The 144179-nt window shown below is 47.2% G+C and overlaps 1 pseudogene; it reads right to left on the reverse strand.

The window, feature by feature from the left end:
- Positions 1 to 37017: 37017 nt before the first annotated feature.
- LOC144108623 (vascular endothelial growth factor receptor 1-like) lies at positions 37018 to 86590 on the reverse strand (annotated as a pseudogene).
- Between the last annotated feature and the right edge of the window lie 57589 nt (positions 86591 to 144179).

The raw sequence follows: 144179 nt of genomic DNA on the forward strand, positions 1-144179 counted from the left end.
TCGACATCTGTTGTGCAGATGTCACTGCGACATTCACTGCTAGGAACAGAGATGTGAGGTGGGACCTGGGGAGCATCAGAAGGTGATGTAGAGCGGCTAGCACTAGCTGCAGAAGCTGAAACAGATGCGGACGTTGCTGCCAGGACGGGTGCTGATGGTGACGCAGACTGAACTACAACAAACTGAGCCAACGCCTCAGAGAAAGTGTTTAGCATTCGCTCAACCACATTATTAAGAGCCTTTCCTACTGTGGTCACAATTGAGGCAGTCCAGTTGGACTCAATGTCCCCAACAGAAGCGCGCACGCGACTAGCATCTGAATCTTTTTTCCTGTTAAGAACATCGTAAGCATCGGCTCTTGAGCACCGCTTCTCTTTGATAATGTCCAACAAGCTACGCTCTTCACTACGTTTTGCGCAGTTGGCATCATCAGCGGTGTGACTGTTGCTGCAGAGGCAACAATGAGGCTGCTCTCAAGTGCAGTTATCAGCAGAATGACCTTTTCCACATCAACGGCAGCGGGTCTCCGACTTGCATGCTTTGCCGCTATGCCCGAACCGCCAACGGTTGATGCATTGAAGAGGGCGGGGTTCTAGAGTGTCCACACGGTATACAATCGTCCAGATGTTTAGTTCACCAGGGCAGGAAGAGCCAGCAAAAGTTGTTAGTACAGACTCAGTAGCAACACGCTAGCCATTTACCTCTCTACTGCAGCGGTAGACTTAAAGGACCCCAACGCCTGCATCCTGAAATTCCTGTAGAATTTCTTGCGGGGACGATGCTGGGTCGACACCTCTTACGATACCCTTGACACATGCAAGATGTTCGGGAATGAATGCCTTCACCAGCAGCGAGCTGAAAATTGTGCACTTAAGCAACTCTGCAACACAAGCGATGTCCGAGGACTTGCTCACAATTCCTCGACGGCCAAATGGACGCACTTCAGAGATCTGCAGGTATTGGGCAGTCAACGATCTTAGCTCTTGTTGAATTAGTTTGGGGGTTTTCATTTTGATCGCACCCTCGCCTATTGGGACGATAGCCACGGGAACAGCATCAATGCCATTTTTGTGGAAGGACACAAGTGGCAGGCTTCGGGCTGGCAAGCTGGCAAACCAAGCTGCCGACCCTCCACCTGGGGAGGTCAACGACATCTCTCAGCAAAACGCACTCTCAGGTTCACAAAACCCTGCAACGTAGTACGGGCTCACCAAGGATGAACAAGCCGGAACCACCAGAATACGCAGAAAACAGCAGCGGCCAGCAAGAACAAGTCAGCAGTACTTCATCTTTTCTGCAGTGGCATACGCGGGCAGTTACAGCAACTCAAACAAGCTCGAGTACAAAAAAGCAGCACGCAATAAAATATTCGCAAAATTTTAGCAATGCCACTGCAAATGACTTAAGAGGTAACTTGCTTGAGTATTCAAAAAATATCTCGAACGCCACCCACACAAAGAGCCGCCAATAATTTCGATGATATTAATATTAAAATTTGATTTTTTGGGGGAAAGGAAATGGCGCAGTATCTGTCTCATATATCGTTGGACACCTGTACCGCGCCGTAAGGGAAAGGTAAAGGAGGAAGTGAAAGAAGAAAGGAAGAGAGAGGTGCCGTAGTGGAGGGCTCCGGAATAATTTGACCAACTGGGGATCTTTAACGTGCACTGACATCGCACAGCACACGGGCGCCTTGGCGTTTTTCCTCCATAAAAACGTAGCCGTCGCGGTCGGGTTCGAACCTGGGAACTCCGGATCAGTATTCGAGCGCCCTAATATAGAGGCGTGCGCTGTGCGGTATCAGTGTACGTTTAACAAAGGCATTTGGCCGAAATCAACACAAGGCCCTCCGGCACGGCATCTCTCGTAACCAATATGCACTTTAGGGACGTTAAACGCCACACACCACTACCGAAGCGCCGCTAGTGGGAAAGACATGGCCATGCAAAAAGAATTTTGGCGTTGACTTCCGGCTTCATCATGCACTAATCACTTGCGCATCCTGTAGATATTTATTATTTCTTAAATAGACTTTGTGGGTATTCCTCTCCCCCCTATCCTCTCTTCCTGTCCCCTCACCTCATTCATTTCATTTGTGCGTTCTGCCTGCTATAATTTAATACCGCTGCTCCAACTCAGGCGCTTCAGTTTTGATGGCAGATGCCGGGGCTAGCAAAAATCTTTTCCGTCCTTTTTATTATTCTTCCAATAAACCACTTACTACTACTACCACGTTGATTACCGGCGCGTCTAGGCAGGCAGACATGAGTTTCAATTTAAAGTTACGGGCCTCTTTTTTCTCCCTTTTTTTCTAGTCGAGTGTGCTGTGTTTAGCAACTGGGTACCGGGTTAATACGTATGTCATCAATATATAGCTACACAATCCTTCTACAGCGGCAGCCGCTGTGACTCAGTGGTTGTGCGCTCGGCTGCTGACCAAAAGGCGGTTTGGATATCGGCCGCGGCGGTCGGATTCCAAAGGAGGCGAAATTCTAGAGGCCCGTGTACTGTGCGCGGTCCGTGCGCGCTAGAGAACCCGAGGTGGTCGAAATTTCCGGAGCCCTTCACTACGGCGTCCCTCATAGCCTGAGTCGTTTAGGGGCGTTAAACGCCCATAGACCATAGACCTTGTACAGCGAGAAATAATACTTGGTCCCCACATGAGGGCTCGTGTAACTGAGGCCCTTTGCAACAGTAGAAATACATAAGACACGGGAAGCCGAGTCAAGAGAGAGGAGAAAAAAGAATAGAGGAAGGCGGATCACAATGGGTCCACCATGGCTCTCACCAAAAGTTTAAAACTGAACCCTAGCCAAGTTTTGCAAGTTTTTCTTTGTCACCACTTTTCTGTCGATATAGCGGGTACTGCCTGTTTAACCTCCCTATGTTTTCTTTTTTCCGCCTTAAGGGGGCTCTTTATGGTTCTCAGCCAGTGTTCCCGAGCCATGCAGATTTCAGCTGCGCTGAAGCACCCTTATGCAGAGAAAATAATTCGTGCATGCCAGCATGATGTCTTGCTCGTGAACTTTGACGTTTCATTCTTCTTGTGCACGATCAGATTACCATGGCTACCGTTTTTGTATGTTGATAACGCATGAACTGCTGGCACCTCGAAATACATTTTACAGCTGTCAGGTTATTTGTTTTGTTTTTAATTTTTAGATCAAAGTTAAACCGTCTGTCATGACGGGCTTTTCTGATAACCGGCCACCAGGCCCTCTGGAGAAATTTATGAGCACGGAGCGTCCTCGTGGACGTGACCTTTTTTACTCGGACTGCTGACAAACAGCGATGCATTTAAAAAGCTGGGGATCAACAGTCGAGTCCATCACAATATTTTTCATGAGCAGTAAAGGCCTGTTTCGCCGCAAAATCCGGTGTGTGTGCGTGTGTGTACTCCAGCCAGCAAAAGCCTATGCAGCAGCGAAATGCAAAAGCGACGGCGAAATCATATTCAAAGAGCAGACACAGCGAAATGTCGATCTATGTAAATGTTAAATGTACAACCAATACGGCGCTACTACTCATTTGTCGCATATCGAATGATCGCATGTGATTTTTCCCATTTCTTGTATAATTATTTTATCCACGAAGGTTCCGTAAAGAGTCATTTGTTGCCTTTACGGTATTAAGATTCTTGAGTGCCCAGCATTGCTGTCCTAAACATAACAAACTAAACAAAACTAAAAGTTTGGAGAGTATCAATGATACAACGTTGTGTATGGCGAATGTAGTGGCAGGTCCTGACTGTCCTCAGAGTGACCTGTGCGATCGCTTCTTTTGACTGATATCTGTGAGAGGTGTTAAGCGCATTCCTCAACATACAACTGGGCTGCTGGTCAGTTTTCGTGGTGGAAGAGCAAGCTGAGAAGAAAAGGCATAGACAACGCGAAAACGCATTTAGCTGTTTATATTTTTTAACAGGACCCTCTGCGGGCAATATGCGTTGGTTAATTGCGAATTTTTTTTTTTTCACTAAGACTGCAGTGGAGGAATCTCTTACTTAAGCGTAACTAAACTTAAAATGTTGCATGACATATTGGCTCCAAAAGCTGTAATATATGGAGAGAATGTAGATAATATGCATTATTTATTAGCGTTTACGAGGTTATCGCCGGCTGACGACAGCTGTTGTGAGTCTGCCGCTAATGCGCTACCGCGGTCAGCGCGGTCATCAGGGTCGCGGAGCTCCGCTTTTGGTGCTGGCCATCAAACCGAGCAAATGTTTCTTGGCGCCGTGGCGCTAAACCCCGGGTATACACCGGGATGCAGCCGACGTTGCGGCGAAGTGCGTCAGGTGGCGCAGCGGAAATTTGTTCCTCTGTTTAGCTGGCAGATGGCGCCACGAGGGATCGGTACGCAGCTTCGCTGCGCTCGCAGCAGAGGAAGAGCAGCTCAGCCGGAACGTTGTGGAACAAAGGATGCCGGAAGTTAAGGCGCCCGACGCGTGTGACGTGAATCATTTTCCTGCAGCCAATGCAGATGGCCATTTCAATGAGTAATACACTCCGCAAAGTCTCAGCGTTTCATATAACTTGGATATGTTTCTTACCGTGACAACACGTTGCATTTCAAATAGGTGGGGCCCAAACTAAGGCGGTCATTGCGTCACGGCAAAGCTGCGCCACGTGAATTCGGACTTTCGGGTCATTCCTGCGGTTTCGTTTGTAGAGGCATTGCTTGCAGACGTGCGGCTTCGACCTTTCTTTCCTTAATACCAATGACCACATCGCTGAAAAAATGGTGTTGTGCGCTGCCTCAAACTGCAGAAACTTCACTGCAACAAAATGCAACATGTTCCGAGTGACGTCAAGTAGTGAACGGCGAAAATAGTACGCCGTTGCGATCCGCTGGCAGACTTCCTGCTACGAGCTCAACGCACAATTCTTGGCTTTGCTTCGAGCATTTTGTTGGTGGCAAACGTTTCAGAATGTTGTGGAAGTTTGGGAATTTGGTTAAGCAGGCTGTGTTCTCTTCTTGAGGAGCACCAATTGCTGTCTCGAACAACTTCGGCCACAGCCAATCTCGCATGACGGTGGCAGAACCGCTCGGTCGTAGGCGCGCAGATATGTGCTTTTCGACCTCAATCACTACAGCTCGACAAGACGTTAAAGGACAAAACGATTTATTCCTCAGAATTTTCGGCTCCATGAGAGTTGCTGGAATTAAGAGCTAACACTTCAGGCCTATGCAGTTACAATCGTCAGCTGCCGAAACAGCGACACCGGCCACGGCGGGGTCCCGTTGCCAGACATTGCTGGTCGCAGTATATAATTACGAGCACTTTTAGGATTTATTAATTGTTATATGATAATATATTTGCTAACTTCATGCCCAAAGTGAAACACGTTTTCATCAGCAGACTAGGCGACATGTGCGCGCAGGAGGGATGGAAAAATTGTAAGCGAGCTGTTACGTTAAAATTCGCCGTTTGCATAGACCCGCACGTTGCAGTTATGATTCTTCATTCTTGTGTTCGGAGAGGGAGGGTTACAGACAGGGCGATCGCATTAAAAAGTAATAATTATTCACCACCATTGTTTTCATACTCTAAGGCACTAATTTATGTGAAGCTTCACTTCAGGATAACCGAACCTGAAAAACACAGCCGCCAACATAGTCTAGATTTTATATTCTTTCCTTGTACAACACATAGGAGATTTGATATCTGAGAAAAATGTTATAATACATACTGTCGCTTCGCAGCAAAGCATGATTTGAAAACTGTTTAAATGGTGAACATGCATGTGAAGTAGATAAATGTCTGCGTCTCTAGCTTACGTGGGATGCATTGCATGTTTGAATGTCGGAATATTGCACTGAATGGTTTATTTAATAATTGAGAGTGACGTTTGTGATTTCAAGAAGTACAGAATGCTGAAAGGACGGCAAAGGCTGACCTGGTGGTCGGCCGGATCAATTATCCGTAAGCATAAAGAGTAGTAAACATACTATACAACGGCTAGCCTTAAAAAGCCAAGGAACACAGGTATTCCGGATTTTCTGGTATCACTAATGTCTTAGGGACGGTTTACCAAAGTCAGTTAACATACAAGCTATGCCGAAGTGTTCAAGCCAAAACTAAAACTGGATGGGAATGCCTTTCGTTCAACATTGCAGAAGACTTGGTCATAGGAGCTTGTATAAAATTCTGAAAACAACTCGAATCAAGCTTCTGTGTGTGCTGGAAAAGCCGAATCATGATATTTTACGCTCTATCGCGCTATTTATTATAATTTACTATTTGTCGCTCAGATCTCTTGCATTAAACTCATTTATTACATGCTGTGCTGTATAAAATGTGCCTGAAAGAGTTTTTGCCAGACAAAGGTTACATAAGATGTTATTACCAACATGACAAGAAGAGTTTCTAATTAACTGCCGGTGAACTTTCTCATTTTGTAGTTCAACAGTAAAGCTGCCTATGTGAAGAGTTAGTTCTGCTTTTGGCTGCGGTCTGCTTTCTGTTTTGTCTTTGTGCCTGACTTTGTTTATGTTCTGGTGCCTATAGCGAAGCTGTGCAGCAGGCTTTGATGCTTTGATTTGGCTTGAGGCTTTCATTTAAAGAAACACAAGGTAAGCTAATCTTCTACCAAGCTTCTTGTGTTATTCCTTGCCTACCTTACCTTGAACACTTGGAATACAACGCGTAAGTTTTATGTTCCATATTTCTGTACATATGCATCAACAGGTGAGGTGCCCGCCAATGTGGATACCTGTCCGTATATTGGCTGGTGGTTCTTCTTCGACTAGGCTCTGAGCACTAAGTTCACGACAGCAATATAGTACAGGCTCTCCTCTGGCTTGGTGGGAAGCCACATTCATTTACCTTCTGAAGATAGTGAAAATTCAAGAGATGCCATAAAACCAAGCATTTATTTTAGTACTTCTTTTTCATCTACATAATGCCGCAACTAGCATTGGGGAAATCAAGCACTGGAATTCTTAACATTCAAAGCTGCAAGTTATATGTAAATGGCAAGTAATGTCCCATACCATCATGCAGGCCGTAAAATGCATTGCAGTGCATAACTATGCATGCTTAAATTTGTGTGTGAGCGAGGTTCCTGTGCACGTTCCAAAGCCTCAGTAAATGGGTGCAAAAGAGAACGTAAATATGCTTGGCGGCAATAAATTTAGCTTAATCCCAAAAATAAATTAGAAATATTGTTCAGTGGTGCCCTCGGAGTGAGATGAGTTTCAGACCACTGAGCAAGGTAATCGTGCGAAAAACTTTTAGAGCTTTATAATACGTCGCAATTGTAAGTGTCCGAAAATGTTGTTTTATATTATTCTTTCTCTGCTGCCAGCCACACTTTAGTAGCATAATTCGGAGGGCTAGGAGCATGCATCATTGTACTTCGCGATGCCACAAGAAAAGAATAAAGTCAGCGCAAAATGAACAAAAGCAAACGCACTATGTTTTTTTTTAAAAGCAATACAGATGATAGAATTGAGAGTTTGACGAGTGAAGTATATACGCAGAAATGATTTTCCCGCAGATATTTCCCAAGGCTGTATTCGGTTTGGGAAAAAAGAACACTGCTAGAATCTTGCTGTGCACCGAGGAGCTAAAATTGTCGCGTTATATTTCCTGTCTGTTCCACGGAATGTATTATATTTCATGTAGGCTTGAGTATTTATTTTTGTGCTATCATGGACGGAACTAGGCAGCATTATAAGAGGATGAAAAAGTTTCAGGGCATGATTGAAGCGCTTGGAGCCGAGATCGTCTCGTTAGATCAATGATGAGAACGTACCAACATGTGCGGTGTAAATAAATCTGAATTCCTTTTTTGCACGCCTATTATACGGCTTAGAAAATCCGGCGTTGACCGACCGTCCACGAGAATTGAAGCAAAATTCCCATGTGGTCCTGTGACGTCATCGGCAGTGCACCTACATCATCAGTAAATAAAGAGAATTTCTTCTGGAGCGGGTTTGGAACCTAGGTCGGTGTGAACAGTTCAGCTTCGGTCGCAACTGCATAGAGCACTACGCTATCCACGCTTTCGTTTTCTACGTGGTATTTATTAGAGTAATGCAATGTTCTACGTACATGAGCTGCGTACAAACCGGTGGGAAAACCGCAGCACAACACCACGCTTCCTAAACTGCCAGTCTATCGCGCTCGTTTTCGCTATCGTCGTCTTCGGCAAATTCCATTCGGGCGTCGCGGACACAGCAGCTTCGCTGGCCACTACATTAGAGTAGCACAGCATCACCGCAGCCAGACACGCCGCACTGCGTACTTTCGCATTCACAGCACTGAAGTGTCTCAAGTACCCACAGCGGTGGCTCACTGAGCCACGGCTACTGAGCCGGAGTACCCGGCTTCGAACCCGGCCGCGGCGGCCACGTTTCGATGGAAGCGAAACGAAAAAGGCAACAGTGTGCGGTTCGATGTCATTGCATGTTAAATATCCCCAGGTGGTGGCAATTATTCCGGAGCCCTCCACTACGGGACCTCTTTCTCTCTTCTTTCACTTCCACCTTCCTACCTTTTCTCAAGGCGCGGTTGAGGTGCCTAGTGATAAGGGAGACAATTACTGGGCCATTTCCTTTCCTCAGCAAGATCAAAAAGCCACCCATTCGCATGTTGCAGGCGCCACACATGGACGAGGTATCAATTGGCAATGTCTTTCAGTGTCTTAAAACCGCAACATTTGGCCCTGGCTACCATCCGAAAATTGACCTTGACTGGAAAGCAACAAAATAACGAAAGTTGGTGTGCACAAGACAGTGGTGGCAGCTGTATTGTTAAGAATAAATAAAACAGTGTTTGCAATGGCCAATAAAAGGTGTTTGCAGTGGTTGGAGAAATAGCTGAGCAGTCGTTAGTGTGGTCTACTGCTTGCTAGCACATTCAAACCTTGCTCTTACATAGCATGAGCTGTTTCTTTTTCATGTGTTCTCTTTTCGTTCTTGCACAGTGAGGCTGGCTTAGACATCTATTATTCGTGATATCATCGCACGCGACGTAACACATTGAACTGTGAACTAAGCGGCATGTGCAAATATCAGCCAGGAGTACGATAAGGAAAGACAACTACGCCTCTCCTATATTGCTGAAGGTTATGAGGAAAGCTCCTCCACAAGCCTGCATTACATTGAGACACACGGCCGTTCCCATCTGCTATCGGAGGTGAGAACGAACGGGGGTATAAGGCTCGCCTCCGCCGACTCTTCGGTGAGACGGTCTCCCGGTGCAGACGAACTACAACATCGGCAGCCATGGACTCACCGCAGAGCTGGGTCGTGGCTGGGACCTGCTTCCGGATAAGCACGTTCTCCTACCCTTTGCTCGGTGCCGCTGGCGTCGTTTACATGAACATCTAACAGACCTTCCATGTGACGAAGGAGGAAGCCTCGTGGCCCGTGAGCTTCACCTTCACCTTCTAACTACTCGCAGGTGAAGCCACGCCGGATGGTGCTAAAGAGCATTTTGTGCAGTTACGCAAACCAGCAGTGGTGCAGCAGCAAAAACCGCAAAGATTGAAGACAGCACAAAAGAGGAAAAGCATATTGTTTTGGTCGGAGGCTATGCTCATACAGCTACAGCCCACATCTCTAACCCTGTGGTGGCGGTAATTGCATTACCTGACCGCCCATTCGGTTATCTAATGGTAACATAATTACGGTTCCTTCAGGATAAGTCGAAAGGTTTTTGATGGGTGGTCTGTTTTTTTTTAATTTTCCAGATTTTAATGCACGATTATTGTGCAGATGCCTTTTGTGCAACCATGTGCCAGTTAACCTGCTGACATGCTCTGTTCAGTTTCCCACACTCAGTCGGACAAGCTAATAGAAAGCTGCAACAGCGTTGCATCATGTGCCATCGGTTGTGCACCACTTAGTTTGCCTTTACATTTTCTAGGTGCCATCGATCCCAAAAGTTGCCAGGCGCCCATGAATTCCGAGAGTGCGACCAATAGTTGGCGCAGCAATGATCGCTGTCACTTAGTGATCAGAAATGTCGAGGAAGGATTTCGATATTGCTCACGAGGTTACGCGGACAAATTACCAGGAACCTTTCACAGTTCGTTTTTTACATGAATGTTTCACAGTGTAATGCGTATGTTTTAGCTACATAGGCGTCTTCATCTCTCAATTTTTGCAACAACGGGTATGTCGTGAGTGCCTCATGACTCGCTCACTTTTCATCAATTACTCCTGACTGTTTCACATTGCAAAACCGCTTCTGGTCAGTGAGGGACATCTAAGTGAAAGGAATTGAATTGATGTCACTTGACATATGGCAGATAAGGTAAAGAATCTAACTGACCACGCTGTTTCACAATGACGGAACAGCTTTTTCCAACTTGAGAACCGAAGCTTATAGAAACAACGGAATCCTTCACAAGGTACCAAAATGTTGTACCATAAAAGCTATAGGTACCACTCTCGTCCACGATAGTGACTCGAACTGTAAGAAGCAGGAGACGACCACATACGAGCGTACAAAAGAGTTATAATTTGTTAGTTATGTGCTGAATTCGTGAGAAAGATACAAACCACTACACATGTGCGACTGGAACATTCGCTGGGGCATTCGATGCAACACGTTTGGCACATTTATCACACTAAAGTTCTAAAGGTGAGAAAGCGGCCTTCTGATTGCGACACAGAAGGCCCATCACGTAACTCACGTTACGGTCGAAGTTGCTTGTTAAACGGGCGAAGCCCGCAGTGCATCAAAAGGGAGAAAAAGAAAAAAGAAGCCGCAGCTCTCCTGCATTCTTTGCTTTTCATTTTGATCGCTATGAATCTAATCCTTTATATGATCATTTAAGGAAACATCGTGTCTTTCCTTGAAAGATAGAAGACTTGCGCAGGTCTCCTGTGTGGTATCCTCAGCAAGTATGCCACTATCCGGACCATCCTGCTCTTCTTCTGTACGGCCAGCGGCATGATGCTGTCATGCTGCTACTTCACGACGTGCCTGCGGTTTTTAATAATAGTACTGGATATTTTACATGGTAAGCATGTCTTCTTTCTGAATAGATCGGAAAATATGCCGCACAGACTAAAATGACGTGTAACGAACATGGACGGCTAAAATCATGTATCAGGTGTAAGACTTTCTCTAGAAATTTATCTGTCGTCTCATTCCTCAACATGATGCGCCATGAGATAGAGCCTCTCAACGGGCCAAGTTAAGCACGCATTCATATCCTTTCGGAACAAAATTATAGCCATGAACTCGCTATTTTACGCAACTTAAGGAAAAACAAAGTGAAATGTCGCGTGTTGCAGGCGTCGCCGATATCAGCAACCTATCAATTCTATCAATACGAATCAGATATTAATAAGCGCAGGGATTCCGAACATTGAGCGAATGCGTAGCCCAGCTACTTATAGAGATTTGAGACTACACTGGAATTCCGAGGTAATTATAGGAAACGCATTCCCTCCTAAACTGGAGATACAGGCAGGGAGGGCAATTGTCAACGATACTCTTCTATCGTTTGTATCGATAGTCTTGTAACTTTATGATGAACCAACTAGCCCAACAGCAAGTACATCTACTCTTGTGACGCTTATCACCACCAACATAAAAACAATATTAGCACTGAGAAGAACGCCATTTAACGCGCGTTTTATTTCTGGACAGGTATTGTCGTCGGTGGCATAAGATTAAACGTGGTAGCTGTAAACAAACATTACGTCAAGTACCTAGCCGCGGCGCCTGGTTTTAACTTGGCCGGTCTGGCGATGGGAGAACTCATTCTTCCGCCACTGCTGCAACTATACTGTTCCACCACATCGGCTTCAGAGGAGCGCTGCTCATCTGCGGTGCCATGATGCTTAACGCCCTCCCCGCGGCTTTACTCCCCGCGGCGGTCCGGAGGTACAGATGTCCTCGGTGTTGTTTTCTACGAGGCAGGAAGTAAGCAGCACACCATGCTTTGAAAATGGACACGATCATGATCACGACCACAAAGAGGCAATGCACGACGTCTGTGATGTTAACCAGGATGCTTATCACAAGTATCCGAAAATAGACGGAGTGCACGAAACCCGACAAAGAGAGCACGTGAAGTACGAACGATTTTTTGGGCTGTTGCCGCAGAACACGTCTTGTGCTCTAGAATCACCGAAAGGCACCACTCGTGAAACCAGTCCAAAGATGAAACAGCCTGCAAGAACACGGTGGCCAATAGGCTTCGAGTTATTTGCGCAGTCAGCAAATCAACCACCGAACACGCTTTCTCGTTTCCTCTTAACCCACGATTTTATGTGGTGACGTTCACTCTCTTGGTTATCTTCCCCAACATGGCGACGTACTTGACCGTGTTCACCGACTTCGACGTGGACTGCGGTGTTTCCAAGTGGAACACCGTTATTTTTGGTGCCTGTGTACTCCATCGCTGATGCCGCGGCCCGACTCGGCTCCCGTTAGGTGACGGACAGGAAGTACTTGGCGCGGTGCTCGTGGACTGCGTTCTGCCTGCTATGCTGGTCTCTAGCTCTGACGTCGATGCCACAAGGACGCTCCTTCTATTCGCTGCACGAGTGTGCCGTCGTATCCGGCTGGTGCAACCGCTCCACTATGTCTATGGCCCATGCCCTCTACACGGAAGTGACGAGTGCGCAATACTTCGCGGTTTGCTTCGGTAGTGGCTCCAGCCTCGTCGGCCTCGCCTGGTTGCTGCGGCCGCTGTTGATTGGTAAGAAGCGCCAGTTTCGGCTAAATTAGATTATTGCGCTGCGAAGCACTGACAAAATGTCCACTAACGTTACCGCAGCGCACGTTACTTGCCACAGCATGATGACTCATAGTGTGAGTCCTTAAAGGGACACTGAGGAGAGCTATATGAATTTTTTTTTGTTAGCAAAATCGGGTAGTTCGGTATTTCATGGCTTTGTTGCCGCTTGTCCGGGAGCGAAAGTTGCATTTATTTCAAAGAAATTTAGATTCGGTGTTGAAAAAGTTTTTCCCGCCGCTCCGATTCAAACTCGAGAACTCTTATGACGTCATAGGACGGAGTGACGTGAAACGTGACGTAAACGCAGAATCCGTGATTTCTGGCAGCTAGCGGTGGGCTCTAGCATCAGCCGAAATGAAAGCTACCGCTGACCGCATGTTGAAGGCATCTACCGCCCGTCGGTACACCGTCGCTGCCGTCGCTTCGTTTGTTTACGCCGCCGTCTTGCCAGCGTTGCGATGGATCCCGAACCCGACAACGAGGTCCTCGCAAAAAACTTCGGCCTGCACTTGAGCGACCTCAGCCCCACAGAGCATGCGATGCTTTTGAGGGCTGAAGCGGCTGGTGTGACCGGATACCAAGAATGCCCAAGCACCGAGCAGCCGGCACTGTCGGCGGAAAGTGCGGGAGCAGTCATCGCCGAACCACCGTCACGACTGTTGAGTAGAGACTGGTACGTGTAGACATATGAATTCTGTAATAATAGTCCTCGTAGATTGTAGTGCTTCCTAGCGTCTTAGTTTGCTAATATCGAAGGTCGTGCAACATTAGCTAGCCATAGGCGTTTTCTTCTTCCTTCTCCGTAGCATATGACTGCATGGTGCACGAAAGCAACGTTTAAAACCTGGCAGCAGTTATGTCGCCTACCGTCACGACGTGCTGTGTTGATAAATCCTCTTATTCATTTACCGGCTGAACGCTAGGCTCACGAGTCAAGTTTGCATTGCTGCTGCAAATAAGCGTACCCAGTCAGCTTTTTTTCTTCTTTTTGCTCCGTAACTTTGCTGTTGTTTGAGGTGCAGTTGTGGACAGTGCCAAGTTCTGTCGAACTTTGCGGAGCTCGAGTGTGTGTGCTGCCGTGAGATAGACCGCGTCGTCGAGGCTCATCCGGAGGGCTGCATCACGGAGCACCCGGAATTAATTTTTTTATGCGTGAACATCGCTGCACTCCGCTTTGATTACTTCGAGCTACGCGCACAGCGGCAAACTATGAGCGCCGATATCCACAAGTGAGGTTCTGTTCCCGTTTGATGCTGCGTTATTCTGAGCATACGGTACAACTTTGTATTCCAGGGCGTTCATCCCCGAATGTTATTTCACACTAGATTATAGCGCTATTAATTTTTATGCGTAAACGTTTTATGTCATGCCCATGGCAAAAGAGTCAATATCTGGTGCACTGCTCTGCGTATGAAAAAGTCTGCTTAGGATTCCAGGGCATTCATTCCTGATTGTTCTTCTTCATTTACACTAGCTCATAGTGAAGTTATATTTTTATGCGTAAGCGTTTCATGCTACATGCACTGCAAAAAAGTTAATTTACAGTGCACTGCATTGCTTATGATTAAGTCCTGTAGCATATTCAGTTTTAACAACTATGTCACTTTATTCATCCTTGGGTGTCATAAAACTTGCATGCACGTGTGTATTGCCATCACAGTGCATGATTCACTCAGTGCTTTTGTTGTTTAGTACCATGAGATACCGCTATACAGCGTACAGACAGTTTGTTCGGGGGCTCTGGCGTCGCGTGGGAAAAAAACATCGCCTCATCTTGCCAGCCTGTGTTGTAGCAATGATAAGGGCATCATTCCCAGCAGACACACCGACAGGGTTCCGATATGCTGAATATTAGGAGGCAAGTACAGCCGATTTCTCAGATTCTTGTAGTGTGGGCTAGAATCCGTGATCCTAAAGGTAAGAGTAGAGAAACATGGTTCTCCTGACATTTCAAGAGAGCTTCTTATTGGGTGAGTTGGTAGGTGTTCGTTGTAAATATTTAAAGTCGCCAAAGCAACTACACATCCCACAATGGTGGACAAATGAAAAAAGCACCAATCACAGCTGCTTTATTTCGCAGTAAACACATGCTTGTATATCCTCAATTCACCAATTCATCATCATCATCAGCCTGACTTCGTAGCAGAGGACAAAGGCTTCTGCTATAATCACCAATAAACCCTAGCCTGTGGCAGCAGCGGCCACCCTACCCCCGCCAACCTCTTAAACTCATCCACCCACCCAACTTTGTGTCCGCCTAGGAACAGCTCTCTCCATGACTCTCACCTAAGAGAATGGCATACCCCAGGGTTGCATATTAAGCACAACACTCTTCGTGGTAAAAATGAATTCGTTAGGCAATGTAATACCCAAGTCCATAATGTATTCGGTTTATGTAGATGACCTACAGGTAGCATGCACTTCCTCTAGCATATCGTCTTGCGAGAGACAAATACAAATCACACTAGATAAACTGGTTGCTTGGGTAGAGGAAAATGAATTCAAGTTTTCTCTTCAAAAACAGTAGCTGCTCTGTTCTCATTTCGACGATGCCTACAAGGTGATCCCAACTTATACTCGAATCAAGCCACACTACCAATTAAACAAAAACATAAATTTTTAGGAGTCACTTTAGACAAGAAACTCACATTTCTACCACACATTGACAACCTTAAAAAGAAAGCATCCCAGGCCCTAAATGTATTAAAGGTTATCTTGCGAGAACAGGGGGGGGGGGGGGGTCCGATAGAGCATGCCTGTAACAAATCTATCGCTCTCTGGTGCGCTCCAAGCTGGACTATGGGTGCGTAGTATACGCTTCAGCAAGGGCATCCTACTTGAAACAACTGGACTCTGTTCATAATCTTAGCCTGCGCCTATCAATTGGAGCATATAGAACATCCCCGGTAAACATTATGTACATTGAAGCTAATGAGCGTGCGCTAGAGGATACAAGAGTCACACTTACACGCGCGTACGTCCTAAAAACCCGTTCTTTTCCTAAACATCTCTGCCATCCTATCGCTGTCAAGTGCCCATCTAAAAGACTGTACAACTAACAGTAAACCGCAATTCATCCTGCCACTAATAATGGGCTTTGTAGATAAATGGGAAGAGTTAGCCGTATTAGATGCCCTGCCGAATATTGTACAAAAATATGAATATTTGCCTTCATGGTACAGCCTCCCTTGAGTAAGTGGCTTCACACTGACACACTTGCATAAAAGGAAATGCCACATGAGCTCAGAGTCCAAGAATTGTTTCCACTACAAGAAAAATGTGATTCTTCACTGAATTTTACACTGGTTGCTCAAAAACAGTCATGTTGGAAGTGCAATAATTCAAGAAAAAAATGATACGACTGCCACAGCATGCATTGGTTTTTACTGCCGAGTGGCATGCCATCTTTGTAGCCGTAGGACAAGTAGTGAAAAAAACATAAAAATAGCATCATTTACACCGATTTCCTGGATATGCTCAAAACACTGCAGTCTAGAAATACTGCGGAACCCATAATAGGAAACACCATACATAACATGGTTAAAATCACAAAAAATAACATTATTTTCTGCTGGGTGCCTAGCCATGTTGGAATTGTCGGTAATGAGAGAGCAGATATATGCGCAGCACAATCTCAAATTGGTCAAATTAAACAAGTTAGCACGCCACATAGGGTTTTTTTGAAATTATTGCACAGTAAACTCAGAAATAAGTGGCAGGTTGCATGCAATGAACAGGGAAACAACAAACTGCACTCTCTAAAGCCCGTTTTAGGAAAATGGAAATTATGTAGACATCAAGAACGTTTCACTGAGGTTACTTTATGTCGGGTCCGCATTGGACACACACAACTTACACACTACTTCTTACTGACAAATCTAGAGAAACCTCTTTTCGAAATGTGTGGCAATGAACTGACGGTAAACCACATTTTAATCTCATGTATAAAAGTAAAACACCTGAGGAAAAAATGTTTTACAACATTCTACAATGAATACATTGCATTGCACCGCAAGTTGCTTTTAGGAGATCAAGCACTGGTTAATTTTTCAAGTATTCTTAAGCTTCATAGAGAAGCCAATGTTTTAAACAATCTCTAGTTATAAAAAGCGCAAAATTTATTGAAAGCTCTAACCCTCTGTTTGGCGCATCATAGCCTCAGTTGCTTTTGTGCCATTAAAATCAATATAACTAACTAAACTCAAATTTGTGCCGCTCCCTGCTGCGCTTGCCTTCTCTTGGCATCCAGTCTATTACTCTTGAAGAGCAACGATTTACTTCTCTTCGCATTACTTGCCGTGCCTTAGCCTACTGGAATGTCATTAACCCATGTTTGTTCTCTGACCCACTCTGCCCTCTTCCTGCCTAACCAGTTGGTTAATTGAAGTCTAAGGTTGTCCGGACTCTATTTTCGATCAAGTGCGATGCGGTAAAGGATGCTCAGAGAACTTCTTCTCGGCCTTATACAATGTTACAGGATTTTCACTGATGCACGAGCTGCCTTTCTGATGTAGAATGCTTCAATCAGTTCCCTGGCTATTGCATTCTAACTTCTGGCAAGAAATTGCATGTCAGTAAAGCATGGCTCACAATAGTGTGAAGGGCAAGCTCTGATGTGGTTTTTTAAATTTCAGCCCCTTTATGTTGTTCAATGTTTTGTTCATGTTCCCTGATATTTGCTCGTTTACACAGTGCCCGGTTTATCCTCTACAGGAAAAAAAACTGCTTGAGACGGTGATTTCGTATCGTACCCCTATGGTGCACCACATGAAAGGTCACCCAAGCTTGGTTCCGCATCGCCGTTTTCTTTTTTCCTCCTTTTCTGATCCAAGAGAAAAAGCCTCCGAGCTTCCTAAGGCTGAAAATACGAATTGTAACCTATGCTTGCTAGTAAAGTTCTGCAAATTGTGGGCCCAATTGTGCACATACAACACCACTGCCAGCCTCACCTCTTCTCGGGGGTCTTCTGGCCCAGCTCTCACTTTCGTTCTCTTCATTTTCTGCATAAGGCTTTTGGCGACCACTTTAATAAGATAATGAAGGAACCCACCTAAATTCAGCTTGTCGAATTGGTTTTCAAAGCTCAACTGCATCTTATGGGAGCATGGCTTCCTGAGCAGAGATTTAAGGCAAAGGGAAGGAATTCCTTTTTTAACTAATTTTTAATCTATGTAAGCAGTCGAATGGCAGAAGCTCTTTTTTATTTTTCACCGTATAGCATACCACCGGCCCACCTAATTCATATAGAACTCAATGTTCATATCTAAAACTGTTAAAGGCTACCGTCAGGGAGGTCGCATGTAAAGTATGCACCGTGTTGTTTACATGTGGACAAAAAATAATGTCCGCAACTTTGTGAAAATAATTAGAACGTACAAAACTAACATGAACAGCCTGTCGAATAAAACTAGAAAGGTCAACGAAAGGCGGGGGTGGTTTAGTTGTTGTTAGCGCATTGGTACGACTGTTCGTGTGTGCCGCTGTAAGATCGCATTGTTATGAGAGAAATATAGTTTCAAGGACACCAGAATTGCCTAACCGTGTGCCTGAATTTTTTGAATAAGCACTAAAGGCTGTGTGCTTTTTGCTACTATCACATTATGTAAGTAGTCGGCACACTTCAGTATAACATCATGCCAGGGCAACATACAGCCCTATGTTGCTTACGTATCACTTCTCAAATAAACCAGCTTCAGGAAGTGCTGTGCATGCCCACTTTTACATGTGTCCTTTCCTGGCAGAGGTGCAGCCTCCATTTAACAGCTTGCCAGTTTGCCCACCAATTAGTTTTAAATTTTAGTTGTTGGAAAATGTGCAGCTGGTAACATTGATGAGCACAACAAAGATGTTTCAAACAAGGTTCTCTGCATTGCATCAGGTCATTGCAAAGTTACAGATATTGTGGCAAGGTATAAAATGTTGATTTACCTCATAATTCACTTTTCACAGGATAAGAAAGTTAGCATATGAAGCTAACATTCATTTAAAGAAAGGTACGTTCAGGAATGCTAACGAACTGAAACCCTTAAAAATTGTACACTGAGCTTAGTTTCTGTTGCTTGCAGGATGTTCACTCTGGTAGTTGACAAAATCATAGCGGTGTTTGTTACCTCAGCAAATTGGCATTTATTTAATGTACGGGGCCGCTAGGGCATAGACTAAAGAAACTGCTTGTCAATAATAAATATAGAATTGCAAGACAAGCTTACAGGAAGAAAATAAAAGTACGGATTGCAAATGAGACACATTACTTTAGAATACTAACAAATATAGGTTTCCATAGAACGTCAGACAAAAATGCCAAAGAAGGTAAAGAAAGAAAACAAATATCACGACCAATGCACAAGGTAAATCGGTGGTGTTTAAAATCTTCATTTTTCCGTGAAATGATTTATGGTAGCGAGGTGGATGGACTCTCGGTGAAAACTAGTAAAGTTGTGTTAGCCGAGGAAGTGGCGATAGTGCTGGCAGCCACTCACTCCGACGCCACGCGCATAATTTCTGATTCTCAACACGCCTGTAGAAATTATATAAGAGGAGGAGTAGCGCCGCTTGCCGGCAGAATTTTAGCAAACGTGCAACATCGCTCAAAGCAGGAAACAAAGCAATTGATATGGGTGCCCGGACACCAGGGATTAGAAGGGAACGAGGCTGCTCACACATCCGCCCTTTCGTCTCTCCCCTGAAGTTCCACTGAATGCCCAGACACTGTCGGGACTCCTGTACCAAATTTGCTTACCACATATGCGGTCATCACAACATATCTGCGCCTCAGTAAGCAGACGTTCCCAGAGTCCGCCAACGGCCTAGATAGAACTGAGGAACGACACCTCAGAATGCAGAAAACAAGGTTGTTTCAAAGCCCTGCGATTCTAAAACACATAGACCCAGCTTTTTCGGGGTACTGTAAATTTTGTGAGATGTGGTAAGACGCATATCATAGAGTATGAGCCTGCCAAAAAAATCTGCAGATAAAGACAGTAAATCAGCCCATGAGAGAGGGCTGGGAGGCGACCTTGTCCGGCTGCTTGGGCCTGGAGTCCCAGAGGGCTCTTGTCTAAAAAGCGCGGGCAGAAGCTACCACCAATGGTGTCCCGGAATGAGGACTACCACCCAGGCAAGAGAGCGGTGAAACCCTCCACTCTTAGCTAAAACTCGCCCCAATGCATCCAATAAAGTTTCAATCAATCAATCATTTAATTTTATTTCCTTAAAGACCCCTTTTTAGGGGCATTACATAAGGGGTGGGTACAGCGTTTTATGTGACAGCAAATAATCACGCGTTATGATGATGACAAATAGCTGCAGGCCCTACGCGCGAAGTTCGTGGTGCAGGTTATTGCTGCAATGTCAGAGAGAAGGCCATTCCACGCCGCGGCGGTGCGAGATAAAAAGTAAGCTGCGAAGGTAACGGTGCGTGCACGTGGACGGCTGATCTGTAGTTGATAGAGAGCGCGGTGAGATATCGTGCCGGAGGGACCATGTATGGCGCAGTTCGTTGATGGCTGTAAAAAAACTTGTGAAATAATAAAAGACTGGCTGTGCGGCGGTGCAGCTCGAGTGGCTGAATGCCTGATAGCGATTTCAGAGATGTAACACTCGTGCTATAACGGTATGAAAAATGAATACATCTAAAGGCGCGATTTTGCAAAAGTTCTAATGCGGTGGTCAGATAAGCTTGACGTGGGTGCCAAATGGTTGAAGCATATTCTAATTTTGATTTCACAAGTCATTCGTAAGCTAATAACTTTACATCCACGGGATCATCACGAAGATGACGTTTTAGAAAACCAAGGGATTTGCTAGCTGACGAAATGATGTCATTTATACGCTTTTTCCGTGGAGAGTTCAGCGCACATGGTTACGCCTAAATTTTTGTATCATTCTACTGGCAGCACGGGAACGGAGTCAATATGAAAAAAGGACACGAGCGTGTTACGGCGACGATTACAAAAGAGTACGTTGCATTTCTGAGGGTTAAGTTCCGTTAGCCAGATTGTACGCCAATCCTGAATCTTCTTATGATTGTTTTAGAGGGATAATTGATCAGAGATATTATTAACTGTTGATAAAGAACACAATCGTCAGAAGACACGCGAATTTTACAGGAATCATGCAAGCGCAAACTATTTATGTATATTAAAAACAGAAGGAGACCTAGTACGGAACCTTGAGGGACGCCAGATATTACAGGAAGGAAGCTAGAGTGTTCATTTACAATGACGGACTGAGTGTGGTTAGGTAGGAAATCTTTGATCAATGCGATAACATTAGAGTCGGTATTAAGGTGAGATAACTTGTGTAACAGGCGTTTTTGAGCAACTTTGTCATAAGCTTTCATAAAATCAAGAAATAAAACGTCAGTTTGTAGGTTAAGGCATAGGTTGGCATACAGGCCATGGATAAAGAGGGCTAGTTGAGTATCGTAAGAAAAGCCTTTCCGGAACCTGTGCTGCGCAGGATGAAAGAAATTGTTCGCATTCAAGTAGGCAATGATATGGGAGAATATGACGTGTTCTATGAGCTTGCAAGGTACACTTGTTAAAGATATGGGGCGATAATTCAAATGGAGAATTTGTGTTACCGGATTTGAAGACTGGAATGACCTTCCCATTTTTCCAATCTTGAGGAAGTTGGCCTGAAGAGAGGGACTGCTGAAATAAAAAAAACATAAATATCTAGCACTGGTGGGTTTAGTATTCTTAAGAAATTTGGCGTTGATATTATCTAAACCGGCAGGAGATGAAAGTTTCATTTTATCGATTAGCGACAGGATTCCAGAAGTGTTAAATTCAACAGGCGACATGGAATCATCAAGAAAAGTGTGTGCATAGGAAATGTCACATCAGATTCATTAGAGAACACTAATTGAAATGCAATATTGAACATGTGAGCACATTCGGCATGACTATGTACGTCACCCGCTTCAATTGTGATACTGACATCGCGTTTGTGTTTTGGGTTGATAATATCTCAGAATTTCCGAGGATTAGTGTGTAGAACTTTAGGCAAGTCCTTGTTAAAAAAGGAACGTTTGGCGTTCAGGGCAGATGAATTATATTCCTTTTCAGCAGCGTGACACTTATCCCAGGCCGTCTGGTTAGTTTGCGCTTTGGCTGCGCGGAAAAGACGCTTCTTTCGATTCTCCAGACGTTTAAGGGTTTTTGTGAACCATGGCTTCTGAGAATCCTCTCGGAAGGTGAACTAAGGAATGAACTGATCAGTAAGTTCAGTAATTTTGTTCTTAAATTTAGCCAGATTTTCTTCGACAGACAGAATATAGAAATAAGTGTGGAAAAATTGAAAGAAGGCATCAAGTTCACGATTGATCTCTGTATAGTCACCCTTGTCGTATAAACAGATCGTCTTTTAGAAGATTTGGCTCAGAAGCGGATTTATTGCTATATTGGCATGAAGTACTTCGTGATCGCTTATTCCAGGAAGAATTGTAACCGACTTAAAACTTTCGGGATGGCTGACGAGTAGTAAGTCTAAAATGTTAGCGCTCGTTTGTGTTTTTCTTGATGGTGCCGGGATTACTTTTGTAAGAGCAAAGTTCAGGCAGACTTCTATCAAATTCTTGGCTTCCACCGTGCCTCATGTAATAGTGTTAGTACTCCAGTCAATATCCGGGAAATTAAAATCACCAAAGAGAAGTGTATGTGACTTTTGATCTTTAGCAGCAATTTCACACAAGTTATTAAGTTCCTCTGAAAAGTCCGGGGTACTGTGCGGGGGCGTGTAACAAACACCAAGAAGTTCTGACTGAGGAGGACAACGGCAGAAAAGCCACATTATTATGAGATCAGAAGAAATGGAAACGATTGAAAATGGTAAATTATTAGAAAACCCAATGAGCACTCCTCCGCCACGAGACCCCTGACGATGCTTACGAAAAAGCTTAAAGTTCGATAAGTCTGCCAGGATTTCACTGCCATTTATTTCGTGAGTCAGCCAGGCTTCGGTTAATACGAGGATGTTGCTATTGGATGAGTGTACAAGACTGTAGATTTGTTCCCTCTTAGGAATAAAACTGGAGATGTTCGTGAAAACTACGGAAAAAGAAAGTTTGCACTGAGGTGTTAGTCGAGACGGGGGCCTATAGTGATGCTCTGGGGTGCTTTTTTAGATTGGTGCTATATTATTTCCTTGATAGTTTTTGAGGAGTCGTCATTGACGTATCATGAGCGGCCGAAAAACAAGGTTTTGAAACTCAGCATATAAGCCGTAGATTTGCTTTTTGCAAACGTGATAAGTTGCTTTCGAGTCTTCCTAACAGCATGCGAGAAGTCCTCACCGGCGCTGTATCCAGTATCTTTCAATTTTTTTTCATTGGACAGAATGTTCAGCTTCGTTTTGTGGGAGTGGAATTTGACAATTATTGGTCTTAATTTTCCAGGTGTGTAACGACCGAGGCGATGCGCGCGCTCAATATCGATTGGATCAACTGTTATATGTAGGGTACCGGAACAGAGACTGATTAAAGCTTCCTCAGATTGTGCGTAAGTTTCTGCAGGATCAGTGTCAGGGATGCTATAAAATATTACATTGTTCCGACCTGACCGGTTCTCAGCGTAGTCAACACGAGCTTCAAGGTTTTTATCTGTGCGCACATTTGCGTTGCCGCTGTCTCCATCGAGTCAAGTCGCGACTGCATCTCTTTGATAAGTTAGTTTTGTGCCTCAAGGACATACATGCATGCTAATAAGTCTGCGATTGTCGCGTATATAGCCAGAAGTTGTTTTTTCATGACTTGTATCTCTGATAGAAGTGTATTGCCCGGTAGACAGTTTCTTTAGCTCAGCAAGCACGGATTCAAAATCAGGTCCCGGGTTTGATTCAATATCCGCAGCCAAAAGTAACAAGGATCGAAGAACATGAACACATTCAATACCAATACAGATACAGCTCTGTGGACTGGTTAGCTGTAGTAAGAGATAATTGCTAGTGTTCTTAGTAAATAGGCTGTATAAATTACTAACCTGCATGATGAAGGCGAAAGGGTTAGACTGTGCGGTTGCACAGCCGCCGAGCCCACAGAGCGGCCCGGATCGGCGCTGCTCTTTTATAGCTTCCACTGGTGATGTCGATCGCAGTTTCACTTGCGAGAGATACGGTAGTGTCCAGTGTTGCCCAAGGGGCGTTCAGGAAAATGGCGAGATGACCGTAGAGTTGCAGCAGGGGCTGTTGCTGTTTTTGGCATCAGAATGCGTGGGAAGCACTGCGGTTCCAGGGCGCGCAGACAGCAGGGCGGAATGGGCCACGCGAACAATGAACAGAAGAATCTGCATGATGAAGGCGAAAGCTTTAGACTGTGCGGTTGCACAGCCGCCGAGCCCAGTGAGGACTACCACCCAGGCAAGGGAGCTGTGAAACCCTCCACTATTCGCAAAAACCCGCCCCAGTGCATCCTATAAAGTTTTACCAACACCACCCACAGCAAACTCAGTGCAGCAGCCATTTCATGGATTTTCAAAGCGCGCTTTGTGGGCTTCCACCAGGTTTGCCTTGATGGCCTGGACTGCACATGTTTTGCGTATGCTGGCCCAACTCTCAGTTCAGTGTGTTCCATGGCATCTCGGAAACTGGGATACAAAGAACACAGTTCGATGACCTTGATTTGTAGGTCTCCTGCATAACCTGCAATAGACAAAGGCATTGATGTCTCAGTGAGTGACTTCACGTGTTTTTTTTCCACAGTCTGCGGAAACTAGAGCCTGATTAGTTCAGCCATGTGGGACCCAACAAATCTCCTGACCGAGTCGTGAATGCTAATGCCTTGCTTTGCTTTCTTGAAAGCAATGGTATTGTGCATTTGTTTACAAGATGAAGACTGGTAGTAGTTTTATTAAAGGCTTGGAACCAGCAACAGTTGCTTCCTCTGCACTTTTTCACACAACTACAAACTACACAGGAATGTAATACTATACAAATTACAGCGACTTGCCAAACGTTGGCGCGGTCTTCTTTGGGGTGACACTGTGCCTGGCTTTTGTGGCATTTATGTGCCCCATTGGTGTGTCATCACTTGTAACCGCCTGGTCACTGTCGCCGTTCTCATTAATATGAAGAGCCGCCAGGAGTGCGCTAGAAAGGTAAACAGATACGACCGGAGACTTTCAGAGATCATTACTGCGTCGAAAAAAATTTCCTTTTGCTTTATGTGCTGCATTGCTATGACATGATGGGTAATATTCTGCATGTATCCTTATGTAGACTCACCGAGCCCTCATGCCTTCATATGTAAATGCGGATGGTTTGGGGGTTAACCCATTCAACACGCTGTGGAACGACTCCGTGCCATATGCCTGTACTCGTGGTGACAGCCGCTTAATATCCTTGAGGAGCAGTGTTGCTTTTACAATGGTTTTCACTTCCTTGTGTGGAAGGGAATCTGGAAAAAAGCATACGCATCATCTTGCACTGTTTTGCAACTGCACAAAAACATTCTGCATGATGTGCTAACTCTAATGAAGTAGTATGGGGTACCAGTGGCACTATTTTGTACTACTATTGGTAGGCGCACAAGATCTTTACTGGTGGACTAGTGTTGTTCTAAAAGTCCACTAAAGTCCTGAGAAAGCTTAGTAAAAGAGTTCACAGCACTTACAAGCACTGAGCCATGCAGAGCTGATCAAAGGCCCATGCAGACATCTCGGATAGAGTTGGTTATTGTGCCCTTCGTAAATGTTGCTGACATGGTTCACGAGACTTTGCCGTGCTGCCGCAAGCAGGTCGCCATCCCCACCACAAGCACAAGCACACCAGTACAAGTGAGTGATAATCGCTCGCTTCCATTTTTCTACATCACTGCAGCCAGATTTTTTGAAGCAGCCACCAGCTTCTTGGTGATCCCTGAAAAACCGTTCAAATTTCTCTTTAGTATTAACTTCAGCTCTATGTTTAGTTGCAGGATTCACCTAGTAGGAAGAACATAGTGCTGAAATCTTACCAAAAAAAGATTACACAAGAACTAAAAGGAGCTCGTGATGAGTTTGTGTTGTATCATGTATACAAGACAGTACATATACAGAGGGTATAAATTTGTCAGTATTCTTCTTCCCACAGCTTGCCACACTGTTCGCCACCACAGCTGCATGTTTCGGAGCTGTCCTGCGGCAGGCAATGCTCCTCTTTGTCATGAAATGTTAGTGATTAGGTGCCTTTAAGGGTTTGATGCATGACATGTTTGTTTACAGATGCTTGTAGAATAGCAGTTTATAGCTATTTTGGTGAGGGCAAGAAAAAGAAGCGTGCTGCTGGAAGCACACATTTAGGCAAGTGTTACCTTTCCTCTAACACCAATAAAAGTGACATTTCGCTCCGCCTTCCTTGGTTTCAGAGACTGATGGCTTTTCTATCATGTATCGTAAAGAGCCCCTCATCTTCTCTTTTCTTGTCTCCACTACACCTCTCTTTGATGGAGACAGCTATGCATAGGACAGTAAGTGTCAATATGAAGATATTTATTGTCGCTGCTATAAAAACATTTTTTTTCCTGGCATAATAATTCGTCAATTTCTGAAAGAAACAAGTGGCGGTGGAGGATATGGGGATGAAGGTGCCAGCTATTCTCATCTATTTTGTTAGCTTTTCTCCTAAATATAAACTGTGGTAAAGCACTTTGGCCTAGTAGGTTTGTCTGAAAATGACCACCGTCGTATTCATTCCAGCTGTAAATGAACATTAGTGCTTGGAAACGGTACATATTCAGTTTCGTTCACATTAATGATTCACTTAATTCATGCATGGAAAACATTACGAATGCCCAAGTAAATCTACCCAGCATGCAGTAAGGCTGTTATTGGGATAATTTTTGTGCGGTTGCTTCGAAAAATTGCAAGGCACAAATGAGCAGTTTCAATGCCAAAAAAAAGTATTAGGAATTACGGAAAGTGATTAGTGAATTCCACATTACATGGTGTGCTCTACATTACGTATTAATTTGAAGAAGGTGAAAATCTCTCCATACCTTTTGCTACATACCAAACATCAAAGTAGTGCACAATTGACTGGTACTGCTGCAAGTGTTTCTTTTTTAATGGGTGCCTGTCCGTTATCAGTGACGATGCGAATTCCTAGATTTGAAAAGAAAGCAAGGCCTGTGATAAGGCCTTCCGTCTCCATGTGACCACTTGCTTGCACTGCATCTGTCTGAAAAGCATAGGTGTTGATATGACTTTAAACAGCTGCCATCACTGGGCTAAAACCATCAATAAAAAAGGAAATAATAAAATTATTCCAATGTTCCTACACTGCATTTTTATGAACTCCGGAAATATTTTAATTAAAATGCGATTAAGCTCTAATGCTGGGCTTCACAGTACCATCATAAATTCTGCTCACTTTTCAGAGCAATGCATTTTTGCACTTACCTCTCCCACTTGCACTTGTTCAGTGTGTACCATTTTTCCCAAGCTAGAGCACAGAAATGAATATGTCAGAAATTTCGCACTGTAGTCAGGCGAGTCGCAGCGTCCATCACCACACACTGTCAGCTAGGGATGCCAGCAGTTTTTCTTGGGGCTCTTGCCAGACCTCTGGAAAATGCAGTGTTCAGCTTCAGTTGAAACTTTGCTATATTGTTCTCCATGTGATAGCAGTAGTAGTAAGACACCTTATTTCAAAGCACAAATCAAGTGCGCAAAGCGAGCTCTGCCTGCCACACCAGGCCGATCTTATTCTCTTCAAGAGAAGTCAGCTTGAGCCAGCAGTGAGCTGCTGCCTGAATTTAATGTAGGACTGGGAGATGAATTTGTTGGGCAGACCCTTGCCACAAATTAATGGGCTGGCCTTATGAACCACTAGAGCTCGGTAAAAATCTCGCATGGCTGAACAATGTCAGTTCATTCTCTTTCAGTGAACATTTTGCGAGTTTTGCCTACCCTGACTGGCTGTGCAGTTGGCTGTGAGGTGATGAACTGGTGCATGCATTGATATTCTACCAAACACCACCTGAAGCATAAGCCCAACCGCCTTTCTGTTTTGTACAAATTAGTTTGCCACAGTTGGTCGCAGCGAATATTATAAGCAATATTCAAATAATGTAACGTCTTTGCCAAAAGTAACAAGGCTACGTGTACAGCTTCTTATGTTATCAGGAGACTTGACATTCAGAGGAGGATTGTGAGGTCGCAGCTAGACACCACACAGGTTATTCTTACAGTCAGTGAGGGCTGGTAACAAAAGATGCTGTGCTTTGAGTCTAGCTTACTTTTTCTGTAGTCACGGCAGCCTGATTAATTTTGATAAAGAAGTCACACCACAGTGGCTGGGAGTGCAGAAGCTTTTGTTCATTTAGACTTTTTCTGATGAGTTAACTCGAAGAGCAGTGCACTTTATCCTTTGCTGGAATCCAGTCAATTAAAACAGCATTTGCAGTGCCAGTGAGTGCGATGAAATTAAGCAGTTGACAGCACATAACTTAGAAATTGCTTGGAAAAATACGAATATTCGAAAGTAGTCCTGCATTGCACTGCCTTTTGCAGACTCCTGAAAGAAGGTTGAGTGTGGGATTTATTGTTAACTTTTCTTTCTGTTCCACGTCGTAAATTGGGGGTTGTTCATAGTGAAATATGGTAGCTTCCACACTTACTATGCGTACCGCAGGGAAGAGGTATGCCTTCTGGTAATCAAAGAACATGTGTTCACTGATTGCATTGATTTCCGTTATGCGGATCCGTCTTAGAGTATTTGCCGGGCTTGAACCAGAAAAAAGCAAGGCAGTGGCAAGCTCAAAGTTTCCCTTTAGCTTTCTTCCAACCAGTGGCTGGCTTGACTATGTGTACATATGCCCATTGGGGCATTCTGTTTGTGCAATGATGCACGTTCTAATGTAGCGCAGCTTCACTTTGCAGAAGCGGTAAAGGCAGGTCAGGCATATTTTCAGCAGCCCCATGAGATAGGTATGGGCAACGATGTAGCAGCTGCCCTTCTTTGTGTCCATATTCATCGCTGTCTCTGCAAAAGGTTGTTTTATCAAGTCTGTTAAATTGTGCAATGATGTGCCATGTTGAACTATTTCTTTAGGAAAGATGGCATAGATTGATTGGCACTTTTAAAATTTACAGCTTGCCAGCAAAGCTTGGTTACAGCACTGTATGTAACGTTATAGTTTTGTAAGGTAATTTAGAACATTTTTTTCTCTTAATGCGACTACTTGGTGTTGACACCTATCAATTTATTAGATGTGGTTCTAAAGTCAGGCAGCAGATTGTCTTTTCATTCCTAATTTTGCAGGAGCACTTCAGAACTCCAACAAAGAACGAGCGCGAACACACACACGGCATTGTGTGTGTTCCTTTTCGTTCTCTGCCCTGGTTCTCAAGCACTGTTGGAAAATTATGAAGGAATTCCAACTTGCGCATTCTGCCATTTTTCTTGTCTTTTCAGTAATTTTGTCGCGGAACACGGAGAGGCATCTAAATGGTATATTCTTTTTTAGTTTCAGGCAGTCCACTATACTTACTCATCTGCCAATGTCTCGTCTATTGTCCACGTTGAATCATTTGGCTCATACATGTCAAAATCATCACCTCTGACATGAACCGATGACCAAAGGGCTGGACTCCTGCCTAATGTCCAGACGGAGGTGTTTCACAGGTGTCGATGCATAAGTGGCCTGATCTGTCTGAGCTTTCTGTTCTCTTGTCTCCTTGACCACAGTGTTCACCTGAACCACTCAAATGGAGAAAAATAATTAAGCACTGCAGGAGACACTGTCTTATATCTGCGTAGCAAATGCCTCATAAATTGGTATGGGAGTTCATACTACTGCAAGATATTGGTTTGGCAGTATATATCAACATAACAATTTGTTTTGTTCAAACTTTTTTGTTTGCCTAAGCACTCTCTATACTAGAAGGCTAACTCCCACTCACAGACATACCAGTAATCAATAACTGTAAGACTGAATAAGTAATAGCATTGTACACATCTATTTATGAATGTGTGCGCATACAGAGGAATAAATCTTGATTTCATTTCATTTCAATTTTATTTCATATTCTAGTTTATTATTGTTTTGAACTGTGGGTGGATGGCGCAGAAATTTCACACCAAAAGTAATTATTGAATTTTGAAATTAGTTCTTTTAAAGCACTGCTCCTGTTTGTGCCAGCAAAGCAGGGCGAACCATTTTATGCCCACTTTGTGTTACGCCTGTGGTATTATCATTTAAGAACCTGAAATCGTGATGGGAGCCTTCAATATTGTACTGTCAGGGTCAAAAGTAACAGACCCCCCACCCACTGCGCCAGTTTTTACAACACAAGTGCATCGTCAGGTGGCGCTAGCATGGAATGTGGCACGATTCAGAACAAAGAGGTAGGGTCAGTTACTTTTGATCCACCCCGGTAGTACTTCTTTCTGTGCGTGAATTTTTTTTAATTTACTTAATTGCATTACTTTTATGTGAACTAATTGCAACTATATAACTTTTTGCGAGCAGTAACTGCTGATACTCATAATTGTGTGATCTTGGGGGAGTACTTAGTAATGTATTGAATTACTTTCAAAGAGTAGTTTTTGCCATGTATGCCTAGACATGTCCACATACACATCCAGTTACTCTTCTTTACCTCTACCACCCTGCCACTTCGTTCCTTCTTTCCTCAACTTTTGATCAGGCCTGTTCAAATGCCGAAACAGATCTGCTAAGCATTGGTGGTGTAGTATACGTACTGGATGCAACACAGGGGGCACACAACTGTATATTCTATATTTGTAATAACGAAAACAAAGTTTTTCACATTACAACCCAGCATACATGCTCCAGCTCACCTGCATGTCGGCCAGGCAACGAACCTGCACACCTATGTCGTGCATAATGCTTCGTCTAGATACTTGTACAACTGTTCTCTGGGGAGCATCTGTCTCCATTTCTGAAGTTCTGGCGGCAGCTGGAGAGGCCTGAGATAATTATATAAGTCTTTGATATGTTTCCTCAGCGGCATTTCTGGCATACGCAATTTTCAGATGCAGAATATACGACTTGTCAAATGCAAGTGGATGAATAATAGTGCCTCATAAAAAGCTTGCCTCGGCATGTTCTTTGGAAAGCATGCTGACTCCTTCATCACTAGTGTCAATGTTAGCCTGGAAACCACAGGACCCCAGATGTAAAAATGCAGTGTACAGTGCATTATGATACTCTGGTACATTTTTAAACAAGCACAATTAGATGGTGCGTGGTACAGTTTACCTTTTCATGTCCTCCCGGAAGATTTACCAGCTCCATCATCTGTTGTTGCCTTAATGTTGGCCTGGAAGCCAGAGGAGCTCAGATGTAAAAATGCACTGAAATGTGCATTGTACCAAGTTAGCGCACAGCTTCATAAGAACACATGGATGGCAATGTCTGGTATAGCTTACCTCCTGTCCTTCAAAAGATGTTCCCGCTCATGGTCTGTTGTGTCAACACTGGCCTGAAAGCCGAATGAGCTGTTTTAAAAACACGTTAAACTGTGTGTCATTGCAAATTTTATTAATGATAGGCATATTTCTGCAGAAACAATTATTCTGTAGTGTGCCTTTCTGGGCACTCTATAGAATATTACACACCAAATAAACTATTCTCCAAGACACTCAACGAGGATAAAAAGCTAAAAAACGTCAGGATAGTTGAAGATGCAGACAAGTTATAAGAGGTGAACTAAGCTTACTGACACTATCTGATTTCGCTGATAACGCAGTTGGCTCGGCAGTCTTGGCCAGAAACGTATTAAACTTGCTACCTGCCCTCCTCACTGTGGGCCTTGGGGCCACATGGAGGAGTCGTATTTGAGGCACATTTATATCAAAGTGCGCTTTGTGAAAAATGCTATGAAACAAATACAGAAGAACACACTTATAATGACCTCGGTTATAACGAACGCTCGTTTACTACGAACGAGGTTGGGATTAACCGTCATTTCAAATATGTCTTCGAGCGATTCCACTGCGTCTCAGATCAACAAGCGATCATAACAGTACAACTCGGTTAGAGCAAACATGGAGACGCCGCGTATTCGGCCCCACAGTTGAAAAATGCGCCCTTCCCGCCGGTGTACATAGATACCGAAAAGCGTTTTCTAGCTTCCGTGACATCCCCGTCCTCTTCTTAAACCACATGTCGTTCACAAAAAAGCGATAGAAAGTCTACATTGAAACCGCCGGCCAAGCGCGCATCGACGTACGGGCTGCAGTGTAAGTCGGTGCTTATGCACCTGTGGTGGTTGGTCGAAGTGGAAACACAAGCAGTGCATACAAGCAAAAGCAGTGGAAACACAAGATACATCCTTCGCGCGCGTGAGTTGGACGAGCTTCCTCGTGGCAAGTTTTGCCGAGTATATCGTGGAGCGGAGGCAGACCTAACACCTGTTGCCGTGAACACACATATCGTAATTAGTAAATTGCGTTCCTAAAGCAGCTCGTTGGCAGAAATAACTGCGACGAGTAGCATTTGATCACACTGAGGAGCTTGGAAAACACATTCATAAGAGAAGTAGACGTGCTTAACGGATGTTTTCGAACAATAAACGCCGCCTTGGCCCGACATTGCATTTTTCGCTGTGATATGGGAATCCCTATCACTATGAACTTCGGATATAACGAAAACACGCCCTGTGATCGTTAGTTATATAGCTTACCTCCTGCCCTTCAAAAGATGTTCCAGCTGCTTCATATGTTGTTTCAGCACTGGCCTAAAGGCCGAATGAGCTCAGTTTTATAAACATATTAAACAGTGTGTGTCATTGCAAATTTTTTGAATGACAGGAATATTTCTACACAGGAATCCTAGTCGATAAGTCAAAAGTCATCGGAGGGCTGGTGTTTTGACGCTCATTATTTTACTTTCGGGCAAAGATTTGAAATACTCACAGAACTGCAGTCGTCGTGCTGCAGCGAGGGCTGTTGTCCACTTGTTACCGGAAGTACTGATGGAACCGCGCCTTGGGATGGTTTGAGGCGCTGCCATGGAAGCCCGAAAGACTCACTCAAGGATTGATTCATCACGTAGTATTCGAACCGAAAATGCAGTGAACACAAGTGCGCATACGACGGCACTCTGCCTTTCACCTTTCGTAGCGGCATAGCACGCAAACAAGTGGTCTGCCGTGACTCATCTCTCGGCACATTGTAGTACACCACCCCATCGGCGCTGCTACTGCCCTGCTGCAATTCGGCACGGCTGTTAGGACTACCTACAACGTCGCATTGCCTGATACTTTGCTGTGCAGCAGCCTCCATCTGCGTTGCTATTACGGTGCCGAAGTGTTGATAAAAGACCAACGGCGCAATACGTCCGCGAACGCCGGCTGTGAGCGCGGCCACACGGAGGCTCTAAGCAGCGCACACTGCTCCGGCGCAGGGCAAACTGCGGTACAGGCCAACAAATTGTTGCCGAGAAATAGCTTGGTCCGGGGAGCACGGTTAGGTTAGGCGCCGGCGGGTCGTTTGCCCCTTCCGGCGTGAACAGCCGTTGCTAATTAAATATATAAACCGCAGTCGCGAGGGACGAGGACAAGGTCGGCGCGTCGAGTGCATAAGAGGCTGTCCGAGGATTTGGGGCCAATAGATTGTGATTCCTTGAACGGCGCCGTTGCAAGGTGCAGCAGGCGGCGTCGAGGAGTTTTCGCACGGTTGAAAAGGGCCAGACTTTTTTGGCACGAAAAAAAACGGAGGGGTGCTCAAGGGCGCGCGCAATTAAAGTTGGCGGCTTGAAAATAAAGCCTACGCCGGACGCTTCAACTGGTACACGAAAGCGCCCTGCGAGTTCCCGGAGGTACTGGGTCCACTGGATCGGGCTCTGGCGCCCACTTGCGCATGTGCTATCAGCAATAAATGAAACGCGAACAAGACATTAGAACCACAGACAGAGAATTACACAGCTCTTAGCCAGGACCAGCTCAATACCTTCGAAGGCGAAAGGACTCTTTTTCAGAAGCGTTAATCAACCTCGCTTGTGTTTCAATTCAAGGAGATATTATGTTGGTGTGTTGTGTTGCCACCTCAGTTTTCTTGTTTGCGTTTCATTCGTTACTGATAGTACCTTCATATGTGCACGATGAATGGATTAAATTGGCCGAGAGCACAAATAAGCTATTGAATGGAACCGCGAACAAGCGATTTGGAGAACCGCGCAGAGTTCCGTATCGTTAGCTTGAAAATCTCTTTTTCTTAGCTGCCTTGTATCTTGTCTTCCGTCCCTGATAAACGCCGGGCGAGCTTACGAAGACACAAGTGCTCTTTTACAGCTTACTGCCCGATGCGATAACTGACCACCACGAGATCATAGTTTTGCATCGGCAGTGGCGATCAGCTGACCAGCCTTGACAGGCTCCTTCAAAGGTTGACTAGCTCCTCGATCGGCACCTGGAGTTCCGCTGCTGTTCTGCGCTTGTAAATCGAGGCGCGTCAAAAGCGAAACCACGAGTGCACGCATACCGGCATACCGAAACTCACCAGGCCACCGGTGGCGCCGCCAAGTACCGTTTTTTTTCCTTTCAACATTCGGGTTGTCTTTTGTCTGCCTTCTTTGTGTTAAAAAGTGGACTATCGGTTTCAAAACAAAACTTACTTCAATATTGAACCGCGCAACCTTCCTTTGACAGCCTCAGAGGTTCGAGACTTCATGTAGGAAAGAAAATTCCTCCAAGGGTGCGTCTTTTGTCCTAAGACGGAATCACGCTTGTACCTGCGAGATTTGCCTGTGGCGGCGATACCTGTAATTTGGTTCTTGCTCTTTTCTATCTTACAAAGAGCTTTGTTTTCAGTAAGAGTGGCGTTTTTGTGATCAGGAGGTGATATTCTATCGACACAAGCCAGCTTCAATTTCTCCTCAGTGTTCCTTTAATGTAAACCACCCACGCACAGTGCTGATATCAGCCGATCAAGTAAGCTTCAGCTTCTCTTCTGACATAATTCATTCTAATGATGCTGGTAAACCTCTTCAGAAGCATCCCTAGTTCAAAAATGTAAGGGGTGGAGATGGAAATTAATCGGACGAAACGCTTTTGTCCGGGCCCAGCGGTACAGATAGGCGCACCAGTTTTCGCATTGCCGCTGCGGTGAGCGAGGGGTCAGTGAGCAACTCTTAGAGCATAATAAAATATGTGCGCAAATTTGTTAGCCTAGATCACGGTGGTAGAGACTAGCTGTTTAAAAGAATAAATTTTGCCAGTCTCGACAGCATTGTGGGTGTCTGCTTCGAACTCCTCTGTTAGTAAACACAGACGTCCAGGTAAATTGTGATTTTCATGTGGGCTTATAATGAAGGCTGCTGTACCCGCATAATACCAACCGTGGTAGCTCAGTGTTTAAGGCGGTCAGCTGCTGAGCAAGGGTACCGAGGATCAGGTCGAGGCCGTGGCAGTTGCATTTTCGCGAAGGCCATGCGCGAAAAGCACCTGTGGGTAGCGCGATGTCAGTGCAGGTCAGAGATCTTCAGGTGGGCGAAATTAACACAAAGCCCTCCTCCACGCGCCCCTTATAGCCCGTGTACACCGCGTTGGGGATTTACACCCCACATACCAATTGCCATACGTACCCACAAAGCACGAAGTCATAAGAGAGATTGCTTAAGATAGATTAACTATACGGCAAGCAATGTTCATAACGTCTAGCGATGCATAACATCATCATGCTCTCAAACTAATTGGGGGGGGGGGGGGGTCTATTGCAGGTTTCTTCCGCGATCACATCGGAGGCTACGGTGGCTTCTTCTACTATCATGCCTGCTGCACGTGCGTCGTAGTAGTCATCCGGGTTTGGTCGGCAGTGCGCAGTCGGCTCAACTCGCGAAATTTGAAATTTTGAGCTTCCGGTGACTGCACATGTGACAAGCAAAAGTAAGAAGCGATGCCCCATCCATGCGGGAACCGCGTAACGAAGGCTCACGCCGGGCACTTCAAGTGCTTGTAGAAAGGATAATACAACTGTATACAAAGCTTTTACCTAACCCCCGTCCCTCAATTTTACACCTAAGCAGTGTTGTCGCTGGTTCAGGGCTGACACCACGGATAAATGATGTTTATTGCTGGCATTTTCATCCCGTTCACCGAAACCGCTTTGCAATGTAGACGTAGGAAACCATTAACGACTGAGCCAACCAACAACAGCGAGTTTGAAAGCCCTCCAGTCACACAAGGTGTTGCGCTAAGTGTTATTGGTGTGCTCAGAACACGCTAAACACAGTTAAGTTGCTAACTCAGCAAACTCTATGGAGCTGATGCTATCTGACACAATTTCCATGCTTCAGTGATTTCCAACTATTTCTCGCCATGAGTGTTTACCCCGTCAGCAGAGCAATAATAATAATATTAATAATAATAATAATAATAATAATAATAATAATAATAATTATAATAATAATAATAATAATAATAATAATAATAATAATAATAATAATAATAATAATAATAATAATAATAATAATAATAATAATAATAATAATAAACATTCTGCGTGAAATAAAAAGCGCTAAATATCGTGGGATCATGAATCTAACTGAAGGCGTTCAATGTATGCGGTGCTCCATCACTGCGTCGCTGTTTCAACGACGGATGCTGCTGAAGAAAGAAAACAGTTACAGGTGGCATGTTTTAATAATTGATTTATATTCTCTCCATTTCTATGTTCCAAAGAACGTAGAGCGTGTTAATGAGAAACATAAAAGCGAGCTTGCATTCAGTTTCAATTGGGGCACGTAGTCAAAATAACAGTGTTAACGCATTCCTGCCTATTACTACAATAACACTTCGTGAGTAATATTCCAGGAACCGTCAACTGCTTTGTATAGGGACGATGTGGTCACTTTCCTGGGCCAGCACCGTTCCAAGCAGTGCATATTCAAGCAGCCTGCTGCACAGAAGCTGCTCTCGGTAATGCTAACATGATCGGATCTTCTGTCTCAAATGTGCCCGCCATGCAGACCACAGGTCTCTGTATATTCAGCCCGGAGATTCATGTGCACCGACAAAGAGAACGAGTAGGCGGTGGCATTATCCTACCATATCCACGAAGACACAGGTAAGGGTGACGAACCGGGCACAAAACCAACGAGAAACATAATCTATAGCAACATTATGTACACAAGTTCGACAAGAGTCCATGCTTTTCACGTTGCGCATAAGCGTCGCGTGGTTGCATCCTTTAAACTGAAAGTTCAGGTAACACGAGGCAGCATGTTTGCCGAATATCCAGCTCTTTCTCACTGAAACAGTATAGCTCACGCGCAAGAGAGCTTAAGCTTTCTAAGCCCAACATTCCTCTTCCTCTAACCTGAGGACACGTTGTCCATCGAGGCGCGGTCTGAAACTACTGACACCTATGTGCCGCCATTACCTTCGACAATAACGGCCAGGTCGTGCGCGGGCGATGGCATGGCGCACACTTCGCTCAAGTCGTCCGAAGCCCTGGCGTCTCCACAACCTGGTTGCGGCAGCAGAAGCGGTGGCGCACTCCGGCGCTTGCCGGCCGTAAGGTGCATTTTCAACGTCGGCCCTTTGACGTTCATGTAACTCCGTGCTGTAGCCGTATCATTCACATGACTATCGCCGCCGTGGCCTAGTATGGGCATCATTTCGATTCCGGCCCTCGCGATGGCGCCGCCGATGGGGACGGTGGTGTTGGTGATGGCAATCTTGGCGTAGTGCCCGAGCCCGTCTGAATGCTGGCTCGGCTCGTGTTGATGAAGTTTTTGTCGTCAGACTTCATGTTCAGGTAATCCGGGTTTGGACTATTGTTTCCCATGGCGAGGTAGTCGTTCTTCGTGGTATGGTTCGCATCGGCGTAGGGGTCGTTCAAGACCATGTAGTACTGCACATGAAAGGATTTGGCTTATAATCTGGAGCCGGCGAAAAAATGAGTGCGAAGTGTTAAAGCACGACCTGGGTTAATTTTGATTTAGTTGCGACTTCTTCCTGCTCTTAATATTCGGCTTGCTACAATTCTCTTAAATGGTATCACAACGCATAGCTACGTATGCCGGAATCTTATATAAACACTCGCATGCATCAGTTCTAGCCAATTAAGCAGGCTATGCAGATGTTAGTTGCTTTACGTTAGTGATTTGTCAGCTTGGTGCGGAATGAAAGTTAGAAAACTGTAAGGGATCCTTAAGCGCCTATGCTTGAGGGGCATCACGCGATAGCGTTAATGAGTAAATGTCCTTATATCCGAAATTGCTCATTCTCTACTTTACATTCATAGATCAATGAGAGTCCTCATACCACCCCGAGTGCAGTGGTGCACCGGTAAATTGCGCCACTTCCCCGGCAGGTTCAAACGCAGCTGCCGGTGGGGGCTTGTAAGACACAGCTTGCTCTTCCCGAGAAACCTCTCGCGACCAATTTCTAATATACTGCCACCTGCCAAGGTGGGAAGCTCAGTCGCAATTCAGTGGGCAAGGCCTGATGGCCCACCTGCCACCCAGGCGGCCCACGTAGACTGCTTTTCTGGGGGTTATTTACTCGTGCCGACGACGACGTCGGGTTTTCCACTGAATCAGACCCTTAACTCTTTCGAGTTAATGTAGAATGAAGGGCTTTTGTGCTTTTTACATTCAGTGAACAACTGTCTTCGCTCAGCTAAGTCGACGAGATGCGTTTTATTTACGTGCGATACGCGTAAATGTGAATGAGAACAGGTATTCATTGCAAGTTGACCTACATCTCGCACTCCGGCCTGAAGAAGGTCGCCGAGGCGAGTTACCAAAGTTGAAAGTCCGGCCGCTCCTTTGGCTCTGCCTGCAGCAGCTCTGCATCATCTCGTACCTGCGTGCAAAAGAAAATGACGTATTAAGCTACAACATATGGGCAAGAAAGCCTTTGCAGCATTTAGCGCATCTGACAGTATGTTGGTGCTTACACGTCGTCGGGTGCGTATTCGGGCTTTTCCATCCGGTAGCCGTTCTTAAGCCTCTTATAGAAGGACTCGTCGATGACAACTCCAGGATAAGCATTTCTTCCCAAGGAGAACATCTCCCACAGCAGCACTCCATATGACCACCTGTGAATAGGACGACAGGTCGTTCCTATGTCCTTGATTTAATAACAATCGCAGGCAAGTAAGACAATTTATTATTACTGCGAGACCGTGCTCAGCTATATTTTCAGCAGTTGGTCTTTCTGCTTTGTTTTCCACGGGCACTGATGCGCCCTCAAAAATGTTGAAATTCAAGCGGTCAGACATAATAATGCACAATGTGAGCCTCGATCCATTGTTCATAAGCGTGCACATTGCCTCAGCAGTACGGTTTGCCCTTGAAATGCGTTGTGTTTCAGCGTGGCGGTAAATGTTGAGCTACTATTACAGCACTGGACTCGCTCTGGCAAATATTTTTATAGCAGGCCTGCTGTGATCACATCAAGAACACATGTGGTCCATACCAAAAAGAGGCGTATAGCACCAAGTGCAGGCTTAATCCTCGTCACCATCATCATCAGTACAGCTAAGTTCACTGCATGCCAAAGGCATCTTTGATTTACCTCCAACTCATCCTTCCTTGCCCCAGTACTCGAAAAATGATTTGGATAATCATGACAGCTTACTTGACTGCTGGAAGCAAGAAGTACCTGTCTTATGCTGACGGACTCATTCTGAATAAAGCAGGACTTTTACTATGTTTTCGGATCGTGAAGCAATCAGAAACGTACACGTCGCTTTTTGTCGTGAAGACTCTTTCCATAATTGACTCAATAGCGGTCCATTTCACGTGTAGAAGGCCCGGAAGAAAGAAAGAAGGCAGTGCTGCTAGATTCCTGTAAGAGAATGATCATGTAGAACGAGCCTATTTTAATACATATACATACAGTCGACAGCGCTCTCTCACAACACTATCTCGGGTCGCCATCAGGTGCATTTTGTCAGCAAAAAATCGAATATGAATTTCCATACAGTTATGAAGCCTGAAATGCACACAGGCCTCACTAATACCCTTTCCAGCCAAGCATACCTAGCCATGCAAACAATGCAAGAAATTAAGTTGATCAGTATTTGATTCCAAAACACTTAGCATGCCAATTTTGTTGCCACTGGCTTTCATACTGCCAATCCTCCGGCGTGCGTAGTTTGGACCACAGGGTCGCATGCATCCCTGTGCTGCCGTTTACGTGAAGCTTCAAAACGACTGCAATTTCTCAGATGTGCGCAACAAAAGAATGTGAGGCCAAATGACGAGAGTGTCAGCTGATAGCGACATAGTAGTAACAAATGGGGCCGAAAATGGCGCACAAGTTATTACCAACGCTGTGCTGGTCTCTAAGAAGAGTTAGTGAAACTATAAACTATATTATAGTAGCGATAACCGAACCGAATGCAATAGTTTACTAACATGATCCTGTGTTATAATCGCTCATAATATGGCCCTAGGACTTAACTATCGATAAAATATCCTACGTAGCCTCTAGAGCTGCAAAAAAGCAACTATTTCTTAATGGCATTATCCTACACATAAATATGCAGATATGTTCTTTCGAAGCACATGACTATTCCGTCAGTGTCATGAAAGAAAGTTTATAAACTGTGCAGTTTGGGAGCATATTTCAGTGCAATAGTAAAATTTTGTGTCCACCGAGCTACCCAGCACAATGAACCGACTATATTGCCGCACAATTTCAGCAACCACACAACGACAGATACTGAGCGTGAGCAGAATACCGAAGTGAGGTACAGTTTAACCTCGTTACAACGAAGTTGAATTGGCCCGATTGTTACTTCGTTATAGGCGTAGCTTCGTTATAGCCCATTTTGACCTATCGTCGAAGGGGAATTGTCATACTTTCATTACAACGATTATTTCGTTATAAATCTTTCAGTTTTAACGTGGTTCCAGTGCACTTCTATTTGTACAGAGATCTGTACTCAGTTATTACTGTTATGTGGCCACATAAAATACGTTACTGCAGTGAGCTCCACTTTCAAAAACCGCCAAAGGAGGCCTTCCCACCAATGCCATTAGGCTACTGTCATGACGTGGTTGTCAACCGTTTTGTACCTGATAACTACCTGCGATGCCACCCCAGCAGGCATAAGGCAGTTTACCACAGAGCTGACTCCGTCCGTTGGAAAGCTACGTATGGAAGACATTAGCCGCTTCATTCTGCAAATGTATCTGACTATAACTCGACCTGCGTTTAGCTACTCTGATGCTACACAAATTTTCCTGAAACGAAAAATTGTTCGCAGAAATACTTATTTTAAATAGCATCAAATTTCCAGCGATCCAGCTACACTGTCTCAACTCTCGTACTGCGATTTCGTCAACTCAGCTTTGATTGACGGCGAACAGAACGCATTGAGGAATGGCTGAAAATAGCGAACTTACGTCTCCCTTCTTGACGTAGTTGGAGTACTTGTAACAGTCCTTGGCGAGCCCAAAATCGCAGATTTTCACGACGTTCTTTTCACTCAACAGGTCGTTTCTCTCCGCCAAGTCTCTGTGAATTAACTGCAAGAAAAACAAAAAGAAGCAAGTCTTTTTGTGTCGGCGAGTCATGACAATACAAAGAGCAGAGATTTCGGTTGCGCCAAGATAAACTACTATCTTAAAGACGTGCTCAGCGTTAGTTTTGTTTTATTTTGCAGCTTTCGCTGCCGTTTATACTCTCCAAATAATGCAGCGCTCATTTTTTATTTCCTCACGTTCTTGAATCAAAGACATGTACTACATTTGCGCCCAAATATATTTGCTTTGATGTGTGGGTCTGGTCTAAAGCATGCTAAAGCATAGTCCTTTTGTTTTTAAATTAACCCTGTGTTAGGAGACATTTTGATTACTTCAGTCCATCGGCCACTTCTTGTGTATTTGCATAAATAAACTCAACAATGAAGCTATCGCAAAAGATCTAAAATAGGAAACTGTTTAGAGAGGAGCTAGACTCAGCTGAAGTAGGTTCGCTCTGCGCTTGTTCGATATTAAAAGACGCCGTAGTTTTCTCTGCGTTGCTTTCCCCACAAAGTTGCTAAAGAGGCCTACAGTACGCCAAACTAACGGTACACATGAGAAACAGAACTCATGTAATACAATGCTGACACAATAATGTCAACAAAAGCTTAGGCACAGGCTTCCAAACTCAGCCGCTAATGTGACGCACGAATCAGCAGATGCGTTCAGTAGTTTGTAATCGAATGTTTATGCTTTCGCTTTTAAAAATAACCATGAACGCATAGATTCTTTTTCGCGCTTGATGCCGCCATAAGCTGAACCCCTTGTCCAGCAAAAGTTCATAAACACCGCTCCCCACAGCGTCCGGTTGGCTGAAGTAATCCGCAGTGTAACATGCAGGTCTCGTTTTACCGAATTTCCGACCGCTGTAGCTGCACGTTCGCGGAGATGACGCGCAAAAACAATCGTTTTGCTGAAATTTTTGTCAGATGTGTTGTGAACGCGTAGAAATGCTCAAAATCGTTTGGTGGAGGAAAACTCGGCCTACGACGCTTTTTTAGAGCTCCGTGGACGCCGATACACGCAGCTATTCGCACACGAGCGCATTATATGACAGACCGGATCGAAACCGCTAAGCAACTCGACACCCGACAACATGAGAACGAAGGGGCGAGTCGCTAATGGTCCGTTTTTGCGTACGACTAACTTTACGTAATCAGCGTATATAGTGTCACAGCAAACACTTAATGCACGGGAACTTATGGGCACCAGGAGTACGAGCATAACTGTGCAGCAATAATGAGTCTCCCGGGCTTCATCCCCGTTGTACCGATTGACCATCACGGCTTTGTGCGCTCTGTGCAATGTGCAAATAACGGACTGCGACTGCCACTCGTATGATCGCATGGTTGGCTTCTGATAGATGTCGCTTCGCCCTCAGAAACCATTGGGCTCTTTGGCACTTGGGGTGAGCCCATGTCATCATATTGAAAGGAAGACAACATAGCGCTGCTGCCTCTTGCCATCATCCTCAATGCAAGAGAGAAGGAGTAAGATACGTGAAATGTGTGTAGGAGGCGTACTGCGCGCATACATATACCATACTGAAGGCAAGGTCGGCGGCGCTAATGCGAGAAACATATACTGTACCGCATGTGCGTCGACAAGTGACACAGACGCCGACTCAGTAAATCACAAATGATAAGTAGGACCAATCTGTGTTCGACAGGTTTCAATGTCGGCATAACTGGTGCACAGATTTATAGATTTAACAGAATTTGAATTTTTGCTCAATTTTTTTCTGCATCTCTTTCTCTCAAATAACATCTTCAATTCAGGAGGTCCTAGATATAGCTTTCACTGGCTCCCGTGATTAGTAGAAAATTTTGCTTCGACCAATCACGAAGCGCTCGCGCCCAAGGGAAGTTTTTATAGGAACCGAATTGCGCCCGCGCGTACCTTCCTGGAGACGAGGTACTCCATTCCGCGGGCGCACTGGAAGGCGAAGCATAGCAGGTTGCAAGTGGTGAGCGCCGCGTTCCTCGGGAGCTCCGTGGTCTTGCAGAGGGGATCCACTCATGAGCGGCGCGTAATTGCCACTCTCGGGCAGGAATCCGTCCGTGGTGGTTCCGCTCTTCGACACCAGAGAGCTGAACTCGTTCCCGTGGCTTGAAGGGCTCGCACTCATCGCCAGGTCCGCGTCCTTGAGCTTCGTCGCATGCTGCTGCCGCTATTGGCTGTGAGTGATCATGCAGAGCCAGTTACTCAAACAGTACATGTAATGTACAGTCGGAATCAGTATGAAGGTGGTGGCTTTAGATTTAAACGACTTCGTTTAAATGCTGGGTGAGAGTGCGTGAGGGAAAAAACGCGGGTTAATGACATCCTAGTCGAAATCAAAAGGAAGAAATGGGCTTCGGCCGGGCATGTAATGCGAAACCAAGATAACCGCTGGTTCTTAAGGGTAACGTAGTGGGATTCCAAGAGAAGGGAAGCGTAGCAGGGTGACGCAGAAAGATATGTTGGTTAATGAGAATAAGGAGTTTTTGGGCACACGGTGGGCGCAGCTGGCAAAAAACAGGGCTAATTTGAGAGGCATGGGAGAGGCAATTGATTGGTTTATGGTTTATGGGGTTTAACGTCCGAAAGGGACTGAGGTTATGTGGGACGCCGTGGTGAAGGGCTCCGGAAATTTCGACCATCTGGGGTTCTTTTACGTGCACTGACATCGCACAGCACACAGGCCTCTAGAATTTTGCCTACATCGAAATTCGACCGCCGCGGCCGGGATCGAACCCGCATCATTCGGGTCAGTAGCCGAGCGCCAAGGAGATGCATTTGCCTTGCAGTGGGCGTATTCAGGCAGCTGCTGCTTATGATGATGATGATGATTAAATTCTCTACAACAGTCATCATTCGCAAGATGGACGAAAAAAATCACAGCTGGCCTGTTGGTCCCTCTAATTTTCACCATCACTTGTGTCCGAAAGCGAGTGAGCGTTGGACGCGCTACACAAAAATAACTCGTCTCGTTCGCCCCACGCGGAAGTCACCTCCATCATTTTGACGTTTACAATAGGTAGGCATAATATGCAGTAACAATACTGTCAATGGTCAACACGGGACAGCCCGCATTACAACTATGTTCAAGAGAGTAATTATCTGGTAGAGTCGACATGAAAGTGCCGTTCGGCTACTCAACGGTAGCTGTGCTGCATCATTTTAAATATCTCTGATTGACGATAAATTGGATTCCAACGGGCAAATACTCCTTTAAAGAGGACTACTTCCGCCGAAGAAATTATCCTGTCCACGTTGGACGGCTTATACTTTAGGCCGGTTCTCCAGAGCACACCATATATATATATATATATATATGGTGTGCTCTGGATATATTCTTTTTACAAAAGATTATCAGGAATTTTAACGCGACAGCGTTAAGGACCCCGTGTCGCAGAAAAGTCGGCGGCGTCGGCGGCGTCGGCCGTGAGCGAAAATTCCAGGAGTAATAATAAATAAACAAGAGTAGGAAATTGGTCTAGTTGGGGAATTGAACGAGGGCCTCTGAAGTGCGAGACAAGCACGCTAAGCACTCCGCCACACCAGCTCGATGGTTTGGAGTGAACAAAGGCGCGTCTAGTGACCACGGTGTTATCTTAGAAGGATGCTTTAATGCTTTGAACGTTAAAACATTCACCGTGTACAATAAGCAGCCAAAAATTAGCAGCCTGTGCGCGCAGTGCGCACAAAGTAAATCCGGTCTGCTTAATCACACTGCTCCGACCCACAGCGCAACCCTCCCAAGTAGACGGGGTTCTAAATCGCAAAGGCAGCAAAAGCCGACCGGAAGCCGGGTGACGCCGACGTCGGTGACTTTGGGCTGTAGCATATGTCCGGATCCACTCTGCCCGTCTCGGAGTTCATCTGGTTGATGAAGCGCTCGCGGTGCCTCAGCAGGTAGTGCCGAAGGTTTCCGAATTTGCAGTATTCCACGATCACGATCTTTTCACCTGCATGCAGCAGAACAGATGCTGTTGGAATTGAGCATATCAGCGCACTTATGAACGCACTAATGTCGACCTGAGCATTGGCAATGCGCTCTTCCTCGTTTTGTCACCGGTTCCACCTTTTGTGCTGAATAGCTGCTGGGCATTAAACTAATAACACACAAGCAGCGCTAATTCGGAAGGGACAATCGAGACATCCACAGCACTGACTTTCAACCAGTTCACGCAGGTTCAATGCTAGAGGCTTGTGATGGCTTCTTTGCTGCCCCTTGTTCACGTCGAATTTAAGATTGTCCATTGCTCTATGAGCTACCAACAAGCTAATTGGGAAATTTTAGCCGATGAAATTTACACTTCATAATCAGGCTGCGGAAAATTTCCCCCGTCGTTCTTGCTAACTAGTTCAAGCGCGCACACTACAGTTGTAGACAAAAGCAGCAGTGAACCTTACCCTTGGCTGCGTTCTTCGTGACAGCGCCGGGGATATTCAAAATGTTCAAGTGCCGACCGAGATAAATGAGGATCATTAGCTGCGCCATCAACGCCTTGCGCTGAGACATGTCGGCTCCTTCTGAGGAACGCAAGAAAGTTAGCAAAACAAACGCGAGGTATATTAAAGACTATCGCCTTACTTTTCACACTGGCACGTAGTGGCTCACCTTTGAGCATTTTCACAGCAACCGTAAGCGACTATCCGTTGGGTTCATGACCAATGGCTTCCACCTTGACAACACGACCGAAAGCACCCTGTCCAAAGGTTCTGCCTGTACGTGAAAAAGGAGGCTATGCTAGACTGCCTTGGCAAAACAACACAATTTACCTTCTTTCGCCGCCAACTCAATGGCTATAGTTAACAAATTGTATTCTACGGTTTTCTGTTGCGACTTCAGCGCCGAATAATTCGCATAGGCCAGGGAATTATCGGGCGCACCAGTTCTGAATTCAGGTCAGCTGGAAGTGGCTCTCTTCGCTTCCGATGGAGCACTTAAACGACGGCACTCCATAGGGAAAGAACCTACCCGCTCTTCGCGTAATTGACAGTGTGAAGTTGCGCGCGGTTATTCTTAAGGTTGCATTAACCATGGCGGAGTTCTCGTTATTGTTATGATTAAAAATATGTGGTGCGTTCTTGGTTCGACGGCATATTTAAAACAGCATTTGCGGATGAAGATAGCAATAAGAGAAGAAGTTATAATCAACGTGGTGTACTTATGCCGTCTATCAAGTTCCCCGCCCGCTTTGCAGCAGGCGTTTCTTTTTCCCATTACTCTAAGCTTTTCCGATGGCCCGTGAAACTGGAGGCGACGAGTGTTCGCGTCAGAATATCGTATGTGTGCTGTGTGCGTACCCAGCTTGAGGCGATCCCTGGGGAAGTCCCAGTGCTGGTTGTACGGCAGCAACTCCACCTGCTCACACAGCGGCAGGTCTGGGTTGAACATGTCCACCTGACTCTCGTCGAAGAGGGCTTTGTTCAATAACTCTATCTCCTTCTCTTCTTTCTGCGTGATTCTAAAAAAAACGTGTGCACAGCGCAAGCACTCATTCATCACTCGCTGCACACTCGTCGAGGGCATACTCAACTGTTTTAACTGCGTGGTATTTCTTGCAGAAGAAGAACAAGGTGACGAGGATGTAAATGCCGAATACCGTGAGCCCGACGCTCATCCAAGTGATTTGAGCTTCTCATGTCATGCGCCAGTACTCCTGAAACAAGCATAAACAGTTAATCATATATATTAATATTCTGCACTGACAACGCTGTCTGTCAGGTACACTGTCCTGATATCACGGCGACGCAGAGCTCACCTATTGCCACAAAGCAACGCTGAGTAAAAGAAGGCACTCTATCACCAAGCTCACTTAACCGAAAGCCGAGAAAACTTCAAGTTATTTTTGAGGAGCACGGCTCGTTATGTAAAATGCCCACAATATTTTGTGGCAATAAATACGACAACTTGAAGTTTGCCCTAGCTTTACGCCTTACCCTTTTCATAATGAAACGAAGCCCGTGGATTCGAGCAAATGAGTCCAGAGAAGCCTCGTCGAGCATACGCACCACTGGCGGCGTAGATGGTGATGTTTGCGTAGGTGGCCCCGGCCCTGTTCTCGGCCCGGCACTGGTAGAAGCCGCTGTCCTGGGGTGTCACCTCTTCCTTGATGAGCCTGGGGCCAGTCATGTTGAGCGGCTTGCCGTCCTTGAATCACGAGGTGGTGAGTTCCGGCAGGCCGTTCTGAGCAGTACAGAAGGATGTACGACCCGGCGCTCACGACGTCGTTCCGCAGGTTGGTGTTCGCGTTCTACTCGGGAGGACGCATGTCTGCGTTGTGGTGAGCAAATAATCCATAAGACGTCCATTGAAGTGTTCTCAGACTCTATAATGCCGCGGCGGGTGCTGTACTCGTTCGGTATGAATGTTCGAATCAACCCGCAAATGTGTAAGGCCTCTCTCTGCTCCTTATTGTATGTGAAAATGTTTTTCTGCCGCCTTATAAATGATGGACCAGTGGTTTCTGATCATCAAAGCGCAAAGATGTGCGCAAAGTGAAAATTGTGACTCGTTCAAAGAAATGAGGAAATTAACAGACGATCAGCGCGATTCACGCGGCAGAGTATGCGTCAGCATTAGTGCTCCCACGGACAGTGAAGCCGCGGCCGCAGGCGAGCTCAGACCGTGCTTAGGTGACACAGCCCCTCTGCTCGCTGAACACCCGCCCGGTAGCTGATGCCAAATTAATCATAAAAATTAGAAATCCGTATACCGTCTAGGAAAGCCAGAAAAATTTTGAGCACCGACCCTCGAGCACTGCAAACTAGCAGGAAGATCAGACACCCCGTTATACCTCGCACAGTGATGTTGACGAAATGGATGTGTCGATGTGTGTTCTCTCCGCGGGTGGCGCCGATGCACTCGTAGCGGCCGGACTGATTGCGCCCGATAGGGTTGAAGTACAGAGTAAGGTTTTTGGAGAATGCCGTCGACGACCTATTAATCTGCAGAGCATCTGCATCAGCACGAACATACGTTAAGGCACAAAACACGGTCTAGTTTTCTATTTCTCTACGTTGCAAATTTTACTGACGCACGCAGTTAGTCGCGCAAGCATATGTAAGCAGCAATGAATATGAAAGATCAAGATCTTAAATATCATAAAGTAATGCATGAACTTCCCATGAATTTTTTTTCTTTCTTCACCGAGAGGCATAAACAGAAGTTGCTGGAAATAGAGCTGAGTACTCAGAACTAAGTACCTGCGATGGCAGGAGCTCCCGGCGGTGGGTCTTGTGCGGCCCAAGTTGCTCTTCCCGAGCGACCAATCTTTAACTTAACTGCCACTTGCCACGGTGCGCAGTTTGCTCACTATCCGTAGGGCAGGTTATGAGGAGGACGCCACAAGGTCGCGTGATCCATGTGGCCCACCTACCTTCAAGGTTGCTCTCTGGGCCCTACCTGCCACAGTCAATATTGTGATTTTTGGCTCACAACGCCGACATCATTTCTCTGGGGTCAGGCCTTCATCTTTTTGTTTATTTATTTTCTGCAGCGAAATGCATTTGTACAACCTATTTGGTTACATACTATTTGGCTTCCCCACCGCAGCGGTGGCCAAGTGGTTTAGCATCCAACTCGCATGAAGGAGGTGTGGGGTTCGATCTCCAGTGCCACCGGATATCCACCAATGGGCACAAGCTCTCCCTTAGTCTCGCGTTGGACTTATTTAGGGGGAAATGCTTGGGAAATGGTCTTTTACCCCATCTTGAGAAGTCAAAAATTCCTTGTGCCATGGCGCTCTTTGGCCATAGACGCCCTTGCACCATAAAAATCTATAACCATTATAATATATGGTTTCCCTGCTTTCAGCTGTTATCAAGTCCATCTTGTGCGCAGAGGTGAGGACTTTCCGTTGTCTGCTTACCACTCGGGCTGAGGCTGAAGTAGTGTAGGGGGCCTTTCGCTTTTCACCGCCAGGTCAGATTCTCGTACTTGAACTGGTTGGCCAGGCAACTCAGGCTCACTTTGTCCTGATCCATCTGTATTACGTCCGAAGAGAAGATCTCTAAGCCGTTCTTGACATCTCCATGACGTTGGAGCACGAAACTGTCATCGGCCCGACGTTCACTTCCAAATTAAGCTGAATGTGCACCATTGCAAACACTGGAAACCGAAAAATCAAAGCCTGTACTAAATTACAGCGTTTCTTGTGTGTGTATGCAATTCTTGAAAATATGCGTTTTGGTATGGTATACATTTCAACACGTAATAACGAACGTCCCAGATTCTCACGTATTTATATATTTCCTTGATTCCTACAGTTGCTATTGTTTTTGAATCCCTTTCTTTTCCGGGACACTGTGTTTTCAGGATCCTCCTGATGTACCAGTTGTTGCAGTGTTTTGCAAATATACAGAACAGAATTCCTGCAGTGCAAGAATTTCTGAGTTTATACATCAGTCGATAACAAGAAACATTTGCGAAGGAAGACGGCAAGGTGGGTCAGAAACAAAAAACGGGTTTATGAGATCCTAGTCGTAATTAAGAGGAATAAATGAAGTTGGGCAGGGCATGTAACACAAAGGCAAGATAACCGATGGTCCCTAAGGGTAAAAGATTGCATTCCGAGGGAAGGAAAGCGTAGCAGGGGGCGGCAGAAAGTTAGGTGGGCGGATGAGAATAAGAAGTTTGCGGGGATACGGTAAGAAAAGCTTGCACAGGGCAGGGTTAATTATAGGGACATGGGAGAGACTTTTGACCTGCAGTGGGCGCAGTCAGACTGCTGCTGCTGATGATGATTTCATTTATTGGCGTCCATTTACAAGGAACTGAAAGAGGCCAATGTAAAAGTTGCTTGTTGACAGCTTGAATGATCCTTGGCTCCCTTTGCTTATTGCAGATGGGTGGCAAAGGGCAATTTTACAAAATAAAAATAAAACAACGTACTTACATATATTGCGATGATTTAAATGCTTGCTTTTACAGGAGAGATGAGGTCCGGTGGCGTTAAGGTCGAGCCGTGACGGGGTGTTTGCATCATTAAATGACTGCAATTTTTCTGGAAACAGGAATGAACCATACTTCAGCGATGATCGTAATGAATTCACCATTGTTTTCTGAATTTCCCTTACTCGCATTTACAGACGACGAATGTCTTTTCGTCTGGAAGCTTCACTGCGGTGCAGTATGGGCGCAGGAAGATTAATACCCGGCAAAACGAAACGCGCTGTACCGGTGACGTAGAACTTGGCGACGCTCCTGCTCGATCCCATCCTGTTTATTCGCAAGCATCGGTAGAGCCCCGACTGGTGGGCGCGCAGTCGCAGCGTCACGTTTACGCGTCGTTTTCCGTCGGCCCTCTGCAGCAGCGGAGCACCGTTGCCGGGGCCGTTCACGTGGGGGGTGTGCTCTCCTAGGCGCTTGAATTCCCTGTCGATGCTCCGCTCGAAGCAAGCGCGGGGTCGATATATTCGCACCAATCCCACCAGGCGTCCAGGGTCTTGCTGCCTGTCACCGTGCACACCAGTGTGAAGTTGGCACCGTACGCGAACAGCTCCGTGTCGTTCACCACCGCCACCGCCACCGCGGGATTAGCCGCGGGGTGGGGGGGGGGGGGGGGGATCGGAAATAAGGAAACGTATGGAGCGAAGTGTAGGAAATAGAAGCATCCGGCAGAAAGCTGTTTTTAAAGGTCAACACTGAATCCCCTGAAAAAGTAGTAGATCTCGACCCTGCTGCTTTTTAAGCAAGGCGACCGGACATTTCTGTCAACAAGGTTGGATAAAAATCATTGTCATGCGCACTACATCCAGTCGGCAGTGTCGAGATTGTGCAAATATATGCCTTGTGTAGCGAAACGGTGGAGTGCAAAGACACACTTAATTTCCTCTTTAAGAATGAGCTCCGCATGCTTGCAGAAAGTGTTTTAAGTATTAACTTCCCTCGGAAGACAGAGCCAGAGGTTTTTATATGCATTCTTGCACGCGCTGTTGTGACGTCGATGAAAGGGCGTCGCCGTGTGGTGCCACTAAGGCATAACAGAGGTTATCCGATTGTCTAAAGTTTAGTCACTTTTTCTCTCTCTCTAGCTGCGTCGTCTCCAGAAAGAGTCTCCCGGCCTGTCCGGGTATTATCGTCACCTCTTTGTCGCTAGATGTCGAAAAGGGGAGTAGAGGTTTCAGAATTGCGTATCTCCGTTAAGGTGACTAGAATGCGAGGTGTGAAAACTGGCCGGGGAAGCATGGCCGCACAGCGTGCCGATGCCGTATGGCGGCGCTTACGGCAGAGGCCGCGGTAAGGTGCGGGACTGAAATGAGCGCATCTCGCAGGCTATATTTTAAGGCGAAAGCCTTTATAGGCTCACACTGTCGTCCGTCCGTTAACAGAAGGTGTCACAAGTGTTAACGGGGAAACTAAAAAAAGATAGGGGAAAACCAATGGTTGCTTCAGTTAGAGGAAGAAAAAATAAACCTAGAAACCGCGTTTGATGACTGTAGAGTAATTAGTTGCTTAAATATAGTAAAAAAAGTCAAAATTGCGTTCGAATAGCACCGACGCAAATATAGCCACGAGAACGGTGTGACGTCACACCCACCGGAATGCGTCACGGCATAGAAAAAATTGTCACAGAATGGTCAGAAAAACGTCGAATTTTTGTCAAATTAGATGGGAAAGGTTTAAATAAGCGCAATTATTAACGAAGATCTCGAAAGATGTATAATTTGGGTAAAGATATAGGCACGGGAACGGTGTTACGTCACATGCACCGGAAGTCGTCATGGCATAGGGAAAATTGTCACAGATTGGTCGGCTTTCGTCTCTCAACACTTAAGTTGCCAACGTGTCTCGTAATTTTTTACCACTGAGGGGAAAATGAGCCTGTTTCGCTTATTGCGGGTTTTCTGTGAGTGTCATAGAATGAGTGTTTACCATAAAATAATGTTTCTTCAAATCGCATCATTATTGCCATGAAATATGGGGCTTCACAAGCCCAGTTTGCATCGCATAGCTGGACTGAAGCGCGTTTTGTGCGTTATAATTTCGAGACGCTGCCGAGGATGTGAGGGATGCCGTAGTGGAAGGTTTCGGAATAAATTCAACCACCTGGGTCTCTTAAACGTGCGCTGCCTCTCTGCATAGCGCTACTATCGAAACGCAGCCACTGCGGCGAAAAGAGCAAGTTGTAATGCGACTGCCACAGTACCTCAAAACTGCAGTCGCATTGGCTGAAGGCGCCCTGACGCACAAACCAGTTTTTGTCGCCGCTTGCGAACCTGTAGCATGCATGTCATCTTGACGCGCATGTAAGATTCTAGACGGTGAAGCAACACATCTGGCCATGAAATCGTTATTTACAAGCGAGGGCGAAATATTTTGCAGAATTTGATCTACAACACACAAGGTTTCAGTGTTTGCCTTTTCCTCTCAGTATCTTCCTGATTTATACCCTTAAAAACAAATTGAATCCATGTGAGACAATAAAAATTTGCAACTGATGCTGTCAGCGCAACAGAATGCTCAGAACAACCAATTTTTTAGATATCACCAATTGATTTTAGAATCTCTGCCGCAGCTTCGACATGCAAGCGCGCGTCTGAAAGCATGTGTAAGTTTGATTTGAAGGACATTGACTAGATAGTAACATGATACTGACGGATATAAAAGGCGTCCCTTGGTCCCACTCCTTAGTTGCCTGTGCTGGAAGTTATTTGGGAATGTTGCCTTTATCACGGAGACAAGCTGCCCTGCAAGCCTCACAATGAGTTGTCAAAACTCGCTTCCTAGCCACTTAGGCTGAAATGTAATAAATCAGCCGCGCATCTATGTGTCGCACAGCATAGCTGTGATGGTCTACAGCCACTTCAACGTTTCCCACAGCAGTGTTGCTGTTGAAGACATTCGCCCTCGCATAAGAAAATGCTGCTATAGATAGTCCAATACAGGCGGCGAAACAAACTTAAATGCTGCGGCTTGTGCAGCTTACCAATCCGCTGGTAGCAGCGCCACTTTGCCCCTAGCATAATCGATGCGCAGAGGTGTCGCGCGCGGCCGAGGGAATGAGCCGCGGTCTTCCCACCCCCATTCTATCCACCCTATATATCTCCGTCTTCCAACACGGCCACTTATGCTTTCGCTCCTTGAAGTAAGAGCGGCAGCAAAGTCGGCAAACTTGCATAATGAGTTTCTGGTGAGGACAATGCGAAAGACCAATACAGCGGCGCCTACTTCGCATTTAAAATCAGGCAAGCCGGCGTTTCGGGATCCTATAGGAAGGGTCGGAATGGGCCCAACCAACCCAAGAGGCGCTTTCCTTCGTCGCAGTATTTGGCCACCTCAAAGGAGATGTAAGCGAAATTTCTCAATAACTGCGTCTTGCCTTAGGCACCCTGATCTCGTCTATGCTGTCTATACAGCTGCCTGTTCTAAGACATGACTCCGTCTTCCTTCTGCATATCCAAAGCCTCCGAAACAGTGATAAAAAAAAGAGGAAAGAATGTGAAAAATGCAATACAGAAGGGACCAACCCCAAACAAGGGCTTGACGCTTACTGAAGTCATATCTGATGAAGGTGGTAGGGTCTGAGGAAATTACATATGAGAATTTACAGGAGAAATAGTTTTGAAGAGAAAAACAAAAAATCCTAGACTTTTTCCCCATCTTCTGGAAGAGTGTAGGGAAGAAGTTACGAAGCTGAAATCGGCAATGAAGTTGGTACAACTTTTTTCACCGGGTAATGCAACCAAAAAGACCTTAGGCTATGGGACCCCCTGGTGAAGTTTAAATATATTGCCACGGACCTGGCTCGAGCTACCTGCGCGCTAAGCCGGGACGAGGACGAAGTGGTCGCGTTCGCGTGAGGCGCGCTCGAGCTGGCTCTGTTCTGGGCGATTAAAAAACCTCGGCCGTTCTGCGGTCCCCCTCTACGTCTACGACTGTTCTCCGTCTGGCCTGTGACATCTGGTGGAGGTCGCTTGGGTATTCTCGGCTGATGCTCCATCCTTCCTCGGAGAGCCGAAGCACAAGCCCGGTGCCTCTTGTGCGAACCCCCGTCCATCGTGTCAGCCGCAGGCTCCGCGGCTTGTCTCCAGAATTCGGACTCCAGCCTCAAGAGAGCGCACCCATGGCTACGACCATGGCAGCAAGGTCAGACAGCGCCCCGTTCATACCTGCTTCTTTTTTACGAGAACGACAGGAGACGACCAGGGACTATTCGATGGCTGGATTATGCCGTCATTGAGCATCTCCTTCACTTGCGTTTGGATGGCCTCCCGCTCTCGGGGAGATACGCGATAAGGCTGTTGATGTATTGGGCGCGCGCCATCGTGCGTGACTATCCGATGCTTAGTGATGGGCGTCTGACGTGCCTTAGACGACGAGGTAAAGCAGTCCTTAAACTGCAGCAACAATTCTTGCAATTGCTGCCTTTCTGCTGGCGGGAGGCCCTCGTTTATGTGAACGGCGCGTACTGCCTCTTCGTCAACTTCACCAGGCGTGTCTTCTAGGCATGCGAAACACTCAGCCACCTCTTGGACGGGGTTGACGTGGGCGATGGCTGTGTCACCAAATAAATGGCGGTGTTCATTACTGAAATTGGTCACGAGAACTTCAGTGCGACCGTCAGATAGAAAGGCGAGCCCTCTTGCTACGCAAACACCCATGGTGAGCAAAACAGACATTTGGCTCAACAACACGTTGTCCGCAATGTGGCGCGTCGCAAGTGACCCTAGCCAGAATACTCTCCCGTGGAGGCACCGTTACGGCATCGTCGGATATACGCAGTGCGGCTCTGCAATTCTCGGGGGCGGGTTTGGTGGCAGCGAGTTCAGTTGAAAATGTAACCAATCGATTTCGAAGGTCTATAGTCGCACCATTTTCTCGAAGAAAGTCGAGACCGAGAATGACGTCTCGTGAGCATTCAGGCAAAATGAGGAACGTTGCCACGAGCGTGCATCCGCGCACCGTAATTCTTTCCGTACACATTCCGAGCGGTGTAACCACGTGGCCACCAGCCGTACGTATCTGTGACCCTGCCCACGGCATCATAACTTTCTTCAGCACCTTAGCCATCCTACCGCTCATTATCGAGTAGTCCGCACCCGTATCCACTAGTGGGCTAACCTCCTTAGAGTCAATCAGCACGGGTATGTCAAGGGAGACCTTGGTCTTACCAGACCCAGTCGTCGGCGCCGTCTTCGTCGTCGTCGTCATCGGTATCGTGGTCGTCGATTCGGGAAGGGTCAGTCGGCGCGTCGGCGGAAGCTTTTCGGCAATACGGCGTTCGGCGGCCTCGCCTCCAAAGGTCGCCTGTTCTAGTTTTCCCGGTGCGGGCTCGAGGACCCACGCTGTGCACCAGGTCCATAACCGGACTGATGAGGCGACGGATGGCGAGGTGAGGGCGATCGGGACGTTCGGCGCGGAGGAGGTGGTGAACCACGCCGGCGGGTGACGTATTCGTCAAACTCCTGAGGCTGTTCGGCGTGCCGCAGACGGGGACTACCTGCAGACAAGCCTCGCAATCCCAGAGGCCGATATGGACACCGCCGGAACATGTGACCGGCCTCGCCACAATGGTAACGCAGGGGACGTCGGTCTGGCGCACGCCAAATATCGGTCTTCCTCGGCGCCTGTCCTCGAGCTTGCCAGTAGGGAACCGGCTGCTCGGCGTGTACTGCAACTACCGAAGGGGCATACGGTGGCGCGCAGGGAACCGGCGCAGGACGGCGCAGCACGTCCGCATACGTCGCTGGCGGCCAAGCAGCTGGCTGTGGTGGCGGCTCTACTGGAGCGACGGGCGATCTGAGCGCCTGCTGAACTTCCTCCCGAATGGCGCTAGTCAGAGAGTCCACAGGAAAAATCCCCTGAAGTTTCTGCAGCTCCTCATGGACCACAGAACGCACGATGTCCCGAAGGGAGCTTGTATTGGCCCCCGAAGCAGCATCCAGGGGGTGTAGAGCCGAGATAGGGTTTAGCTGCCGGTCGTAGAAATTGTACCGTTGCTGGAGCGCCCTCTCCATGAGCACAGCCTCGGAGAGGAACTCAGCGACTGTTCTGGGCGGGCTTCGCACAAGACCGCACAACAATTGCTCTTTCACGCCTCTCATCAGGTGTCTGAGCTTTTTCTCTTCCGTCATGGTCGGGTCCGCTCGGTACACACTTATTCCGCAGTCAAGTATACGCATATATAGACTCAGCCCTGAAAAGTGAATGCAAGTGTATCACCGTAGACGGAGACGAAAATGGAGTCATTGTACAGCTTCCCGCCGTAGTCCCTGCAGGAGCAGGCGTACAACCCTTCGTCGCTCCACTGCTCGCCGCGAACCGTCAGCTTTGACGCCACCACAGACAGCATGAAGCGCTCCTGGCCGAAAGTTTTGTTCTAGCGTACATGCTTCGTCACTTCGATGCGGGAACTCTGGAAGAGGCGAATATACAAAAATAGAACATACGTAGCCTTATTTATTCGCGTGCAGCTCAGCAGCGTACAGGAGATATGGTTAATTTTATGCAAGTTACTATACGACAATAAAATCTCAATAAACTATCGCCCAAATACATACATATAAAATGTACGCAGCGCAGTGTACTGCAGCATGTATTTGGATCTGCTCTTTGTAGTCATTTTCCAATTGATACATTTCTCGAAACGTTATATGCCCTCATGTGATTCCTCTTTTTCTGTCTTTTCTGAAAATTCAGTGCCGATTAGGAATTGACCTTTCGCATATTCGAAAAACTTAATGAACTCCTTCACAATGTCACGAATTCTTGAATTGCACTAAATATGCCACTAGTTGACACAAGTCACCGCGGAAAAAGAAACCTGGCTGGTTTTTATTCATGAACTTTTTGTTATGCAGGAGACATAATTTCTAGCGGAGATAGTAGCTTTGTTCCTCTTGCGGACTAAGGCTTCAACCTATTTTTTTTACATCTTCAGAGTTTGGGCACATCGGCCGCATTCAAATTCGTTGTGCCTTCTCATTTGTGCTTATCGCTCCAATTGAGGAACGGGTGGTGCCTTTGTCCGATGCCTTAATACTCGCGCAGGATTTTATGGGATAGAAAATTGGCCTCGTAGCGAAGAAAAAGTTCGCAATAATATCACGTTTTACAGCTAAGAGCACTTGTAGAAAGTGCAGGGATGCGTCATTAAAAGGCCCTGTCGCGGCTTTCGGAAAGTCGTCACAGAACAGGAACGGTTTTGCCTTTCCCCGTGAGTGGATCGCAGCTGCGGCGGCTGGGATCGAGCCCGCGCTCTCGTCCTCAAGAGCCACCGCAGCGGCTACGTTGTGCATATGTTCCCTCAACGCTTCGCTCTACACATGTTGATGCCGCCATATTCGACCTTTGAATCTGGCTGAATAATTACGCTACGCTCCGTTCAAATCAGTTATGCACAGATTTCTCTTCCCTTACAAAAATTTCTCTAGACAGTCCAAAGAGACCTAGTGAGCCACGCATGCCGGATGTCCAGGGACAGTGGTGCCTTGGACTAGGGGCGCCAACCACGCTCAGCCGGGAAGACATAGGCAATCTTCTAGCAAGCAGCAAGACTACTTTATTGGAGCAATAAAGTTTATTCACTCACTCACTCTAGACAGTGTATAGACTGCCCATAGGATTCTGTCGATATAGTGAATACAGACAAAAAGAAATACCTAAAAGAAGGCAATACAGTCTATGAGAAGTCTATAAACTGCTAATAGGCTATTTTTATAAGGGTTTCTTCTATTTTGCTTATATATTCAGTATGAGCAATCACGTACTAGAGTGGCTTCGCAAATAAGCAAACAGAAACCTACTGCTTATGTCACTTGCGAAGCGAGGGTCCTTGTAATTACGTCTAAAGAAAAAATGGAAAAAACTCGTTTCTCACAATTCAGTTCACAATTGCGAGCAAGCAGTGGACATAGCATGAAACCGTCATGTCTTATTCAGAAAATCGATAACTTTTTCTAATCTGGTATTTATTGAAGCCATTAATAAAGATCTGACTACCAATTATAGAAGATGCACCCTTAACCTCTTAAATATTTCGTATTGTTCCGGGGAGCAGCTTATGAAAAATAACACACTGATCTGAAACTCGACGCAGAACCAATAATTTTTTTCAAGCAGCGTGCTTGCAACTGACTAGTTAATCATCTTTCCAGAACAAAATGTTAACAGAACGATCACCCACTTCCTAATTTTCTACCCGGCCTGCATGCTCAGTGTTAGGAGAGAAGAAAAATAAAAAAAAATTACACAGACACTGCTATGAACGGGATCCACAATAGCAAAAGAGGATTAAGGCGAAGATTCCATCGGCCAGAATGACCACGGTAGCGGCAATTTCGGCAGATCGTGTGACCCCACGAGCACCCCACGAAAAAAAAAATATGTTGTGGGAACCTGCCTGCGGAATCTTTCCCACGCTCATCAGGAGGGGGGGAGACGGCCTTCCCTTTGTCTGGTTCGCCGCGAGACGCGACCGACGATGGACAAGACGACAGAGGAAAGAGGGGAATGGCCCCTTTCTTTAATTAACCGTGTCTGGCAAGTGCACCCCGACCAGAGAGAGCCCACAGAGGTTGTAGCCACAGCGCCGCAGCTGTGTTTGGACGGGCACGTGCAGCTTGGGGCGAAGCAGCAGCGGGCCTCCGAGTCCTCCTCGCCCATTCTCACAGTGCCTCCGCGTGCTATATACGGTGTCGCTCTTCCGATCTGTGCCTCGTGTGGAATTGGCCACCCCCTTGTGAAGGGTCGGAGCCTTAGGGTATTTAACCAGCATCCTAAGTAAGAACGAACGCTCGGCTCTGGCGACAAGGCTGATCCAATCACTCGACGCTATGAACTTTTAATTTGAGACTGTTCACGCTTTCTTCCTTAACATATGTAAATAAGTTTCCCCAAAGTGCCAGTAAACCCCTTGTTTTTCGGTTTCACAACCTTCAAGTTCCATCTTTCTTAAGCGCGAAGGTTCGGACACGCTACCGAACGGAGCCAGGGTGCGAGTGAGCCCCTGCTACACGACCGCACCTAATTATATCATGTGTTGGCAGTGCGATTCGGTCATTCCAGCTCCTTATAGGTGGCGCGGCGGCAGTACGACATGGCGGACGAGGCGGGGATGGCGCCGATGCCATAGCGTGCGTCTCAATAGAAGCAAACGGCCTCTTCACGTTGTGGCACCTTTGGTGCGATTTTAGAGTCCAGATAAGCAGCATTAAATGATTGTCGGTTTCTAATAAGGTCATATTGTAACGGGGGCTTAGGCGGGAGCGAAACCACGGCGGCGACTGAGTCTCGTCTGTTCAGGTCAGCAGGCGCTCGGTCTGAGCGATGGCAGTGCGGCTAATTATTTTTCATCTTCTTTTTCTCAGTAAACATAGGATTATGCCTTTCTTCTTCTTCATAAAGGCCCTGGAGAGAAAAGGAGCCATCCTGGCGACTCACGGTGCCGACAACACAACTGGGTCATAGTATGGCTTGAGTCGTTGGACATGCACAGTCTCGCGATCACGTCGGCGAAGATCGGAAGATGGTATGAGGGGCTCAATAAGGTAGTTCACGGAGGACGTGCGGTCCAGGACGCGGTAGGGGCCATGGTATTTCGAAAGAAGTTTCTTTGAGAGGACGGGAGCAGTGAAAGGAATCCACAGCCAGACGAGTGAACCGGGTGGAAAATCCGGATCAAGCTGACCATCGTCATGGCGCTGTTTTTGGCGCCCCTGAGTGTCTGCCGTGAGCGACCGTGCAATCTGGTGGCAGTCTTCGGCGTGCTGGGCAGCTTCAGAAATAGTCGTACACTCAGATAAGGCAGGGCGGTATGAAAGAACTGTGTCGATGGGAGCGGATGGGTGTCGGCCGTAGAGCAGAAAAAATGGGGAGAAACCGGTGGTGGACTGAGTAGCAGTGTTGTAGGCATACGTAATATAGGGTAGAACGTGGTCCCAGTTCGTGTGGTTGGCAGCAACGTACATCGCCAGCATGTCGCTCAGAGTGCGATTAAATCATTCAGTTAGACAGTTTGTTTGCGGATGGTAGGCTGTACAAGTCCGATGAATGCTATTGCACTCGGCGAAGAAACCTTTAACGACATCAGACGAGAATACGCGTCCTCTGTCACTGAGGAGTTAACGAGGAGCACCGTGGCGAAGTTTAAAGCGCTGCAAAATGAAGGACGCCACTTCACGAGCTGTAGCAGCCGAGAGCGCGGCGGTTTCTGCCTACCGGGTCAGGTGGTCAATGGCAACAATGACCCAACGGTTGCCAGCAGCGGTGTACGGCAGAGGGCTGTATATACCGATGCCAACACGATCGAAGGGGCGTGGAGGAGACTGCAGTGGCTGCAACTGTGCAGCAGAGTGATGAGGCAGTTGCTTACGGCGTTGGCAGGACGGGCAGGAGCGGACGTACTAGAGGATGAAATTATATATGCCTCAAGAGTAGTACCGGAGACGGATGCGATTGTACGTCATGAAGGTTCCCGCATGGCCGCATTGCGGGTCGGCGTGGAAACAGGTGCAGATTTGGGACCGGAGATGTCGGAGGATGACGAGAAGCCATTTGTGTCCGTCAGGGTTATAGTTGCGCCGATAGAGTAGATCATCGCGAATTGTAAAATTTGAAGATTGGCGACGAATGGCGCGGGATTCTGGAGGCTTAGCTGGGTCAGAGAGAAAGTCAAAAAGAGAGGCAATCCATTCATCTTTACGCCGCTCAGAAAGCATGTCGCAGGTGGTGAGCGAAGGCGCAGAGGATTCGAGGGCGGAGTGACTGGCAAGCTCGGCCGGTATCGGGGATCGGGACAGGCCATCAGCGTACTGATTCTTGCGGCCCGACCTATATACGACATGTATGTTATACTCATGGAGACGGAGAGCCCATCGAGCCAGGCGACCGGAGGGATCTTTGAGCAAGGAAAGCCAACATAGGGCATGGTGGTTGGTGACCACGTCAAACGCACGGTCATATAGATAAGGTCGAAACTTCCCAAGGGCCCAGACAAAAGCCAAGCACTCTTTTTCTGTCACGGAGTAGTTGGATTCAGCTTTCGTGGGCGTGCGGCTGGCGTAGGCAACCACATATTCCTCGAATCCAGTCTTGCGTTGGGCGAGCACAGCCCCGAGGCCAATGCCACTGGCGTACGTGTGTACTTCAGTTGGGGCTTGCGGGTCGAAGTGATGCAAGATGGGTGGTGCCATGAGGAGACTGCGCAAGGTGTTGTAGGCGTCGTCGCAGGCAGACGACCAGCTCGAAAAATCCACATTGCTGCCGAGAAGCTGAGTTAAAGTAGGAGCAATGGCCGCAAACTTGCGAATAAAACGTCGAAAATAGGAACAGAGGCCTAGGAAGCTGCACAGTTCCTTATTGCAAGCAGGTTTTGAAAACGCGGACGCCCTATTTTGACACAACGTGGCCTAAAATTGTCAGCTCACTAGCAGCAAATGGACACGTTTTTAAGTTCAGTTGAAAGCCGGCGTACGTAAGGCTTGTTAAGACGTGCTTCAGCCGGGACAGATGAGTGGCAAAGTAAAGCGAAAATATCACAATGTCGTCGAGATAACACGTGCACAACTATAATTTCAGGCCACGCAGAATGCTGTCCATCATGCGCTGAAAAGTAGCCAGAGCATTGCAGAAGCCAAAAGGTATGACGGTAAATTCATGCAGGCCATCAGGGGTCACAAATGCGGTTTTAGGGCGGTCGTCGGCTCCCATGGGACATGCCAGTATCCAGAGCGTAAGTCGAGAGAAGAGAAGAGTTCCGCTCCTTGAAAGCAGTCCAGAGCATCATCAATGCGCGGAAGAGGGTAAACATCCTTTCGTGTGACCTTATTCACGCGGCGGTAATCAACACAAAAGCGAATAGAGCCATCTTTCTTCTTCACGAGGACTACGGGCGAAGCCCAGGGACTGTGTGAGGCCTGTATAACGCCGCTCTAAAGCATGGTGTCAACTTCGTCTTGAATCATTTGGCGCTCACTGGGCGTGGTCACCGGTGTCGATATGGTGGGCGACAGTTGGCGTGCGGGTCAAAGCGGGTTGGTGTGAATCGAAAGAGGAACGAATTTGATGAAGCAGAGAGAGAAGTTGAGTTCATTGAGCTGCAGGAAGAGAGGCGTCGATGGAGGCAAGGAAAACGTCTGAAGACGATGTGGCGAGTGCAGGAACCGGCCGGCTGAGGGCATCGACGTTACGGGACGGCGAATCGTCATTTTTATCGCGATAGAGAATGAAGTTATTGATTCACATGGCACCGAGGAACTCACCGCGACGCACAGCGGAAGGATATGTAAACGAATTGGTCACGAACAACGCGCTAAGGCGAGCTGACAGAGTGAGGACGGCGTAAGGTACGGACAGGTACTTGCGGCACATAAAAAGGGGCGATGGTGCAAAAAGTACGTTGCCGTCACGAACAAGGTCCGAAATGAGGGGCAAAAGACCAGAAGAACAGGCAGGTAGTTCAGTGTCTTCGGCAACGACTGCATTTGGCAAGAGCAGCAGAAGGGGCATCGTGCGGCGAGGAACCGCTGAGCGCAAGGAACTCAAGTTCAGCACGAGCACAGTCGATGACTGTGTTATGGCGCGACAGGAAGTCCCAACCCAAGACGATCTCTTGAGAACAGGTTGGTAAAATGACGAATTCAACCACGTAGAGGATTTCATGAATAACGACGCAAGACGTACACGTCGCTAACGGCGCAATAGCCTGGGCGCTTGCGGTGCGCAGCGAGAGTCCAGAAAGTGGGGTCGTCACTTTTCGCAAGCAGCGGTAAAACCAGGCGGCAGTGGCAGAAACAGCAGCACTGGTGTTGACAAGCGCCAGAACAGAAACTTCCTCTACGGAAACGCCGATCAGATTGGCGGGACATAAGTGAGGCCTTGGACATTTCATTGTTGGCGCAGTTCTCGCCCCAGGAACTGCGGCGTCTAGTTTTCCTCTTGCCAAACATTCGGGCACAGACGCACAGGAGAAAGAGGGTGGTGACGAGGAGAAGGTGAGTGCCGGGTGGAGAAGGTGGTGCTATCAGGTGAAAGAGGGCGACTCTGTGGCGGCTCGGCTGGCGGTGAGTAGTAACAGGGAGGAGGCCAGTAACCGGCAACTGGCGAGATTGGCGCGCGACGACTGCAAAGCCGGGCCACATGACCAGGCAATCCGCAAGAGTAACAAATAGGCCGATTGTCACTAGTACGCCAGGGATATCCGAACTGTCGAAGCGGTCGCAAAAAAGGCGTTGGAGCTTCAGGAACATGAGGCACAGACGCTTGAGATGGTGCGCAGGTTGGGCGGTAGTTAGGCGGCCGCGGCCCTGCGACGGCGGCAGCGTCAGTCACGGGCGGAGCGACAGGTGCGAGCGGCTGTGCTGGTGCGTGTGGAGGGACCGGTGGAAGGGCCACAGCCACTTGTTCGCTGATGGCAGTGCGAAGGTCGGGCGCCAGGAATGTAGATGGCACGGAAGGGGATGGCAGAAGCGACAGCTGACGTGCAACTTCCTCACGCACAAAATCTTTGATGTGCGCCAACAGTTGCGAGTGATCGGGTGCAGCCGACAAGCCGGCAAGCGACTCGACAGGCGCTGCTGCGTGCTGGCGAGTGATGAGCCTCTGCTTGCGCAGCTCGTCGTAGCTCTGGCAGTGACTGACGACTTCGGCAACAGTGCGGAGATCTCGCGACAGCAGCCTCTGAAAGGCGTCATCCTCGATGCATTTCAGAATATGCTTGATCTTGTCCGCCTCGGGCATCTAGGCGTTGACGCAGGAGCACAGGTTGACCATTTCTGCAATGTAGCTGGTGAACGTCTCACCCGATTGCTGAGAGCGCTCGCGCAAGCGGTGTTCGGCGCGTAGCTTGCGTACAGCAGGATGTCCGATCACTTCGGTGAGGTGTGCCTTGAAAGCAGTCCACGTGGAGATGTCAGCTTCGTGGTTTCGAAACCACAGGATTGGAATGCCGGTCAAAAAAAATATGACATTGTCACAACTTGGTGGTATCATCCCACTTGTTCGTATGATGTGACCCAGTCTGCAGCGTCATGATCGTCAGTATCGCTGAAGAGTGCCGGGTCCCGCTGCCGGAGGCAGCCGGAACAGAGGACTGGCGAGCCAACCTGCACGGCTTGGTGGTGGGCGGCTTTACGCATAGCGGGCATAGCGAGATTCGGTAGAGTGCGGTTGCGCAGGTCCAGGGTGGTACGAGGATGTTACCCCGCACCTTCAACAAATGTAACGGAAGCTTAGGTTAACGCTCAGGCGCCGGCGAAGCCACGTCGGCGACTGAGTCTCTCGTCTGTTAAGGTCAGCAGGCGCTCGGTCTAAGCGATGGCAGTGCGGCTTCTTCTTCTTTTTCTTCTTCTTTTTCTCAGTAAATATAGGATGATGCCCTTCTTCTTCACACTATACTTAAATTTGGCTGCATTGTAGGCTTGAGTGAGTGAGTGAAAACATTTATTGATTTCCAAAGGGATTCGCGGATCGAAGGCTCCGTCGTCTTCGTGCTTGCGCCGGCGACTAGAGTCTTCTTTCAGCAAGGGTGGGCCCCTATTCCAAGGCTCCACTGAGTCGTGCTGCACCGGTCGCGTGCTCTATAAAGGCCCTCTGGGCCGTGAGCTCGCTGCTGGTGAGACGGCTCTCCCATTGCTCCGCACTCGGGTGTTTGTGTTTGTGAAATGCCTCGTTACGTTCTCATTCCCATGAGATGTGGTACAGTGTGGGTATGGCTCCGCACCACGGACAGGTGTCCCTGTATTGCGATGGGTACATTTTGCTTAGTATATATAAATTGGGGAAGGAGTTCGTTTGCAATCTGCGCCAAGCAGTGGCCTCCTCCTTTGTCAGAGCTTTGTGTGGTGGCGGGTATCTAATCCTGACGCCTTTGCATAGGTTTAAAAGTTCTGAGTATCCCCCCTCGCAGGCTTGAAGGTGAAGACCCGGGGCGTATGACTGCCCGGCTCGGATTGCTTCCCCTCGAGCTAAGCTGTCTGCCCTTTCGTTCCCCTCTATTCCCGCGTGGCCTGGGATCCAAATTAAATTATGTCTGAGTTTTTCCAACCCTGCAGGGGCTACCTCGCCGAGTATCCTAAGGGCCGTTTTGCCGACTCTGCCCTTTGTATAGTTTTTGCACGTTTCTTTCGAATCTGTTAGTATGTTGAGTGGGCGACCGGTTCTGTAGCCTTCTGCTGCCGCCAGCGCGACGGCAATTTCCTCGGCCTCCGCTGCGCCCGCGACTTTTGCTGCGGCGCTCGTTAGCATTCTTCCTTTGCTGTCTACGACTACCAGTGCGGCTGCGTGTTCTGACCCGCACGGGTAGACGGCAGCGTCCGTGTATACTGTGTTTTCTTCCGAGGCTAGCGTTTTCTCTACGTACTCCGCCCTAGCCTTGCGTCGGTTTGCGTGAAGGTTAGGGTCCATATTTCGCGGTATAGGCTTAACGTTAAAGGTTTCTCTAAGGTGGTCCGGCATCTCCGCGTATCTGTCTGTCAGTCCGCGAGTGTCCCGACCCAGCCTTTTTAGGAGCGCCCGTCCCGCAGGAGTGCCTCTTAGTCTGACTTTTGTGCTCCAAGCAGCGCTTCCGCGAGTTCGTCGAAAGTGTTGCTGATGCCTAATTGTAGCAGTTTCTCGGTTGACGTGTTTCTGGGTAAGTGGAGAGCCGTCTTGTAAGCCTTCCTCAGGATGGTGTCGGCTTGTTCTCTTTCCGCCTTGGTGGTTGCGTGGTACGGCAGGGAGTACGTAACTCGGCTGACTATGAGGCTGTTTACTAGCTTGAGGGTGTCTTCCTCTCTCATGCCGTATCTCTTTTGAGAGACGCGGTTGATCATGCGGCCCACCTGCTCTGCCGCTTGAAGTAAATTTTTATCGAAATAAACATTTACTCGCTAGTCAGCACGTGCCGCAAAAACTCCGAAGCTTGCGAACTCAGCATTGTAAAGTGCGACAAACACGTTGAACTATGATTTTTGGCGCGTTCACTTTCTTGTTGTTTCGGCTCTCACCCGAAAGCGGAAATAAACTACTTTAATGACCCAGACAGTCTGACGCTATGGTTCGTCACTACACGAGTGCGGCCCTTACCGCATAAAAACGGCATGTGTTTTTATTGCGCGCTGATCTTATACGGATAGATCTGAAAAAAAAATCAGCAGTTGGTAACACTGGTCATGGTTCACGGCGTAGTATAATTGCGTTGACCAATCACAACACTACTCAAAACGAACTTTTTAATGTTGGGCTGTATACCAAACAAGCCAGGAACACCAAAATCCTTGAGCCTACAATTTCGACATGTGATTGGCTGCTTGTTTAGGTAATTAAGCAGAAGAGTTTGACCAACTGTCTACATTTTCTCACGGAGGATTTCTGCTCGGTAATCCTGAATGTGGGCGGAGCTTTCCTGCAGATTCATTTGTACCCGGCTATAGGTCATCTGCAGCGTACGTTGGTCACATATGCGGTAATAGAAGAGGCAGTGTAGCTGTTGTTTGAAACGGCAGCCAGGGCGTCGTTCGAGCTTTATAACACAGTCCAAATTAACGCTCAAAATATGTTTTTGACTAGCGAGGGAACACGCTTTGATCGAGTGAGCAGACAGCAGTTGCTAAGAAACGTTTGCGTTTGGTTATTCATCCACTTTGCGCAATATAGCTTAAAACTGAAGGTACAGTTGTGAAGCACTTGTCGTTGATATCGCTATTCAGCAGTCATGTTGTGGGTCAGAAAGGCGTGCTTAATCTAGGCCAGAATGAACTGAAGCGTGAAGAAAAATCAGTTTTCTGCAACTGTCCGCCTTAAAATATTGCCAATATACTTTATATCAGCTCAGCGTTTGAGCACTGCACTGCTTTCATGCAGCTGTAATGCTTTACGTTGGTAGCATGAACACTTGGAATAGAAATGCATTGACGACACTCAACAGAGTACGTCGCTGAGGAACAGACGGGTCACTGGGCTCAAACACGTTATTAACCTGCAGAATGCACTTAATCACTGCTTTCTGAACTTTTTACATGTTTACAGAAACTGCATGTTTGCTGTTTCAAGTGTTTGCACATCGTATAATAACAGAATATGCTCATTTTTGACGTCTACCTTACGCTCCAAACCTCTGCGATTGCACGCGCTGCGCAGAGCGATCACCGGCTCACCGCTTCAGGAAGAGGCCGCGTGGCGCCGCCACCGTCGCTGAAAAGACCGAATAGTACTAGCAGCTGTGGTCGTCTTTACCGTAAGTAACGTCACACTCTGGTCCGGTGAGGTCACTTCCCTTTAGCCAACGGACGAAAATGCCCGCGCCAGGTGACGTCACTCCCCTACAGCCAATGAACGAATTTTATCACCGAAGACGCATCTGGCCCCATGGGGCTCATATTGAGTTGAAAATTTCATGGCGCGCCTACTTAAACGTAAAACGCATGTTCTTGTCGGGATAGTCCCAGGACATGTTGAACATGTTTACAGCTTTCTCGGTAACTGTGGAGTTCAGCGTGAAAGAGCTGTTCAGCAACCGAACAAAGCTGATCCCCTCCTCGAACATCACGTTGGGCGCTATGTCCACGGGGGCTGCCGGGATCAAGGGACAAAGCCGAAATAAGGGTGCCAAGAAAACCATCACAAATTGAGACTTGGGAAGCCAGAGAGTGAAAATACCAACTATAGTTATTATTAACGAGTGTACCACCCTCGTCACCCCGAACTTGTCAGCGGTATACGCAACACCAGGCTATTATTGGGTGTGCGAGCACTCATGCTTTGAAAGTTTGAGCGTGCAAGCTGTCACGTTGACATTTCCTAGACGTAGCATGCTCAAAAAGTTGCTTAGTGCCTATTTCAAAAGGTCATGTTGAATTCCAATGGTAGATCCGGATCAAGTGTTTTTCTCGTCTGTTTGGAGCAATTGAATTCCAGTGGCAGAATGGAAGAGAGAGTTTTCTGTTCCAAAGGCATATCGGGATCAGGCGTCGATTCCGGATCGCTCTGTGGAGCCCCGATATCTGCTCCGCCAAACTCGGAAGATTTGACCGGAGGCCCGCGTGACGTTTTCATTCCCCCCTATCTGCTTCCTGTCACGACCGGCTGCGGCTGCTTCGTTCCCGTCGTCGCTAGGCCGATACGTGGAGATCCGAGTCAATGCGGGCAACTTACATGGAACGTTTTTGACCTTCTTTCTTGTTACCCACGTGCAGCGTGACCCGTCGCGGTGGCCCAGGGCGCTCGGCTTTTCAAACCCTGACGCAGCGGCCGCGTTTTCATGACGGCGAAACGGAAAAGCGCCCGTGTGCTGTGCGATGCCGGTGAGCGTTAAAATATACTCAGGTAGCCGAAATTATTGCTGAGCCTTCCACTACTGCACCTCTTTCATCTTTAAATCCCACCTTCTCCCCTTTCCTTACAGCGCCTTTCGGGTGTTCGCCGAGATGTGGGAAAATTGCTGCGCCAATCAGCTTCCTCAAAAACCAATTTTTTGCATGTGCAGTGCCATCTCAGCCGAAACTGGTCGTTTTCCCGTGATGTAATTATTGTTTGCTTTGTTTGCATCAGCATAAATAAAAACTACTGCATAAATAAAAACAGATTGTGAATTCTTTGTTACCGCTTTGTAGATCAAGATCGATAACATGTTTGAACGTTCCGCGCCTTCTGACGTCAGACCAAATAAACAAAAATGCTTGTAGTTTAGCTCTTGTTAACCCTGGTCGAAAGCGAAAAGCTGCATCTCCCTGGCTAAGTTAGCGGTAGAGCGACAGGCGGCCTCCACTGCACGCGTCGCATCGAACACAGCTTGCGTTAGGCTGAACGCATCAAAGTGCAGCGGCGTTTATTCAGAACCCGCTTTGATGCCCTGCGCATGCGATTCCAGCAGACGCTTTCCCGCTCCGCTCAGTCAGGTGTTTGACGTCACGGAGGGAGTAGGCAGCACACCTGGTAAACCTCCTTTCCTCCTCTCCGCGACGCTGTGACGGAGCGCACATCTGCCGTTCTGCACTGCTAGAGTGAACTAGAAAAGAGAGTGTGCCAAACGAAAGACGAAAAGTGATGCAAAAAAAGGATAATTTCCGCTAGGATCGCTGCGAACGTTATAATTCCCTAGATGCCTTTTTAGAGGCGGTAGAATCCGTGCGCTGCATAGCTTTGTGGTGAGTGAACTAGCTTGACATTCTGGAGGCTAGGGTTCGAGTCGCACTGAAGGAACAAGTTATTTTATGTAATTTGAATTCACAGTTTGTTTTAGTGCAAACAAGCCGGGGTAGCTAAAAGAAGACAACTGAAGCCGAAACTGAAGTTTGTGCAGCGCCGCCTTGCTGCTGCCGTGGACTTCACGCAGCGCCAATTTTGATTGCGCGTTTAGAGCATTTCTGACGTTGCTCTCCAAGCTCCGATCTGTGCCTTTCGCAGATGAGTAAGACAAACACGCCCTACAACGAGTGTTGAGAATTCTTTCGTTAAGCTGGACGTCTGCCAGCTGCACAGAGTGCGCCACGCAGACGTACGCTGTCACTTTAGATTGACGGCTTGTGGGGCGCGTTGTGCATGACTGAAAAAACTGCGGCGCATTGCTCACACTACAAACTGTTTATTGGACGAAATGGGGCCCATTTATGACGCTCATTTACTAAATGACACCGCTGTATCGCTCACACCAACCCAGTAACAAGTGATATGCATATTACAAGTAAGGTTAAACAAAAAACGCAGAAGGTTTATCTAATGCGCTTAAAGCAGTTGCTTATACAATGATTACACAAAGCACTAGCAAGAAAGATAAACCAAACAAATTATAATAATAGCAGTGTCACTCAATCGTAGCAAGAGCAGTGTCGTGCATTCAACGCAAAAGCAGTAATAATTGTAAACGTAAAAGCAAAACAAAAACAAAATAAATGAACAAAAATGTAATAGTAAAAGCCACAACAAGAGGCAAACCCAGGTTTGGAAGTCGGACGCAGGAAAGGAAGCGAAAATTCTTGGCGCCACAGGTCTTCATAAAAACGTTTCAAGATAGGAAATTTCATTACCTCGCAGAGATACAGAGCTATCACTAATTATGTGATCCCCTTTTTTTAATCATGAAGGCCACATCATACTCATAAAAGTGGTGTCCTATGGTGAGTGGGGGTTATAAATGTGCCCCTAATCTTCCAGTAAACCTTTGGTAGTGTAAGCATGTGTTGTCTTTTTCTTCCTTGTGCTGTCTTCATTGCGCCGCTGTTTTTTCAGTCATGCACCAACTCGCCCCAGAGGACGTCATTCTAAAGTGACAGCGTACGTCTGTGTGACGCACTCTGTGCATCTGGCAGACGTCAAGCTGAACGAAACAATTCCCAGCACTGTTTGTTGGGCGTGTTTGTCTTACTCATCAGCTGAAAGCACCGATCGGAGCTTGGAGAGTATCATAGGGTGTGCTCTAAACGCGCAAAATTGGTGCTGCGTGGCACGGCAATTCCGGCCGTTATAATTGCAAAACGCCGGTATCGATGGGAGCGCGCGCTTTTCTTCTTACGGCCTTCGCAATGCGGTCTGTTTCCACCTCCCGCCGCGCCTCGGTGGGGTCGCCACTGCCCCACCGTTCCGCCGCTGCGACCGCCATTCACTCCGAAGTAGAACGCTCCCTCAGTCCCAGTTCGGCCCACGTCAGTGGTAACCGTCCAGCTTTAAATTTTGCCGCTTACGCTTTACGCAAAGACAGTGTATAGTAAGCCCCTTTGACATGGGTGAAATCAGAAACAACGGATTAACGTTTGCGCGCACTCTCCTTGAGTCCCACTGTTTATGATCGAACGTATGCTTCGAGCAGTGACGTCAACACGTTCTACGCTTATATTTGGATAAATAGCAAGGCTTTCAACTTCTATAGTTCGTCTTCCGGCAGGTTCTTTGTGAGTATGAAGAATGATGTGCGGCGCGTAATACTTGGATGGCAAGTTTCAAAGAGTAAAAGATTCTGCAGAGCAAATATAGCTCCTGAAGGTTCAAGCGTAGCTGCTTGAAGTTTGCACAACAGCGGCATTAGCAAGAATTCATGGTGCTGCCCAGGAAATACGTCATGTCAATCGCAAAAGGAACGGTTATAGACGGAACCCAACCCTGGCTGCAGGAGGAGAGCACGTGGCAAGCACGCGACGTCTAAGATTTTCTCTTGGAAAGGCATTTGGAAGTTTGCCGCCGTCTCACGACCGTCCGCCCCACACCATGACAACAGAAAATTAAGTCACTTGTTTACAGTAGCAGCGAGCATGAAGTAACTGCCATCAAAGGAAAATTAGGAACTGCGCTCTGCCTTAATGAATTCGGTGTTTGCGAGCGAGCAGATTTATCTGAGAGGGTTTGCATTATTCTCCTACCTTTCTGCAGCCTCGTCATCACTATCGATAAACCTCCTGTGAGCATGAACTTTCCTCACGTCATTCAGGAAACAAAGTAGCACCACAAATATTTTTCCGCAACCTAACAGAGCTCCACTAAATTTCACAGCAAAGAGCTTTCTAACAGCTGGCTTATCTTACAATGTAAGGAACTAAAAATGAGCATTTGCAATGCTTACATGTTTGTAAAAGCCCCTGAATTTAAGAAAATAAAGGGCATCGGAGGCATTCAAGTGCATAATCTGAGGCGTTTTACGATGATATTTAAACCAAATATTTTAGGCAGTTTCAGGACATGCCGCAGGGTGAATATATGTGGACAACAAAAAATGGCGCTCTTTATGGTAGCTGAAGCCATTCATTGGACATGCATAATTTATGAATTTGCAATACTCGGTACGCATCCATATCTGTGGCAGCATACGCTGCTTGGAACGAAGAAGAAGACGGCGATTAGTGGGCCGGCTGTCTGACACCGGTCAGTAATTTTCGGCTTCATTTTCTCACTTCAGAGGTTTTCCAGTCTTTTTGGCGTGTGTCCTCGACGTACGACGACCTGGGGGTCCCTGGCCGCCGGCAAAAGCACGTCAAGCGACCTCCTCGGCGCTGTGCGCCGTATCAACGCCGACACGGAACATCACTGCCAGCTGAACTCCATGCTGCACTGATGGCAGCAGCGCCAGCGGCGGGTCCAGCGGCCCCTGTAGTTGCGGCTACAGACCAAGCCCCGCCAAACAAGAGACTGCGCAACGACCAAGCCAGCAACGAGCCTATGACCGACCATCCAGAGGACATGGACCAAGCATCATTTACAGTTGTATCGTACAAGAAAAAGAGAGCTACTGGTGTTCCTGTAGTTTTCAGGCCCACTGAGGAAGGAGGAAGCCTATGGAAAGCCAACCCCAACATTGTGGCTTCGGCGGTTGTAGCATCGGCTCAAGAAAAAGTCCTCAGCCATCGCATTCACAAGGATGGGAGCCTGATGGTTACAGTATCGACGCTGCCCGCCGCCAACCGTCTGCTCACGGTAACTAAGCTGGCTGGAGTGGCTGTAGAGGCCAGAGTCCCATACTCTTACATGGCAAGCTATGGCAAAATACAAGATGTACGTGTCACCTACACAGACGAAGATCTGCAGGAATATCTACGCAACCAAGGTGTCCTCTCAGCAAGGAGGCTAATCGCCTACACTCCTGAGGATGGTGGAAAGATAAAAGCGGTACGCCGTCGCACAGTTATATTGGAATTCGCAAAAGATGCGCCGCTACCAAAACGAGTAACGCTGGGGTTCTGTAGTTACCCTGTAACTGAATACGTCGGAGCAGCAACTCAGTGCTATAGATGTCAGAGGCATGGCCACATATCAAGACACTGTAAAGGCCCCGTGCGCTGCAAAGTGTGTGCTGGCCCCCACTCGCACAAAGAATGCAGGAATGTCTCCCACTAGAGGTAATTGCCGCCCAGGAAACTATGCGTACCCATCTCCGCCATGTCCTGCAAGGGAAGAAGCACTTCCTACACCGTGTCCACCTAACTCACAGCAACTCTAGCTTTGGCCAGGCAGTGCAGCTCCTGCCTCTTCCTACTATTAATCAGCCTCAGAAACTACTACCTCTGGCCTTTCCTCCATGGACACTCTCTGCTCTAAAGGTGAAGAAGTCTGTTCCAGGTGTGAATGCAAAGAGCCGCATGCCACAGGCAGCACTTCTGCAAGCTACTCTCGCCTACTTAATCGAAGAATATACGCAGCACACCCATATCTTCACCGATGGTTCAACTACTAAAGAAACTTCTTCTTGTGGCCTTTATGTGCCCTCAACAGGCCATGCCCTTTCTTACCGGCTGCAGCGGAGGACCTCCTCTACAACAGCTGAGCTTCACGGCATTAAGGAAGCTGTTTCTTACATCCTGCGCCGAACCGCCGGCCGTTGGGTTATCTTCACCGATTCAAAAGCATCTCTGCAGATCCTGGCCAACCTGCTGAAGAAAACGAATCACCAGCCAGTTTCCCTGGACATTGGGTATATCCATCATTTAGCTATTGCCGCAGGCCACTGCATAACATTTCAGTGGGCACCTGCTCACTGTGGCATTATGGCTAATGAAAAAGCAGATGAAGCGGCCCGTAAGGGCCATCAACATCAGAGATACATTCGAAGTTTTCTCACGAAATCTGATGAGTCCCAAATGGCTAAAAGTTTTGCGTACGAAGAACCGTATCGGCTTTGGAGTTTGCCGACACATCAGTACCAATTTCTTCACTCAATCGACCCACATCTTAGATCAAGACTCTCACCCAGAATTCCTCGACAACTCGAAACACTTTATCACCGACTTCGTCTGAATGCTGCATATAGAAATGGCCTGCGTTACAGTTCTGGACAAATGAGCAGTCCGCATTGTGACAACTGTGCTTCGATAGAAACTGTGGAACATATCCTGCTTGAGTGCCCTGCGTATGCTAACGAGCGTTCGTACTATGAACATTGCATGCAGAAGCTCTGCCCAGTGCCCCTAACAATGGACAAAGTTTAAGGCCCCTTAGCCTGCTTCAGGCAACAGAGACTTGCAATGAACTTTCTTTTTACATATTTAAAAGACATTGGACATCTCGATAAGCTCTAAATTCACTTCCAGGTTACCTTCATGCATTCTTCTTGCAGTGAACTTCGTCAGCTCATTCGTCGGACTATGCACTCCATCATTCCATAGGTTACATCAATACTCGCCACTGCATCCTTAGTACCCATTTCATGGCTGCATTTTATCTTCGTTTTTTTTTCTTTTTTTCCATCTCTTCCACGCTGCTCTCCTTCAGTCTTTATCTCCCAAATTCCCCTCCCTACGCAGAGTAGCATGCCAGCGATATTAAAACGCCGGCTAAATTCTCTGTTTCTTCATTAAAGAGTCTCTCTCTCTCTCTACGCTGCTTGCACTGGTTGTATATATTGCGTTCTGTTAACGTTAGTCAAGCCAGAATGACGACAAGTAAGCTTGCATCCAACTCGAAAATTGTTTGTTGGGGCTAACTCATGTCACCAAACAGAAAGCATATGCAGTTCAATGCCGCAGCGATAAAACAAGTGCGCGGTCAACGAAGGCCAGAATGACGGCCGCTCTCGGTCATGAAAATTTCAAGTTGACAAGAAACTTGAAACACGCCTGAAGCGCTTACAACAATTTTGAACGTGAAGAGAGACTTGCAATCAGCTACAGTCATTCCAGAGAAATCGGGTCGCCTCTCGCTTGACAAGAAAAGCGGAGAGGCCGCGAGCCATTTGCTTCGAGCACAGCACAATGCATTACAATGCTTCTTACTTGCTCGCACTTTAGTAATTAGCATTCTTTTGAGATATCGATAAAGGCCTCTCGGTTCAGGAGGCTGTGATGAATATGAGGGAGAAAATAAGTTCATTCAGGGCATTCGAAAAATTATCGGCGTAATTAAGTACTGTATACACCTCCCAGAAATCATTTAATTTGATAGTTGAACGACTCAAGTATCGTCTCAAGCCACCAGCTACGGCGCTATCGTATTTATGGCTCAAGCGTTGTAGAGAATTTTTTTTCCGCCGGATAGTACATTTTTATGAAACGAGCGCAAAAGTTTCGTTCTCTCAGTTTTGATTTTCTTCCCCTTAGCATTAACTTGTCATGTAATCACGGACCATGACATATACGAGAGCAAGTGATCAAAGTATTTACTTATAGATTTAAGACCACGAATGCTCGACATAGTTCTGGGGAATAGGAGAGCGATTCCTCATTTTAAATGTTTTCAGCTAGCAAAGTTTGTGACGAAGAATCTGTGCACACGTGGACTGTGTTGCAAATGCGCAACTTAAGCATCAGCCTTTTGTTTTCTTTGATTTCGGTTCTGCGCATACCATGAACCAGCGGGCTACAGCGCAAAACCAGGCAAAAGCTACCCGCCGCCGGAGATGCAGGCGGGGAGCGAGCGGTGGGGTCGTCGCACCTCTAGCGGAGGCGGGCGGCTTAACTCCCGGAGAAAAACTCGCGTTGCCTCCGCGGCGAATGCGAAGGCCATATGAAAGAGCGCGCGCGCACCTCTCGAGACCGACCGTGATTTTTACAAGGTGAAGTCCATTATTATTATTATTATTATTATTATTATTATTATTATTATTATTATTATTATTATTATTATTATTATTATTATTATTATTATTATTATTATCAACCGAAACTGAAGTTTGTGCAGCGCCGCCTTGCTGCCACCGTGGACTTCACCTTGTTAAAATCACGGTCGGTCTCGAGAGGTGCGAGCGCGGTCTTTCATATGGCCTTCGCATTCGCCGCGGAATCAACGCGAGTTTTTCTCCGGGCGGCGCAATCACCTCAATAGAGGAATGGAGCAAGCAGTTGAAAGAGTTGCAGGAACAAAACACGCAAGAGTTAGACAGAACGCAAGTCACACCGGAAGTGGATCCGAGGCTGTTTAGGCTATGGGAAGCAAGGCGAGGGCTCACAAAAAGATGGAGAAGACAGAAGCTTAACAGGAAGCTACGACTCAAGGTCGCAGAGGTCACCAAGAAGGCAGGGGAGTATGCGGCACACCTGGCCAGATAGGGGTGGGAGAAATCTAGCAGCTCTCTGAACGGCACCCTTAGCACGGCCAGAACGTGGAGGATACTCATAGTCCTCATGGATCCAACAAATACCAAAGCAGAAAGTGGGAAAGCAATCCAGAGGCTGGCCCACAACAGCAAAGAGTCAGATGAAGAGATCCTGGAGGCGGTCAAGAAGAAGTGCTATGGCACAGACAAGCCGCAAGATACCAAGGAGAATATCAAGGGGAGGAGAACCCGCACCTCGACAGGCCGATAACCAAGGAAGAGGTCTATGCGACCATCAGGGCGGTTACCAGAAACACAGCAGCAGGAGCCGATCAATTCAGAAACTCGCTAATTCGCAACCTCAGCGATGAAGCGGTGATGCAACTTACAGACTACCCCAATACACTGTGGACAGAAGGCACACTGCCACGGGAATGGAAGCATGCAGAAGTTGTGATGATTCCCAAGCCAGGCAAGAAGTTGGAGATAAACAATTTGCGCCCTATCTCTGCTCACGTCGTGCCTAGGAAAGCTTTTTGAGAGTCATCACAAGGAGAATACAACAGTACCTGGAAGATGATCTGTACCCGCACAGTATGTTCGGCTTCAGAACAAATCTATCGACGCAGAACATCCTCTTACAGATCAAGGAGGAAGTCGCAGAAGCCGCCCCAAAAACAGGGGAGAACATCATCTTAGCCCTGGACATCAAGGGCGCGTTCAATAACGTCAGCCATGACGCCATCATGGAAGGGCTAACCACCACCAACTGCGGAAGAAGAGTACACGACTACGTAAGGGCCTTTCTGTCAAATTGCACAGCTACGGTTGGACTGGGGTACCTACGCAGCAAGGTCTTCGAAAAACCAAACAAAGGCACCCCGCAAGGCTCAGTGATCTCGCGGTCTACTTAAACATAGCCATGATTGGGCTAGGCAGGCAGCTGAGCCAGATAGAGGGGATACAGCACGCTATGTACGCCGATGATATAACGATCTGGATCAGCCAGGGCTCCCCAGGGCAAAAACAAGATCTCCTGCAGCAGGCAGCCACATGCGGTGAGAACTACGTCAGAGAGAGAAGCCTGGCATTCGCCACCGAGAAGCCGAAAATTCTGCAAGTGGGCAAGAGACCATCCAAAGAAATATACAACATAAAAATTTAAGGGGAGGTCCTCCCGGAACTCAACATGATCAGAGTGTTGGGAATGTGGATCCAAAGCAGCGGGCAGTGCAGCCACACCCTAAGCTTCCTCCAACAATCAATGCAACAGGTCAGCAGAATGATCACCTGAATATCACAGAGATTTGGCATGAAGGAGAGTGACACGATCAAGTTAGTCAAGAGCCTGGTGGTCAGCCACATAACATACTCGCTCCCCTGCCACAAGATGACACAGCACGAAAAAGAACAAGCAGACACTTTAATCAGGAAGGCTTTCAAGACGGCCCTAAATCTACCAAGTACGTCAAACGACAAGCTCCTCAAGTTGGGAGTCCACAATACGTTTGACGAGCTAAAGGAAGCTCAATTAGGGGCACAAATGTACAGGCTCCAGCAGTAAACTACCGGCCGAGCGCTCCTCCGAAGTCTGGGCTACTTAAGTGAAGAAGTGGAAGATAGGGTTGCGGGCATGCCTGATAACATTCTCCAAACAATCAGGGTGTGCCCAATCCCTCGCAACATGGATCCTAATCTGCACGCAGGGAGAAGGGCTGCGAGGGAGAGTATGTATCAAAGCACTTAGCTGAAAAAACAAATGTAGTACACACAGATGCGGTTTTGCATCGATGGAACAGAAACACAAAGGAACACAGAGTAGCATCGGTGGTGATGAACCATTAAGGGGACCTAGTCACCAGTATGTCACAGAGCGGCTGCCGAGTATCCGAGGGGAAAGAAGCTGCTGTTGCGCTAGCAGTAGCTGAAGGATACCGCAGAAATAAATCGCTCACAATAATCACTGACTCCAAAGAAGCATGCAGGCACTACACTAATGGTAGGATCAGCAAGGGAGCGCTACGCATTCATCCTCCAGGCGGGACCCCCGAACAAAGAAATTCAGCACAAAATTATCTGGGTGCCGGGGCACCCCGGAGTGACTGGGAATCAGAGGGCCGACGATATAGCTCGCGAGCTTAAACCGAGGAGATACATCATGTGACCCTGAGCCCACCACAACGGTGGAACCATCATACGTGGAAATCCTAAATCACTACAGAGGACAGAGGATAGCGTATCCTCCACCACACCAGCTATTAACGCAATATGAGGCAGTAGGTTGGCGTAGACGGCAAACAGGAAGCTTTCATAACTTACACATACTTCACAAAATGTTTCCGAACCAGTACGCGGACACATGCAATTGGTGTGCAGCCACCCCCACATTATACCATATTACATGGGAGTGTAGAAACAATTATTCATTCCATAAACTAAAAGAGTCCAATGCGGAACAGTGGGAGAGCCTGCTCATCAGCATCGTGCTGGCGGTCCAAAAAGGGCTGGTCCAGCATGTGTGTGAGGTAGAAAGACTCAATGAGGCCCTGGAATAAGGGCGTCACCCCTGGAAGACTCGGAACTTCAACATGAAGACACCCGGGTCACGCTGAATCGACAAATTTTCGGCGCCAATAAAGTTTTTCTCTCTCACTCTCTCCGGGAGTTACGCCGCCCGCCGCCTCTAGAGGTGCCTCGACCACACCGCTTCGGTGTCGTTTGGTTTTTTTTAGCTACAAAGTCTTGCTTGCACAAGAACAAACTGTGACTCAAAATAAGGCAAATTGTTCGTTCAGCGGTAATCGAATCCTGGTCTTGCGCATGTGATGAGAGTTCACTAACCACAACGCTACGCAGCGAGCGGGTTCTGCCGCCTTTAAAAAGCACCTAGGGAAGTATAACGTTCGCAGCGATCCTAGCGGAAAGTGCACTTTTTTGCCTCAATTTTGATACACAGGCGGCATAGGCGTTTGACACACTCTCTCTTCTAGTTCTCTCTAGCCCGGCACACGTCGCATCGATCACACCTAGCGTTCCGCTGAACGCATCAAAGTGCACCGGCGTTTTATGCAGTACCCACTTTCATGACCTGCCCATGCGAGGCCGGCAGCCGCTCTCCCTCTTAACCGAAGGTCGAGGCCAAAAGTCGAGGTCAAAGATTAGATGTCAAATGGTAAATGTCAGAGGTCAACGTAGAGATACTTGGTGTAAAAGCTGATGGTGTCGCTGCTGTAGCCGACGTCATGTGTCGAACCGGACTACCACCAATTATGCTCATGGTTTGACCTCTAGCTGCATTCAAGGTGAAACTTGCGGCCGTGCGGACCTTTACCTACATTCCAGGTCGAACTTGCGGCGCCGCTGATGGCTCGAAAATCTAGCGTAGTGAAGCCTCTCGCTTCATAATAATAATTGGTTTTTGGGGAAAGGGAATGGGGCAGTATTTGTCTCATACATCGTTGGACACCTGAACCGCGCCGGAGGGGAAGGGATAAAGGAGGGAGCGAAAGAAAAAAGGAAGAAGGAGGTGCTGCAGTGGAGGGCTACGGAATAATTTCAATACATACGGGGATCTTTAACGTGTTCTGACATAGCACAGCACACGGGCGGCTTAGCGTTTTTCCTCTATAAAAACGCAGCTTACGTGGTCGGGTTCAAACCCAGGAACTCGATATCCCGGGTTCGAATCCGACCGCGGCGGCAGCGTTCTTATGGAGGCAAAACGCTAAGGCGCTTAATAATAATAATAATTGGTTTTTGGGGAACGGAATGGCGCAGTATCTGTCTCATATATCGTTGGACACCTGAACCGCGCCGTATGGGAAGGGACAAGGGAGGGAGTGAAAGAAGGGAAGAAGGAGGTGCCGTAGAGGAGGGCTCCGGAATAATTTCGACCACCCAGGGATCTCTAACGTGCACTGACATCGCACAGCACACGGGTGCCTTAGCGTTTTTCCTCCATAAAAACGCAGCCGCCGCGGTCGGGTTCGAACCCGGGAACTCCGGATCAGTAGTCGAGCGCCCTAACCACTGAGCCTCCGCGGCGGGTCTAAGGTGCTTCAAAGATTTGAAATGAAAATTGGTTTTTAGGGAAAGGAAATGGCGCAGTATCTGCCTCACATATCGGCAGACACCTGAACCTCGCCATAAGGGAAAAAGTAAAACTGGTGTTTGGGGAAAGGAAATGGCGTAGTACCTGTCTCACGTGCAGGCGGACACCTGAAAAGCGCCGTAAGGGAAGGGATAAAGGAGGGAGTGAAAGAAGCAAGGAAGGAAGACGTGTAGTTGTGGAGGGCTCCACAATAATGGCGGCCATTTCGGAATCATTAACGTGCGCTTACATCGCACAGCGCCCGTAAATTTGGTTGTATTTCTGACTTGATTCATATCTTGTAACTATTCAGTGTATAATTTTGTCATTGAAAAAGTACGCACTTTCAACATTTTTTACTTGGTTTAAAAGTGCGTTTTCTATCTAATAAGGGCATGAAGTGAACCCGGGAACTCCGGATCAGTAGCCGAGCTTCCTAACCACTGAGCCACCGCCGCGGGTAACGTCAGACGATAGATAGATAATCTTGATTCAAACAACAAGGTCTCGAGTCCAGGAGAAAAAGGCAGATGTGATCTGCCTGACGGGGCCCAAGCAACCGTGGCTCAGCTCATAATAGGCAGCAAAAGGAACAAGAACTTCATGCCCTTATTAGATATAAAACGCACTTTTAAACAAACTAAAAAATGTTGAAAGTGCGTACTTTTTCAATGACAAAATTATACACTGAATAGTTACAAGGTATAATCAAGTCAGAAATACAACCAAATTTACACAGTCAATGAAACATCAGGAACAAGAGTATTTCTATCAACAACCAATTCATCGCAGGAACGAGAAAGTAGGTAATATGAAGCATTTTTTTTAAGATTTCGCGGACCGATATTTCTGAATAATTTTCATGGCATGTGTATGTCTATTAAGAATACTGGGAATTAAATAGGAAAGAATTTGGGTACGATAGTTAGTTCGCACAAGTGGCGTTCGGTAGTAGTTGTGGCTTAACTTATAAGGATCATTACTACTTGAATGTATTTCAAGATATTTAGATCGATACAGTTTGTATTCTTTAAAAACATGGCAAAGCAATTTCAATTCAAATATTTGATCCACATGACAATGCAATTTAAATTCAAATAATTGATCCACCTATAAAACGGAGTGCTCTAAAATATACAAACTTGCGTGATAATTATAGGCAAGATTTTCGACTTATCGCATGGCTTTTTTCTGAAACGTTATCAACCTCATGAGGTTAGTTTTTGTTGTACACCCAGAAAGTAGTAAACAATAGTGAAAATTCGAATGAATTAAGGTGTAATATAAATACCACTTCAGCCATTTGGAAACAAGGTTTCTAATTTTATACAGCATACACAATGACCTGAATATGCTGGCATGAATCTTATTAATATGTAGGGTCCAGCTCAAGTGTTCTCCAAACATGACACCTAAAGTTTTGTAGAAACAACCGCGTTCAATTACACTGTTTTTGAAAGTAAGCTGAATACCAAAATTATCAGGCTTGTGTTGAGCTTTAAATACAATAGCCTTTGTTTTACTAACAATGAATTCTAGTTTATTTATATTCAAACATAAGGATATATCATAAAACCATGCATTAACCTCGGACTGAATTTTATTAACACGCATGCCGGAAAGAAACACACTGGTTTGTTTCGTCTGCATAAAGAATTACTGCAGGAGTTCTTGCGATGGCTATGATATCAGTAATATAAAAATAAAGAATATTGCACCCACAATTGACACTTGTGGGACACCATATAATATTTAGCCTAGTTGTGTCTGATGGCCATTCAGATATGTGGACAGCACGCGACCGGAAAAATAACTGCTGATCAGAATTAAGGCAACTCCTCGAATGCCATAAAACGGTAGCTTAGAAAATAATTTGTCATATTTAATAGTCAAAAGCCTTTCAGAAATTTAATAAAAACTCCGTCTGTGTACTGTTTGTCATCCACATTAGAAATTATTTTTTTTATACTAAGCAGTGCCATTTCAGTTGACCGCTTCTGACGAAGCACGAACTATTCATTAGCAAAAATTTGTCTGTCATCAACGAACTTACATAATCTAATTTTGATCAAATGTTCTAGCAGCTTTGAAAACACAGGAAGGACAGATATAGGTCTGTAGTTGTTTATATTGTCATATGAGCCACCGTCGCGCAAAACAACCACTCTGGCAATTTTCATACCGTTTGGAAAAATGCCCTGAGCTAGAATAAAATTAGTTCTTGACACTCTGCGCTTGCCGGAATGATTTTACTTCCAAACAGCAGCGAGGAGAAGCTCTGGGGTTGTTTCGGCTGAGCAGACGAGCGCTCACCGTCGGTTGATACACGTGTCACGCTGTGCGAAAAGCGGGGACAGCGCTGTGTCCCCTTCTCCTGTGTCTCGATTAAGCGCTGTTTTAAGCCGCAAGATCACGCACCAGCCAGGCCGACTTCTGCCCTTGTTAAATTTGTCGATTTGGTAAAATGTTTTATTTCTGGAATTATTTTCTTTCCCAGCCTGGGTCTGCTCTTTCATGACGGAAAATTATAGGGAAATAATCAGTAGAAATTTATAAATTACGCTTTTTAGATATGTGGTCTTCGAAAATTGTGAGGTAATTTCTTTGATGTATTTCAAGTTTTCATTATTTCAGTGCCGAATTTCTTTGACCAAAGCTCAGGCGAAGAGGCCATAAACGAGGGAATAAACTTAAGGTTTGTTTTCTTAACTTTCAGATTTTCTGCGATTGCCATCACTCAGACCTTCGTAATTTAGTAAAGCGTAAAATTATAATGATTCTATTTCTCCCAAATGATTCCTGAGACATTGAGGAGTATAATAAATCTCTCGATTTCTCTCCCTAGACGTGCAGCACTATGTTAGATGTTTTTGTAAGAGACGATTTCATATAAGTGTGCATGTAAAACTACTGATCATCTAAAAACAGAACTAGTAGAGTCATCATACAGAACAGAGCTGTGTGAACATGCTGTTATGAAATAATTTGCGTCCTTTCTATATTTTTTTAAGGGCTTGGGTTGACTTGACGAGGGTGTTAATTATAATTACCGAAAAACTAAACCAGGTATAGCTAAAATAAAACTCATAATTGAATCTAGCGTAGCATTTTCATATTTGCTCCAAATTTATGTACATATCGCAAGAAAACACTTTTCTTTGCCGCGTCCCTTCTCAATCTCGCTACGTGCCTCTGATAGTAGCCCGGCTGCGGCTGCTTTTTCTAGTCAAGCTGCGCGAACATGTACTACTTTATAAAACAGCTCATGACACATGCATGTCGCAATGAAAAAAGCATGTGGCTTTTAGCACACTTAAGGTACGCTATACTAAGCACGCCAACGTGACTGCGCAAGATTGACACAACTTTCCAGACTTCTTTCTACTCGAATCAAATAATTATGTCCGTCATATGAACCAACAGCTTCAAGTAATTATTAGATGCCTTAAAACGCACCATTAAAACATTCTGTGCTGATAACAAAAAAACGCATGCCTTGGGGGCGAGTGAACATGCCGGCGCTCCGTGCACAACGGCTCAAGGTGATAAAAACGTGCGCTGCTACATAACTCCCTTCTTTTCATGCGCAGTTATAAGCGTACTGTGCTGATGTTCAGGTGAATGAACGCAGTGACTTGTGTGCTATTAAGTACACTGAATGACAGTACCCATCGACTCACAGACTTCGCGTTCTTCTACCGCGGTTCATTTACAGTTCGGCAGTTTCCTAATGCGCTAATTATCTGTGAGAAACCTATCGGTGCTCATTTAAATTTCCTTTTATGCTACTACGCGGATCCAACAGTGACGCAGCTGGTCAATACATGATGCTTCTGCAGTGCGCAGGCATGATGCAGCCGCCGGTAGCTGCGGTAGACACGGGTAGGCGGAACCTGTTTTGCCTACCACGCGAAAGTCGCTGCTGACATCAGTGCCACCGCATCTTCTTGACGTCGCGGGCTGAAGGATATCTATAGAGACCTTCGTACGATACGTGTTTCCAGTATTCATGACCCGGCCACTGTCACTGCTCTCATTTCTGGCCCGTGGCCTTGCTACAAGCCTTCAATAAGTATATTTCCAAAAGCTCACTAAGTTGCCCCAAAAGATGATTCTAACAATTATCCATTGCAGCTTGCTATTGTTGCCGCTTTCTAACCAGACTGAACTCGTATTTAATTACTACTATTTTCTTCATTCTTTTCCATACTTCTTTTGGTTACACTGGCTTTTAAATCGGGAAATACCGACACAGATTTCTGGTTACTAGTAATGATTCACAGTGGTATACCAATCAATAGATAAGGGCCAGAAAAAAAAACTCCCAAGATGTTTGATACTACGTGATGCGAGATTCAGCGACAGCTGTTCAAGCGCTTAGCCAAGTGGCCACTGCTGTAGTGGTCAAGTAATGCGCCACTGCCTTGGCAGGCGGCTGTTCGAAACAGAGCCACCCGTAGGATTATGCGAACCAGGTTGAGCAGCGCAACCGGTGGGTGCGCTCTACGCCGACGCCGAGAAAGCCAGGGACGGGCGCCTAACAGCTGTCGCTGTAAAATTGAGGCGTGCCGGGTTCCACTCCTGTGCCTGTCAGGGACATTCCTATTTTTGTTGGCGTAGAGGTCGCACGCATGCTTCTTGGCATACGCTCAGAGGGTGTAGCCGATATATTATACCCTCGTCATTACCTCACGCTATCGTTGTCTATAGTATTTAGTCCCACTTGTACACAGTTGACAGCAGCTAGGAGCAGACAAATCCTGGCGTCTACCAGATCAAGGCGCGCACTCACGCACGTAGGCTAAGACCATGGCTAAGGAGGAGTCGCTGTAGACGCGGCCAGGCACTGATCCGTTACACACGAAGTGTCCGGCGTAGTAGGTGTGCGGATAGAAGATAATGAAGCCGCGCGTGGGATCGAACTCGACCTAGGGGGGTGCCAGCAACACCTCTTCCATCTCACCCTGGCCCAGGTCCTTCCAGAGCTGCACCTTGGCGCCGGAGTGGGTCGACAGGCAGGGCACCACCGAATGCTTGCGGAAGCGCACATTCAGGAGTACCGTCTGGTCCATATGCTTCTGCGGCTGGAACAGGTAGTTGTCGTCTGCGCCAGCGACGAGGAAGTCAGGGTGGTTATTGGACTATATCCATTCTGCAGTCGCATGATTAGGTCATGGCACCAAAGCGAAAAAAGGAAGGTCTGGAAATATGCAACACACACAAACACCCCGAACACACACAATCACGCCCACACGCGCACACTCGCACGACACACACATATGGCTGGCTTTAGGCTTTAATGAAGAAGCACACATGAACATGGTGTGGTCAAATGATATTGACGTCGAATAAAACACATTCCAAGCGTTTTTGCTCCTTAAGATATTTACTTTGGAACAAGCGTTTCTTATACTTGCGGTATGTCTTATTCCTTTTATTAACTGTGAATTCCTACTGTGTCTTTTATAACGGCTAGAATTAGGAGTGTACATGTCCTACCTGGGAGACTCCGAAATGAAGTGCCGGTGCACTTATGCAGATAATTGAAGGAGGACTTACCATTCACAAAGACATAAATTGACGTGGCGCAGGTAGTGTATGTGAGAATGGTGGCTCCTTTGCAGTAGCAGGTGTAGCTGCCTTGGTTCATGACGTCCGTAGTTTTGAGCTCAAAGACACTCTTCAACGTCAGGCCACCAAGCCATTCTTCGCTGACAGACGAACTCAGGGAGACATTATCCTAGAATTGAAGAAAGCATGATTTGAAGAGAATTGGGGACGTCAGCAACAAGGGAATCATATAACCGCAAGGAAAAAGGACCTGTAGAGAAGTATTGTTCCAGCTTCTGTCTGAAGGCATTTATGGAAGAAACTAGACGCATTAGAAACAGCGCTCCTATTAACTGGACGTGGTCTCAGAATTCAAATATCTGATAGTAAGTCAAAGGTCATTATTGCGTTCATGTTTAACTACGTAGTTTTCTGTAAGGCCTAGCAGAAATACATTTTTGGTGCCAAGGAGAATTCGAGAGGGTTCTCTTAACACACGTATAAAACACCTGCAGGTACGTGTTTCGTAGCCACAAGTTCATTTTGGGGCTTTGATCCCGGGAGATAAATACGTCCCCCTCTCTAAATCGCGGTTGACACTGTTCAAACCACCAGACCGCACCCCGTGATTGCGTACTCAACTGAGCACACGTCAACCGATGTGCGCCTTGCTCTGAGGGAACAAAGAAAGGACACATTGCCTGTCACAAACAAGGCCTTTATTGCTACAACAACGATAACGCCAGCTAGCAACTAAACACGCTAATGAATCGAGGTCATCCGACGCAAGGTTGCGAGTGAATGTTCGCAAACACGAGGGCAAGGATACTCTGAGGCCTTACGGGACGGGATACGGTAGCGAGTCTCCCCGCCGCTTCCTCGCCTTGCTGGCGTAGAGCGGAGCCACGAGCGACACGTCCGCTCTCGCCGACGATCCCAGCCGAAAAAAGGTCATGCTCTCTCCCGCGCGCGAGCTGGAAACCGTCTCTCGCGCTGCCACGCTGGCGCCATCCTTTATTAGTTAAGGTAGCTAACCAGGGAATGGGCCCCTCCTCGAAGCTGCTGCTGCGCGGTGCATCGCGGGAAAACTGCGAGGCTGATTCCTCACATCCCCCAACCTTAAATAGGCCCTAGCGCCTGAAAGTGCATGCTGTTGAGGAGTCTCCTGGTCTTCATGCACTTGAGGCAGGTCTTGCAGCGGAAGTCACGCCGACAGCGTCCACAAAGCCTTCTGCGCTTTTCCGAAGGCGGCGTGAAGGTCTGCACTGAGACGATTAGCGTGGCCCGCGGACTCCATGCCCGCAGGCCCGCGAAGAGAAGGCAGTTGAAAACTGCAGGCCATGTTTCTGCAGTAGTCACCAGGGCAACAGCAGCTGGAGGTGACTGCTGACTGGTTTAGCCACAGCTGCCCCGGATGGACGCGGCGAACAGGGCACAGGCCGCTTTGTCGCAGCAGGCGGCAGCGAGACTATGTGCACCGGACAGTAAGCCTGGGTGGCTCCACCGGTTCTGCAAAATTACCGAAAAACTTTCGGCGTGCCTTTAAAGTAGGTCAAGAAAGGGGAAGCGGCATCCACAAAGTTATTGTGGGACAATGCCTAACTCGCTAGCAAAACGTGTCGGGTGGCTGTGCAAACGCAAATTTCGAGTGAACAAAGCCCTTTGTTGAGTGTAACGAGGCTGCTCAGTTAGTGCGAGGCTAAAAAAAGAGTAGGCACCAAACGCGCCCCTCCCAACAACACAGTCCGGTGGCTTTGACTCTTCTGACGGGGGTGCAGGCAGCTCCGAAAAGCATTAGGCCTGACTGCCAATTACAACGAGAGTGAACAAAACAAGCACCCGAGACGGGTTACTTGCGCGCAGCCGGGAGGAGACATCAGACTTGTGAGGTGGTCCTAGCCTGCACACTGCACGAAGCAGCTTCTGAGCGGTCGGCGCCCACCGTATCGACGGGGTCAGAGCGCCCGCTGCCGAGCTACTATACCAGCGAGGTCGTAGCCGCAACCGTGGCCCCAGGCCACTCGGAGCCGCGACTCCCAGAGTCGAAAAACAGACTGCAGTGAAAAATATATACAGAAAACGCGGACCATCCACGCGGCTTCGTACTCACTCGCTTCGGGCTCGGCAACTCCGCGAGCTCTATTCCTCACGCTCCCGCAATGCGGACCAAGTGGCTTGCGTGAAAAAACTCTAGAGAAAACGTGACGTGCTGAGAATGTCGAAGAGTTCAAACATACTGCAGAACAATACACCTCGCACTCAAGAAAGCATGCCGCAGGGCCCAGCGATCAAATTTCACTATAGGCTTAGCATTTGCGCAGTCCAGACAGCTATCCCTGAACTGGACTGACAGTCGTTCAGTGTTCAAAGAGCAGGCCCCACATTGGGCTGCCAGATGTGGGGTTTGATTGGAGGAGATAAATACGCTTCCCCCCGCTTAATCGCGGCTGACATAGTTCAAACCGCCAGACCCCGCCCCGTGATCGCGTACGCTACCGAGCGCACATCGACCGTGGGCCTTGCTCTGAGGGAACAAAGGAACAACACATTGGCAGGCACGAACAGGCATTTATTGCTACAATACCAATAGCGCCAGCTAGCAACAAGACACGCTAATGAATCGAGGTCTAACGACTCACCAGCAATGTTACGAGCCAGTGTTCGCCCACGCTACGGCAGGGGATATTCCGAGGCTGGACGGGACGAGATACGGGAGCGAGTCTCCACGCCGCTTCCTCGCTCCACTGGAGAAGAGCGGAGCCACGAGCGACACGTCCGCTCGCACCAACGATCCCAGCCGAAGAGCGTCATGCTCTCTCGCACGCGCGAGCTGCAAGGCGTCTGTCGTGCTGCGACGCTGGAGCCCTCCCTTGTTAGTTAAGTGAACTAACCAGGGACTGTGCCCCTCCTCTAGCCGAGGCTGCTGCTTCACGGTGCATCGCGGGAAAGCTCATCAGAAGTGGAAACTGCGGTGCTTAATTCCCACAATTTTTTTCTAATTTTTGTCCTCTCGAACTGAACACTCGACATAAACTACGACACCAGGCCAGAAGTGATCGTCGAAAAACTGGCACATGGTCTATGATGAGCCACAATATTGCGAAAATGAAAGAAAAAAAATATGGCTCCAATCCACGCCGTGAAGGTGGTTGGACAGTGATGCTGCAAAACGGCACCCAATTACTCATTGCGACGTCACTTGAAAATTCACACACGTGGCTCTGCAAGGAATGAAATCAATGACAAGTGAAATATACTGCAGCTGTTTGCTGTATGTATGATTTAAAAGGAGATATGCTGTTTGCATTCAGTTTTTAGCCTGGCGTTTTGGCTGACGACGACAAGCAAACGCAACCATTATCTTTACCTGGAAACACGCGTGGAGAAGGAACGTGTTTCGGATTGTTTGCAGGCAGCGTTATCATACATTACGTGTTTTTCACGTCACACGAGGGCTTCTGATGACGTCAACTCGTTTAGAGGCAGCTGAAAACCTAATGTTTACCGGAACGCGTAGTTGTAATTGTCGGCACCACGCGTCGGAAAAATGTTCAGGTTGCACATTGTTGACCTAAAGTGCAGTGAGGCGTAAGCTTTTAGCACGGTACTGCAGCGTGTGTTACTGATGTGTGGTTGAGATATGAATTATGTCCAGAATTGTTTGTGAGTCTCAAATGCTGGAAACACTGTAGGTCGTTTAGGAAGCATCCATCTGATTCGACGCCTTTCTGAAAACACTCTCCAGCGCTCTATACAAGCAAGATTTGCAGCCTAAACAAAACACCCACAGAAGGCAAGGAACAAACAAGACAGGACTGGTCTTCCTTGTTTTCTGCGTTAATTTGATTTGTGCTGCGAATGTTGATGGTATTATGAATAGCAACCAACTAGCGCAATCCACCGTGCTACTTCAACGTCCTAGACAAGAAGAACTACAGCCGCGTTGACCTGAAATAGCGTAGTCTCTTCGCAGTTTTTGTTTGGCAGTCCTCAAGGGAGAGGACTAAACGTGATAATTTATTTCTGCGTTTGAGAAAAGGAGGTCTTTTCTTGCCACATTTTTATGTGAGGCAGTTAGTGCTAAGATTTATATTTCTTCAAGATCAACGCGACCCTTTCATGCGGACTTCTATTCAAGTCCGGCTTTCTTCGGATTTGTCAAACCAAGGTATTACCACTGTGGACGGGATGCCTTACAGTGCAAGTAGATTTTTGAAAGAAGTGATATTTGTTTTCAGTTTTATGAATGCTCAGTTTTTAGCTTCTAATACCTTTTAACTGCCACCCGTAAATAATTGCTAACGGATTAGCTTGACTGTGTCTTCCCCGAGCCAATATATCGATCTCTGTATAGTGGACGCCAAGGAGGAAGTATTTTAGAAGTGTAAGAAAAATGACGGTTCCAGCAGGTGTGAAGACGTTTTTCTTCGAGCTGCACACTGATACGTTGCCGGTTAAAACATGGATGGAGGAGAAGAGATTTTTTTTACCACGGGGTGCTGACTGCTTTTTGTGTCACAAACCAGAGTCAATAGAACACGTCTTTATTGATTGCTGGGAAGCGCTGCTCCTTTGGGACGTGGCCCATCATGCAATAAAGAAATACTTGCCCTTGACGCCGTATGGGATAAGATTTCTGGACGTTGAGCCGGATCTTTAAAAATTCGATGTAATTTTCCTTCTTGGTCTGCCCAGCATTTGGCGAAGGAAGATGGTTGGGCGACACTGCGATGAAGATGCGCGGTCTCTCCGAGATTACTTCAAACAAAACATATTTAAGCTGCGTGAAGTGTACAGGGAGATATGTTTTGGAGATGAAGTTATCGAGCTGATGGGAGAGTTGTGTTCCTTTAAACAGTTTTGATTTTCTCACGTGAGTGAAACGCATGTCCGCTCTTGATGTTTGTGAGTGCAGCGCAGAACATGTTTGTGCTCTGTTTTAAACTGACAATACGGGCAATAACGACAAAAAGAAGGCTGAAGTAGTGTAGTCATTAGCACGCTCGGCTACGAAACGGAAGGATGGTGGTTCGAGGCCCATCGTGCACAAAGATGTTTTTCATATCGAGTTGAAGAGCGTAATGGATGGACGACGGACGCGAGCATGATTCATTAAAGGGCTTTCGCTTTAACATTCGTTCCCTTACGGCGCGGTTTGGGTGTCCACAGAGATGTGTGAGACAGGCGTGATTTCCTTTCCTTCAAACCAATTTACATTTCATTTTCCTTGCCTTATACGGCGCGGCCCGGTTGCCCAATAAGATATATGCGACAGGCTCCATTTCCTTTCCTAATTGTCCAACCCCAAGTAGCACAGCGTTTAGGACCCATCTGGGTCCCCTGTGGGCAATACGGGCTTGGGAAACATCTTTTTAAACCAGATTGGACCCTTGTGGGCATCATGTGGGCAAAGACAATTTGGGCTGGCCCATGAGAAGCCAATTGGGGCCCCATATTTGTAATCATGGGGCAATGTGAGCCCATGCTGCCGAGCTCAGCCCGCACAGGCCCCTTGCCGGGAACATTAAGGCAAACTTGAAAACGATTTGCGCTCAGTGCAGGAAAACTAGGGGCAAGCCCAACTTGCGCAGTCCGCCTTTCATCCAATTATTCCAAAATGGGATCTAAAGAGGCTAAACTAGTATTCATCCCCCCCCCCCTCCAAAAAAAAACACAAGTGGAGCCTTAGTGGGGTATGATAGGGCTGTTTTGATGCAGAACGGGGCTATACACAGAAACATGACGGGCAGCACTAATTTAGACAGCCCATCTTGGGCACAGCTAGGACCCTTGTGGGCGTCATATGGGCAGACAATTTGGGCTCGCCACGACAAGCCAATTAGGGCCCCACATAGGTAGTTATGGGGAAATGTGAGCCCAAGTTGCCAAGTTCTGCCCGCACAGGTCTCTTGCCGGCAACACTAGGGCAAACTTGAAAACGAGTTGGGCTCAGCGCAGGAAATCTAAGAAAAGCCCAACTTGTGCTACCCGCCTATCACCCCGATTGGTCCAATATGGGCTTAAAGGGGCTAAATTTGTTTTTATCGCCTTAAAAAAACCCGAATAGGGCTTTAGTGGGCTGTGATAGGGCTGATTTGATGCACACCTGGGCTATACACAGAAACGTGACGGGCAGCCCTAAATTTGGACAGCCCATGTAAAAATCAAAAGGGTTCCACCTCAGTGGAGAAGGGCTAAACCTAATGTGCATGTTAAATTAGGCCCTTGAAAAGCCCATGTCGGGCCAGCTGGGGTACCACATGGACATGCCTATCACTTTAGCCTCTCTAGGGCCCATGTGGGGCCCGCTAGGGTAAAATTTATGCTTCCAAGGTAGTTCTTGCAATATCTTCAGGCGCATCATTAGCCGTTGCTTACCCCACTGGGGCCCCAATGGCGATTGCATGAGAAAATGTAGTGGTTTAATTAGCCTTTCTGGGTCTCATGTAGCACCCAAATGTAGAGCCCAAGCTCGGCTTGCTCGTGAAATTTCTTCCCTTACTGCTGGTCTACACCAAGTTAGCCCACGAAAATACCTACAAAAGTGCCATGTGTACGTATTACATAGGCACATGCACCGGTTTGCCCCTCCAGAACTTATGTGCGTTCCGATAGGTTATTAAGTTCGCCACCCAAGTTGGGCCTGCCCGCGTTTTTTCTGCACGCAGACCAGCTACTTCGCCGAGACCCCATGCGGGTATTACAGGACTCGAGCCCAGCTTGTACAGCCTGTGGAAGCCCATGTGGCACCCGCCAGTGTATTACATAGGCCACCCAAGTTGGGCTTGGCTACGATCTTTTAGAATGTTAGATTGACTGAAACACCATATTTTGTAGCAAGCCCCTCGCTCAAGAATTGGAACGCCATCATGCAAATTTTGTTAATTGCGCACTGATTTGTATGGGGCCACGAATTCGTTTTGCATGCTATTTGCAGAATCTCTGCAGTGTGCAGGATCACGCACTAATTCTCTGCAAAGATAAAAGATAACGGCCATATTTTCTTCGTCAACAGTTGACACGGTAAGCCATTAAGTCAAAGCACAGAGTAATAATGAATAAATCTGTAGCATTATCTTAATTCAGCTGTTATTTTAGTCTTTTGTAGTTGTAAACAAGAGTGTACTCCACTACTCAGAATTTTAATGAGTAATTGGAGCGGAAAAAAATCTGTGAGTAAAAGATGCCGCAATGATAGCACAGCAACTGAACAAAAACAGCAGATGAACAGAAACGGATAGGATGCCACTTGTGGTGGCGCAGATGATTACTGCTACATTCCCTACAGCATAAGGTGCTTAGAAGCACTCCGCGCAGATGCTAATCAGCTTGAGTAAATTTTTACACAAGAAAGAATATAAGCATACTAGGCGTGGCAAAAGTGCAGAATGAACAGCTCAGTTTGCAGCACCAAATTGCATGACAATTAATGTTCTTCGAGGTTAATTCACACCGTATATTCAATATGTACTCTGTGATGTTGACAGTACAGAAAACCAAAATGTGAATCATATGCCTTTGACCCTGATAGTACAATAAATAAATATTATATGTTAAAATTTATCCAAGAGAACCACTGTGACAGGTGTGCTGGAGAGTCCGTCCCTGTATAGTTTAGTGTGGCGGAGACTGTAGAGTCCCCGAAAATTAGAGAAGTGCGACGCGGACGAAGAAAACAAGCTAGGAACCAGGTGTGAAGCTGCCCTTATTTTCCCTAGCGCGTCGCTCACCGCAGCTGGTGCCAGCACGTGTTGCAAGCCGAGACGGCGCAAAACTAATGATGGCAGTTTAGTGCCGCTGCACTCTCATAGATTGCAAGACAGGTAGTCATATTTCTCGAGAGCTGCTGGCCCCTGACAAACTTTATATTATACCTAAGTATGTATTTTCGTGACCTGGGTGTTTCAGTGAGTTTCTAGATTTGCAATGTGCAGTCTGCTTCAAACTATCAAAAATATTAGATTAAATCTGGCAATGGCATAGCGAAGCATTGGCATAGATGTGAACAAAAAAATGGAGGAAAATTTATAAAGGCAGCAGCGAAAAATAAACTGTTTCTACTGTATGCATAATAAATATTATAAACAGTTGTGGCTTATTATTATGTACACTAGGTTCTTCAGTAAAACTGCTCATAAAGCAAGCTGTCTTCACTAAACAATTGTGAGAAAAAAACAATAAATATGCTCACAAAAAATGTTCGGGTTGCTTCTGTGTAGAGTAGTTTGCAGTGAATTTGTAATTTGTTAAAATTTTGGCAGGCCAGAATGCGTCATTCAGACGGTCATTTTATTTATCATATGTTGGTGCTCTCTGAATTGCTGAGCGGGTTATAGGATGCGTAATGGCGTCTCATGAAGTAACATATGTATTTTCTATTATGAATACGAATGTACTGTAAGCTGGTACTACATATTTGTACTCAGTCGACCAATACGTGCTGAAGGTTGCTTTCGATATGACATATTCTGCATAGAAAGTTTCCTTCACAGTCATTCATGCCATGTAACAAATGGTATGGCGCATCAACGGAGCACTGTCGCATTAGAAAGCACGATGGTTAAAATGAAGGCATCATTGTGGCATTTATACATACCTTCAATAAAATTTAAAAGTACAGGAAAAGAAACATATGGATGGGGAAAATGAGATTTTGTCTTGATCATTGCCTATAGTGACATGACAAGAATTAACACCAATAGTATCTGTGAATTTCCACTTTGGCATGGTCTACACTGCAAATTTTCACATTAACGCCGCAAATATACACGAAAAAGATGTCTCTCTAAAAATTGTCTATAATTCGCTAAATTTGCTGCGCAGTGTAGCCAAACTAGATCACAAATTAAAAATTAGCTCAAGGGTGCATTTGCAATGAACATGTGTTAGTCAATTTGCTAATCATTGATTATAGTAATCTCTTTCATGAGTAAATACTTCCAGGAAAGAAAAGATGGATCGAAGAGAGAGAGAGAAAGATGGAAAGGCAGGGAGGTTAACTAGGCAGCGCCTAGTATGCTACCCTACACGGGGGAAGGGGAATGGAGGGAGAGAATGCTGTTCACTTATGCACTGTCCGTTCGCCGTTACTTGCAGGGTACACAGGGCAGACGCGGATAGTTGACAATCTTGCAGTCAGTCTTGAGTCCTTCAAGTACTTGAAAAGTGTCTTCAAAGCTGTCTGTCATGAAGGTATGATTATTCTTGGCGATATTTCGCGGACTGGACACATTTGTACGTGGCGGCACGGGAGGAGGTTGAGAAGGAGGTGCCGTGCGCACGTCGATGTGGTTGCTTCTTTCAATAGACTTTATTGAGTGATTCTTGCGGCGAGAACGCCTTTTCTGAACAGTCGCGGTAGCTTCACGGTGCGTCGAATTGTCCCGAAATATTTGCTTTAGAACAGCACGCTCGTTTTTTAAGCGCGGACAATTCTCAGATGAGGCGTCATGAGGCCCGCTGCAGTTGGAACATTTAAGCACTTGTGCATTACAGGACTCAGCGCTGTGAGCTCCGGCACAACGAGAGCACACTCTCGTGTTGTCCCAGATCCCGCTCACATGACCCAGTTTCAAACATTTGTGGCATTTGAGGGGTTTTGGAATAAATGGCCGCACGGCATGACGGAAATGGCCCAACTTCACGTGTGATGGAAGACTGTCGCCTTGGAACAAAATCTTCACACAACGGGAATTGCCCAGACGTGATACCCGTAGAATTACGGTGCCTTCGTTTGCCGGATTCACGAGTATGGGCAAATCATCTCGCGTGATAGCCTCGTCGACATAGATCACGCCGGAAGAGGACTCATTCCCGCCGAGCTGGATATCAGTACGTACTGATAAACCGCCGAGCTGAATTACGGCCCGCAGTGGTTCCAGCGCAGCCGCATGGTGGACATCAACGGCTACAATGTTCTTTCGCGCATTCACTCGAAGGTCTTTGATTTCGTTAGGCACGAGGGCCTCGAGTTCTACAGAGACGACTTGCCTGTTTAGCCGCCTCATGTTTTCGGTTGGCTGTACAGGAAGGACGAGGATGGTGTGCGCCGGTGTGTTGCCACTTGTTTTTACAGTGGACTCACTGGATGACGACCCGGCTCTTAGCAGTCTTCTCTTGGTCCTCCGGTTGATGTAAGTCTCAAAGCCGTCCTCACTGCTGAGGTTCTCGATGGTGTCATCGCTGTCGGGGTCGCTCGGGCGGCTGCACCGCTTCCTCGACGTGCTCGAGGAGGAGGCCGCCAGACTATTCGGATGCCCCGGAGGGTTCAGATCCATCGCCGTATGACGGGGGACGGCGTCCCCGCAGTGTACACGAAAAACACTGAAAAAATAAAGTGGAAAGAGTGCAGGCTAGCTCATATGTGCAGTTGTCTCGACTAACTACTATCCTCACCGCTTTAGTTAGCCCGTTTATGTCATGTAGCAGAAAAGCTTAAGATCGTTGGATAGAATCCAGATATGATAGCAGAATTTTATAGAGGCGAAATCCAAAACCAAATATTTGGTCTGCAATTTTAATGCACGTTATAGGGCTCCAGCTGGTCTTAACTTATCTGGAACCCTTTTCTACAATAGCCTTCACAGCCTAAGCATCGTTTTTGGGCTAGCAAAGCTTCCCATGTAACATATATCTGAATAGCATAAATATCATTATATAATGAAAGATTACCACTTCAGATGGCGGCAAAGAAATACAGACGGCAGGTGCAGTAAAAAGATAACTGAATTTATTACCTTGATGAAAGACCCACAACGAGTGTTCAATAGAGCATGTGTACACTGCACTGGAATTAACAGAGAAACTGGAAAAATACAAAAGATACTGCTTTCTAAGGCAGACTGCTAGTGACATATAGCAAATCCTTTCGTGACAAAGCAATATATCGCTTGCTAAACAATTTTCACATTCTCTATAATGTGGAAGGTTTTACAGATTTCATATTTTAACTGGGCGCCTCCCCAACAAAGCAGATGTTTACACCGTTGGTCGGCTGAAACTCATTATGACTGCAGTTTTTTGCCAGAAATCCACACCTTGTTAATGATTCATTGCCAGCGCTGTGCTCGCGGAGTCCATGATTTAAGCTGTCCTGAATACGCGTTTTTCAAGCGTTATGTTTGTTCTTTATTTCTTGGTGTTGGCACATTTGGCCAGCCACATGCTTCGTCAATCATCATAAGATCTCCGGTCCAAAAAGCAAGCAATTGGTGTTTATTCCCTGCAGGCGGCCCATTATTTTTGTTGAAGGAACAGAAAAGTGCGCGAGGCCGCCAGTTGAACGCTTTTTGAATGGGTAGTACTTGGGAGTGGCGGCGGCAGTGGCACAAAATGTTTGACTGTGATGCCAAGCGAAGAGATTTCCGTGAAAAAAAATCTGGACGCTCTTTGGAAGGCAGGCAACTAACGCTAACAGGGTGCGTGAATACATCCGTTTGTGCGGCTGTGTGCGAGTGGATACTCTCGGCATGGGCGGCTGTTCAACGTGATGTCATGATGCGTTTGTTTGCAAAGTGTGGTATTTCACTCGATGAAGAATGTGTTGGGGGCCGCAGCAGTGATGACAACAGCACCACCAGTGAGGACAATGATGCAAGTGGGGAGCATAAATTTTCATTGTGGAACTTGTCCTTTTTTTGTTTCGGACATTATATTTGGTGGCGCGGAGGTCGACGTACATACAAGTTGACTTACAACAGTAAACACGGTACGTGACGAAAGATGCAGTGATGATTTGGACATGGTGCATAGGCAATGAACAAAGAACATGCACTGAGCACAAAAGCAGCGAGCACTGAAAACAGGAACATGAGCCACTGAAACGCTTCAGCCACTTCGATGCCGCTGATTATCCGCAGCACGGCCCTCCGGGCGCAAAACAAAGTCGCAGTGTAGTCATATTGGGGCCCATTAGGGCACAGTGATTGGTAGGGTCTGAGGCACAATAGGTGCACAATATCAGGCTGAAGTGGGTCGAAGGTAGTCTCCAAGAAGGCCGGAGTGACCTCATAGCTGACGGCAGTGAACTACCATAGCGCATAGAGCCTGATGCAGCGAGATGGCGACCAAAGCAGGACAAGGTAGCTAGGAGTGAAAGAAACCATGTTGTGAAGGCGGTTGTAATAGTCGTGCTGTGATATCTGTGAGGCGAGTAGGCGGGAGCATGCTAGATGGTGGGCTTGGTCGGAACAGGCAATCACGTCGAGGGCATATTCAGAAACTAGAACAGTAAACGTAGGAAGCAGTGCCCACAGACAACGGGGGCTCTTAGACGTACAAAATATAGACTAGGGAGCAACCACAGTGTCATGAAGGGAAGAGTGCTTTGCATATGTAACGTAAGGGAAAGCAATATCCCTGTCACGAAGATCCAGTGAAACGTATACTGCGAGCATATCGGTAAGAGTGCAGCTAAAGCGCTAGGTGGGGCAATTTGTGCCCATAATGTGTTCGAAGGTGGCAGGGGCATTGCATGAGCCGAAAGGTATAACCTTAAATTCATACAGCCCAGCCGGCGCAAAAATGCTGTCTTCTCACGGTCTTGTTCATCCATGGCAATTTGCGTATAGCCAGAACGAATACCAGTGGAGGAGAAAATTTTGGCACCTTTGAGACAATAAAGGGTGTCATTTATTCGCGGCAATAGCAAGATATCTTTTTGGTTAATATTATTGAGGCGTCGGTAATCCAAGCAGAACTGCCAAGAGCCATACTTTTTAGAGGATGATTGGTTAGTCCCAAGGGCTGCGGGAACGCTCAATAATGCTGTCGGTAAGCATTTTTACTACCTTGTTTCAGATAACCTGGCTCTTGGGGTAGGACATACGGTAGGAGTGCCACCAGTCAGAAGGGGCACTGCCAGTTCCATGTGATGCGTGACAGCTTTATCGAGGGCAGCTTTATGCAGATTGAAAATGTCCAAAAAAACAAGAAAAGTGCGAAAAGCTGGGCAGATAAGGCACGTGAGGGATCAGTGGCTTACATGGTAGTGAGCACGTGCGTTGAGAAAGGGAAATGCAAGTGGGTGGCGTCGGAGCCGCGAACTAGCGTAGCATCTAATGCAGCGACATGGCAAGAAGGAAGGCGAGAAAGCATGGTCACATAGATTCCGGATGGAAGTACTAAAGGGCAGAAGCTGAAATTCAGGACTGGTAGGAGCAGTGTGTTGGCCTTGCCAGCAGCAAACGTAAGGGGCAGCGCAACGTTGCAGATGAGCAGTATATCGTGAATAGGTGCAACCATATAGTCACCATCAGGGACCGGCAGCAATGGGCACAGGGCAACAAAGGATGCAATTTGAGGTGGCAGGAAAACATTATCTTCAGATAATAATGGATGTGAGAAACCCACTATGCAGTTATCGAAGAATGAGACCTCAAGATGGTCCGCCTATAAGCATTCAATGAGGAGTGAATGTTCCGACAGGAAAACTAAACCGAGAATCAGATCATGGGCGCACATGTGTCAAGAGGCCAAACAAGCTGGGATGCCGTGGCCAGCAGTACCAACACGAGCGCTGCATTGGCCGTCAGTAACAAGAATTCCAGTTGCTTGACAAGATGCCACATAGACAAGGTGTCTCAAAAATAAGGACATTGCGAAGGCATGGGTGAAAGGTGGAGCTCATCACGGACTCATGCACGCCAGTGTCGATGAAAGCATATATGCAGCGTAACCTTTCGCGGCTGCATCAGCTATTTTTCCAGATCGGAGCGAGATGAGGCGACTATGGGGATTGAGAGCAACAGCCTAGAAGCCTCAACAAGAGAAAGAATGGGCGAAAAGCGTGCCCCTGAGGTATGTGGTGAAGCTTGTGATTTGAAGCGGCAGGAAAAGTCTGGGCGGTAGCTAGAGGTGAAGACACTGTGGGGAGGTGAAAAGCATGGAGAGTGACTAGTGGAGTTGCCATGGGGATGCGACAAGAGGCTGCAGCAGTGCCCAGCAACGTAACCTATGTGAGAGTAGTGAAAGCGGTTTGGTCGGACGTCTGCCGGGATTAACGAGAAACGGTGGGGGCAGATACTGGTGGTTGGAACCTCAGTGCCAGCTGGGCTACCAAGAGCACACACAAAGCCGGATTGAGGTTCCAGTTCTTGGCAACTTCTTGCTACACGAATGCCTGGATGAGCAAAACAATAGGCAGAGTCATACGACTGGGACAGGCACAAGGGCGTCTAGTTCACGACACACAATCTTTGCGACTGTGTCTGCGAGGGCAGGCATTTCAGAGAGTGGACGTGGTGGTAGCTGCTTCTCTTCAAAGGAAGAGGTTGCTGCTGTGTTAGGAAGCCCAGGAAACTGCTGCGGAATACAGCAGCTTTCAATTTGCTCGAAGCGATGGCACTCCTTGTTGGTGTCAATGATAGTGCAGTCCTTGCAGACAAGCAAATGAAAAGCATCATCCACATTGCCATTTCAGCCCGCATTGCCTGATTCAGACAAAGCAACGCCCACTTTGTGGCGAAGGGCCAGGACATCCAGAAAATAGGTATGTAGCCCTCTGTGGCGGACTGAGCGCGCGACGGAAGTTGTTGTTTCGAGGTTACCTTTCAAGCATCAGGGCTTGCAAATAATATGCGCAGTTTTTTCTCGCAGGTGTCCCGGCTCATGAGCTCATTCTCGTGTTTCATATTACACCCTGGCAGTGCCGGTAAGGTAAAAGATGACATCCGCCAGCATCAAAGTAGAGTGCCACATATTATAGATGACTTGCACGTATGAGCAGAGCAAATCATCAATATCCGTGTCATCAGTTCCAAACTTGCCAGGGTATCAGGTTGACACCATGACTACGAAAGGAGCGCTAGCCATCCTCTGTGACTCTATGCCGGTCTGACTAATTCAAGCTTCATGGCGCGATCGTACACCCGGCTCTTCCACCAACAATGTTAAGTGGCGAATGACATAGTGATGATCCTGACACAGTGCACAGGCAAATAACACAGAACCTGCAATAAGCAAAAATCAACGAGTACGAAAAGCGGAAACGCGCACAAAAAAAACACTTCATTCACGTAGCACATAAATAGAAAGAGGGGAAATCATGCAGCATCACTTGTTCTAGATAAGAATGTACTATCGCATTTAAGCAGTAACACAAGGGGCACTGGAAATTCTGACAAAGGGTACTGAACACTGATTTTGTGCAAACTGATGCTGTCAAATATTATCAAAAGCAAGACGTATTAGGGCTGTGCTAACCGAAGCTTTGGAGATAGAGATAACAACCCTACGAGATGAGGGCTTTTATTTCTGGCACGAGAAACCTTCATAGATTGTCCCATCTATACCAACAATGCATCGGCTTTGCTCCAATTCGAGCGAAGCAAAGTGCCATGCACCTCGGCCTGCAACAGCGGTTAACACCAAGCAGACAACCAACATTACACAGTGTGTCGCCTCTCAGTTTGCTATGCAGCTTACCCATGTTTCACAAGGGGAAGTTTTGACCCACTTAGTCATACATGATGTAGAGGAAAATGAAACCGCAACTTCAGACAGTACGCAAGACTGAGAAGTGGTCTTACGTCCTGTCTTAAGAGGTTTCTCCTCTACAATCCATCATTGTGTTCACCTCAACAACACCTATGTCGGCCAGACCGAGACAGCATATCTGTGAACACTAACTTGACGACGCACTCAGTTCAGTATACATTAGAAAGACATGAAGCACGTGTCCGCAAGCGAAAGGGCATAGGTAACATCTGTGCTCAATCATTATGGCAACTCATGAAGAAGATACACAAAAGTAGCTATTGTGTTTAAACAGGACAATAAATGCTATTTGTAATGCCTGTAATCCTCAACACTTAGTTAAACAAAACACTCAGGTAATACAGCTATGATATAAAAACGCTCAAAGTACACATCTACTACCTAGATACACTAAGCCAAGATACACTTCTGCTAAATATGATAATGGAGCAGAAAAAACAACACTGAGAATACATTTCTACCATGACAGACTTCTGCTGGCTATGGAGATGAAACACAATACTCAAGATAAAGACAAAGTCTGAGCTAATAATTATGATAAAGGAGAGGAAACAGAATAAACCCTGCCTTCCACACAACTTTCACATATTTCAATCGGAATGAACCCACGGGCCACATCCTTATCTCATGTGAAGCATTCTCTGTGCGGAAAATCTTTAGCTGTTCTGATGGAAGAGGAGCAGAGAAGTTCCTTGCATGAAGAAACTCATGGCCAAGAAGAAACTTCGGAGACACTTCTGTCACACTGAAAATGCAGTCATTGCTTAGTAAGCAACACGATTCCTATTATAGTCCAGAGTTTGACGGAATACTGTCTGGCGAGGAGCGGACATTGTAGAAATAAACAAACACTCGCCAAAAGTTTCGACCAAAAAAGGAAACACGACGTTTCGGGGCCCTTACGTGTTCCTTGATCACATAGAGCGCCGCATGGAATGACGGTGGCTTAAGTACGGTTAAAAACTGCGTAATGTCCGATTTTAGATGTCTGGAAGATATCCACGTGTCCTGTTAAGAGCATGCTTCGTCTTATGTATATGAGAAGATTCTAAAAGAAAGGCGCGATGATAAGCTTTTCTCTGTGGCAGTGACAGATGCTTCATCCCAATCGATGGTGTGTCCTGTTGATACGCTGTGTTCCGCCAAAGCATTAGATGTATATATTAGATGTATTTCAAATACATAAGACGAAGCATGCCCTTAGCAGTACACGTGGAAATCTTCAAAAGGTCTACAATCGGACATTACGCAGTTTTAACCGTACTTAAGCCACCATCCTTCCTTGTGGTGCTCTATGTGATCAAGAGACCCGTACGGGCCCCGAAAGGTCGTGTTTCCTTCTTTGTCGGAACATTTGGAGCCTGTGTGTTTATTTTTACAATGTTCGCCCCTCTCCACACGGTATTCTTTCAAACTCTGGACTATATTGCTCTTCGCGCTAAGTATGGAAGGGGAGTCATCACAATAATCAGGCAGTTTTTCAACCTAAATTCAAGACTGGCATCTTTTCAGTGCCATCTACAGTTCAACCTGCGTTGCAAGTCCTAGGGCCTCACCCCGAACACTCTGAGGCTACCTTGCCTACACATTTTATAAGGCCAGTCACCGCCAAAGCCGAAAAACTCCTGCTGCAAGCACGGATCGCCAAAACGAAAGCCATGATCAAGCGGTTGGAAGGGGATGTATTCTTTGTGCAACCTTCACTCCATCGTGACCTGACCAACATGTTCCTAGAAGTTATGCTGCACACAAACAGCATCACCGCTAGGACGAGAAACAAGAGAATGTCTGCTCAAGAAGTCAAGTTGTCATTGCTCCTACAGAGGAGCGTCCGTACTCGTGGCTCTCCAGGCATCTACAATTTTTCCTCGTACAAACTTGATTCCGCTGAGCATTCCCTGCTCAGCCGTGGACTGAACTTCAACTTTGCTGCTGCCCCTAACCCCGCAGGAATGATCTGTGCGGTCGAACAAGTTGTCCGACAGGTTGAGCCCAGTCGACGAGAGGAGGCACGTTCCCGTTGCATTGGAGCCCTTGAAAAACTATCGCTCACAAAAACAGGGTGCCTATCGCTGCCAGAAAAGAACGCGATCAAACAGTTGCAGACGAACAGCGAGATCGCAATCTTACCCACCGACAAAGACAACGCGCGATCTCCGCCCTTCTTGAGGATACAGACACCTACATGAGACTCAACCGCCATCCAACGAAGAAAACTGAATCGGAACTGCAGAAGCTGTTACTGAAGGTTTCAAGTACGTACCTCCTGAGAAGAAACACTTGTACAACAAACTTCTTTGCCACAACGGCTCGGCTTCTGCGATCTACAGAGTTCCAAAAGTGCATAAGCCAGGTGTACCACTGCGACCAATCGTGGACTACAGGCGTTCACAGCTGTACAAACTATCCTGTCTTCTGCACGAAGTCATTCGCCTGCTAGTGAGAAAAACGACGTCCTACGTTAAGGACTCTCGCTACTTTGTGGAAAAACTAAAGCAGACATCGATTGAAGACGAAGACATCATGGTTTCATATGACGTGAAATCTATGTTCACGTCCGTCCTTGTGGACTTCGCAGGACAGTGCTGCAAGGAAACGCTTTCCGTAGACAGCTTATTGCCTTCAAGGACTCCGTTGGACGGGGACGACCTATGCCATCTTTTGCAATTTTGTCTCGACAACAGGTATTTTGTTTTCAACGAAACTTTTTACAGGCAGCGCTTCGGCAGAGCAATGGGAGCATCTATCTCTGTTGTCTGCGCCAACCTTGCATTAGAAGCCATTTCCACAGTCATTCAATTCAGCCATCAGTAAAATTTACTGTGGAAAAAAAAACCCAATGCAAAAATTCCTTTTCTTGATGTCCTCGTGCGGCGAAAAATAACCGTGCTTGAAACCTGAGTATAACGAAAACCAACGCACACCGGAAAGTACCTCAACTTTCAGTCCGCACATCCAACTGTTCAAAAACGGTCAGTCGCCAAATCGCTTTTTAATCCTGCTTTCACCTATGCTCGCTTTCACCTTCACTTTCACTTTCACCTGCTTTCACCTTCACCGCTGCGAAGTCGACAAAGTGAAGCAAGACATATAAAACTATGAATATCCTCAGCAGGTAATGAAAAGCAAAGACCACTCTGCTCACTCTTCCCGTCCTTGCCAAGAGCAGAAAAACGTAGGAAAGCGAGCGAGCACTCCCTATGCTTCCGGGGTAAGCGAAGCACTTTCACGTATTTTCAAAGTGTGTGACGTGCACATTCCTCATGTGCCTACCAGCAAGTTAAAACAACAGGTGGTCGGGTAAAAGATCGTCTAAATCTCTCAGGGTACCCGGGCAGGGTACACAAGATACCGTGTCAAGTCTGCAACGCCGCTTACATTGGCAAAACCGGGAACTTCAGATGCAGGCCCAGAGAGCATCAGAACGACGTCACGAACGGCCGCTCCACATCTAATGTTTGCAGAACACAGCGTATCAGCGGGACACACCATCGATTGGGACGAAGCACCAGTCATTGCCACAGAGAAAAGCTTATCATCGCGCCTTCTCTTAGAATCTTTTCATATATATAAGACGAAGCATGCTCTTAACAGGACACGAAATCTTCCAGCAATCTACAATCGGGCATTACGCAATTTTAACCGCACTTAAGCTATCGTCCTTCCATGCGGCGCTCTATGTGATCAACGGGCCCCGAAACGTCGTGTTTCTTTTTTCGTCGAAACTTTTGGCGAGTGTATGTTTATTTGTACAACGACTCCTTCTCTACACCTGTTTTTAAGGATGATACATCCGTCGAGCGCACAGTCGGTGGGAGTTCTCTCGGTGAATAAGCCAATTCGGACAATCTGCGGCTCACCTCTCCAAGTGGCTTTCTGCTGGTGCACAACAACCGTTTAACTAACCCCAAACAGTTCTCAAATGGGAAGGCGCTAACACTGTGCAGCGGACCTCAAATTATTTCGTCATCCGCAATGCGACACAGCATGTGTACAATGTAGATCAGAAACTCAGGTCCATAAATAACCCCACACTGCTGTGAAAAATACTTCAGGAGATCTGAGCGAACTTGTTCATCTCTGTCGCAAGAACATCACTGAGCAGAATACACATCGTCACATGAAAGCACAGGAAGTGTTTCTAATGGTTGTCGTCCACCAAACCGCGAAGCACCACAGGGCTAGTGTAGAGAAGGAAGGACCTAAGCTCCACTGCTTTCTATTGGTTCAATTCATCAAGGCCTCTGGTCTGCCAAGCAAATTCGGACGGCAGACTTGTTTGCTGCAGTCTTGCCCTCGTAATGCTCTGCTGCTGTGCGTGGAGACGACGCGGCAATGCTCCAATGTCTGCGTCGGCAGCAACTTACGGACCACTCCCAAGCACACCGTGTGCATCCAATCCACCGGCAATTGTTTCACCACATCCACATGCAACTCCAAAAGTAGACTTCCAGCGTGGTGGTGGCCAGCATCTGCCATTGTGTGGAAAGAATCATCTCTGCGATTCGATTCCTGAAAGCAGCGAACAAGGGGAACGTTTGCCTGCCATCAATTCTTTCTCCTTTCTGTGCGCAGCGGTCACAACCATAATAACCGGTGTGTCCTTTGGTACATTTGACATACAAACAGGCTGGTGCATCACAGATTACTGCAGCAAGTGAAACACTGACATTCATCTTTGATGATGACAATAGAAGCTTCCATACTTTTCATTTCTTATAGAGATGGTCGCAAAAACTGTTCAGTATTTGTAGGCTCCTTTCTTGCCACAACCGGTAGAGACAACAAATGGTCGGCTGTCAACTGCATTCGCCACTCAACGCAGCAAAACCCAGAAGCTTAGCGAAAAGCTCTAGAATATCGATAATCCGCCGATGTTCACGTGGAGGCCAGCCTTAGTACCTGCAACATCGCGAAGACCATTTTTGACTCTTTCAATCATCTGACTTCGTAGGCCAAAATGCACGTAGTCGTTAAGGACATCAGCTTTTCCCTCAGTCGTCAGTAACATGCGAGCGTCATGAGGTAGCGGATGGACAAGGCGACGCAAAAGCAGACAGAGGTCATTAACTGCCGATTGGGTGAGGGAATGCTTCCGAGCTATGTCTGCTGGCTCTCATGCAGCATCTGTCGTTGGGGGGCTTGCTTCTGTGCTTTTTTGCGCAGTAGACGGATCCTCCACGGTTGAACACAATTATTCGGCACTTTCATCAGAGTCGGCTGGCAAGTGAGAGCATTCAGAAACGCCGATTCGTCCTGCGGATGCTTCAGAACATTTTTTGGGCCTCTTGCGTGTGTCCACAATGTCGGCATCGATTTCACTGTGTTCGCGTGCCGTCGTCGAAGGCCCAAGGTCGCCCTCAGCGTGGGAGGAAACGTCGCGGTAAAACTTCGCTGCCCTCCCGGTTCAGCCGCCGGTATTTCTGCCACTTACTGGCCATTCCAAATGAGAACGAGTGCGATCGAGAAGAATGAACCGGCTCAGCGGTCAGCGGCTTGTGCGAAAAAAGAAAAGTGGTGGAAGTGGAAGTGGAGGAAGTACATATGGGTGGACTGAGGTACCTAGGAAGCGAAGTTAAAGCGGCAAACTTAAATTTAGTTTTTGGAATGTTTTCGCCAAACAAGATGACCTCCAATAAGAGGACTTGAGTGATAACTTTCGTTAAGTGAATGGGGCTACTACTACTAAATGATTTTCGTCCACCATTACTGTAACTGAGTTACTAGACGAGCAAGCTGGCAAATATCCACAGTGCTGGAATCCAGACTAAACGTGCATTGTTTATGCTCGCAATTAATGAGCAAAATTCAGATCACGCTCAATAAGTAATTCGCAAGTTGTAGGCTACTTAAAGTTCTTCAGTGAGACATGGGCTTAATGCCCCTCCATGATGTTTCCTGGCGACCAGGAATTGACCGACGATTACGGTACTCGACAATGCTAGTTTGAGCGCAGCTGTTCAGGTATTTAGGTTTTGTGTTTGAAGCAGGTTTTCTGTGAATGATTGGATCAAAAACGGCGTAATCGCGTGAAAAGGGTTATTAAGTATAAAAAGAAAGTGAACATAACAAAAATAAACTATTACTAAAATAAAAAACGGGAAGAGTAATAAAAATAAATAAAACTAAAACCAACAAAATTTCTAGTAATAAAAAAATTTTAAATTAGAAATTCAGAGAGAAAAGAAGAGGAAAGGCCTTCGCATTTCTGCTCTTAAACAGACTGAAGTGCATTTCTGTAATTTTTTAATGCGAAAGCCTTTAATACCTCACAGTTTTCCGTCCGTACCTCCGTCCGCGAAATCTGTCACACTATGGCGTCATCAATAGCATAATTGCTATAATGCATATACTTTTAGCAATTACTGAGTAATGGGCGATTAGTAATTAGTCATCAATTAGTGTTTAGCCATTAATACCTAATCAGGTAATAATTGGTAAGTGATTAAAAATAAAAGGTAAATATAGACATAACATAAGGAACTTGATGGAAAATAAAAAAATCAAAAAGAAAAGTTAAAAGAACAAATGAAAAATTAAAAGAAACGATCGTTAACGTCCCTCTTATTGTTCCTGAATTTGTAGCCGCGCTGCCCAACAAGCACTCGTTAATTATAAATTAGTAATTAATTAGCCGAAGCGGGTGCAGAATCGCTATCGTCTCGCGCACTTAAGCTCGCCCTGAATTTTTTGTAGAGGAGCCGCAAAGAAAAGAAAGAGGATCGACATGCAGGAGCGAAGCAAGACGACGTGACTAAAGAGGGAGCATTCTGGGGAACGGCTACATGTCCTCTTTGATGAGTCACAATATATCTATGTTGCTCCGGTCAACTTGTACAACATGAATTTGAGTGGCCCATCCCCGAAATGAAGTCAGAAGATCCTTATATGCGGATGTACAGTCGATATTTTGACGCTGTTAACCGCTTCATTGTTTCCTTCTACTCACGCTTTATTTACACGGCACTCGGTTATTTATTACTGAACATCGTCTCAAGATTAATGTAAAGAGAAAACTAACATTCACACGAAAATATTTTTTGCGTTTCCACCTCAACTGTTACGATCTTTTTCAACTCAGAACAACAAGGAGACGAGGGTTTAAACACAGGAATGTGTTTTGTGCTTCTCTGTGTTTCGCACGCGTTACGGCAGTTTTGTGCACAATATTCGTTCATCCCTCCAATGCATGCACTGAACCTCGACTGTCATATGTTGTTGAACATTTATAGCACAAGAATGGTTGCCTATATATACCTAATTCACTGCCTTTTTCTTCTCTTTTGTTAAGTTTCCGAACACCGAATGCACTGTGTGGTCACCTTTGTGAAACTTGCGATATGTGCAACATAGCCGAAGGAGCGACATCATAGGGGCATGGTGTTGTCTTTTTACAATAAAGAAAAAAAATGGTGTCGCCATTTTATGTATATGCAGCCGACCCCCGTAGGTTGTGGTTGGCTGCACGGCCACGAAGCTATAGCAAGAAATCAGGATTTGAAAGGCAGTACTTACTGTTTGAATAGAGCTAAGGTGCGTGCAGCGCACATAGATATAAACAAAAATATACCCAGGAAGATATGACTGAACATATATTCTATTGAGACGATTTGGTATGTCGATGCCAGCCAGATCAGTATAACTACGGTCTGGGGTTCATCGAAAGTGAACGTAACGAAAACGTCTAGGATAGACATTCGTAAAAACAATTGTTGGCGTGGTGATTTAAAAGTAGGGAAGTTCTGTCTTTTTGCGCTGTGACTGGTCTACTTGCACCGCCGCGATGGCTGACGCTTGGCTACTGACCGGTGTACCCAAGTTCTAGCCCGACCGCGGCGGTTGTGTTTCGATGAAGACGAAACACAAAACGATATCAGTGCATGATAAACGTCTGCAGGTGGTCGAAATTATTTCAGAGCCCTCCACTACGGCACCTCTTTCACTCCCACCTTCCTCTCTTTGCTTACAGCGCGGTGCAAGTGTCCACGTAGAATTGAGACAGATACTGCGCTTTCCTTTCCTGAAAAAGCAATTTTGGTAACACTGGTCTACTTCTCGTTTTCTCCCTGACCCTGGTAGTACACTACAGGTAGTAGCTCGTGTGTTTAAAGGAATATATAGAGAGCTCTTTTTAAAGGCAAGATAAAAAAATCCCACAAAGAGAGGCGCACAGGACAACCCAGCGTCGTGCTGTGTGTTTGTCTGTGTCCTTCTGCTGGTTATATTTTCTCGAAATATGTAAAAAATGAGAGGTGTAACGTTAACAGACCGGAAGCGGCAGAGTAGGTGAGGGGCAAAACTCAGGTTAATGATATTCTAGTCTAAATCGAGAGAGAGAAATGAGCTTGGGCAGGGCATGTAATGCGCAGGCAAGATAACCGCTGATCCTTAAGGGTAACGGAGTGGATTCTAAGAGAAAGTAAGCATAGCAGGGGGCGGCAGAAGGTTAGGTGGGCGGATGAGATTAAGAAATTTTCAGGCGTAGGGTGGGCGCAGCCGGCAAAGGACAGGATTATTTGGAGAGGCACGGGAGAGGCCTTTGCAGTGAGTGTAGTGAGGCTGATGATGGTAAAAGATAGAAAGCTTTTAATTGCGTGTTTTATTCATCGGAATGATGCGTAAAGCAAATTACTATACACTGATCACCATTTGGCTATCGCCATTCATCTGTTTCGGTTTCAACAGCGGAGTGGTGAAAAAAAAGTTTATGTCGTCCAAGTTCAGTACTGGTGATGCTAGGAATGACAAGTATGCGGTCTAATCACGCCTTCGTCGTTGTGATTTACTACATTGCTATAAATAATGTCTTGTGGATTACTAACAAGAAAAAAATAGGCAGCCGAAGTTTTGTGTCTGCACTCAATGCCGCAACCAGCCACTTTATTTCCTTCTCTTTGGTGTTGCTTTGACAAGCCATCACTACCAGGTCAAGAAATCTTAGGAACAGCAAATAACTAATTTCATCAGAGGATTTCATGAAAATGGTCATCCAGATTAAGGAAGAAAGCATAAAAATGATTTCAGAGAATGGTCATGGTACAGTGTAGTCACAGTGGCGCCAGTGACATCTCTGTTTAAAAAAGTAAAGATATCATCTATCCACATATACAAGATTGAAACACCGGCGCGCCAATGTCAGTCTGTGGAAAAATATAATCATAATAATGACGGGGACAAATACCTTGCCCAGAAATTTGTACAGAACATTTTGCGTCACTTTATACCGATAAATTAAATACTGATTTAAAACTGTAGATGTTCAAGGAATTGTGCTGACAACCGTATGGTCTTCAGTGCCAGCGGAAAGGAAACAAACCGGAACTTCCGGCCCGGACAACTAAGTGCCGTGACACGTAAAAACAATGCTCGTATTTGAGTTTTCTGCCACGTGCGCTCGTCGTGCCCGTGTTAGAGCTTGTAGGTGCGTGCAGTGTGTGCAGTCCAACGTGAAGCACCAGCTTTTCCAGCTTTATCTTCCGTTTTGTGAAAGACTGCTAGTAAATTTTTGTCAGTACTAGCGTTGGTATTCAGTAGCCACTTTGAATGGTACACGTGGAAATGGGACAACATGCTGGTCTATGTACACAAAGGCTGCAATGGAGCTGCACCACTGCGATACGAGTGCCTGGCTTAAGTGGTTAAAACTATCAGCTTGTGTGCAATTTTGTAGTTATACATAAATCTCTCTTGCAGTTCTCTGGTGCATTATGACTAGCGTTGTTTGCATGCTGACAACCTTAACATGTGACCACCGCCTTGCTGCCAACCACGGGCTCTGACAACGCGGTATGTTTCCACCGTAGTGCCGCGTTTCGCTTTGAAGCGGTTGGTCGTTTTCTACATTTGTCGACAGCAACGATAACTAACACCTGAGCAGTTGGAAGTCTTTGGAATGGCATTCACGACGTTGTCCAGGATCGCTGTGGGGTCCACGTAAAATGTTAAGTGGCTACTAAGGCTTTTTACAATGCAAGGTTTGTTTGCATGTTGGCAGTATGGCTTCCGCGTTTTTTTTAAGAAACCCGCCGCGGTGGCTCAGCGGTTACGGCACTCGACTGCTGAGCCGAAAGACGCGGGTTCCATCCCGGCCGTGGCGCCTCAATTTCGATGGAGGCGAAATTCTAGAGGCCCGTGTACTGTGCAATGTCAGTGCACGTTAAAGAACTCCAGGTGGTCGAAATTTCCGGAGCCCTTCACTGTGGCGTCCCTCATAGCCTGAGTATCTTTGGGAAATTAAGCCTCCATAACCCGTATTTTAAAGCTTAGTATTCATGCTGGACCGTAGTAGTCCGGTCGGGAACGTAAATTTTTTAGCGAGTGTTAATACGCCTGACGAGTGTAAAAGTTTTGCGAGTGTCGACAACAGCAGTGTGGAACAAGTAAATATAAGCTTGCTCTACATATCAGTGGCTTTACCTGCCATTATTGCGTTTGTGGAAACCTGTTTCCCCCTCCAATTCGACGCGACCCGTCTTCGTCGGCGGTCACACAGCACCGGCTGGGCGAGGAGGGAAGTCTCCCTCATGGAGGAAAGAGAACGGCGACGGGAGCGCCACCTCTTAGGTTAGGCGGATTTGTGAGTGACCGGACAGAGTCTCTTTGGGATCCGGCCAGCGTCATGAGCGGTTGGAGCCGCACGCTCCCGTCACCTTCCGTGGCAGGCGCACGGGGATCCGTTGTGCCTTGCCGCTGGACTTCTGGTTCCAGGCAGCGAAGCGAGTGCAGCAAACGCGCGATCTGGTCGCCTTCCTCAACAAATCCTAGGGAACGGCTTTGCCCCAAGAATGCGGCGCGCACGGGAAAATCCGGCAGCCATTGTCGGCGCATACAAATGTCCGCCGCCGATACTTCCGAAGTCGCGCCCCTGCCCCAGCCGGTAAGTCGGAAGACCTTCTTACGTTGCCTTCTACTTCCGAGGAATGCCTCGTTGATGTTTTGTAGCTAGCTGGCCCGCTCTGTGTATTAATTGCAAGTGTAATAAATAGCATGAGTGTTAAAGCTGTGTCGTCCCTTCTCTTTGTCCCTCGAGCACGAACCCCATCCGCCGTTAGCGAGCAGGAAAGCTGCATCCGCGGAGTGGGAGTGCGGGCGGGGCGGAAGGCTTTGTCTCCCGCTCTATTTCCACACGTTTCAGAAAAAAGAAGAGGCCAAAGCCACATTACCTTTTCTGCGTGGTAGCATTCACGAAAGAAAAGGATTCACTCGGTGCAGTGCTGACTAACTGGCAGAAGAAGTCAAGACAAAGGTGCTTGTGGCCACCTTAAGGCACTACACAGTCTGCAATTGTGCAGATGGCGAGGAGCAGGGTAGAGCCACTACTGGACTGGCAGCGATGGCCTTGTAGGGTGTTGGGATATGCAGGTAAGAAAAGCGATGTGCTTTCGAGAACCCCAGAACATACTTTTTCAGTTTTTTCCTTCCCTAGTCATAGTTTTGAAGAAAAACTTATTTTATAGACTTCAATAAGAGTTGGAGACATCGCACAGCAGTAGTCGCCTGCTTGAAGTGTAAACACGGACAAACACATGCACATCATGATTGCAAAGAGGTAACCAGGGGTGGTTCTGTACTTATCCCACTACAACTAACAGTGAACGGCAAGCTCTACAACATGCAACCAGGCGTTTGTCGTGCAAGTGCAACAGGATGCGTAGTTTACACTCGAAGGTTGCATACTCAACACCAGTAGCTTCATTGCAGGTAGCAGGTAAATAATAAAAAATCAGAGATATAGCTGCCTCAATGAAAGAAGCAGCTAGAAGGATACTTAGGGTAAAATAGAGCAGATGCGCGAGAATTAAATGCCCAGTGCATATTTAAGCAGTGGTGCCACCACTCGCGCAGTCAAAGCGTATCAACCATTTCTTTGCTTCAACTCATGCTGGATTATGGATGCTAACGTATCCACTTCACAAAGTCAAAATTGCTAGGAAAATGTTGTGGGATCCATTCTTTGAGAAAACACTGATAGGATCGATTCAGTCTCGCTGTGCCCTGAAAAAAACTGTACTGGGTTACTGGGTAAATCCGGCATACCTTTAGCCTGAGCCTTCAGATCGCTGAGACGCGTCTTAATTATGAATGTGCTGGATCTGTACGACGTATTTTTAGGCACAGCCAAAGCTAAAATCTGAAAAAACAATATCCATAGGTCTTACATTTCATGTAAGCAAGATTTTTTCGTTTCAGCTCGGCAGTTCAACCCATTTATTATTGTTAGCTGTAACATGAATCGCTTGCCTTTTCGTGAAGAATTTGTGGCTGTTGTTCATGACAATAAAAAATATGCCACGAAAATTGGATTGGATTAAGTTTATATCCACATCGTGATGTCTTGTACATGACAAAAAAATATGCCACAAGAATTGGACTAGATTAAGTTCATATCCACATCACGATGTCTTGGATATGTAAGTGGGAAGCAAGACCGAAGTGAAGTTCAGATGCAGTTCAAAATTTGCACTGTAACCCCTGAGATCATAATAACGTAAGTTAGCTGGTTGTTAATTAATTTTTATGGGTTTTTTCACTCTCAGCAAAAGAGAGATTAGTTGACGTATGAAAGCTGTCTACGTTCATATGCACTATTTCCTTTGCATGTACCTATTGCAGATTGCCTGTTACCAAATTTTCAGCCTAGGTTAGGATCCAGGACACCACCTTTTTATTCATTACAAACCGCAGGCTTGTTGCTCAGAAGGATCACCCACACTGCCATATACCCAAATGTCATTTCTTTCGTCCCTTTTTATGGAAATGTTAATAATGCAACAAGTCACCTACAGGAAAGGTGTTCTCAAGGGAGTTGTAGGCTTGCAGAATACTTTAAAGAGAGAGAGAGAGTCTGCACGTTTGAAAAATTTTTGTTTCCTGCCTGAATCTTGATCTCAAATTACTGACAAATTCTTGTTTCTATAAGGCATGAGTTTCTGCGAGGCAAGCTGTATTCGAAACCAGCAGTTTCAGTATTAGGTTTCGTGAGCCACAAGTGTTACTTATGTCAAGGATTTCATTTGGGCTGGTTGGTTGTAGCAGTGAAACATATTGACTAGGATTGACAGGGACCAAAGTAAGAGTATGAGACAGGACACACGCTAGTGTCCTGTCTAGCGTGTGTCCTGTCTCATACTCGTACTTTGGTCCCTGTCTGTGTTTGCGCTAGTCAATATGTTTCGTTACTTATGTACACCCCTTGATGCTTGCAGTGCCTAATTTTGCTGCCTTGTATCTCCTACAACCTGGTCCCGTATGCGAAAAAGCCTGCAAAAAATGGCAGTAGCCGAACAGACTTCACACTTGGACTCTGCGAACTCTAGTGACGAGGATTGTGTTCCGCCAGAAATGGGTGTCTTTTTTTCGTTTTTAAGTTTTTTAGCATTTATCAAAATTTGCTGGAGTGCAGACTGTAGGCGCTATAACGGGGGCTTAGGTTAACGCTCAAGCGGCGGCGAAACCACGGCGGTGACCGCGTCTCTCGTCAGTTCAGGTCAGCATGCGCTCGCGCTGAGCGATGGTAGTGCGGCTAGGATGATGCCCTTCATCTTCACAATGGCCCCGAGGGGAAACGGAGCCATCCTGAAGCGACCCATGAGGCCGACACCACAACAGGGTCATAGTACGGCTTGAGTCGTTGGACATGCACAGTCTCGCGATCACGTCGGCGGAGATCGAAAGACGGTGTGAGGGGCTCAATAAGGTAGTGTACAGGGGATGTGCGCTCCAGGACGTGGTAGGAGCAATGGTATTTCAAAAGAATTTTTTCGAGAGGCAGGAAGCAGTGGAAGGGATCCACAGCCAGACGAGTGAACTGGGTGGGAAATCCGGATCAAGGTGACCGTCGTCATGGCGGTGTTTTTGGCACCCCGCACCTCCAATAAATATAACGGGGGCTTAGGTTAACGCTCAGGCGGCGGCGAAACCACAGCGGCGACCGAGTCTCTCGTCTGTTCAGGTCACGAGGCGCTCGCTCTGAGCGATGGCAGTGCTTCTAAGATGATTCCCTTCTTCGTAGCGCGTATATATAATGCAGTGTAGTTGTATACAACCCAAGAAAAAACCAGCAGATGCCCTTTAAAGGAGGCCCTTCAGCCATTGGTGTCTTGTGACTTTCGTGATGTAGTGGTTAATCCGAGTAAGTCATGGTGAACCCCGTTTCAGTAGAGAATACCTGAGCAACTTGATTTTATAATGTAAAGTTAATGCTCAACAGCCTCCGAAGGAAACAGCAGTTAACGATAGGTAGCGAGGTACTTGAAGTGGTAAGGAAATGCATCTACTTAGGGCAGGTAATGACCGCAGAGCCGGATCATGAAGTGGAAATGACGAGACGAATCAGATTGGGATGGAGTGCATTTGGCACATACTCTGAGATCATGAATGTAAGTTACCAGTATCACTTAAGTGGAAAGCACATGACAGCTCTATCTTACTGGTACTCGCGTATGGGGCATAAAGTGAAGGGCAACAAAAAGGGTTCAGCTTAAATTGAGATGAACGCAGAAAGCTATGGAACGGGAAATGATAGGTGTAACGTTAGGAGACATTAAACGTGCTAGTGAATCAGCGAACAAACGTACTTTTCTGATAATATAGTTGCACTTGAGAAGAAATGGGCAGGACATGTAATGTGAAGGCAAGGGTAACGGACTGAATTCCAAGGAAAGGGAAGTGTAGTATGGGGCTGCAGAAAGACAGGTGGCAGGATGAGGTTAGGAATTTTGAGGGAATTATGTGGACGCAGCTGGCACAAGGCCGGGTTAATTGGACGGATACGGGAAAATACTTTTCGCTGAAGTGGGTGTAGTCAGGTTGATGATGATGAATTCTCTTTAATCTGCCCTACCCGGTGGTGGCAAGCTAGCAGGTCTAAGGGGATTACACTTTACGACATAATGAGAATCTGCTTTTTATGGAGGAGAAACGCTAAGGCGCCCGTGTGCTGTGTGATGTCAGTGCACTTTAAAGACCCCAGGTGGTCGAAATTATCCCGGAGCCCTCCACTACGGCACCACTTTCTTCCTTTCTTCTTTCAGTCCCTCCTTTTCCTCTTCCCTTATGGCGCGGTTCAGGTGTCCAACGATATATGAGACAGGTACTGCGCCATTTCCTTTCCCCCAAAGCTAATTATTATTAATATTAATACCACTGGCTGCAGGGAAGTCCTTTGAAGGGCAAAGGCTGTGTGTTTGCTTGAGTTGTTTCCAACTATAGTAGCATATTTTGTTTCCTGTGTACAAGCTATGAGTCTGCATGATACTGTTTTAGTGCAGTGGCATCACAATAGAGGGGTGAGGGGTGCATGGCTCAAGGAGATACAGCTGCACCACATGAGTGGGGGGTGGCCGCGACAGTGGTGTTGACACTACGCTTGTCGAATGGTCTTATTTAACTCTGTATGAGCATTCTTTCCCACTGCAGGTGGTCCAAGTTTCTACCAAGCGTGAGGACTGCGTTAGTATCGGCAGTAACTCTGTTACCAATCCATCTAAGTCCGCGCTCTTCCTAATTAGGCCAAAATCTGGCGCTAACTCGCCCATACAAATCAATTTAAAAGATCCCCTATCCCCATCACACCCGCACTCCGCATCCTTGGCCTCCACTTGCAGGATTCTGGACAAAACGAACATACCCTAAAAAGACTCAAGGCCTCCACGCAATCCGTGTTGCACCTTCTACGCCGAGTGCCCTCCCTTAACAAGGGTTTAGACCAAGCGGACAACATGAAAGTAGTACACGCATTTACGCTTAGCCGCATTCTATACACAACCCCATATCTCAAATTGAACCGCACGGAAACCGAATGCGTGAACGCAATGATCCGCCTTGCGACTAAGGCAGCCCTAAACCTACCTCGAAGCACTAGCACAGCCAAACTTCCTGCACTAGGCATGCATAACACCATTAGGAACTAGTTGACGCGCACCTTCAGACACAGTACCTTAGACTTGCCACGAGCGCCACTGGCCGCCATATACTCTCTTTCCTTCGCATCAACATACCCGCTAACCAGTCAACCCTTATAGCCATCCCTCGACACATCTATACACCTCTCGTTGTGAAGCCCCTTCCTCGAAACGTCCATCCCCAATATCACATCCCTCGCCCCGTAGCTCGCGTTAATGCCCTCCATAAGTATTATGGGCAAGCCCACGATGCCGTTTGGGTAGACGCCGCATGTACAGCGCATGAAGCGGTAGCAGTTGCCTGCAATCCAACCCTACCTCAGCCCCTAACTCACCGTCTTCTCTCGGGCTCTACGCCTGAAGAGGCCGAAGAGACCGCCATCGCCCTAGCCCTTGCACATTCGGACGCCCAATTCATCTTCAGCGACTCCAAAACGGCTCTGTCCAAATTTGCCAGGGGCAGTATTCACGCCCCTGCCTGGCAATTGTTGAACACTCCTACCCAAAATTTACCGCGCAGGGTAAAACTTCAGTGGGTGCCGGCTCACTATGGGAACCCTGGAAACGAAGCTGCCGATAAATTGGCCCGATGTTTGATTTTCCAGGCTCAGGACAGTCTCGATCCAGGATTCTCGAGGGAGCGGGCGCACACCTTTGCGGAGCTCACGCAAATACCACGTTTGGACAGTCGGACTTACCCTCCTCCCCACCCCTCTCTTATGCACTCCCAACAGATCCTGTTCAGACGCCTCCAGAACACTCTCTGTCATCCCCTCAGCTTTTATCCCACTATTGCGGCACATCCCCTGCATGCTCCCTATGCGGTGACCCCCACGCCACACTCTCCCATATCCTTTTCGGCTGCCCTACTGACCCTCCCCCACGGGGACAGCACGCCATCTCGAGCTGGGAGGACTGGGAGGTCCTGCTCATGTCTGCAGACCCGACATCGCAGCTTGCTGCTTTGACTCGGGCTGCCGACGTCATGTCCCGGCATGACGTACTTGATGCAGTGCGGGAGTGCGCAGTGGTCCAGAGACCCAGCTGGGTCTAAAACTCCCTTGCTGAATAAATTTTTTCTGTCTGTCTGTATCAGCTCATTTTTTTATGTTCGGAACTCTCAGTCTTCTATTTCATTTCGTATGAAGACTCCACAGAGCAGCAGGTCCAAGCTCATACATAAATCATGCGGATTTTGTTTCACACACATCTTTTTCACTACACCTGCAAAGGTTCTTAAGGATAATTCCTGTCTCTGGCATGTGAAGGTGAGGAGATGGGGCAGTGGGTTCTAGTTGAAAACTTGAAAACTATTTGAAATCTACTATGGTTACATAATATCTTGGTTCTCAGGCCTTGCAGTATTATCTGTTAGCGAACAGACAAAAATTATCTTTCTTTAGGGGACTATAGACACCTATTTTTTTGCTTGTTTTATTGTTTTAAATGATGCCTAAAATTTTACTATACAAAGATCACCACGTGGTATTTGCCTACAGCTGCTTTAAAACTTGTAATAGAATTTCAGTTCACCTCTTTCGGTTTTAGTTTCAACAGCCGAGGGATGGCTTTTACGTCTAGGGCACGTGACAGATGAAAAGTTGCAATATTGTCACGAATTAGTGACTGCAATCAGGGAAGCAGAACAACATCGAAAATGGCATCTAAACAAAATTTTTTATTTAAAATGACTTGCGCCCACAATAGGCTGAATCACTCGGCGGCGGCGCAGCAACATGCGTGCTCGGCGGTTGTCGAACAGAATGTCCGCCGCTCTCAGCCGTGCTCAGTTTAAAGCTGATAGCGAACTTTCGACATGAAGCGTGCAAGGTTACTACAGCGAAATTTTCGATAAAACGCCGGTAGTAACTGCAGAGCATTAGAAAACGCCGAACAGCTTTCTTGTCACGTGAGGGTGGAAATTCCGCCACCGCTGCAAGATTGTCGGGGTCGGGCTTCACGCTGGCGGCGCTGACTGACAACGTGGCCGAGAAATTTCAGCTCCTGTTGACCAAAATGGCATTTCTGGGGCTTCAATGTGAGGTTAGCTGAACTAAGGGCGTCGAGGACTGTCCACAGGCGTTCAAAATGTTGACTAAATGAGTCAGCGAAAACCACCACGTCGTCGAGATAGACTAGGCAACACTGCCATTTAAGACCGGCAAGGACTGTGTCCATCATCCGCTGAAAGGTGGAAGGCGCAGGACACGGACCGAAAGGTAGAACCTTAAATTCATAAAGGCCGCCTAGAGTGACAAAGGCCGTCTTCTCACGATCCCGTTCATCGACCTCGATTTGCCAGTAGCCAATTTTAGGTCGATGGACCAAAAATACCGAGCGCGCCGAAGGCGGTCGAGAGAGTCATCAACACGTGGCAACGGGTGAACGTCCTTCTTCGTGACTGCGTTCACCTTCCGGTAGTCGACGCAAAAACGCAGAGTGCCGTCTTTCGTTTTAACGAGGACGACCGGCGAGGAGCATGGGCTGTTGGAAGGCTGGATAACGTCATCTTCGAGCATATCCTTAATTTGGGACTTAATGACTTCGCGCTGTATAGACGATACGCGATAGGGGTGCTGACGGATTGGGTGTACGTCATCGTATGTCACGATGCGGTGCTTGGCTATGGTAGTTTGACGCACTGTCGACGGGGAGCCGAAACACTGAATGCAAGCAATAGTGCACACAGCTGTTCCCGTTGGCTGGTTGACAGCGCGGAGTTGACATCGAGGCTCTCGAGGGAGAAAGGAAGCTTTATTGGTTCTGAGGTGAAGCACGCGGAAACATCGGAGATGCGTTCGACAAAGGCTACGGAAGTGCCGCGAAAAAGATGCCGATGCTCATGCGTAAAATTGGTAGCAAGTACCTGTTACTGGCCACTATTAAGAAGGATCAGACTGCGAACCACACACACGCCTTGCGTCAGCAGTAATGAAAGGTTGGTTTCGGTGATGTCGTCACCGTCCTGAAATGATTCGCACTCAACCGTAATGAAGGCACTGGTTCGAGGCGGCAGGGGGACAGTGTCCGTAGAAACTCGAAGCATCTGGCTTGGTCGCGGTACACTGCTGAGGGGGACAGCACTTTCAGTTGAAAACGTGACCTTGTTATCGCGTAGGTCAATAATCGCCCCATATTCACGCAGAAAGTCGACACCTAAGATGAGGCGCGTGAACAGTTATCCAGAACAAGACAGCAGATGACAATTGTGGACCCCCGGATTTAAACTCGGGCGGTGCACATGCCGACAGGTGCAACCAGATGACCGCCCGCAGTGCGAACGCGTGTGCCAGCCCATGGCGTGAGAACCTTTTTGAGAATGGTTGCGAGCTGGCTGCTGAGAATCGAATAATCAGCACCATTATCTAATAACGCTCGAACGGGGCGATTATCCAGTATCACAGGTATGTCTAAGGAAAGCTGCTCGCGAGTTTGAGGTTCCGGGGGGGGGGGGATGTTGGGGCACAGGCGTTGTCTGTAGGCTTTGGCACAGAGAATTCGTCGGCGTGGTGTGTGCGTTCTAATGGCGTCAGTGCGTCGGAGGGACCGGAGAGCGCAGACGAAATAATCGTCGAGGCGCCGTCATGTGTCAGCGTCGATGTGTCGAAGCGAGCGGGTACTGCGTACCTCGAAACCGTTGAAGCGTCGTTGTGTCGAGGAAGCGTCGCTGTGTCGGAGTGAACGTTGACCGCGGACTTCGGAACCGTCGAGGCGTCGACATGTCGTGTCCGCGTCGATGGGGGGTCCCACGCACAACGATGTCCAGCGAGCCTACCCCTAAGGTCGCTGGCTGCAGTTTTCCTGCCGTGGGCTGGGCGACCGGCCTTGCGCCGCCCGGGAAAACCTCGCGGTAGATGGCGAAGAACGACCCCTGGGGGATGAAGATCGAACCTGCTGGTGACGATACTGAAGCCAACGTTGGTCTTCAAGGAAATCTGCGATGGCCCGGGGTCGTTCGCCATAGCGAGGTCGATGAGAATCGGCGGGAAAGCCTTCGAGGCCCAGACGACGGTAGGGGCAGTGCCGATACAGGTGACCTAGTTTGCTGCAGTGAAAACATAGAGGGCGTCGGTCGGATGTGCGCCACACGTCGGCTTTGCGCGCGGATGGTCGGGAAGCTTCCACGTACTGCAGCACGGGTGCAGGCGGCCACGGCACTTCAGCAGGAGCCGGAACGAAGCACGCCAAAACCGGAGCAGGGCCCCGCAGGGCTGCGGCGTAGGTGCGACGATGGTCAGGCGAGACAGGAGGAGGGCATAGACGAGGCTCATCGGCAGGAAAGGACGGCCGGAGCGCTTGCTGCAACTCCTCACGGACGAAGGTCGCTATGGAGCTTGGAGCTGTGGGAGGGGCGCCGTACAGCTGGCGGAGTTTGTCGCGCACAATCGAACGTATGAGATCGCGTAGCGGGAGGCGTCGGTGCTGTGGAATGGTAACTCGCCGGAAACGGAGGCGGAGGACACGGGTAGATCGTACGCGGACGCCCTTTGCTGAAGAACCCGTTTAATCGTGGAAGACTCAGCGAGAAACTCGGCTACACTCTTAGGAGGGCGGCGGACAAGGGCAGCAAGAAGTTGCTCCTTGACGCCAAGCATGAGATGGCGTACTTTTTGTCTTCGGTCATTGCAGGGTCCGCGCGCCTGGAGAGGGGCGTCATGTCCTCTACATACGCTGCAATATTTTCATTTGGAAGCTGAACGCGAGATTGCAAAGCGCGTTCTGCCCGTTCGCGACGATCCGAGCTGCCGTATGTTTCTAGGAGACGACGCCGGAACTCACTCCAAGAGGACAACTGATCTTCATGGTTTTCAAACCAGGTCCAAGCGCCGCCGTCTAGGCTGAAGTAGACGATTCTGAGGTGGGCGGCGTCGTCCCACTGGTTGAACGCGGCAACTCGCTCGTAGTGCTGCAGCCAGTCATCCACGCCCTCCAAGATGTCTCCATGGAAGGACTTCGGGATGCGGGGGTTCTGGAGCCTGAAGTAGGGTGTCGGCGCCCAAGGCATTGGGGTGGTCGTGGCAGGCTTTGGGGTGGTCGAGCCAGGCATTGAGACGGCGCCAAGTCGCTCCGAGGACATACCTGTTGGGTCTCGCTCGGGTGGTAAGTCTCGAATCCGGCGGCGAGCACGGTGGACGGGCGTCTTGACGGGTATAGGACTCGAGCGCCGGCTAACCGTTGGGGTGCGGGACATGAGATCGATCCCACCTCCATTAGATTTGTCACGGTGTCGGAGACAAAACAGGGACCCGGCAAGAGAGAGCTCGGCAGCACGTCCTTCGGTGGGAGAAAAACGCCGAACTTCAACTTTCTTCAATCTGTGCGCCAAGAGCGTCCAAGTCTTTTTGTTTCAGCGCCACCTGGCAATATTGAATTGCCTATCAGCCTCCTGCCAAAATATTCAGCATAGCTAGGGGGGCGCTGCGAGCATCCGAGGCGAGCGGACGTGTGTCACATGCGCTCCGCAGTTTTCGGGCCCTGGGACCCGGATAATTCGACTGGACTACCAACACTTTAGTTGGAATCGACGCAGCAAGTAACGAGGACCACGAGGATCCACATTTCAAGCCGGTGGGCCCGATTTTTCGGATTTTATCGGACTTGGAATTTTCCGAGTGGTGGACCCTACGCTAAGCCTAACGAGGCCTAGCACGACCACGGGACCCCGCGGCCTCTTCGGTCTCGGCCCGAGGCGAGAAGACCCGGAATGATGTCCCGACCGAACATCCCCAACTACGACCGACCCACGGTGGGAGGACCGACGAGATTTTCGGCGGAATCTCAGATGGAAGAAGACATCGTGACGACTCCCGTGCAGCAGCAGCGGCAAGTCCCGTGCGGACCGGAGGCAGCGGCGATGGCGACGGGGAACCAAGCCCTCGAAAGCAGCACCCCAACGCAAATTTCACAAGTAAGAACCGACACCAACGCAGATTGGGAGATTGCCATGTCGAGGCGGCAAAAAAGGCACCAACAACGCGGCGAGCGGCAACTTTTGGCGGGAAATTCCGGAAATCCGGCGGGAAAACCCGGGAAACCCCCCGGGGAATCCCCGAAGCGAGGGGAAGCGCCACCTAGGCGGAGACTTCCGCCGCTGCCGAGAGAAGACCTCAAAATAGTCCTGCGACCGAGGGGACTCGCAGTCAAGGATCTGCAGACGCACCAAGTGGCGCGGGCGGTGGTCATGGCCACCGGGCACGGATGCAAGGTAGAAGCCTTGATCATCCGACTACGCAACGGCTCGAACATCATCATCGTGAGCACGAGTAACGAAGAAGCGGCCCAGAAGATCAGAAGCATAACGCAGTTGAACTTTGGAGGCAAGGACTACGCCATTAGTGCCCACGTGGCGGCACCGGAAGGCACGCTGCGTGGCGTTATCCACGGCGTGGACCAAGGAACCTCGCCGGAAGAACTCAAGACCAACCTCAGAACCCGCACGCAAGGAGCAAAGATCCTGGCGGCCCGCATGCTGGGCAACTCTAGCACGGCCGTCATAACCTTCGACGGACCTACGCTCCCGAAGCAAGTATTGTATTACGGCGGGGAGATGTGGTGTTACCCGACCGGCCCACGAGGCAAGTGTGCTACGCCTGCGGCCAACAGGGGCACCGAATGGACGTCTGCACGTTCCCGGAATCCAGAACCTGCCGGCAATGCGGTCGCCGAAACCCGAAGGACATGCACCAGTGCACGCCAAAATGCCTGCTGTGTGGCGGAGACCACGCGGTGGGCACCAAGGACTGCAAACAACGCCTCAAGCCAGCGAGCTAGCTGAGATGGGGCCCCAAACAACAGCAGCGACGCGGACGCAGCCGCGGAAGACGGCCGCGATGGTTCCGGAACGAGAGCCAGGTCCGGACCGAGTCGCGGAGCCGCATCCGAAGCCGGAGCCGGGGACCACAAGGCCGGGACGAGTCCTTCCCGCCCCTCGGCAAGCCGGGCCAGAAGAAACAGCAAAAGAAGAGCGACGGCACTAAGGTGAGCTGGAGAGACGGCCCTCCCAAATCGCTTTATGCTCCGCACTCAAACACAAACACACAAGACAACCAGTTTAGGGAAGAGATTAAGAACCTTAAGCGCGAGCTCGAGCAGAGCCGTAGAGAGTCGAACGAGCTGAGAAGACAGCTCAATGAGCTCATTAGAGAGAAACAGGAGGTGAGAACAGGGCGCTCACCACGTAGAACACCAACCCCTGTCCCTATGGAGACGCAACAAAGCAACAATGAGGGAAACCTCGACAGCAAAATAGAAAATTTCATGGCTCAAATAATGGAGCAAATGAACCAAATGAGAAACGGAATTCAACAAACTCAACAAAAGTTTGCCCTACAGGAGCAAAGCTTTAGGAATTACGTAAAAATCAAAACACCCAAAGAGTCAATGACGCTAGAGACAGACTATTTAACGAACGAAGGTTCGGCACAGAAACCCAGAGTACAACCAACTTTAACCGATCATGGCAGAACACAAACAACAGCAATTATAAATTTGGTAGTGGAACTACAGGGGGTGCAAACGCAAGCGAGGCCTCCTCCAGCAATTTATCCACACCCAAGCAACCCCACCAGACGTAATCATCCTGCAGGAAACTAACAACACCCCCGCACTAAGGGGCTATACATGTCAGGAAAACGGCCGTACGGCAACGCTCATAAGCAACAAAGTAGTAGCCATAGTGCACGACGAAATTAAAGATACCCAGATAGAACACGTAATTACGGAAATAATACCCAAAAAGAAAAGGAAAGCCAACAGCACCTTTATTGTAAACCTATACAGCCCGCCCAGCCAGACCAAAGGGGACTTTATCAGACTCTTTGCGGAGGCGAAAAAGAAGGCGGGACAAAACGCAATGGTAATTGCGGGCGATTCTAACGCTAAAAGCCCAAAATGGGGCTACCCCAAAGAGGACAAAAAAGGGCGCGGCATATGCACGGCGGCAGAAAACGTGGGCTGTGAACTTCTAACCGACGAAAATCAACCGACCAGACAGGGAAACAGCGTGAGTCCAGACAAGTGTCCCGACCTAAGCTTCGTCAGGGGTGCCAAGAACGCAGAGTGGGGGAACCTGCTCGAGAACCTTGGCAGCGATCACTACATTCTAAGAATCAGCCTTACGGCGGAACAAGTCAGGAGGAAGATTGGCACGGCTCGGCTAACAGATTGGGACGCCATTAGAGCGCACTGCAAGCAGCTCGAAGGAGGAACCATCGAATCGGCGGAGAACTGGAGCCAACAACTAAGACAAATCCAGGACCTCTACACCAAAGAGGTAGTTAGAACAGAACAGACACCCGAGGTGGACAAGCGGCTACTAAGGCTATGGGAGGCAAGACGCGGACTCACCAAGCGGTGGAAGAGACAAAAACTCAATAGAAAACTGAAAAAGAAAATTGCGGACATTACCAGGCAGGCGGAGGAGTACGCGAACCAGCTGGCAAGACAGGGATGGCAACAGTTTAGCAACTCGCTGAACGGCCTCTCAGCACGGCTAGGACGTGGCAGATCCTCAAGGCCCTCTTGGATCAAGGCAAAAACAAATTGGAAAGCAGCAAAGCGATACAGCGGCTAACCCATCAATACCAAGGAACAGACGAGCAACTACTAGAGGAAGTCAAAGTCAAATGCTACAGCAAAGCCCAAGTCGAAAGTTATAAAGAAGAATACCGCGGAGAAGACAACCCCACGATGGACAGACCCATCACGAGAGAAGAAGCGATGGAAGCAGTCGCGTCGGCAACAAAAAACACAGCGGCAGGAGCAGACAAGATCCGAAACTCCTTAATTCGCAACCTCAACGACGAGGCAATAGACCAACTGACCAAATATCTAAACACGCTATGGCAGGAAGGAAGAGTCCCGGCGGAATGGAAACACGCCGTCGTCGTGATGATCCCGAAACCAGGCAAGAAACTACAGATAGAGAACCTCAGGCCGATATCACTCACGTCGTGCCTGGGGAAGCTCTATGAGAAAATAATAACCAGAAGAATCCAAAATCATCTAGAAAAGGAGCAACTGTACCCGGACAGCATGTTTGGGTTCAGAGCCAACCTATCCACGCAAGACGTGCTACTCCAACTCAAGGAAGAAGTGCTCGAAACGATGCCGAAAGCGGGTGAAAACGTGGTCATGGTCATCGCCATAAAGGGGGCCTTTGACAATGTGAGCCACGTGGCCATCATGGAGGGCCTGAACAGCTCCAACTGCGGAAAGAGAACCCACGACTACGTCAGGGACTTTCTCAGCAACAGAACGGCAACGGTAGCGCTAGGCGAGCTAAGAAGCGACGTCTTCCAGACCCCGTGTAAAGGCACACCTCAAGGCTCGGTCATCTCGCCCGTCCTCTTCAACGTGGCAATGATTGGACTAGCAAACAAACTAAAGAGGATCGAGGGAATTCAGCACGCGATGTACGCCGACGACATCACGGTCTGGACCACCCGGGGATCCCTAGGCGAAAAACAAGAAAGGCTGCAAGAAGCTGCCACCTGCGTGGAAAATTACACAAAGGAAAGAGGACTGCGGTGCTCGACAGAGAAATCGGAGCTCCTCAGAATCGGCAGACATCCCACCCAAGCAACCCTGGAAGTCACCCTCGAGGGTCAACTCATACTTGAAAAGAACATGATAAGAATCTTGGGCATGTGGCTACAAGGCAGCCGCAAATGCAGTCACACCATTAGCCTGCTAAGCAAAGCGGCAGAGCAGGTGGGCCGCATGATCAACCGCGTCTCTCAAAAGATACGGCATGAGAGAGGAAGACACCCTCAAGCTAGTAAACAGCCTCATAGTCAGCCGAGTTACGTACTCCCTGCCGTACCACGCAACCACCAAGGCAGAAAGAGAACAAACCGACACCATCCTGAGGAAGGCTTACAAGACGGCTCTCCACTTACCCAGACACACATCAACCGAGAAACTGCTACAATTAGGCATCAGCAACACTTACGACGAACTCGCGGAAGCGCTGCTGGGAGCACAAAAAGTCAGACTAAGAGGCACTCCTGCGGGACGGGCGCTTCTGAAAAGGCTGGGTCGGGACACTCGCGAACTGACAGACAGATACGCCGAGATGCCGGACCACCTTAGAGAAACCTTTAACGTTAAGCCCATACCGAGAAATATGGACCCTAACCTTCACGCAAACCGACGCAAGGCTACACACTAAACAAATTCTCACCCTTAAGGGTGCAAATCAGCTGTCCCCAGACGAACACCCTTTTGGGTGCTAAAAAGGGTGCAAAGATCAGCACCCTTCAGGAAGGCTGCAAAGCATGAAAGTTTCGATGGCGCGCATCTATCCAAGGTTTTTGCTTCATGGGTGAATCAATGTGGAGCACCCTTCCAACATGCATTCGTAGAGGTGTTATGGTGAAATAGTACCATTTAATGAGAGTGCAACCATTACATCCTCTAAAGTATCACTAAGTGCACCCTTAATTAAGGGTGCTGACCTCTGTACCCTTTTTTAGCACCGAACAATTGGAAAAGGGTGTTCGTCTGGGGACAGCTGATTTACACCCTAAAGGGTGAGAAATTGTTTAGTGTGTAGGGCGGAGTACGTAGAGAAAACGCTAGCCTCGGAAGAAAACACAGTATACACGGACGCTGCCGTCTACCCGTGCGGGTCAGAACACGCAGCCGCACTGGTAGTCGTAGACAGCAAAGCAAGAATGCTAACGAACGTCGCAGCAAAAGTCGCGGGCGCAGCGGAGGCCGAGGAAATTGCCGTCGCGCTGGCGGCAGCAGAAGGCTACAGAACCGGTCGCCCACTCAACATACTAACAGATTCGAAAGAAACGTGCAAAAACAATGCAAAGGGCAGAGTCAGCAAAACGGCCCTTAGGATACTCGGCGGGGTAGCCCCTGCAGGGTTGGAAAAACTCAGACATAATTTCATTTGGATCCCAGGCCAAGCGGGAATAGAGGGGAACGAAAGGGCGGACAGCTTAGCTCGAGGGGAAGCAATCCGAGCCGGGCAGTCACACGCCCCGGGTCTTCACCTTCAAGCCTGACAAAGCTCTGACAAAGGAGGAGGCCACTGCTTGGCGCAGATTGCAAACGAACTCCTTCCCCAATTTATATATACTAAGCAAAATGTACCCATCGCAATACAGGGACACCTGTCCGTAGTGCGGAGCCATACCCACACTCTACCATATCACATGGGAATGCGAACGTAACGAGGCATTTCACAAACACAAACACCCGAGTGCGGAGCAATGGGAGAGCCGTCTCACCAGCAGTGAGCTCACGGCCCAGAGGGCCTTTATAGAGCACGCGACTGGTGCAGCTCGACTCAGTGGAGCCTTGGAATAGGGGCCCACCCTTGCTGAAAGAAGACTAGTCGCCGGCGCAAGCACGAAGACTACGGAGCCTTCGATCCGCGAATCCCTTTGGAAATCAATAAATGTTTTCACTCACTCACTCAGCATAGCTAAAGAACAGCAGAGATATTGGACATTTAGAACTGCCTCCATGTTTTACCTCTCATCTCGTACACCAGCCGCCATAGCTATAGACAGATGAGGGAATACAAAGGAAGAGGCGCTGCAGTCACCTTCGGGGCCGGGCAAGCACCCGTCCTTTTTCTCTGTATTGCTCGCGAACCAGTGAAAGCACTGTGCATCATGACGTCATTTGCGATAGCCAATGCAATGCGGGCAATCTCGGACGATACCTAGTGATTTGGGTTGCGGCGCAAGAGCGCGAGGTTTCGAAAATGTCTTGCAAGTTACCAGCCTGCTCTGGAGGACTTGTACGTGACAAGCACGCTCAGTGGCATTTCCCCTACATAATGCACATATTTGATTCCCACTTTCTCAATCCCCTTTTTGCGGCTCTTTAGCTTAAATTTGCGCTCTTCAATGACCACCATTACTCACGTCTAGGCCACCTTCGATTCCAAGCGGTCACCCTAAGGTTATAGGCCACAAAAGTTAATTGGCAAAAAAACTGCAATGCAAACAGCAGTTGAGTCACACACAAGAATTTTTACACTGACATTTGTTATAATATTCTCTAGCAGTTGCCCAGCAATCTTTTAGCTAGGCCAGTTTTGGGGTCAGGCCCTGTATTGGTACAGCCACCTCTTTTTATTGACTTTGAAAGTTTTTTTTTTTAATGTCTCAGTTGCGTTTCAGTTTATAACGTTTCAGTTTGTTTTCTGGTCGAGATAAGCCTGTTAGATGTCATGTGTGGAAAACAAAGGTTCCTCTTAGCGTGATGACAATAATGAACCTAATTAGGAGTGAACCATTAGACGAAGCAGCATTCTAGATTGAGGTAATCTGTGGCAGGCCACATTATCAATGAAAACCCTGTCAGTGTTACACTACATCCTAGACACTTTCCGTGTTGTGCGATGCTGGCACCAGACAAATTGTTTAGCGGCACTCAACTTGTCACTTGCTTGCCTAATGTCGATGTCAACGGTACCCCTTCCTATATTTAGTTCCACCTTGGATTCCTGACAATGTACGAATGGGCTGCTAACTACTTATGCATCAGAGAAAATGTTCTAGACTCACTGATAAACTGTGCACTGCCACAGTGTGGCATTGGCTGTGTGGAAACTGCTAATAGCAAAGTACTTATAATATAGTCTAGTTTCAATATGTCATATGGGTGAATAGTCTTGTGGATGCATGATGAGCAGCCGCTGGAGAATCTAGTATAGCACAATCGTAGAGTCTCACTTTTTATTAGTATTTACTGTAGTATATAAACCTGCATTAAATTAGCGTGCAAAAGTAGACCCATTAAGGACATGGTTCTTTTTTGGTTAACAGTAAAAAGTTTGCGGGACTCTGGTATCTTGATGCCTCTCAGATGAAACAGATGCTTGGGCGAGTTGGTAACTCATTATAACCAGAACAGCGCGCACTAAGACACGGACACGAAGGGAGACAGCGCTCGTGTGTGTCGTGTCTCCCTTCGTGTCCGTGTCTTAGTGCGCGCTGTTCAGATGAAAAAATACACTGAATGTAGAAAATATGAAATTTAAATTTAGTTTTTCTACCTCGTATCCAAATCTGTGATGTTTACATTAAAAAAGATCCCATGATCACCATCTTGAAGTTGCAGTGTAACAGCATGTGGAATATGTGCTAAAATGTGGTTAGTGCTGCTTTCGGCTGTGTAATTAGTGAGCATCAGTGGTACCTGTATATTTATTTGTGACTGTTTTAACATACAAAGGCTGTTTTCAGTGGAATTGAGTTTTTTGGGGATTAGCATGCATTATTTATTCAAACAGACTAACAGTAGTTTTCTCTAGGTAAAGTAATGTCATTACAGGAAACTGGAATTATAATAATTCACAGGCTTAGTTAGCAGAGCAGATACATATAATGTAGATGATATGCGACTCTAGCTAATATTCTTGTTCGAAATAAAAGGTATGATACACAGGTTATAACATAAAAGTACATGTGTGCGAGCAGCAAATTTTATTTACTGATTTCTGCTCATTGTTTATCAGCAATTGCAGAAATTTTTGTCATGTTTAAAAAGATGTGCGAATAAATGGGAATGTAAAAATTGCTGATCAAAAGTGTATTATTCGTTTTACTAAACAAAAAAGTGTAGTGCATATTCAAATAGAATAATGCTTGCAAGTTATCGAGGTAGAATTAATTTGCCGCAATTTTGAATAGAGCATGTTGTAACTTTTTTCCTTTTCTTTTGCTTCCTCAGAAAATAGTCAATTTTGAGAGTCCCTAACAACACTTTGCTTTTCAATTCGGTATGTACAACTTCCAACGCCTTTACAGAGTTTCACAAATTTCGTACCCACATTTACCCGCCGCGGTGGCTCAGTGGTTAGGGCGCTCGACTACTGATCCGGAGTTCCCGGGTTCGAACCCGACCGCGGCGGCTGCGTTTTTATGGAGGAAAAACGCTAAGGCGCCCGTGTGCTGTGCGATGTCAGTGCACGTTAAAGATCCCCAGGTGGTCTAAATTATTCCGGAGCCCTCCACTACGGACCTATTTGCTCCTCTCTTCTTTCACTCCCTCCTTTATCTCTTCCCTTACGGCGCGGTTCAGGTGTCCAACGATATATGAGACAGATACTGCGCCATTTCCATTCCACCAAAAACCAATTATTATTATTATTATCGTACCCACATTTATGGTTAATGCAAATACACTTATTGTGTTTTTGCTTCAGTCTTCTCTATGTTGTTACAAGGTTTTTCCACATAACTGAGAATTCGTGTTTTGCACATTCATTTATGCAATTTCACTTTATTTTCCCACAGCACACCGATGCATAGGTTCAACAAGCAGGCGCGTCCATAAAGACGAGCGCGAGGGGCGCACATACAGTCATTCCGGCGATACCCCGCAGCGCTCTTCATCATGGATATGATGCGAACACGCACATAACGCACCTTCTTCTTATGTCTCTTAATACATGGTACATACCCACACCGGGGGATTGGCCAGTGTCTAGTGGCATAAACAAGGAAATTTCAATAGGAGATTATGACAAAATTCTAGCACTATGCGTGAATGCTTTCGTAGCTTATTTTTCGTTGTCTGCTCCATCGCGCGTTGAAAGCGGCTCACAGCACTTGCCCATTCAGCCTTCTTGCTTGAAAAAGCAAAAAGCGTCGGAACGAAGTCTAAATGCCGCGGTGACATTCGAGGCCTTCCTGGCCATGAATAAAACCTTTCGTGATAGACTGCACATGCATTGAAACGCAGTACCTCGTCCGTACCTGTCCCCAAGGGATTCTCGCACAGTCTTGACGTGCTTGACAGTGCCCAAGGGCGGCCACGATCGTCGAGCCGGCGAACTGCTTTTATCCACGCTTTGCTTCGAAGGCGGTCCCGGGAAGCGTTCGGAAAGCGAAAAAATCCGTGTTTGCTTCCCTTTACATATTGTACATTGCAGCCGCATGTAACACATGTCGTATGCATCGCCAAATGCGTCGCGCTGAACGCCCGACGGCTGCAGCAACGCACACCGCCTAAGAAGCCAGTTTGTTTACACTTCCACGGCCGGTTTCGTGTGGAGCGCGCGACCCTTCCAATATGTTTCGCGACACCGCCGCCAGGGGATGGGCGCATGCGCAGTCGCGTCGTGAAAAAGGCGGATTGAGCGTAACGTATGGTCGGGCGCGGACGTGACTAGCAGGCGCCGCGGTGACTACGACGCGCAAGAACGTTGCATGCCAACAGCTGTTGGGGAACGTACGTGCCGGTTTACCTAAACGCAGATGTACAAAAGAGATGCCGCCGTACGTTTAAATGCAGCGACGATATGGTTAAAGCCACTTTCCTGATTTCAGGGGGCGCCTGTCAACAGTCGACACGAAGATGTGTAGTTTGTTACCCGCGGTGGTGGCGGCTCGGGTGACATCGATAATTGCCCTAAGGCTGGGAACAGCCAGGGTCACGGGTTCTCAGGAAGGCGGCTACACGTGATAGTGTTTTTGGTGTACATCCGTGTGGTTTTCATTTTAGTTTGTAAGGGAGTTTGAGTAATACTGTTGAACTATGGGGCTTGATACGAAACTAGTGGGCCAATAATTTTTTGGATCCATTCCCGTAATGCCATTTTCTAAAACCAATTGTGATGTCCTTTTCGTGTTGAGTATTTTAGGGAGAGGGTTTTGAACCTTGCCGAAACTGGAAGGCGTGCCGTGCAGCCTGCAAACGAACCAAATATTCGTTTGTTGTAATTGGGTGATGCATGGTGTGGGCCATACTCCTAGGTCTTTAAAACCGGGCCCCGGAGCGTGGAAAATTGTTCTGAGATAGATTTAGATCCGTTGCATCTTTGGCGATACCAAGAAGGGAATGTTTTCTCTTGGCCAGGTCCATGTATTTACGCGAGCCGTTTATTTTGTTACAAATATGTAAATTCCAGTATAAAGCTTCAACTTCCCTTCGGTCACTCAAGTGTTGTATGATCTCGTCTGTTATACCATCTCGGACGGTGGGGCGCCGGTTGTGGAAAACGAAGAGCGAAACTTAACTGTCACATAACCTTAACTGTTGACTCTTAGGTGGTACTTACTCGCTGCCATGTTTTCTATTATATCTTTATAACTATTTCCCTCTGGAGACTTCTCAGCATTACTGATTTGTGCAATCGCAGTGTGAAATTACTCACTGCATATAGCAAGTTCTTTACCGCTTCTGAAATAGCTCAGCACTATTTTCTTTCCTACAAATGTGTTCTGTTCCTTAGATAATCTTAAATGCTTTCAAGTTTATATAGTTACCAAGCCATCGCGATTGCTTTATTTAATTACCACATAAATACGCTCTACATAGTGTAAAGACCAACATTTTGGTTGGCCTTGCCATGCCGCAGCACCATTCCATTGCTCGCGTAAACAGTAGCGCCTTCTAGTGACAAGATTTCAAAGCTATCCAAAGCTAGTATGAAGAAATTTTCATTTATGATTACTGATAACTTGGATGGGTTCATTGCGAGATTTTTTTCGTTCTAAGAAGAAAAACTATGCAAATCGAAGAATATGTACGAACTGGTCGAAATTATTCAGGGGTCCTCCACTGCGGCACCTCTTTCTTCCTGTGTTCTCTCAGTCGCTCCTTTATACCTTCCTGTACGGCATAATTCTGGTGTCCGCCGAGATGTGAGACAGATACTGCGGCAATTGCTTTGCCTAAAAAACAATTTAATTTAATACTAAAAGCTAGAACATTGCTTCGCCAGGGGTCGTTGCTATGAGGAAAACACATTACAATTAGTTAATCAAAAGCGCTTGAATATCGCAAACAGGGGCTAGTTATCGCATATACCGCTAAGTGTGGGCCAGTAAGTTCAATATCAAAGCAAACTGCTAATTTCAGCGAGCATTTGCGTCGGAGACCACAGCGGAGACATGAATTAATTCTGAAGCGGGATAGCAGGGCGCCGCCCGCTTGTCATCGCGTCCCGTAACATGTCCGTTGCGTGCGCACGCTATGGTTTGGAGCATGCGTACGCCAGTAAGACGCTGCATGATACGTAGCGTTCTGCGAAATGCGCAATCATTGCTAGCCGAGCGAGTGGGTACGCTAGCTCACTGCCCAATTAAAATTGTATATTGAGTCAGCGCCTTGTTGTGTCAGCTTACAAAAACATTTGCACGCCTTGAATATTTTGAAAATAATTCATCAGCGTTTACCGAAAAAATATCAAGTGCTAAGCACAGAATAAACTCATAACAAGGAAAGTTTGTAGCTCACATAATTACCATCACCCGATGACATTGCGATATCACTGAGTCTTCTGAATCTCACTGTTAACTAATTGCCATTTCGTGCGGTTTTCTGCCTGCTCTTCTCACGAGGCTTCCACGCGCACAGATGAACGATGATAAACTCCATGTTTTCAAATTACACCGTGAGAAACTGGTAGCTGAACGTGCGTCAGCGCGGCTACATGACGAAGATGACAACAGTGGAAGCACAGCTGGAGAGCTTGGCGGTTCATACAGGAAGGATGTTAAGATTTCTCAGAACTGATTGTCCATCTGAGGGAAGTGCATGAAGCGACCGACTTTCACCGATCGGATGTGCGCTCCGTCGAGGTGATGTGCTCAGCCGCACCTCACGTTTAGTGCTCTGTTGCTCTTTCCTTTGTAGCCAGAGCTACACTGGGCTGCCAGTCAAGCATTTCGCGGTAGCCGGGGGAGGACAGTTCTGCGCAAGCGCCGTTACCATGGCAACCGGAGAGGAGCAGCAGATGCGGCGTGCGCTTCACCGTCGCCGCACGGAGCCGCGCGCGACGTCAAACGGATGAGCAGTGGAGAGCATCCGCCTGTACCATGGTAACCAGAGAGACTCACAGGTGCGCTTCCTCAACGCCTCGCCACACGCCGCCCTCTCTCCCGAACCGCGCGTCGCATGCCCAGCATTGCTTATAAAAGGCGGAGAAGTAATGAGCGGCTGGATCACAACGTTTGACATGGATGCAGAGGAGAGGCCAGCCGCGCCTACACGTCTGTATAGACGAGACAAGATTAATTCTTCCGATCCTGAGGCTGTCGCCCGGCACTTGGTACTCAAGAACGACAAAATTAGCGCAAAAAGCCAAAACGAGTAGCGGAAACGCACCAATAGAGAAAGGAATAGCTTGTAAGATGGAGATGCCAGACTGCAGATTGTAATAGACGAAGCGTAGCCCCTGAGAAGGAGACAAATGTCTCTCATTGGTAAACATGCAGTGACCGCTACAAGCTGAACCAAAGAAACGTACTTCTCGCTACGAATATCCTGGCAGTGCCTAGGGAAGGCACTGCCCGTTTTTTTGCGATGTGCTTCGTGGCGTTTCCTAAAACGACAGTAAAACTTTGTAGGGGGCTAGTTGGCTGTACATACTGAGACTTGGGAGCGCTACATTCAAGACAAGGGGACAAAACCACATAAGAACACCAGAAGACACGAGTGCAAACTTTCAACTCTGTTTATTTTCGACATGGCGCATATTTATACGCATCTAATCGTGGGACACATATGCGTAAAAGCGTTAGAGCTAGCGAAGATATCAAAACAATCACCTACACCATGCGAGATGTAAGCTATTCTTGCAAGTCACGAATTTCACACATGACCAGCGAAAACAACTTTTTTTTTTGTTAAAACCACAGACGGGTCGCTAATGAACCCAGCACCTTTCTTTTCTAAAGCCATGCAAAATGCTTCCCAAAATTCTCTTGTGGTCTTGTCCTTTAATTTAAGAAGAACCGTCGTTCTATCCAGTAGAGGTTCGCAATTGTGCTCAGCTCAGTGTGCTGCTAGTTTGCCAGGGGCACTGACCAGAGAGTTATTGTAATTGTACTCCCGCAACCTCTCATTTAAGTACCTTCCTGTCTGGCCGACATAGGCCTTGCTGCAAGACTGCGGTATTTTATACACCACGCCCTCAGCACATGCCACAAACGAGTTCTTGAGCCTACGCCATAAGACCATGCGTCGTGCATTTCTTCTTGGCCGGAATTGATTTTTGCACACATGCTTTTGAGTTTCACAGGCGCGGAAAATACAACAGGAACTCCATACTTTTTGCCACTTTTTTTAGCCTGTGCGACAAGGCATGCACATAAGGCAAAACAACAGGCCTCTTATCTTTTTCGTTCGCATTTGCAGGCTTCCTCTTAATAAATGTTTTCAAAACTTTTTCCGCGAGCGAGACCATCAACAGTTTTCGGTATCCAGCAGCCTTCAGAATTGCAGCCTGTAAGCTAATGCTGTCAAGCATCTTGTGATGGCAAGACTTTTTTAGCGCATGCTTGAAACATGCATCAGCTATGTTCCGCTTTATCAGCTTAGATTGCGCGGAGTCGTAAGGAAGCAAGCCCTTTTCGCTCCTTGTTCTGTACTGCCTTTGGAAAGCTTCATTCATGAACTTACCCATAAATGAAAAAAAATGGGCCCTGCGACAAGCTGCAGTTGATCAACGCAACCGGGTGCACTCTTCCACCGTACGTTGTGCAAACTCTGAGCAAGGGACCAAAATTTGCCACCCATCTAAATGTGAGTCGTTTGGATGTTTTGAGCATGGTGCACACGATTGCGAGCAGTGCACCCTCAGAAGAGAAAGCCGCGCGTGTTGCCGATGCACTGCTCTGCGCTACGCAGAGCACAACCAAGAAGAATAAGAAAAAGAAATCACGTATCGGTCCCAAAAAAAAACAAGGAATTTTTGGCCGAGAACGACATGAGGCTCTTGCAATCGGACAAGACGGGTTGCTTCGTGGATCTAGGGGCAACGGAGTACAAGTCGAAAGCCGTGGAGGCAATTTCGAAGCACTTCCGCCAGGAGGAGAAGCATGACAAAAATTCGTAAGAAGGTACGAAGCCAAGCTGCAAAACTGTGTGAAAAAGCAGGCCTTGAGAAACTAGGAATAATTCACAGGCTTAGCAGAGCAGATACATGTAATGTAGATGATATGTGACTCTAGCTAATATTCTTGTTCGAAATAAAAGCATGATACACAGGTTATAACATAAAAGTACATGTGTGCGAGCAGCAAATTTTATTTGTTGATTTCTGCTCATTGTTTATCAGCAATTGCAGAAATTTTTGTCATGTTTAAAAAGATGTGCGAATAAATGGGAATGTAAAAATTGCTGGTCAAAAGTGTATTATTCGTTTTACTAAACAAAAAAGTGTAGTGCATATTCGAATAGAATAATGCTTGCAAGTTTTCGAGGTAGAATTAATTTGCCGTATTTTGAATAGACCATGCTGTAACTTTTTTCCTTTTCTTTTGCTTTCTCAGAAAATAGTCAATTTTGAGAGTCCCTAACAACACTTCGCTTTTCAATTCGGTATGTACAACTTCCAACGCCTTTACAGAGTTTCACAAATTTCGTACCCACATTTATGGTTAATGCAAATACACTTATTGAGTTTTTGCTTCAGTCTTCTCTATGTTGTTACAAGGTTTTTCCACATAACTGAGAATTCGTGTTTTGCACATTCATAATTACAAACTGTCTGATTACAGCTGCTATGTATAAGAGGGTGCCTGATTCAGATGTAGCCCGCATCAACTCTTATATTTCAACCGTTTTGTGTGGCTCCAGAGACCGGTACGAGGGCCGGAAGGCCAGGATGAAATTGACGCGGGCACTCCATCTTGACCACAGATGGAGCTTTTGTGAAATAATGCAATAAAACGTGCAACAAAACTGCTTTGAATTTGATATATCATACTTCAGCTTTGCACTGCCATGCCAGAGTCTGACTCTGACCATGATATGAAAGAGAAGCTTAAGATTTTGGTGCGTATGCATAAGATGCCACTGTGAATACATCAGATTTTCTATACCTTGACCTGTTTATTGCTGAATAATGTGTGTGCAGCCAGTGCTTTCTAGAGCTTCAGAAATGGGTTTCCCACTTGGCCTAAACTGGGCTTTATCAGGGCAGCCCAGTTTGGGTGCCCAAATAAAGGCCGGTCTGAGCCAAATTGGGCAGGCCACTTGTGCCCAGTCTGGGCTTCATCTGGGCAACCAAGGAGGGCTGCCACTTTGGGCCGAACTGGGCTGCCTAAGGGCATGAAAGTGGGCTGCCTACTCGGGCCCAACAAGGGCCCCGCCAGGGCATCGAAAATGGGCTGCCCACTCGGGCCCAAGAAAGGCCCCACCAGGTCATTGAAAGTGGGCTGCCCACACTGGCCCAACAAGGGCCCCACGAGAGCACTGAAAATTGGCTACCCACTCGGGCCTAACAAGGCCCCCACCAGGGCATTGAAAGTGGGCTGCCCAATCGGGCCCAACAAGGGCCCCACCAGGGCATTGAAATCGGCTGCCCACGTTGGGCCAGCTCTTGTTTTCTTGGGGCAAGCGAAATGGACTGCCCATGTGGGTAGAGATTGGGCAGGCCCAAGAGTCTGCCCTTGTTTACCCTCAAATGGGATACCCAAGCCGGTTCTCTTCTGGCTGCTTTAGGCAGCCCACTTGGGCTGCCTATTTGGGCCCCTCCAGGGCACGAGTTGCACATCCCACATGGGGCCTATATGGGCTGCCCACTAGGGGCCGACAAGCGGCCCCAATTCGGAGCCCACTTTGTGCTACTTGGGGAGTTGTAATGAGCATGGAGGAGGAGGACACAACTAGCACTGTTCATGCGAGTTTTGATGATGACGATGAGATGTGAGGCCGTTAACTGGCCAATGTGATCCATTAAACGTCTGCGTATACAATCCGAGCACATCGAGCACTGCCACAATGAGACTAGCAAAATTAGAATGACAATATCACTGATGAGCTATTGCAGATACCATAATGGGGGGCTCCAGATTAATTTCAACCGCATTAGCGCTTAAAAAGCACAGCAAAGAGGCGTGTTTTGCGCTTTACCTCTATGAACATGTGGCTGCCCTCGCCTGAATTTGACTCAGCTTCCTTGGGCATAGACCACAATGGAGTGAATAGATGTACATCCAAACAAGTGTGACGTGACAACTACTGAACTGAATATGAAATTTTTTACCTCTATCAGCTTAAAAGTTTTTCAATGAAAGTAACCACTTCGTAATTGGAATACAGAAATCTGTTGATACATAGCACCTGGAATTTGTCTTCAGTGTCCATTTAAACATGCTACCTAACACTGCACCTTTGGTGTTCACACACTGACAATAAAAAGTTTGTGATGAGCTATCGTGAACTGAATTGGTTGGTGATGTAAAACAGAGGTTGCAAAGACAGTTTACACCAAAAATGCCTTGGTTTAGGATAAGAACAGTTTTAGGATACCTTTCAATGCAACATATAAACAATTTATCCCAGGTTTGTGAGGGTTATTTACTGGAATTTCAGTCAGCTGTAGGTTGCAACAAATACATTGACCCGCGTACAATTAAGGTTTCGATATTAATATCTCTTTAAAATTATATCAGTACGGCAAAATTAAAGCCAGAACTCTGCAGCACAAAATGTGCAGAAGAGAGGAAGTAGTCTGTGCACCACACATGTTACACATTGGCAAGTTTTTTTTTTACTTTGTGCTAAAATAACGATCATTGTTCAACATATTTGCTCAGTATCTGCAAGTGTCAGAGGCATCAATCACGATAACATGGATAGCTAGATGAGTTGGTTGTTTTATTCTAAAAAGGAACAGCTCGAAACATTGATCAACATGACTTTGAAGATAAGTGCTATATTTCTGTTGAGGACATTTTGGAGCTTCTCACCTCTCTTTTGTAATTTGCATGCCACCTTGTTACAAGGGTATCGAAACTCTTCATACAAAAAGTTAGTATCTGCCAGTGTCTCATGTATTGTGAACAAGATTTTTCTTAGCTATAAAAAGAGGGCCTTGCAAACTGCGTTGGAAATTTCATGACAGGAGTTTGGAGTATGTCAGTGACTACCTTTTTTAAGGACAGAAACAATGGGCAACATGGGCTGCAAGAAGTTCAAAATGCTGTGAATAGTATGCTGACTACTCTCCTGGGGATTAGTAATCCATACAGAGTGGGCTGTGACAAGCTCACCCTGACTGCCGGCATTGCTATAGATCACAAAAGGGTAGCCATAACTACCACAACTACTCAGTGCCACCAGAAGGCAGGGAACCACGAGCAGATGCCAAAACAAATTTCCACCATCTCCCGTCTCTCATTTGCTTCTTCAGGTTTGCACAGTTTCCCGGTAGTATCTCTAATTAAAGGTTTCAGGGTCGCTGTTTGCATCTGCCAGCCTGTTTCATATCGGAGTAGCTTATCCGCTACCATGCTATTAACTACAAGTTCTAAGTAATTTGCTGTGATGTGCAGTAAAAGTAGCTCAAAACTTAGCTTAGGTACACAAAGCTGCCAGCATGAGTGTTACTCTACAAGTGGAAGCATCATATTTCTGTGGTCAATTATTCGCTCAAGAGAAGCACAAAAGCTCGACCTGCGGCATGCACTGTGCTGGAATATGGATGCCCTGAGGAGCACGAAGCATCACATGCTCATCACACAACACCGGTTCTAAGTTAAGAATATCATAGTGCTCAACCTTGCAGGCAGTTCGCAATGAAGAGAGGGTTCTATCCCTGGACACAGTAGGAAGGAATTACCCTCTTTCGTCCGCCACTCCCTGCTTGGTCATATCAGCAGGGTCATGAGAATCGGCTGACGCCACTGCCTGGAAGGGGGTCCTTTGACGGGTTTTAAGCCAACATGTCCTTAAGTTGTACCCGAGTATAGCTGTTGTCCATAAATGCGTGAATGTTTGTGGTTTCGTCCCTCTGATAAGGGTAAATATCCTGGCATGTCAAAATCACTTCACCTTTGTTCATACTTTGCGCTCCTGTGCCTTTCCTGAATATGCACCAATAAGCCTAGCTACAAGTACTAGCCGCCATACAAGTCGAAGTCGCCATGCGTCCACCGCCCCCCTGTCCTAACAACGACACTCTGGGTTGAAAGGTTGGCAGAGATTTTTTTTTTCCGAGCGCCAACACCACCGGGCAAGGCGGGATCGCACGCAGACGATTGACTGGGAGCAATCCGCCTTTTTCATATTCCTGTGCTGCCACCTAGCGTACAACGCTGGAAGCTCACTGGAAGGGTACTGTGCGCCCAACCCGGCCGGACTGAGTGCCGCTGCGGAGCAGTTTTGTTGGAATCTGTCAACGATGGCGTGTCCTGGGCAGCACCTGGTACATGGAGGATTTCTGGGATTGACTGATGGCTCGGTGCGAAGTCTGAAGCAGGCTGCGGTGCCCACCGAAGAGCAAATTCTTCATTATCTCCGATCAACCGGCATGCGATGCGAACGCAGCTGAGCAAGGGCTGCCGCTTCAGAGATGAAGGCTACATTCGGAACATAATGTTCAATGAAATATTCCCGATCAGTGAGATTGGTGTCGTCCGCTGTGTATGCCTGCCATCCATTAAAAGGTGGATACTACATCGTGCACGCCGTAGCACAGAAAACGAATGGGGGCAACAGTTCTCACAAGCAATCGTTGTGCTCAAGCGCTGCCGAATAGCTACACGAACTACAAAAGCACAAGCGTACTCACAACATGGCAGCTCTGCTAGAATTTCACTTTATTTTCCCACAGCACACCGATGCATAGGTTAAACAAGCAGGCGCGTCCATAAAGACGAGCGCGAGGGGCGCACATACAGTCATTCCGGCGATACCCCGCAGCGCTCTTCAGCATGGATATGATGCGAACACACACATACCGCACCTTCTTCTTATGTCTCTTAATACATGGTACATACCCACACCGGGGGATTGGCCAGTGTCTAGTGGCATAAACAAGGAAATTTCAATAGGAGATTATGACAAAATTCTAGCACTATGCGTGAAGGCTTTCGTAGCTTATTTTTTGTTGACTGCTCCATCGCGCGTTGAAAGCGGCTCACAGCACTTGCCCATTCAGCCTTCTTGCTTGAGAAAGCAAAAAGCGTCGGAACGAAGTCTAAATGCCGCGGTGACATTCGAGGCCTTCCTGGCCATGAATAAAACCTTTCGTGATAGACTGCACATGCATTTAAACGCAGTACCTCGTCCGTACCTGCCCCAAAGGGATTCTCGCACAGTCTTGACGTGCTTGACAGTGCCCAAGGGCGGCCACGATCGTCGAGCCGGCGAACTGCTTTTATCCACGCTTTGCTTCGAAGGCGGTCCCGGGAAGCGTTCGGAAAGCGAAAAAATCCGTGTTTGCTTCCCTTTACATATTGTACATTGCAGCCGCATGTAACACATGTCGTATGCATCGCCAAATGCGTCGCGCTGAACGCCCGACGGCTGCAGCAACGCACACCGCCTAAGAAGCCAGTTTGTTTACACTTCCACGGCCGGTTTTGAGTGGAGCGCGCGACCCTTCCAATATGTTTCGCGACACCGCCGCCAGGCGACGGGCGCATGCGGCGTCGCGTCGTGAAAAAGGCGGATTGAGCGTAACGTATGGTCGGGCGCGGACGCGACTAGCAGGCGCCGCGGTGACTACGACGCGCAAGAACATTGTATGCCAACAGCTGTTGGGGAACGTAAGTGCCGGTTTACCTAAACGCAGCTGGACAAAAGAGATGCCGCCGTACGTTTAAATGCAGCGACGATATGGTTAAAGCCACTTTCCTGATTTCAGGGGGCGCCTGTCAACAGTTGACACGAAGATGTGTAGTTTGTTACCCGCGGTGGTGGCGGCTCGGGTGACATCGATAATTGCCCTAAGGCTGGGAACAGCCAGGGTCACTGGTTCTCGGGAAGGCGGCGACACGTGATAGTGTTTTGGTGTACATCCGTGTGGTTTTCATTTTAGTTTGTAAGGGAGTTTGAGTAATACTGTTGAACTATGGGGCTTGACACGAAAACTAGTGGGCCAATAATTTTTTGGATCCATTCCCGGAATGCCATTTTCTAAAACCAGTTGTGATGTCCTTTTCGTGTTGAGTATTTTAGGGAGAGGGTTTTGAACCTTGCCGAAACTGGAAGGCGTGCCGTGCAGCCTGTAAACCAACCAAATATTCGTTTGTTGTAATTGGGTGATGCATGGTGTGGGCCAGACTCCTAGGTCTTTAAAACCGGGCCCCGGAGCGTGGAAAATTGTTCTGAGATAGATTTAGATCCGTTGCATCTTTGGCGATGCCAAGAAGGGAATGTTTTCTCTTGGCCAGGTCCATGTATTTACGCGAGCCGTTTATTTTGTTATAAATATGTAAATTCCATATAAAGCTTCAACTTCCCTTCGGTCACTCAAGTATTGTATGATCTCGTCTGTTATACCATCTCGGACGGTGGGGCGCCGGTTGTGGAAAACGAAGAGCGAAACTTAACTGTCACATAACCTTAACTGTTGACTCTTAGGTGGTACTTACTCGCTGCCATGTTTTCTATTATATCTTTATAACTATTTCCCTCTGGAGACTTCTCAGCATTACTGATTTGTGCAATCGCAGTGTGAAATTACTCACTGCATATAGCAAGTTCTTTACCGCTTCTGAAATAGCTCAGCACTATTTTCTTTCCTACAAATGTGTTCTGTTCCTTAGATAATCTTAAATGCTTTCAAGTTTATATAGTTACCAAGCCATCGCGATTGCTTTGTTTAATTACCACATAAATACGCTCTACATAGTGTAAAGACCAACATTTTGGTTGGCCTTGCCATGCCGCAGCACCATTCCATTGCTCGCGTAAACAGTAGCGCCTTCTAGTGACAAGATTTCAAAGCTATCCAAAGCTAGTATGAATAAATTTTCATTTATGATTACTGATAACTTGGATGGGTTCATTGCGAGATTTTTTTCGTTCTAAGAAGAAAAACTATGCAAATCGAAGAATATGTACGAACTGGTCGAAATTATTCAGGGGTCCTCCACTGCGGCACCTCTTTCTTCCTGTGTTCTCTCAGTCGCTCCTTTATACCTTCCTGTACGGCATAATTCTGGTGCCCGCCGAGATGTGAGACAGATACTGCGGCAATTGCTTTGCCTAAAAAACAATTTAATTTAATACTAAAAGCTAGAACACTGCTTCGCCAGGGGTCGTTGCTATGAGGAAAACACACTACAATTAGTTAATCAAAAGCGCTTGAATATCGCAAACAGGGGCTAGTTATCACATATACCGCTAAGTGTGGGCCAGGAAGTTCAATATCAAAGCAAACTGCTAATTTCAGCGAGCATTTGCGTCGGAGACCACAGCGGAGACATGAAT

The sequence above is a fragment of the Amblyomma americanum genome, chromosome 10 (genome assembly GCF_052857255.1).
Source record: "Amblyomma americanum isolate KBUSLIRL-KWMA chromosome 10, ASM5285725v1, whole genome shotgun sequence".
Lineage (NCBI taxonomy): Eukaryota > Metazoa > Arthropoda > Arachnida > Ixodida > Ixodidae > Amblyomma > Amblyomma americanum.